This window comes from Callorhinus ursinus, unplaced genomic scaffold (assembly GCF_003265705.2).
Source record: "Callorhinus ursinus isolate GAN/ISIS: 27379988/994484 unplaced genomic scaffold, GSC_fseal_2.0 scaffold5, whole genome shotgun sequence".
NCBI classification, from domain to species: Eukaryota; Metazoa; Chordata; class Mammalia; order Carnivora; family Otariidae; genus Callorhinus; species Callorhinus ursinus.
The window spans coordinates 8,789,579-8,933,757 of record NW_027397067.1 but is presented as its reverse complement, the minus strand read 5'-3'; the positions used below and the strand labels follow the sequence as shown (position 1 = coordinate 8,933,757).

General features: G+C 38.0%; 2 protein-coding genes across 4 annotated transcripts; one reads left to right on the top strand and one right to left on the bottom strand.

The window, feature by feature from the left end:
- Window positions 1-48,207: 48,207 nt before the first annotated feature.
- TGS1 (trimethylguanosine synthase 1) lies at window positions 48,208-88,029 on the bottom strand. Of its 2 annotated transcripts, none has more exons than XM_025870604.2 (13): window positions 87,750-88,029; window positions 82,680-82,744; window positions 80,240-80,400; window positions 79,095-79,920; window positions 76,311-76,428; window positions 74,874-74,960; window positions 71,203-71,374; window positions 69,192-69,495; window positions 66,953-67,105; window positions 65,366-65,509; window positions 61,786-62,002; window positions 60,821-60,899; window positions 48,208-48,691 (listed from the first exon to the last, which is right to left on the bottom strand). In XM_025870604.2, exons 1-13 carry the CDS (start codon window positions 87,851-87,853, stop codon window positions 48,569-48,571), a joined length of 2,553 nt encoding a protein of 850 aa, XP_025726389.1. In that variant the 5' UTR covers window positions 87,854-88,029; the 3' UTR covers window positions 48,208-48,568. The 2 variants fall into 2 exon arrangements, with proteins under 2 accessions (XP_025726389.1, XP_025726390.1); XM_025870605.2 differs by having other exon boundaries at window positions 66,953-67,102.
- A 70-nt stretch (window positions 88,030-88,099) lies between these two features.
- On the top strand, window positions 88,100-136,283 carry TMEM68 (transmembrane protein 68). 2 transcript variants are annotated; one of them, XM_025870602.2, is made up of 8 exons: window positions 88,100-88,249; window positions 94,906-94,950; window positions 95,560-95,953; window positions 114,524-114,688; window positions 116,964-117,157; window positions 122,066-122,126; window positions 123,792-123,931; window positions 134,696-136,282. In XM_025870602.2, exons 3-8 carry the CDS (start codon window positions 95,629-95,631, stop codon window positions 134,798-134,800), a joined length of 990 nt encoding a protein of 329 aa, XP_025726387.1. In that variant the 5' UTR covers window positions 88,100-88,249; window positions 94,906-94,950; window positions 95,560-95,628; the 3' UTR covers window positions 134,801-136,282. The 2 variants fall into 2 exon arrangements, with proteins under 2 accessions (XP_025726387.1, XP_025726388.1); XM_025870603.2 differs by having other exon boundaries at window positions 88,102-88,214; window positions 134,696-136,283.
- The last annotated feature ends 7,896 nt before the right edge of the window (window positions 136,284-144,179 follow it).

Below are 144,179 nucleotides of genomic sequence, written 5' to 3'. Positions count from 1 at the left end.
CATTTCACTATTTAAAATGGCTCCTAAGGGTAGTGCTGAAATGCTATCTGGTGTTCTGAGCACAAGAAATCTGGGATGTGCCTTATGGAGGAGATGCATGTGTTAGATAAGCTTTATTCGAACATGAGTTATGGTGCTGTTGGCCATGAGTTCTATGTTAGTGAGTCAACAGTATACATTAAATAAGGTGTCTTTAAACAGAAGCACACAAAACAAGGTCATTTATCCATCAACTGATGAACATGCGACAGCCAGAGGCTCTCAGCAACTGAACCCTGTCTTCCTCCCAGGAACACTGGTTCCATATTAGCTAATTCATTGTGTGTGGCAACTTTATAGACCATCATTACCACGAGTAATGAGAATCGACTGTGCATAAGACCATCCCGATATCCACCGATAGGAAAATGAAATGCCTGACTTCAAGGAAATTTTTCTCCAACACAATCTTCATCTTCGTATGCTTGATCATGGCACTTATAGGGCTGATGAAGATGACCAATCTCAGCCTACACCTTCATGCCATCCTATCCATCTCGCCATCTGACCTGCTTCTCATTCCATTGCCACAGTGTGGACTGTCCCGAGGCCCCTTTCACTTTTCTGGGAGCTACCCTCCAGGGGTTCAGACTCCTCCCAACAACTCAGGGACTCTTACGGATTGTCTGCACGAGCCCCCTCGTCGGCTTTGGGGGAGGAAGAGTGGAGGCCAAGACTCTCCGTCTGACTCCTGCAAACATGGTCACAGACTGAGGCCCAAGTAGCAAATAATACAGATCAGTGGTCCCCAAGCCTGGCAGCACATGAGAATCACCTACCCAGGCCCTACCCAGATAATTAATTCAAAGTCCAGGGGTGGAGTGAGAGGGACTCAATCATCAGAGCTCCCCAGATGGTGCCGATGAGCAGCAAAGATGGGGAACCACTGGGAAAAATCCTCGGAGAATATGGGGTATTTGTATTCGCCAAACAGATGGTTTATACCTACCACCAATGTTCTTAATAAAATACATCAGAAGGCCTTTCATCTAACGCACAGGGACTAATGAATCAAAAAAGCTGTTTAAAGTGGGGAAATAAAAAAAATGATGTAAATGTGCCTTAGATATTTGACTTGAAATTCAACCTAAAGTTGCATTCACATTCATTCACTCACTGCCGATCTCTCAGGTGATGCCAGGACATTGCCCCTAAGCGTGAACCCCCAGCTGGGCATTCTGTGTCATCTTTCTTACCTGAACCACACCCATGAGCCTGCCTCTCTGATTTCCAGTCACAGCTTTGTGGAAGCAGAGGAAAAACTCACAAAGCCATCTCTCCCATGGTCTCTGACCTTCCAGAGCCACTTAACCCCCACCTAAATAATTCCTAAATCAGCAGAATTATTGCTTTTACCATTTTACCTGTGACTCTTTCCAAATATTCAGCTTAGTTTACATAATTTTTACTCATTTTTTGAAGTTTCTATTTAATTAAACTGCCTATTTATCATATCAGGCACACCTGACCTAAAAACGGTTGGAAAGGTTGCAGGAAGGAGAAGGTTCACTTTGCTGGAGGGATCTAGCAGGTGTTTACAGAGGCGAGCTTGAGTGCTGGCTCATCCAGCATTCTCTGGGAAGAGGGTGATTCCCAGGGGTTTCTGTCACAACTACTGGTGAGGAACTGGGCAGGTTGTTTTATGTGAAAGCCTCCTACCAGTCCTCACAACAACCGGGCTTTCTTTTCTACGTTTGATGGATAAGAAGATAGCCTCAGAAGAGGAAGGTGACCCACCCAACTTCACCTTGAAGTGGTACACACTGGATTCACGCCCCATTCTGTCCTTCTGACATCACAGCTCAAGCTCCGACCCTTGGCTTGCAATGCCTTCTGGAAAGTCCCGACTTCTCAGCCTGGAATACCACAGAAGCAATGCAACGTGCCCGAAAGCACATGGGGCTAAATCTGGGCCCAGTCCTTATCAATCCTTGGACATTGTAGAGGAATAACCAAACTACCTAAACAAGCAATTATTTAAAAACTGAGCTAAATAATGATGGCAAGCATACCGATAACCTAATTGAAATTGAAATCTTATCAAATTTAAAACAAAATTATTTGTCATTCGATGACACACAAGATTATGCTACACAGTAATTAGACCACAACAGTAACCTATGTGTACAAAAAGTCTTATGTGGTCAGATTGGGGGTCTGTGGGTCTACAGCTGAATGTCCAGAAGGTAAGAGGGAGAATTGCTTGTGACTTCATTTCTGTTTTTCTTGGAGGGAGGAGGCCCAGTGCCACATTCCCCTTTTTCCAGACCTTCTGATCTTCAGCAAGGGTGCCTAGCCCCTCAAATCAAGCTGGTCTCCTGACTCTGGGATCTGCCATGTCCCCAGTTCTAATTCTAGAGAGGTCCAACTTCCTTTCTAGGTGCTCTTATGGTATCTAGGAACTCATGTATTTAGTTTTTCATAACTTCAGACTTAAAGAAAATTTCTAAAATGAGCACAAAGAATCACCATGCATCCTTCAGCCAGATTCTCCAACTGTTAACATTTAACCAGATTTGTGCTCCATCAATCAATAAGTTTTTCTGAATTGTTGTTTAAGAGTAGGATACAGACATGATGCCCTTTTACCCCTAAATCCTTCAGTGGGTATTTCCTAAAAACATTCTCTTATCAGGAAACTAACATTGATACAACACTATCAATTAATCTGCAGACCATTCAAATCTCGGCAATTGTCCCGCAAATACACTTCATAGCAAAAGAACATTCCAGATCATGCTTTGTGTTTGGTTTATGTGATATTTCCTTATAATTAGATCCAGGCTATGCATTTCTGGCAGAAACATCCCTCAGGTGAAGTGCTACTGGGTTCTTGTCAGTGCAGCTATCTGGAGGCAGAGAGGGTCCATTTCTGTCCTCACCAGTTTGGTGGAGTTTGATCACTTAGTTAAGGTGGTATCTGTCTAGATTTCCCACTCTAAAGTCACTATTTTCCCCATTATAATTAATCAATATCTTGTAGGGAGATACCTTGATAACTGTATAAGTTTCCTATTCTTCATCAAACTTGTACCCCCTAGCTTAGCATCCATTGATGATTCTTGCCTGAGTCAGTAATTATTGTGATGGTTGCCAAATGATGTATCTTATGGCTTTTGAACAGAAAGAACCTTCTGGAATTGGATTGTGTCAGTCAAAGGAGGTAGAGAGCTTTGGAAAAATAAGTAGCAAGGATCAAACAAAAAAGCATAAAAACCACTTAATTTTCAGAGCAGCCTCATGATGTAGTTTATTTATTTATTTATTTATTTATTTATTTATTTAGTAAGCTCTACACTCAGTGTGAGGCTCGGACTCACAACCCTGAGATCAAGAGTTTCATGCTCTACGGACTGAGCCAGGTGGGCGCCCCATGATGTAGTTGAATCAGAGACCTTTCTTAGGATGTTATTGGCATTAAGACCGGCCGTTTGGATGAAGGTGGTGGTGAGAGGAATGATGGTAAGGGGTCACGTGGTGCCCAGGACATCATGCAGGAAGAGGTGGGCTTTGAGGGAAGTAAGAGTCTAGAAGCAGGGCTGGAGCCTGGGGAAGGTGCTGGGTAGGAAAGGACTACAGAAAGAGACTCCTTCTCCCCCACCCCCTGACCCAGGGCAAACTTGGCCTGTTGCTTTGGAAGTCCAGAGATTCATTGTACTGATACTGATCTTAAAAGCTTAGTTGTATAACTTAATTTCCTCTGGAAGATGCAGCTCCACTAATCACCTTTAATGTTCGCAGTAACAAACAAGCCTATTACCAAAGGGGGCAGTGGATGGGGTGCCGGTCTCAAAGGGTGAGCAGAGGCCAGGAAGCCCACTGTCAGAAACTGGGCAGCATCCAACTCAAGTGGTTTGGGCCGTGGATATAGATGAGGTGCAGCAGTCAATGCTCAGCTGCAGTGCGTCTAGGCTCTCCCATTGTTTCTACACCGTCTTCTTTCAAGTTCTCCTCCTCATCCAGAAAGCAAAGGCTACCTGCGTCGGTTGGGTTACCACCATGATGTAAGCATGGCTGGAAGAGGGCTTGCCCGGTCGGCCGGATTCTGGCCCCAGAGCTATGGGTGGAGGCTTTGGTCCAGGCTCACCTGCTTCTTCGGGCTCAGGACCTGAATTTTTCTCCTTCCTGGAGACAAGGCTCTGCCCATTCCATCCCTTCTCCCTTTGTCTCTTCTCTACATACCAGAAGTTCTCTTCTATTCTTGTAGTGGGGTCATCCATCCCCACCGCCTGGAAACTGGCTGTCCTAATAGTAACACTCTCACCCAGGGCCTCCCCTCACCCCAGGACCTCCATCTGTAAGAGAATCTCTTGTATACATGCATATGGGTGAGTAAAATGGTAAGCTTTAAAAAAAGAATCAAGCCTGTGTTACCAGCAAAAAAAAAAAGTGACTTTAGCACAAATGCTTATTAATGAAGGGAATTAATAAAGAAAAAAGAAAAATCATAAAAACCCTTTCAGGTTACAAAAATTTTTCATAAAATATTATTTATGCATAAATTACCACAGAGCAGAATTTCTCAAACTGTTCATCAAATATTAATAGGTGTTACACGGAAAAAGTTGTCATGGTTAAATTGTTCGGGGGATCTTGGATGAACCCAACTTCAGAGGCTCCAAGTAACACAGTGATGTCATTGTGGGTCTTTAGGAAGGGGCCCGAGTATGCGTGCATCCCAACAGAATTGTCCCTCAGAACCTTTCATGATGAGCCGGTTCCCCGGGGTCTAGCTATTGCCATCACCTCTCATTCACCCCCCGACTCTTTCAGTCCCCCCATGTTTCTATTCACTGAGTACTTGTCATGGACCAGAAAGAAGACGGCATGCTGAATACAACCCCCCCCCCCAAACAGCTGTCATGTGAAGACACAGTCAGATGAGGATGTTTGTGTCAAGTTGATCACAATTTTACATTCTGGTTACATTCTTTATCTGCATTGACTAATGTTATGTCATTTTTATGGAGGTTATGTATGTAGTTTGGCGACCGCCTTGGATATTGTCTCTCTGTCTGTGCTGCCTTTGAATGAATTTAGCTCCAAAGTCTGATTTTTGCCCTGGTAGGAGGCATCAGCTGAGTTCTCTCAGTTCTCTGGAAAGCCAGCCTGATAAGGTGATTTGGTTATTAGCACTGCTATGAGAAGGGAAGTATTTCAAGGAATCCATAGATTCTAACTATGTGGAAAGAGGTGTTGGTGTGCTTTATTTTTTTGCTTGTTTGAGGTTTTTTAATGATTTTATTTATTTATTTGAGAGAGAGCACACAGAGGGAGAGGGAGAAGCAGTCTCCGCACTGAGCAGGGAGCCCAACGTGGGGCTCCATCCCAGGATCCCAGGATCATGACCTGAGCCGAAGGCAGATGCTTAACTGACTGAGCCACCCAGACGCCCCTGTTGGTGTGCTTTAATATGAACCCCATTGACTTGTCTTCACAAAGCAGTGCAGACCAACAAGCCGGTGATAGCTGAAGTCTAAGGGGGGACCTTCATGGCCTCACTGTGGTCATTTTCTGTTACTCACCTCTACCTTCAGAAATATCCAGAAAATGCACAGTATTCCTACAGGTCACTCAGTAAAATCTCAGCCACCCTCTAAAAGTACAGTTCATTCCAGGTTGGGTTTATGAGTTTCTCTGACGTTGGATGTGTCTTTTTGTTGATCTAAATAGTTTATGTGTGTCTGTTCCTCTGAAGTCCTGTTTATTTTGATTTGCTATTGTTAATTCTGAGAATACCACTATCCTAAAAATACACTGTCCTATGAAATATAATATTTGGTTCTTACTTAAGGATTCTTCAGATCTGATTGTAGATAAGAGTCTAAGTTATAAGAGAAAAAAATTCACATTAATTTAGAATTTAAGAGTATATGCATTTGTCTTACCACCAGTGGGAGAGTTTTGATTAAAAGGTATGATTTTGAGCCTGAATTGCTCATTTACATGACCCAAGGATATCAGAAGAGGTCCTTTGTGATTACTGGGTAGACTATACTTAATTTGATTCTGTTTGCTCATCTATAAAGTGAGTCACATCTAGCTCATCCAGGTCTGTGAAGGCTGGTGAGTGACCCAGTTTTCCTAGTCTCTGCATAAAGTGATGGTATGAGGGGAAGAGGTGGGAAGGAGGAACAGAAGCCCAACTAATACTTGAGGTACACAAGATAATGAGAATATTTTTGTGTGGCTTAGTTTCTTTATGTCTTTCTTTTCATGTGTTTCCCTTTCCTTCCATCTTCACCTGGCCGATTTTTACCCATGTTTCAAGGACCAGTTCAAATGCCTCCTCATCAAAAATTCACTAAACCTTCTTTAGATTCATTGCATCTCTTCAGCCCTTAGCATCCTATGAAAAGTCACCTCTAGCTCTGTTGACACTTGTCCCTTTAGACCTTTCTTCTAATATTGTTATTTATCTACGTGGAGCTCCTACACCAGAAGGTGAGCTCCTGATGGAGGATCCAGGCCTGTTTCTTCTGTTTTGATTTTGTGTGCTGTTACTCTTAGCACTAAGCACGGTGCATAGAAGCAGCAGGTCCTGAGAGTGAGTTTGCCAAATGAAGAGTTAATATGGCAGGAGAGGCTACCACTGCTCTGTTGGAACCCAGAGAAGCAGTATTTTGGTTTGGTTCATAGAGAACACCAGCTAGTAGTTGTTCTGGGTTGAATTGTGTCCTCCAAAAGATGTTGAAGTCCTTATCTGCAATGCCCATGGGTGTGACATTACTTGGAAACAGGATCTTTGCAGATAATCAAGTTAAGAGAGGTAATTAGCATGGGCCCCAATTCGATATGACTCTGTCCTTAGCAAAAAAGGGAAATGTGAGCCCAGATAGCCACGCCTGCACACAGAGGGAATGCCGTGTAAAAATGAAGCCAAGAATTTAGGAAGGAAGGAGATGGAAAGAGGCAGTAGGGTGCAGTGGGGAGGCCATAGGCTTGGCTAACTAAACCTAAAGTCAAATTTTGCTTCTATTATCCACAAGGTGCGAGTGAATGATCCACGTGATCTTGGAAAACTGCTTGTAACTCCTCTGACATCGTTCTCATCACATGTAAGACAGAGGAAACAGCATGGGTCTCAACATTGCTGTAAAAATAACATACGTGGTGTCTGTAGGGGACTTGCCCAGCTCCTAAAGCACAGTAGGGACCCAAGCCACCCAGACGTTGCCAGGAAACCAGCAGAAGCTAGGAGAGAGGCATCGCACAGACTCTACCTCACAGCCTCAGAAGGAATCAAGCCTGCCAACACCTTGATCTTGGACTTCTGGCCTCCAGAACTGTGAGACAGCAGATTTCTGTTGTTTAAGCCACTAGTTCGTGGGACTTTGTTACAGCAGTCCTGGCAAGAGTATCTCATTCTTGGGTCCCTACTGTGCTTTAGGAGCTGGGCAAGTCCCCTACAGACACCACGTATGTTATTTTTACAGCAATGTTGAGACCCATGTTGTTTCCTCTGTCTTACATGTGATGAGAACGATGTTGCAGAGGAGTTACAAGCAGTTTTCCAAGATCACGTGGATCATTCACTCGCACCTTGTGGATAATAGAAGCAAAATTTGACTTTAGGTTTAATTAGCCAAGCCTATGGCCTCCCCACTGCACCCTACTGCCTCTTTCCATCTCCTTCCTTCCTAAATTCTTCTATAGCTTTAATGTCAAGATTCGACCATCTGGTAGCAATGAGCACCTAAATAGCACTTGCTGCACTCAGCTAAAGCACACATATTTAGGACCTCTGTATTCACAATGTGGGAACTGCAGACACATCCAGGCTCAGCCCTAATATCTGTGGGACCATTTGTGAGCAGTCTAAATAATATGTGTCTAATATGTCCAGTCTGTATAAATCCAGTGCCAGATAAAATGTGATCTATCCTTTTACCTTGAAAAATAAACCTTTGTGTTAGGATGCTTCAGAGAAACAGAATCAATATCATATAATATGAGAACGAGAGAGAGAAATTTATTTTAGGGAATCGGCTCATGCAGTTATGGAGGATAGCAAGTCCCAAATCTGCAGGGCTGGCCAGCAGGCTGGAGACCAGGGAGGAGTTGATGTTGCAGCTCAAGTTCAAAGGCAGTGTAGGAGCAGAATTCCTCCTTTCTCAGGGGACCACAATCTTTGCTGATAAGGCCTTCAACTGCTTGGACAAGGACCACCCACATCATGGAGGGTAATCTGCTTTACTCAAAGTCCACTGATTGAAATTTTCATTTCATCTTAAAAATGCCTTCACAGCAACATCTACACTGGTGTCTGAACAGATATGTGGGTACATGGCCTAGCCAAGTTGACACATGAGACTAACCATCACAACCTTCAGAAAGACTTAGGAAGTTAGAATTCTCAGATCCCTAGAAGGCGTGCATCAGAGTGTGGCAGTACCAGGGCTGGCTGAAGCCCCTTCCTGTGCGCTGCCCCCACCCCTGCTCTTCTCCCCTCTGCCCCTCACTCTGAGCAGTTTTGCATGCAGGAGTGTGGCACTCCTAACCCACACATCCACATGCCATCTGCAACTCTGCAGATAGCGGTCTCTTGGCCACCTCTCCACGTAGGGTGGTGCATGCTACCATGCTCTGTTCTCTGGGGGAGGAGACCTGACCATCTGGTCTGCCCAGGGACACCTGAACAGGGACTCTGTGGTTTGTGGTACTTGGAACATGGGTTGGGAGAGGGCACAGGCTCCAGGAAAGCATGAACTCACAGACTCCTCTCTGGAGGGGCATGGTATTCCAGGGGCAGGTTCTCTACCATGTGGGGCATCAGGCCAGGCTCTTCTTGCCCAGTTCCAAGGAATAGGCATATTCATGTATTCCAGGTTTCTTCTGCTGGGTGTGAGGCCCTGAGATTCAGAGAGCTTCCATGATATGCCTCAGGGATTCAACTCATCCAATGTGTGGCAGGCACTACTAGCTGCATGTCCTAATTCCCAACCAGTACAACCTCCATTATTCCACTCAGCATTCCACTCTACATACTGGGCTTAGTTTCATCCCAAATGGATTGCTTGGGACATCCCTATAGGCTGCCCTCAGGTATGTGTTATGAAACCATCTTATAGCTAAATGTGTATCAAGGGAGAGTCTGGTGCACCTGGGTAGCTCAGTTGGTTAAGCGTCTGCCTTTAGCTCAGGTCATGATCCCAGGGTCTTGGGATCGAGTCCTGCATCCGGGCTCCCTGCTCAGCGGAGAGCCTGCTTCTCCCTCTCCCTCTGCCTGCTACTCTGCATGCTTATACTCTCTCTCTCTCTGTCAAATAAATAAATAAAATCTTTAAAACAAAAAAAGGGAGAATCTTTCTAATATGCCCAAGATCACTGCTCTTGAATAAAATTTTGGGTTTGACCATATGAAGCTGCCATTTTTACAGATCCAAAAATGATTGAATATTGGCAATTTTATATGGTTCAACATACTACAAAAGTATTAATATCTTTATTAATCCTTAATATCTTAATATCCTTAATATCTTTAAATATAGACTAGTCTTTCAGTAAACTCCACAGAGATAAAACAAAAAACAAAAACAAAATCTTGATACAAAGACTGGAATTACTACCTAACTTCTCTGGGAGCTTAGTGAATGCAAAAATAACTTTGAACAAATAGCAATGGGGTCAGGCACACAAAAACACAACTTCTTCCTTAAATTATCCTCTCCTTATCCTGGTCTTGGTGGTTTTTGGAAGTTGGATGATAGATTTTGCATAAGTGGTTGTAATGCTTGAGCTGGAAAGAAACAAGGAGTAAGCTAATAGTTATGATAATATTAGGGTAAAAGAAACATAATAATATTTTTTACAGATTATTTTAGAATGCATTATATCATTCAACCTAAAACAGAAAGAGAGGTAAATCATAAAAGACTCTTAACTATGAGGAACAAACTGAGGGTTGCTGGAGGCGGAGGTGGGTGGGGGAATGGGGTAAGTGGGTGATGGGCATTAAGGAGGGCACTTAATGTAATGAGCACTGGGTGTTATATGCAACTGATGAATCACTAAATTCTACCTCTGAAACTAATAATACACTATATGTTACCTAACTTGAATTAAAAAAAAAAAAAAGTCTTTGAGCTACAGAGGTTAGATGTGATTTCAACCTCTGCTTTTCAACAACGGGGAAGGTAAGTAACAATTATTGAGTTCAGGGTACATTGCATGTATTATATCATTTAGCCCTCACATTCGCCCTGGCTACTCTGACCTTTATTCTACAAATGAGGAAAGTGTGACACAGAACAATTAAGAGACTTGCTCCAAGTCCCATAACTTGTGAATGGGAAGCTAGGACTCAACTCTGGTCTTCTGAGCCAGAACCAGGGTACATTCCATTGCTCTCCATGATCCACTGGTCTTCAGTGATGACCCACCTTACCTGTCCATTCCCTGCCTCAAATACAAATAGACATGGTAACATCCCAAGTTGTGTTCAACAGGTACATCCAGGAGGACCATGAGCTTCCTTCAGTTGAGGACAGTGTCTTCCACTTTCTATCCCTGTGCCTAGTGCAATGCCAGACATGTGAAGCTGCTCAGTGAATATTTGTTAGATGTGAATTTTCCAGTGTATTAAAAATTTATTTTCTAAACAAAATAATCTTATGCTTTTATGCATCAATAAAGCTTAAGTTCTGTTGGATTTAAGCTGGTGATACAAAATAAGCTTTCTTTGGGCACCTGGGTGGCTCAGTCAATTAACCGTCTGCCTTTCTGCTCAGGTTGTGATCCTGGGGTCCTGGGATCTAGCCCCGTATCAGGCTCCCTGCTCAGCGGGGAGTCTGCTTCTCTCTCTCTCCCTCTGTCCCCACCCACCCCTCCTGCACGCTCTCTCTTTCTCTCTCTCATAAATAAATTTAAAAATCTTAAAAAAATAATCTTTCTTTGATAGAAAGAACATTGCATAGGAATTATAAGATCTCTGTTTCAGCTTTGGCTTCACCATTCATTAGCTATGAAACCTTGGTTTCTTCACTTAAGCTTAGAGGCTGGTCTGTGGGATCTATAGGAACTTTCAGGTTTCAGAGTCTATGCTTCTGACATGGTGGGAGGACTTCTGTTGCCTGCTCAGGGCATTTTACCTGAGAAGATAATTCAAGGGGACCTGGAGCAATTATGTGAGCAGTATAAAGCACCATTTTTGCTTAGGCCAATCAGAAGTAGCTTTTTGTTTCAATAAGGAAAATCATTTGAGGGGCATCTGCATGCAAAAGAGGTGGTAAGAAGATTGCTTGTATTAGGGAGATTAAACCTTCACCAACTATTATGAACTCTTATAAACCAGTCCAACTAGATGCTTCTGTTAAATGGAAACAAAGAAAACCTTACGGGGCGACTGGAAGGCTGCATCTTCTAAAGTTCCTTTACATGTGAATGTTTTTGTGATCTGATCTTGAAAGTTTAGAACACTGCTCAAGTACACGGTTGATTAGGGCACATTCCTGAGAGAACACAAATGGCCCTAAGACATCGTGCTTAAGGTTGACTTATTCCTCTGGCAGTGCCTGGCTTTCAGCCCTAACAGAAGGGGGCTCCAAAGAAATGGGCTCAGGAAATGATTGAGAACCAATCAAGCTAGAGCCATCAAATACGTTAGGCTAACAGACAGATGGGGGGAAAAGTCAAATTTTAGGACAATGTATTAAATGGGGTTGAAGAGACCATAATTGTGTATCTGTGTACACAATTGAAGAGACCATAATTGTGTATCTGTGTACACGTGTGTGTATGGCCTGTATTATGACATACGTGTCATTCCCTACCTCCTCCCAACATCAAGGAGGAGGAGGCTCCTTTGGAAATGGCCAGAAGATTCAGCAGGTCTGAAGTCCAAGACCCTCATTGGCACAACTCTGTCAGGAAGTGGGAAATTCAAAGATGTGATGAGATTGCTGAAAACTGGATTCTGTTTCCAGCTTTTCTTTCTTTCTTTTCTTTTCTTTTTTTTTAAAGATTTTATTTATTTATTTGAGAGAGAGTGAGAACATGGGTGCATGCACAGAGAGAGAGGGAGAAGCAGACTCCCTGCTGAGCAGGAAGCCTGACGCGGAGTTTGATCCCAGGATTCTCAGATCATGACCTGACCCAAAGGCAGATGCTTAACCAACTGAGCCACCCAGGCGCCCCTTTCACCAGCTTTTCAACCAATGTATATACATCTTGCACGCCTCGCATTGCACTAACCAGGGAACAGTGGCCCAGCTCACCTAAGTGAGGTTGACGAGCTATAGGATTAGTGATGGTGTGGGCGTGAAAGCCGGAACTATTGTTGACTCTTGCTACAGGTAGTTGTTCGGCATTTGCCACACACATCCTCTCAGGCATCTCTTTGATGCCACCTATTTTTCATACATGCTTCGTTTGTATGAAACTATGATCTGTCTTAGGGAATATCGCCATTCTTCTTATAGGCTGAAATCACTTATATATGCTGATGACACTACTTATTTTCTCTCCCTGATAAAAATCTATCAAGTTTTTTGCTATTTTCCCCTTGAATATTATAGTAAAGAGTCAGAGAGCCAGGAACGATCAGGAAAGGGAATCCGGTAGCTGCCTACCAATGGCCAGCAGTGTGCAGGGGGCTTCACAGGCTCATTTTTGGTTCATCTGACCATAAGAGAATTGAGAGGCAGAAAAGAGAAAATCCTTGTCCAATATCAAACTAGTAAATTGGTGGTTCTGGGACAGAACACAGGCTTTTTGGCTCCAGAGCTTGCTGGTCATTCTATCTCCCCATGATTGCTTTGTTTTCATTATGTGCTAAGCAGGACACGTGCTGGATGTTGTTTTATTTACTTCTCATAACAATGATTTGCTGTTGGTATTCTTAATCCCTAGGTTGCAGAGGAGGAAAGTAAGACTCAGAGAAGCTAAGTAACTTGCCCACTATCACACAGCCAGGAAATGGCAGAAAGAATAATTATCACAATCATGCAGTACTTCTGTATAAATACGTTAATATCTATAGTTAAATGTTTAATTAAGCTCAACTAATTGCATGTTTATCTTTTGGGTTAGATTTATAATTATAACCTTCTGATATGAAATAAAATGCTTAAGATATTTGAGGACATTTGTAAAAATCAAATACAATTCAACTTGTTAATATTTACTAAGGGTCATTCTCGCTAAAGAAACCCCAAAGTTTATTCTTTAGGTGAAACCTAAATAATAATGTATTAATTTCTTAATTGTTCATCCTGTTTATACATATTAGCTGACTTTTGTTCTATTCTGGTGAATCCTCAATCATTTTCATTGGTGGCCCATGGTCTACTGTCTACTTGATCTGATGATTCTGTCACCATTCCATTGGGAAGAAATGTAAAATCATTTCAAAGTAGATGTGGGAACTCTGTAGAAAATAGCATGTTGCCAAAACAAAATTATATCTCCTTTAGCCTTTCAGAGAAGTCCCTTATTTCCCAGTAAAAGCAAAAAAGAAAAAGAAAAAGAAAAAAAAGTAGCCTATTGGCTACCAAGCACATGGCAAGAGTAGAAGTAAGGGTAGAAAATTTACAATTTAATAAACACCAATATAAAGGGGATTTGTGCTCTAAAAGAGAAATCTATTTTGCAGAGATGTTATCAAACACAATAGTCCTTCCAGAGTATCCTTACCATTCTTTTTTTTTGTACACGATTGCAACTATCATTATAACAGGTTTTAGTATTTGGTTAAATTTGGGTTGCCTTTTGTCTCATGCAGAGGCAGAAAAAAAAAGGAAAGAAAAGAAAAAAAGAAAAACTTAGAAGCATTGGAAAAACTGCATGGTGCCTACAGGATGTCCTGTTACATTTATCTGGTTAGACAAACCCATGACTCACTATAAAACTTGACACATCGGAAATGGTTTTATTGCACAGAGTACTTTTCTCCTCATAAATATTAACACATAGATTTGAAGATAACGAAGTATATTTGTCTTAATATAGAAGTATCTACTCTAATCTTTTACAAATGAAAGAAATTGAACCTCAGACATATAGTTGATGAGGACCCAGAATGTACAAACAGCATGAAGTCAAACCTTCCATCTGAACTCTCCAAAGCTCTCGTAGTCTATCTCTGTGAGTGGTTGGGTAGTAAATGGTCTAAGGAAGATATCTCTTGATGGAATCTCTGTGTTTCTCATTGCTTTGCAAAGCTAGGATAGCACTTGCTCTACTAAAAAACTTCCTGGTCCTGGAACCATACAAAAGTGACATATTGCAAAAACTCACCAGTAATCAAGTAAGAAGAAGGGCAGCCTCACATCATAAGGGATGGCAACACTTTCTCATTGTAATGAAGCAGAAAAAATTCCCTATACTACTCAGCCATCAAAAAGAATGAAATCTTGTCATTGGCAATGACATGGATGGAGCTAGAGAGTATTAATCTAAGTGAAATAAGTCAGTCAGAGAAAGACAAAATACCATGTGATTTCACTCATATGTGGAATTTAAGAAACAAAATGGATGAACATTCAGGAGGGGGGGAAAGAGAGAGGGAAACAAATAATGGGAGACTCTTAACTATAGAGAACAAACTGGGGGTTGCTGGAGGGGAGGTGGATGGGGAGTTGGGCTAGATGGGGGATGGGCATTAAGAAGGGCACCTGTGATGATGAGCACTGGGCTGGGGGTTAGATGTAAATGATGAACCACTGACCTCTATTCCTGAAACCAATACTGAACTGTATGTCAACTAACTAGAATTTAAATTAAAAAAAATAATAAAATAAAATTAAAAATTTTTAAAGATTTTATTTATTAATTTATTTGAGAGAGGGTAAGAGAGTGGGGAGAGGAGCAGAAGAAGAGAGACAAGCAGACTCTGTGCTAAGCCTGGAGCCCGACACAGGGCTTGATCCCACGACCCTGAGATCATGACCTGAGTCGAAATCAAGAGTGAGACGCTTAACCGACTGCGTCACCTAGGCACACCAAAATAAAATTTTAAGTTAAATAATTCAACTCCATAATCTTTTAAAAATGCAAAACAAGATGAAGACACACAAAGGTTTCTTCTTCTTCTTTTTTAAAATGCAGTTTTTTACACCATCTTACTTAGGTGGTCTAAAATGTCTCCTCTGTACAAAAACCTCTTGACTACGTGACCTGAAATGATCTTTCTCCTCTCAGTATATATTAATTGCCAAATAATACGATCAAAAAAATTTAACAAAGGAGAAAATTTCCCTTAGTCCTGTCATTGGAAATGTAAAATGATAACATGTAGCCCTAGTTACTTCCACTTTCATCCGGATTCAGATAGTGGGCAAGTGCATGTGTGTGTGTCAGATGTGCACGTGTGTGCAAGTACGTGTGTCTATAGAGTATGTATTTAGGAGTGTGTTTATGGGAATGCTATTTGTATGTGTTTAAGGGTGTGTGAATGCAGGGAAATATGTGTGTGTAGGGGTATGCATGTACATAGATGAGTGTGCAGGGTGTGAGTATGTGTAATGACATTTGTGTGTGTAGGATATGTGTTTGTGCTCAGGGGTGTGTGAGTAAGGACATGTATGTAGGAGTGCGTTGTAAGGGTGTCTGTGTATGTTTATGCAGGAGTATGGGTATGCAGGGATGTGTTTTTATTGTGTGTTATATTGCATGTGTATATATTTGCGTGCATGCAGACACAGGCTTGGTGTGTGTGTGTGTTTGTAGTGTTGTGTGTGGGGAAGAAATTTTGAAATGTGGTTCCGCCATGGGGAGGTGTTGAGAGAAGTTTGGAAAATAAAGAAGATGGGGTGGTTGAGGTCTGATTGCACTGTCTTGAATACTAAGGCAAGGAGTTGTGACTTCATTTAGTGGACAGTAGAGAGTCACTGACCATTGCTAGGAAGGCAGGGAAGGATGACGTAAAGCTACTTTGGGAATTACTGCAGTCCTGCTGCTTCTTGTGGGTTGAGGGGTTGGAATTTGATGGCGGGGTTGGGAAGCTTGGGTGAAAGAAGGTGGACACTGATCATTAACATCTGAGTGGTCACGTCATGGGGGAGCCAGGGGCTTGGTTATGTCTCAGCCAGAATTCAAGCTTGGAAACCTTGGAACTCACTAAACTTCAGTTTCCGACTTTTAAAATGGGAAGACTATGACATCAATGAGACTCAGCTTGTAAAGGATTTGGTGTAGCTTGGCTCATGGGAAATTCTCAATAGATGGTCTCAACAGAGAAGGAGAAGATGTACGAAAGGAAGAAGAAATTTCAGGGAAATGCAAGGAATGTTTTATTTTGGTATCGAAAGAGGAACAATTCTGTTTTTGACCTTTCAAGCTCTTTCTGTTGTGTCTAATTCAGAGTCCAGGGATGAATGCTTCCAGACCACAGGGAGGAAAACTTACAACATAACTCAGATACGAGTTGCTGGTGAAGGGTAGGAGAACCATGCCAGGGGGGAATTCGGTGCACTTTCATTCATGGGGGAAGGTGCACGATGGCCATCCTGGGGGAGTGTGTCCCCCAATCTACCTCTTACTGTGGTGGCAGGGGAAATGTGACTCACAGCGGATTTAGGAGGAACTGCAAATGCATCTCCAGGACGAAGAGCTGGGTCTGAAGACTGGATGTCCATCCAGGGTGCAAAATAGGATAAAAGAAAAGTGTGATGGTTTGTGTAATCTACCAAATCAATATAAAGATACAGGAGGGTTTATCTAAATAAAATGAGTTGCAGTTCCCCTAATTTTTCACTTATGCTCTTCCACACCAAGTACTTAATCCTCCATCCTATAGATCTACCGATAGAAATAATTAAACTTGCCATTTATTGCTCTTTGTCTACTGCTTTTTTTTCTCGATTCTTCTCTTGGGCTAAGAAGTACTGTTGCAGAGGATTTTGCACACATTATCTCTTTTCAATTCTCACATTTGTTCAACATTGTTATTGTTGAGCATTTTCCATGTGCGAGGAGCCTTACTGATAGTGGCGATGATCCCATTTTATGGCAGAGGAAACTGACTCTCAGCAAGATCGAGGGTCTTGCCCCAAATGGCCCAACTGGAAAGTGGTGGAGCTCAGCTCTGCTGCCTGAGCCCTAACACTGCACACTCATCCTCCCCAAGCTTGTTCAACGGAGCCTGACTCAGAGAAGCTTTGTGAAAATCTCTCGTGACAAACGTACATTACTGTTGGTAGGAGGAAAATCAGATAACACACTTGTGATATACAGCATAAAATGCAGCGGGTGTAGGGACCAGTCCAGACAATCAGCCCCCTCGGCCACCTTTATTTCACGCCCTCTGTGCCAAAATGTTGTCTGGTTAGAAAACTGAAACCCAAGTGGGAGGGAATATTCTCTGGTCTTTTTCAAACATCATGCCACATGAAAGGAAAAAGAGACTGGGAAAGAAAAGGAACAAACGATGTGGTTAACCAGAAAATCAAGTTTTAAATTCATTGTAAGATGAAATTACTTTTTCCTAAAAATCACATTCTGGTTGACTTTGAGGTTGCTGGCACATTTCAGATTAATGAATACTAATTTGTAAAAAAAAGTAAGATGGAAATAAGTAGAGAAGAAATCTGTTTCTGTTCTAATCCAGTTTAGATGTTAAGGAAAAAAGTGGGGTTTTTTTTAAGATTTTATTTATTTATTTGTCAGAGAGAGAGTGAAAGCACAAGTAGGCAGAGTGGCAGGCAGAGGGAGAGGGAGAAGCAGGCTCCCTGCTGAGCAGGCCCAGGACCCTGGGATCATGTCCTGAGCTGAAGGCAGCCGCTTAACAGACTGAGCCACCCAGGCGCCCCCCCAAAAGTGGATCTTTTGGCTAAATGTAGAACCGATGATACTGTAAAACAAAGAATGGAATTTTTGAGAAATAGAAATGTCTTGATGTTGTTTTTGCTTAGCTTGAAGGTCAATCTTAAAAAAATGACTTTTTAACAAATTAGCAAACTCTAAAAGGATATTTTTTTCAGGACATTACAAGTAAAATTAAAATTAAAAATTGAATATAATGGCATTACAGATATTATGGAGAATAGAATCCCCACAGGTCTATGGGAAGGTCCTAGAAGGGAAGGTCATTAACTGAGGGCAGATGTGGCCCATTGCAATTTAAGACAGTCTTTCCACTAAAGAAGGGGAATTATGATTTTTTTTAATGTTCATTACTGTTTGTTTTAAGCTTGACTTCTCTAGATTTAGAACATACAGAGCTTTGCCAAGTTGCATGCTGATTTTTCTGGTAAATTAACTATTATAGGCTAAATTGTATCCCCTCCCTCCCCAATTCATATGTTGAAGCCCAAACCCTTAGTACCTCAGAATGTGACTGTATTTGGAGATAGGGCCTTTAAAGAGGTATTTAAGTTAAAAAATGAAGTCATGCGGGTGGGCCCTCATCTGGTATGACTGGTGTCTTTATAAGAGGAGATTAACACACAGACATGCATGGAGGGAAGACCATGTGAGGACACAGGAGAAGGTGGCCATCTTCCAGCCTCGGAGAGAGGTCTTGGGAGAAACCAACCCTGCCGACACCTTGATCTAGACTTCAGCCTCTACAACTGTGAGAAAATAAATTGCTGTTGTATAAACCACCCAGTCTGTGGTATTTTGTTACGATAGCCCAAGCAGATTAATATACCAACCAACCAATAAACAAACGAAAACCAGGATAGAACCAAATTGGCAGCAACCACCCTATCATATCCTTGTCCAAAGATAGGACTGCATGTTAGAGAGATATGGATAGAGAAATAATTTATAAACATAGTGTCTGTGTGTGTGTCTGCGCATCGATGTACATGTGCATACAGGTACATAGCAATGCTTCCTCGTTCTGCTCACCAAGAAGGCCTGGGAGCAGCACCACCCCCATAACAATGAACACATCCAGTGCCTAGATTTTGACCTCTAATCTGCATATAAAATGAATAATGAGAGTCATAAATTATAATGGACTCTAGGTATAGATTATAACCTATTGAGTAAAATAGAAAGCAAGAGTTTATGCGGATATATAAATGGGAAGTTTGATGAGGAACAGGATATTTACATAGTATCAAAGTTTTTTTCTCCACAAAATACTGATTAATTATAAAGGGAAGAAGGGTAACTGTTTCAGGGAAAAGCCTGGCAGACACCAATTTCATCAAGTGACCAAAGTCACTGGGCGAGCTGATGCTGTTGTGACCTGCTGGGACACGCTGAGGACACAGCATCACTTCTGTGATATTTCACCAAAGAAGCAGAACCTGAGTCTAATCATGGGAACAAACAGCTGTTAGGTCCAATGGAAGGACTTCCTACAAAATAACTGGCCTGTAATCTCCTAAAAGGTCAAAGTCATGAAAGCCAAGGAAAGATGAGGAACTGTTCTGGTCTAAATGATACTAAAGAGGCCCGATCACTAAATGCGATGTCTGATTCTGGTCTGGATCCTTTGGCTGTAAAGGACATGGTTGGGATAACTGGCAAAACTCAAAAGGAGTCTGAAGATTAGATGGTAGTAAGGTTACTAATGTTAAATTCCAAATTTTAAGAATTGTTTTGGGGGGTGCCTGGGTGGCTCAGTCAGTTACGTGTCTGCCTTTGGCTCAGGTCATGATCCCAAGGTCCTGGGATCAAGTTCCACATCGGGCTCCCTGCTCAGCAGGGAGTCTCCTTCTCCCTCTCCCTCTGCCCCTCCCCCCACTCGTGCACACGAGCGTGCGTTCTCTCTCTCTCATTTGCTCTCTCTCTCTCTCTCAAATAAATAAATAAAATCTTTTTAAATAACAGAGTTATTTTGTAGTTATATAGGAATTATACATGAAGTATTCGCAGATGATTGTGGTTTAATAGGTTTTATTATTATTATTTAAGTATGGTAACAGCAACAGATCAGGAAATGACAGCCATTGAAAAGATAGTTTGTTACCGTTTCTAGGAGGGAAGGGAATCACACAGGCCCACAGGGGAAACACCCTAGGCTGTAAGGAGGGAGCAAAGGGGAAATGTCAACAAGAACTTCCATTGTAGTTTCCATGGGAAGAACAGGCAGGGCTGGGCAAGCAGGTGTGGGATTGGCTATTTTGAATTATTTCAGTGGGCTTCAGGGCATAGGAGCTGTCCTTGCTTATCTGCTACCTGCCTGGGGGTGAGCAGGGCAGGTGTTTAGTGGCCCAGAGGGCAGGAGTTGTGGGTGTGGACTCTGGCTTGGTTAGTTTGCATCGAAAAGCATGCTCGATGGCAAGGTGTTTGTTATCTTTAGGAAGGGGGCTACCTTGATAGGGTTAGTCCCTCCAGGGTCAGCAAGACCCCACCTGTCAAAGCATCAGAATAGGACACATGGGTGGCTCAGATGATTAAGCATCTGCCTTCGGCTCAGGTCATGATCCCAGGGCCCTGGGATGGAGTCCTGCATTGGGCTCCCTGCTCAGCGAGGAGCCTGCCTCTCTCTCTCTCTCTTTCTCTTATGAATAAATAAATAAAATCTTTAAAAAATAATTCTTTCTTTAAAAAAAGCATCAGAATATAGAAAATAAGATACATGGTATTACATATGGGATAACAGATCAGCAACTTAGTGTAAACCGATGGAAGAAAAATGTCTTCCTATGGTACCTGCAACATTTCTGAAGTTTCTGATTACTTTGAAATTAAAAAAAAAGAGAGAGAGATATAGAGAATGATATACAGATGTATCCACCTTCTCTACAGTGAACTTCTGGAGGGCAAAAGGGATGCCTTATTCACTTTGCATTCCCAAGGCGCCCACAACACTCTAGCAGTTAGCAGGTAGTCAACAAGAGTAGATGCACTAATGAATGAAACAAAAAGGTCTTGCTGCTTCCCTTTGTGTGTTCCCTCCTCTGATGCTTCCCATTAAAGAATCTGTCCCCTCCATTTAGGTGGAGGGCAGTTTGATGTTATAGATTGTGCTTTCCTCCAAAATCAAAGTCTGCCACTTTCTCAAGCAAGTATGAGAAGTCAAACATAAAGTCATTGTGCCTTAACTTTGTTACTCTCTTCTTCTTTTTCTGCTTGACATCTACTTAGACCATAAAAAGGGCAAAATCAGAATTACTCTTACAGGTGCTACCAACAGGCTTCCATTATTTTCTGTACTAGACAAGTGGTTGTATTTTCTTAAAGGGGAGTTAGGTCTTGGCAAACAGAAAGTTTTAAATTAGAACTTTCTGGAAAATCTGGTCATTGTATTTATATGAGATGGAGACAATTTTCTGGCATGAGTTATAGAATAGTCACTGTGGAGAAAGGGACATGAAGGTCAGGGATGCTGTGAGGCTGAGAGAAGGCAGAAGGGAAGGTGATTGGTGCCAGGCCAGCCATCTTTCCTCTGCACTGGTCCTGAGGATGGCTGTGGGCTCAGAGGGAAGGGGGAGAAGGAGGAAGAGACGCTCCAAGACACGGAGAAACGAAAGGAAAGGAAAGTCCTGTGGTCGTGGAGCCACCGGATCGGGACCCCACTTCCCAGTCTAGTACAGTTTAAAGATGATGATGGCTTGGGAGCTGGAAGTCAGAGGCGACGAGAGCTAATAGGGGACCATAGTGCCACTTCTGGAGATACCAGGGATGACAGAAACCAATGAACACAGTGTCCTTTTATGTGAGGTGAGGGATATGAACAGATGATGTTCTCAGTGTAGGTACATTTGTGGGAGATAAAACCCTAATGAGATATGCAGGAAGTTAGAGTTTTGGGGTGGGTGATTCTTTGAAGGTGACACCAAAGCTGGATTATTCAATAGGCAGACTATGTGGGTGCACAGGGCACCAACAAAGCGGGGGCAGGGTCAAGAAGGAAGGAAGAGAGGGAGGAAGGAAGGAAGGGAGGGAGGGACGGAGGAAGGGGGGAGGGAGGGGAAAATTACTCCAAATTTGACAATAGAGAAATTTAGAAAGATGCAATTTTGTCTTAGCATACAAGTATTTTTGTATTGTATGCCTATTTATCTCTCCTGGTTGTTTTGCATGACACATGACATGTGAGCTGAACTTTTTGGTGCGGAGGGACACAGAGACAAGGGGAGGTGAATGCCAGAGCCCTTCGTGGCATGGCCAGTGTCGGCGGAGGTCGGACCACCCCCACTGGTGTGACCTAGTGAGGCACGGCTTATGTTTACAAAAATAACTGGCCTTTCAAGCATTTAGAATAAAAACTTCCCACTTGGGAGAAAAGTTTGAAAAGATCTGAAAGCTTCGCTTTCCTCAAGCCTTTGGAAAATTCAAGTTACTTGCCATGCAACGTCATTCTTGTCCAGTTCGTCTTGAACCACCACTCCTGGGCCTGTCTGCTCACATACGATTAATACAAGACTATTTCTTGAAACACTTGTTTGGGAAAAGATACAGTCCTCTGGTCCTGAAAATAGACAGAAAGGCAACGTGTCCCAATTTCCCAGACACAGGGACAACGGAGGCCCGGCAGAGGGCCAGCAGACATCTGCCACTAGAGAGGCCCCTGGGGTTCATCCCTCAGAGGTGCCCAGACTCCCTGGAGCTCTGAGCCCTTCCTTGCCATCAGCTTGGGGTGTTCGGGGACCTCTGGTGTGTCCCATGGCAGTGCTGGAATTCTGCCTAATTCGCTGTGCTCTCCCGTGTATGACCAGCTGAAGCTTCTCTCAAAACCTCCACAGAGGGTTTACTCTGTGCTGTGCTCCTGAAATAACAGTCCTGGCCACTGGGAAGAGAGATGGCCAGTTATCAGGAGCTGTCTGTATGTGGGCGTTGCCATCCATTTCCTCAAACGTCGGTAATCAGGAACTGCCCCCGGCCTGCGCTGCATTATCAGTGGTTGGTGTAAATCTAGTATCCTCCGGCCTTCTCTGATAACTCAACCATGTTCATAATCTATAGCATAATCTGTCTTTATAGCAGGCCTGTACTTTTGAGTGAAAAGTTAAGACATGTCATCTGTTCGTCAGATTTTTTTGGCATAATAACACCGACCATTTGGATTGTTCTCAGGATCCAGGTGTTCAGCATCATGTGGATGCATCCTAAGATCTGGTTATTTCCGTCTGTCTTTCATCACTTACCAGGTATTGTAACCCCTGCAAGGTACGGAAAGTCTTATCTTGTGGGCAAGAGGATTACTCTTTATAAGCATCAGAACAACGTGAAGTCAATTTCCTCTTTTATACACACCAGAGGAATGTGAAGCTTTAGAAATCTAGACAAGATTCGAGCCAAGATACCTGGTTATTGGAGTCCGTGTTTCTTTTCCTCAGCTCTCTGGTGCTGGGCCAGCCACAGCCTCCATTGGTCAAAGGAAAGGTTTTTCCATGAGATCTGTGATTTTCCAGGTGGAAACGGTCAGATGCAAAGACCGTCTCAGGAAAGTGGGGCTCTCACCTGTTTAGCAGTAAGTACTCATCCTGGATGTTACATTGTCTTTGGAAAAGCCCTGAGATGGGTGTGGGTTTACGATGGAGGGAGATATTATAATTCTCGTGATAAGCTCGGAGATTATTATTGAACGCTGAAGTTGGCTGTAAGGGGCAAGTGCATTCCTCCTCATTATAGGAGAGGGTCCTACCTGACCACGATGGGCCATTTGGTTGGCTGTGGATGAGATAGGTGACTGTTTCAGACGGAAGAGCAGAATTGAATGGGAGGAATATGGGAGGTGAGAGACAGAGAACTTTTGTCCTCGACTGGTGCAAGGAAGTAAGCAAGTCCCTGGAGAAAGCTCCCGCAAGGCAGGAGATAAGGCTCTTATTTGAGAAGCCGCATCCAAATCTTCGTGAATGTTCTCATAGCCACCTTAAAGAAGGCAAAAAGAAGCAGGTGAAATTCATTTTAACCATATATTTTGCTTATCTCCAAATACCCAAACTATTATCATTAAACATGTAATTAATATAAAAAAAGTAGTCATATATTTTGGATTCTTTTTTGGTAGAGTGTTTTGAAATCGTGTGTGTGTTTTCCACTCAGAGTTCTGACCACCCACATTTTCTTGTTGTCCTCAGCCACGTACGGACTGGACAGGGAAGTGCTGCAGACTTGCACAAAACTGAGTCAGTGGCCCCGGGAAGACTACCTCATCACCACTGTCAGCAACCTGGGCTTTTTTTTTTTTTTTTTTTTTGTAGTTATTCCTTCTTTGGTCACCCTTCCCTTTGTTTTTGAAATGCCAGGCTGCTGTGTTAAAAAGTAGAATTCTGAAAATTCATCTGTTCGAGCCCTTGGTGGGAATGCTTAGGATGATGTAAATAAAGAGAAGGAAAGAGAAGTGGCTTTGAGCTGGGGACCATGGGTGAAGAGGGAGTCACAGAGAGAGATGTCCTGCTCTCCCTGGCCACTCGGGACTCTTCCAGCATTTTCTGCAGCTGTGGCCGGGACAGCAGCAGAACTAATAGATGAAGATGGTGGGAAGAGAGCACGAAATAAATGGTCATAGATGGAAGATACAGATATAGAAACATCAAACTGTGGTTTGTGACTCAAAGGCTACAGAGGCCACATGCCGGGACTGCCCTGCCCGTGGCACGAATAATACAGGGTGTGTTGTAAACCTTTGGGAAGTAAGGAGAAGAACAGACCAATCATTACAGTAGAAGATGCCCTCCTGGGCCAGCGCAGGTAGGAACCGCCCTGGGCGCCTTTGATCTGCCCTTCAGCATGAGTGCATCTGGGGTGGCCTGGAAGTGAAAGCATGAAGGATTATCATAATTACATGACTCAGTTGGTTTGGGGCAAGACTTTTGACATGACTCTGGTATTCAAAAAGAGTATCACAGGCAATTGAATGGATAAAATAAAAACAATGACAAAATATAATCCTGCTGAGAAAGAAGATCCTTTTCATTCAAACTTCACTGCAGCCAGGTACTTAAAACAAACAAACAAACAAACAAACAAAAAAACGTCCTGAACCGCATAAACAGTCATTTAAAGTGCTCCTGGGGAGCAGGCTTTGGGATTAGAACACTTCTCAGCAAACCAGCAATTCGGAGCTGAGGCTCCTTGCTGAGAAGTTCCCCTCCAGCATAGAGCCCTACGGCTGCTGGTGCGCGGACACCTGTTGACAAGTGACAGGTGTGCATCAGGTAGTGCTGGGCATGGCCTTTCTGAGAAGCCAGGGGAGGGTCAATGTTTCCAGCGAGGCCCTGCCCTTGGTGCGGAGAAGCTCCCCCGGCTGTGCAGAGTACTCTCCACTCTTGAGTTCACATTCATGGGGAACAACAGAGCCTCATTGGGCCGGTCACAATGGGGAGCTTGTAGGGATGACAGGGATACGTGACACCCCACTGGGGTTTCCCTTTGAAATCCCTCTAGGGTCTGAGTCTGAAAGTGAAACAGCAAGATCACAGGGTGGGGCGGGGTTAGGTGGGGGCAGGGGAAGACCACAGGGGAGGCATTCCGAAACCCACGCTTATCTTCACTGGCTTCCACCCTCTCACTGGAAGCCTGTCTGAGTGGCAGTTGGAACCAGTGTCTTCCCCATACTATCTCTCCACCCCTGCCCTGGATTCCTCTCCACTCAGCCTGAGGCTGTGAGATTAACACTACAAACTGGGCCATTACCCCTTCCTTAAAGTGCATTTCTGCATATTTCAGATATGTGTGAAGAGAGAGTTTACAGAACTGTACGGAGTATCCTCCCTTTCTTGCTATGTAGAGTACTCCGCATCTACACAGGCAGATCATGGAGACAGACACCGAGTGGGAAGGCATATGGTAGCTCTACTTTTTTTTAACAACCCCCCCCCCCGCCCCGCCGCCGCACCTTTTTCCTTCCCAGCTGTACTTCACACAGAAGTCTTGCTCAGACTTCATTTATTCAGCAGCCTTTCATGAGACCGACTTTATTGGAGGGACTCTGCCTATGCTAGGCTTTGGGGACACAAAGACACCTGCTAGCTCTACCTGGAGGGGAGCCTGTTCTTCATCAAAATAAGATCTCCACGAGTTACAGGGTTCAAGGTGCATGTGAGTTACGGTAGAAATACGGTTCCCGCGCTGCCCCATTACAGATGCACGTAATAGCTGTGCAACACATTTTTGGTGGGTGACTAGGTTAGGAAAATAAAGGTAGAACACTAATTATGGAACAGAATGGAAGCTCTTAGCTGGAAGTTGAACAGTGTTGGACTTTTATTTTTAAGAAACTTGCAAGGCACTTAATAGCCGATTTAGAGATGGAAGCCTGCAATCAGAAAGGTAATTTAATGATAAACTAAATGCCTTCATCTAAATTAGGAACAACCCAAACAAGAGAAGCCTGGGGGAGGGGGCCGTGAATGTGATATTCTTGAAGAGCATCGGAGTCCTCCTTGAGCTCCCTGTGTGTTCAGCATTGCTTGCATTTTGCATCCCCAGGAGCAGGGAGGGCATGTGGCATTAGGTCTTGTCAGTGCCTTGGGTGCCTCTCTCATTCCACAACCTGGGGCGGAGATCTAATTTTCATTCATTTTCCCAAATAGTTCACTAAAATCTCCACCAGCATGTAAATCCTTCCCTGCTCCATATGTTTAGCGGCTTCCAGCCATCTGTTTACGGAGTTTGTGCCCAGGGAAAGCTTGCAGCCTTGCAGGAAGGCTGGACAGACCCACAAGAACCAGGGGCCTCAGCGCCCTCCGGCCGGCCCAGAAATAAAGAGAGCATCATTAAGTTTGATAAGTCCTCCTGCCTAGAAGGCCTTATCAGGTCTACAGAGGAAGGGCCAGCTGTTAGCCAGCTGGTCACCCAGGAGGAAGCCCCGGGAATGGAGAAGTGAGAAGTTTCAGTGCTGTAACTCAGGGCACAACTCCTCTGACCGTGGCCGGAAAACCGCGAATGGAAAAAGAAAAATTGCCCTGAGAAAACTTTGAGAACTTGCATGAAGTGCACACTATCAGTGCCAGGGCTTGATTTCCTTACCCGAATTCAACTAGGCAACCACACACTTTTCTTTTGGACTGCGGAGACCCCTCTGCCCAGCTAGTCCTAGCTTCTGGGTGGTCTGACAACGGGCTTTGATGAGAAAGGCCGGGACTCGTGGGACCTCCTCAGTTTGGTTTCCAAGAAGGCCTCGGGGAGTTCAGTGCCTGCAGCTTAGCCGGGCCCCTGCCTGGGACCCTCCAGCTGTGGTCCGGAGCCCTGCTGCCTTTCCAGGCCCCCAAACCCCAGTTCTGTGTGACCTGCCAAGTTCTGTGCCGGCTCTGAGCTCAGTTTCCTCATCTGCAAAGTGTAGCCGCTGGTGGTGCTTCTGTCCCAGGCTGTTGTGAAGAGTACAGATTAGGTCCAAGAAAATCATTTTGGAAAGCCTGAAAGCACGATTTCAATCTCTGGGTTAACTATTAACTAAACGAATCACTCACATAGAAAAGCCAGTGTCTACCCCAAACTAACTTTCCCCACTCTTTTCTCACTTCTTCTTTTTCATAGAATCGTTATACATTTTGTTATTAGACAAAGTCAGTAAACATCTAGTGAGTTCTACAAGGACACTGGGCTATATAGGTTCAGGTTGAAGTGCCCCCAAGAACCTTACCATCCAGTTGGGAAAAAAACATAAACACACTAGAAGTTTTAAATGGTACTCATGACAAATTATATAAAAACAGGTAAAAAGTAAAAAATATATATAAATTATATTTAAAAACTCCCTAATGCACCATGAATTACTGTATTAGTTTGCTAGGGCTGTCATAACCTAGTCATAACTAGGGCTTTCATAACACACTGGGTGGCTTTGAGACAACAGAAATTAATTTTCTCATGGTGCCAGAGGCTAGAAGTCCAAGATTACAGTGTTGGCAGTTTCTTCTCAGGCCTTTCTCCTTGGCTTGGAGATGGCCTTCTGCCTGTGTCTTCACCTACTCTGTCATCTGTGTGTGTCTATGTCCTAATTTTTTCATGTAAGGACATTAGTCTTTTGGGATTAGGGCCCACTCTAATGACCACACTGTTACTTAATTACCACTTTAAAGACCCTATCTCCAAATACAGTCACAGTCTGAGGTACTGGGGACTAGTACTTCAATATAACAATTGTGGGGACACAGTGTAGCTTACAACAATAACCGACTAAATGGTGTAGACTAGGGATACAGATGCTACCAGGGGAGTCTTGATGAGCCACAAATGGACTTCTGACAGCAAGCGTGGACAGACCCAAACACATAAATCCTCCTTTGGTTCTCTTGGTGATAAACTGCCTGCAAATTGGTGCTATTTAAATAAATGGCTTTCGTCAACAAAACCAAAAGACAACCCACAGAATGGGAGAAGATATTTGCAAATGACATATCAAATAAAGGGCTAGTGTCCAAAATCTATAAAGAACTTATGAAACTCAACACCCAAAGAACAAATAATCCAATCAAGAAATGGGCAGAAGACATGAACAGACATTTCTGCAAAGAAGACATCCAAATGGCCAACAGACACATCAACATCTCTTGGCATCAGGGAAATCCAAATCAAAACCTGAGACACCACCTCACACCACTCAGAATGGCTAAAATTAACAAGTCAGAAAACGACATGTTGGCAGGGATGCGGAGAAAGGGGAACCCTCTTACACTGTTGGTGGGAATGCAAGCTGGTGCAGCCACTCTGGAAAACAGTATGGAGTTTCCTCAAAAAGTTGAAAATAGAGCTACCCTATGACCCAGCAATTGCACTACTGGGTATTTATCCCAAAGATACAAATGTAGTGATCCAAAGGGGCACGTGAACCCTAATGTTTATAGCAGCAATATCCACAATAGCCAAACTATGGAAAGAGCCTAGATGTCCATGGACAGATGAAAGGATAAAGAAGATATGTATATATGGAATATTATACAGCCATCAAAAATGAAATCTTGCCATTTGCAACGACATGGATGGAACTAGAGGGTATTATGCTAAGTGAAATAAGTCAGTCAGAGAAAGATAATTATCATATGTGGAATTTGAGAAACAAGGCAGAGGATCATAGGAGAAGAGAGGAAAAAATGAAACAAGACAAAACCAGAGAGGGAGACAAACCATAAGAGACTCTTAATCTCAGGAAACAAACTGAAGGTTGCTGAAGTGGTGGGGGGTGGGAGGGATGGGGTGGCTGGTGATGGACATTGGGGAGGGTATGTGCTATGGTGAGCACTGTGAATTGTGTAAGACTGATGAATCACAGACCTGTGCCCCCGTGACAAATAATACATTATATGTTAATAAAAATAAATAAATTTTATAAAGAATAAATAAATAAATTGCTATCTTCTAGTTAAATACGTTTGATAAAATTCTTAATGTATTTTTATTTCTACAGGATACTGTATCAAGCATTCAACTCCAAGGAGAAGGTTCAAATAATCATTTGAATAAATGACTTTGCTTATGGAAAATAGTAAATGAGTTTATTGCAATACAGTTATTTTTGTCTCTCCCCTCTCTCCCTTATTCCTTTTTTTAAAGATTTATTTGTTTATTTGAGAGAGAGAAAGAGAGAGAGTGTGAGCACAAAGGGGAGGGGCAGAGGGAGAGGGAGAGAGAGTCTCAAGCAGACTCCCCTGCAAGTGCAGAGCCTGATACGGGGCTCCATCTCATGACCCTGAGATCATGATCTGAGCTGAAATCAAGAGTCAGATGCCTGCTTACCCAACTGGGCCACCCAGGCAACCCTCTCCCTTATTCCTTTGGAATGAGGATGGTCCACAGGCTGTGGAGACATTACTAGATGCAGGCCATAGTTACAAAGGAGGTGGGCAGTAAAGCCAACGTGGGGCAGGAGAGATTTGGGGAAACTCTGTGGTGCGGAGCCTCCATATAGAGGAGATGGCCCTGGTGCTGGGGACTGGAGTGTAGCCACATATCAGTAGATCCAGTTTCCCCAGCTTGTCATATGGTTGCACGGAACTTCTCAACTGAGTTTTACAGAATACTTCTACAGTAGTTCAACGTGGTTCTAAATTGTGTTTTTCTATGTGTATGTACCACAATCTATTTAAAAATTCAGTTTTTTTTTTATGTCTAGACTGTTTTCAACTGTTTACTCAAAAGAGCACTGCAGTGAACATCTATGTGATGAGTTTTATTTGCATTTAAATTCTTACTCTCCTGTAATGAGATTTTTTTTTTTAGTACAAGCAAAGTGTCCTGCTCTCTGGACCTATGATGGCTTGCTTCTTCTACTTAGTCATCAGGGTTATACTCAGTTACTGAGCTGGTGTGGCTATTACACCCTTTCTCTCCTGACACACACACACACACACACACACACACACACACACACACTTCACTGACTGCTTTCTTCTGTAGGGAGACACAGTGCAAAAGGAAGGAACAGCAAAATCAGAGGCTAGAGTCTCCACCCCAGAGACTGGAGCACTGCAGTAAGCCCCAGGAGACTTGTAAAGGAAGGGCTTTGAAATTCTAGGTCAGATTTACTCAACTATAGTCAACAATAAGGCCTGCCTTGCCACCAAAGTAAAATAGAGAATAAGGGAATTGTTTCAGCAGCTGCTAAAATCTTGACTAATTTAGCCAAAGCCCCTAAATTCATTTTTTACAGTATCCATTTCAGCTTAATGTCTATTGTAGAACAATTGTTTTGTTTTGTTTTGTTTTGTTTTGTTTTGCATAAGTATTTTAGAGACAACCATGGGTTAGTGAGTGCATATTTGGCACTTGGTTAGGAGAATAAAGATTGAATATAATACTTTTTGTAATGGTTTTCCCCTTTGTTTGAGCCAATTCCTAAATATTTCTAGATTAAATTTTGAAATTAATTTCTAACTTCTAGCACTACTGGAAAATCAGAATCTGTCATATTAAAAGGCAAGTATTTCTTGTTTTATTTATTAATTTTGTTTTTGTTCAACTAAAAGGTAATGGGAACTTCTCAACTAATAGTGGAGATCTGCCCCTGCAGCGTGAAAAGCTCTCATAAACAGTATGTAAATGAATGGGTTGTGTTCCAATAAAACTTTATTTATAGACACTGCAATTTGAATTTCACTTAATTTTCATTTGTCATGAAATAAAATACTCTTCTCCTTTAAAAACCTATTTATAAATGTAAAAACCATTCTTCTCTGACAAGCCTTACAAAAAAAAAGGTGCTGGGCCAGATTTGGCCGGTGGACCATAGTTTGCTGACCCCTGACTTAAAAGAACTGAGAAATTTCGAATATTCACCACTATCCTTTGGTTAGGTACAGGAAATTGAAGGATGGTTGCTCTAAGATTAGTGAGATAAGGTGTACGAGCCAGGGAGTGAAGTTTTCTTGCTTTAAGTATTTCTAGAGACTGGCTAGAGCCCTAGGAAGTTCATAATCATCGTGTCCCTCCCAGGTTGCACTGATTACTTGTTGCGCGGTGGCCTTTAACAAGGGCCACAACATGTTTTGAATGAAAAAACACCTGCTTACAATGCTAACCAGACTCAAAGGCAGAAAGCATAGCAAATGAAATCTTTCCATCCAAGCAGGCTTTTCCGGTAGTGAAACTAAAAATGCAGCAGCACATACTGGTGAATCTGTTTTCACATTTGTACTTGAGGGCACAACACGTTTACTCCGCCTGGGAACCCTGCTACTCTGAGCGGCTGGGCAGTAGAAGCCGCCAGACTTCCCAAACAGGGAAGCTAGCTCAAGACTGTTTTGTGTAGTGGGCCCGCAACTGCCTTTAACCTTCACTCCTTTTTTTTTTTTTTTTTAATGCGATTTTAAGTTGTGTTACTTGAGGAAGTAACAGAAATAATAACCTGTACTTTCTTAGTGCCTTCACAACACTACAGCATCATTTCATCAACATTCCCATAATAGTTCTGACGTTATGTGCTAAGCCCTATGTCACCTATGAGAAGCTCTCAAACAAAGGGGCTTCAGTAAGACCCTGGGCTGTAACACAGATGCGAATGACTCTACGAACTTTAGCCACTCTATGACACCATCTCTTCATTTCTTCTCCCAATTATTTTGCGAACCTGCAATTGTTATTTCCTTTTTAACATGCAAAGAGTCAGAGATGCTGAAGCGCTTGCCCAAACTGGATCACATTACCGTCTTATGACCTCAAGCCCAATATCGTTGCATCTTTATGATTACAACAATGTGATCAGGAAGGTGAGGGTTTTAGGTTCAAAAACGAGACGACCTAATGACGTTAATGTTCATGCCTCTAACTTGACTCATTTGCAAAAAGAAGAAAATTTAAATTTACAAAATTCTTAAGAAGGTAGATTTTATGTAACAAAAATAAAAGTTTCTCATCAACCTCCTGACAACCATTTTTTTATATTGAGATATAACTGATATATAATATTGTATTAGGTGGACAACTTGATGATCTGATAGATGTATATATTGCAAAATGATTACCAAAATGAGTTCCATTACCACACATGGATACAAGTCTTTTTTCTTGTGATGAAACTTAAGATCTACTCTCTTGGCAACTTTTTTTTTAGTATTTTGTTCTTTTTTAAATTGAGATTTAATTGATTTAATTGATATAACAGGTACACAACATAATGATTTGATATTTGTATACACTGTGCAATGATCACCACAATGAGTCTAGTTAACATGTCACCATAGTTACAAAATTATTTTCTTGTAATGAACACTTTCAAGGTTTACTCTCTTAGCAATTTTCAAATATGCAGTATGGTATTGTTATCTATAGTCAATATGATGTAATTATTATATCTCCGGGACTTTTTTTTTTTAAAGATTTTATTTATTTATTTGACAGAGAGAGAGACAGCGAGAGAGGGAACACAAGCAGGGGGAGTGCGAGAAGGAGAAGCAGGCTTCCCGTGGAGCAGAGACCCGACGCAGGCCTCGATCGCAGGCCTCGATCCCAGGACCCCGGGATCATGACCTGAGCTGAAGGCAGACGCTTAACAACTGAACCACCCAGGCGCCCCTCTCTGGTACTTCTTTATCTTACAATTGAAAGTTTGTACCTTTTGACCACCTTCCCCATTTTGCCCACCCCCTATCTCTGGCATGATCTGCTTTCTGCATCTATGAGTTGGTTTATTTTTAGATTGCACATATAAGCAAGATCATATAGTTTTGTCTTTTTCTAATTTCACTTAGCATAATGCCCTCAAGGTCCATCCATATTGTCACAAATGGCAAGATTTCCTTCTTTTTTATGGCTGGATCATATTACATTATCTATATCTATATCATCTATCTCACATTTTCTTTGTCCATTAATCTGTTGATGTACACTTAGGTTGTTTCCATATCTTGGCTATTGTGAATGACATAGCAATGAACCCGAGGGTGCAGGTATCTTTTTGATATAGTGATCTTGTTTCCTTCAGATAAATACCCAAAAGTGGAATGGCTACATCATATGTTAATTCTACTCTAAAATTTCTGCGGAATCTCCCTATTGTTTTCTAGAGTGGTTGCATCAATTTACATCGCCACCAATGGTGCACAAGTGTTCCCTTTACTCCAAATCCTCATGAACACTTGTTAATTCTTGACTTTTTGATAATAGCCATTCTAACAGGTATGAAGTGATATCTCATCGTGGTTTTGATTTGCATTTCCCTGATGATGAGTGATGTTGAGCACAATTTCATGTACCCGTTGGCCATTTGGATGTCTTCTTTGGAAAATATCTATTCAGATTCTCTGTAGGTTTTTTAATTGGATTTTTTTACTTTGAGTTTTATGAGTTCTTTATATATTTGGATATCAAGCCCTTACCAGAGATATGATTTGCAAATATTTTCTCCCATTCAGTAGGTTACCTTTCCATTTTGTTGGTTTCCTTTGATGTGCAGAAACTTTTTGGTTTGTTGTAGTCCCTTCTGTATACTTTTGCTTTTGATCTCAGGTCCAGAAAAATCATTGCCAAGACCTGTCAATGAGCTTACCCCTATGTTTGTGTCTGCTTTTATGGTTTCAGGTCTTATGTTTAAGTCTTTAATCCATTTTGGGTTGATTTTTGTGTATGATATAAGAAAGTGATCCGGTTTCATATTTTTGCATGTGGCTATCAAATCAAGCTTTCCCATTGATTGCAAAGACTGTCCTTGGGGCACCTGGGTGCCTCAGTTGGTTGGGCGTCTGTCTTCAGCTCAGGTCATTATCCCATGGTCCTGGGATGGAGCCTTGCATCAGGTTCTCTGCTCAGCAAAGAGCCTGCTTCTCTCTCTCTCTCTCTGCTGCTCCCCCTGCTTGTGCGCTTGTGCTCTATTACTCCCTTTCTCTGTCAAATAAATAAATAAATAATCTTAAAAAAAGTTTACAAAAATTAAAAAAAGAAGACTGTCCTTTCCCCAGTGTCCTTTGTTATAAATCAGTTGACCACATACGTGTGGACTTCCTTCCGGGCTGTTATGCTGTTCCATTGATCTATGTATCAGGTTTATGCCAATACCATACTATTTTGACTACTATAACTTTGTAATATAGTTTGAAATCACAGCGTATGATGCCTCCAGCTCTGTTCTTCATTCTCAAGATGGCTTTGGCTATTCAGGGTCTTTTGTAGTTCCATCAAATTTTAAGATTGTTTGTTTTATTTCTGTGAAAAATGCCATTGAAATTTTGATAGGGATTGCATTCAATCCATATATTGCTTTGAATAGTATGGACATTTTAACAGTATTAATTCTTCCAATCCACAAGTATAGAATATCTTTCCATTTATTTATGCCTTCTTCATTTTCTTTCATCAAGCTCTTATAGTTGTCAGTTTATAGGTGTTTTACCTCCTTGCCTAATTTATTCCTAGGTATTTGATTCTTTTGATTCTTTTATTCTTTTTGATGCAATTATAAATAAAATTGTTTTCTTGGTTTCTCTTTCTGATAGTTCCTTACTGGTGTATAGAAATGCAACTGATTTTTGCATATTGATTTTGTATCTTGCAACGTTACTGAATTTATTAGTTCTAACAGTTTTTTGGTAGGATTTTGGGGGTTTTCTATATATGATATCATGATATCTACAAATAGAGACAGTTTCATTTTATCCTTTCTGATTTGGATGCCTTTTATTTCTTCTTCTTGTCTAAATGCTCTGCCTGGATTTCCAGTACTATGTTGAATAAAAGTGGCAAGAGTGAGCATCCTTGTCATGTTCTTGATCTTGGAAAAGCTTCCAGTGTTTCATTGTTGAGTATGATGTTACCTGTGGGCTTGTCATATATGGCCCTTATTTTGTTGAGGTACACTCCTTGTATACCCAGTTTGTTGAGAGTTTTTATTATGACAACCATCTTTGATTCCTTATTTTTCCTTAAGAATAATGACTAATACAAGCTAGTTCTTACCACATGCCAGACATACAGAGCACTTTACAAAGTCATGTCCATTAACTCATGTAATCTTCATGACCACTCCATGAGATAGGTGTCATTATTATCTGTTTTTCAGATGGAGAAATCAAGGCACAGAAAGAGAAAGTCCATTTCTAGACGCATCTCTGTATCCTTATAGGTCTGGGGCATAGAGAGATCCCCAGTTTGTTAAGTTTCATTTGGGCGGAAGAGTGCAATAATTCTGGAGACAGAGTACCTGGGTTCGAATCCCAGCTACCTCATTTACTAGTTCTTTGAACTTGGGACAAGTTACTTAGTTTTCCAGTACTTCAGTTTCTTGATTTACAAAGAACAAAATACTACCTATCTCTTAAATTTCTTATATGTGTTAATGAGTTAATATACACAGAGTTTTTACAAAGCTGTAATCATCAAGACAGTAGGTACTGGCACAAAAACTGAAACATAGGTCAATGGAACAGAATAGAGAACCCAGAAATGGACCCTCAATTCTATAGTCAACTAATTTTTGACAAAGCAGAAAAGAATATCCAGTGGAAAAAAGACAGTCTCTTCAACAAATGGTGCTGGGAAAATTGGACAGCCACATGCAGAAGAATGGGCCATTTTTCTTACACCATACACAAAAATAAATTAAAAATGGATGAAAGACCTAAATATGGGACAGAAATCTGTCAAAATCCTAGAGGAGAACACAGATAGCAACTTCTTGCTAGACACGTCTTCAAAGGCAAGGGAAACAAAAGCAAAAATGAACTATTGGGACTTCACCAAGATAAAAAGCTTTTGCACAGCAAAGGAAACAGTGGACAAAACCAAAAGACAACCTACTGAATGGGAGAAAATATTTGCAAATGTCTTATCAGATAAAGGGTTAGTATCCAAAGTCTATAAAGAACTTACCAGTCTCAACACCAAAAAAACAAATAATCCAGTCAAGAAATGGGCAGAAGACACAAACAGATACTTCTCCAAAGAAGACATACAAATGACCCCCAGACACATGAAAAAATGCTCAACATCATTCGGCATCAGGGAAATCCAAATCAAAACCTCAATGAGATCCCACTTCACACCAGTCAGAATGGCTAAAATTAAGTAGTCAGAAAACGACAGGTGTTGGTGAGGATGCAGAGAAAGGGGAACCCTCTTACATTGCTGGTGGGAATGCAAGGTAGTAAAGCCACTCTGGAAAACAGTATAGAGGTTTCTCAAAAAGTTAAAAATAGAGCTACCCTATGACTCAACAATTGCACTACTAGGTATTTGCCCAAAGGATACAAACATAGTGATCTGAAGGGGCACCTGCACCCCAATGTTTATAGCAGTAATGTCCACAATAGCCAAACTATGGAAAGAGCCTAGATGTCTGTCAACAGATGAATGAAGAAGATATGATATATGTATAATGGAATATTATTCAGCTATCAAAAAAATGAAATTTTATCGTTTGCGATGACATGGATGGAACTAGAGGGTATTATGCTAAGTGAAATAAGTCAATCAGAGAAAGACAGTTATTATATGATTTCACTCATATGTGGAATTTAAGAAACAAAATACAGGATCCAAAAGGAAAGGAGGGAAAATTAAAATAAGACAAAATCAGAGAGGGAGACAAGCCATAAGAGACTCTTTACTATAGGGAACAAATTTAAGGTTGCTGGAGGGGAGGTGGGTGGGGGGATGGGGTAATTGGGAGATGGGCATTAAAGAGGGCACTTGATGTAATGAGCACTGGGTGTTACATGCAACTGATGAACCACTAAACTCTACCTCTGAAACTAATAATACACTCTATGTTAATTGAATTTAAATAATAATAATAATAATATTGGGCGCCTGGGTGGCTCAGTTGGTTAAGCATCTGCATTTGGCTCAGGTCATGATCCCAGGGTCCTTGGGATCAAGCCCCGAGTGGGGCTCCCTGCTCAGCGGGGAACCTGCTTCTTCTTCTCCCTCTGCCTGCCGCTCCCCCTGCTTGTGCTCTCTCTCTTTGTCAAACAAATAAATAAAATCCTAAAAAAAATAAATAAATAAAAATATACACAGAGGTTTTGGAGCAGTCTCTGTCCATTGTGAGTACTGTATTATTTCCTTTACCATAGTAGGGGTTGGCTCTGTGGAGCTGTTTCCCAGCTCTAAAGATGACTTGTGCTGATATCATCCATTTTGAGTCTGCTTTCTGGAATGATCGAGGGCTGGGCTGGCAAACAGCTTAATGAGGAAGTGAGACAGATAAAGCCACATTAAAAAATGATAGTTATATAATTACGTAACAAATACTACATATTGATGTACACATAATTATGTAATAAATACCACATATTGATGTACACACACACACTTTTTCATTTTAAACTTACCATTTAAAATGCAGTTCAGTGGCATTAAGTACATTCACATTCTTGTGTAATCAACACAACTGTCCATCTCCAGATTTTTTTCATCATCTCCATCATAAATACCATACCCATTAAACAGTAACTCTCCATTCCTCCCTTCCCTGAGCCCCCGGTAAACACCATTCTATTTCCTGTCTCTATGAATTTGACTGTTCTAAGTGCTCCACATAAGTGAAATCATCTGGTATTTTATATTTAGATACATAGATTGAGCACCAAGACTGTGTATATGAGTTAGAGGTCATCCATATGCTACACACCCATTTTTTTCCCTTTCTTCTTTTTCTTCCTCTTCATTTAAAAAATAAACCATTTTTCTTTTTTTCATGTGGAAAGAAAGATCCCCCAAATCTGGGGAGGAGGCACATAGACTTTGGGGCAGGGAAACAGTGGCAGAGGAGAAAGATGAGCCTCACAGGAGAGGAGGAACAGGAAATCATTAAGACATCAAAATTATCCCTCTAAAAGAGTAGTAACTCTCTAGAGTCTTTTCCTGCTGATTGAAGTGACTTAAACTGCGTGTCCACTTCTTTTTTTTTTTTTTAAGATTTTATTTATTTATTTGACAGAGAGACACACAGCAAGAGAAGGAACACAAGCAAGGGGAGTGAGAGAGGGAGAAGCAGGCTTCCCGCTGAGCAGGGAGCTTGATGTGGGGCTCGATCCCAGGACCCTGGGATCATGACCCGAGCCTAAGGCAGCCACCCAAATGACTGAGCCACCCAGGCGCCCTGCATGTCCACTTCTAATCCAGTTGTTGTGACAGGACAGATGTAACTATACTGATTTGCTTTGGCTACTCTCGGCCCACCCTTAGAATAGAGGCTGGAGGCCATCTAACCAAATCCCATGACAGGGAAATTCAGGATCCTTTCAGAATGACTGGTAGGTTGGTAATGATTAATAATATCCTCTATGATAGTGCATGGGTTATTAACACCAAACAATGTGTATTATACTTCATAGGGCAACTTAGGGAATATTAAGTCAGAGCTTAAAATACCCCAAGTCCAACTGGTCCTGTTTTGATTCAAGTGCTGACTTGAGAGTTTTGCCCCCTGACTATGATGTGACATTGATAGTTGAGTGTTGGATCTGGTTTTAAAAGATCCAGGTTGTGGCTCTAACTCTTAATAACAAATCTGTTCTTAGAACCATGCCATAGGCCCTGAACCCTAGAGGCACCATATATCATCGAAACCAAAAGGCACACAGTATGTGGACCTCCACCGATGCTCTTGGCTTGGGTCCTTCAAATGGTAGGTGGGGCAGGCCACGGATTCATTGAAACTCTCTCGATCTCTGCTCACGTGTAAGACAGGGGTGATCACGGCTGTCACACATCATCCTGAGGTGTCAGGCAGACCAACTGAGATAGTAGCTATCTGGCATACATGCTGAACTACGAAAGTATTACACACAGATATGAATTGCTACAACATACAGTTGTTGCTATACTTTCTGGAAGGATATAGTTGCTTTACAGGTTTTGTTTTTTCCAAGTGCCAAATATTTAGTTTCGATTACAGATCTTTTTTCAATGACTTATGGCTCACTTTTTCAACTGGAGCAGGTTGCTTTCCTCTAGGGTGGGTGAGAGAGAAGCAATTTTTTAAAACTTGTCACATTGCAGGCTTCCAAATGCAAAAACTAAAAAAAAAATTTAAGAAAGAAATTTAAAAAGTTTAAAGTAAATTTATAACCATTTAAAAAACAGTAAAAAGTAAAACTTGATCTTTGAAACTCTCCTCTTACATACAAACAGTAAAAAGTCTGGCACAGCTAGACTAGAATGTAAACTCAAAATTGTTACTTTAATATCGATCACATGGTGATGTGAAAATCTCACTAATTTTTTTTATTGTTTTCATCAATAGAATTAAAAATGTAAGTTTATCATTCAGATAAATTTGGATGGATATGAATTTTCCAAATATGGTTAAAATGTTTAGGTAAAGACTTCCCTGGACAAATGTATTTGGGTTATATGTAGTGTTTTGTAATGCTGGCTGGGTGTTGCCTTTCTCGTAGGCAGAAAGGAGAAGTCAATGGATTTGTGAGCATGAGTAGAGAGAGGAAGTGTTCATAAGAGCTCAGGGTAGAAGTCAGAGATTCAAGAATTGTATGTGCTGTTCTTGATTTTGAAACCAACTGATCACGTGATTGTGGGTCAGTCTCAATTTCTATAAATGGAAAGATTAGATGATGCTACAAATCCTTACCATATATTGGATGGAGTAATTTGTAAGAAGAATTTTTTGCCATCTTCCCACAAAGGTAAAAGGACAATGACAACCTAACTATTTTAGTTGAGGACAAAAAAGACTGTGATTAATACAGGGTTTTTTTTTTTTACATTTTAGCAGGGGTTTTCTGCTCAATGCTTCAACTCAAAGAAGCGGTCCAAAATCTGTCCGAGGATTTTGTGTGAGGGATCTGCAGGTGAGTAGGGCAGAGAGTCACAGGAACTCAGAGAAGGCACTGATCCATAGAGTTGGCAAGAAGGCACTGGAAGGTAAGGGAGTGATAAGGAAGGCCTCTGAGCTCAGAGAGCTAGGCGCAGATGACTACAGTGTGGGGGAATGTCCTAGCCAAGGGAAGGACCTGTGCAAAAGCTGGAACTGAACAGTAGGATCAGGGCTGGATGGTAGGATGAGGGGAGACTGGGTGGTGTGGCTGGGAGACGAGCAGGAGTGGGCTGGTCATGCCAGCCATGGAAAGGCATTCGAGCTTTATTATGAGGGCAGCATGAGGGAGGGTTCAGGAGTGATACTCAGGGTTTTCTCTTGGATGGAATAGCCATTAAAGAGTTATAAGTTGATCAATGGAGAGGGAGTAGTGAGACCTAAGAAGGGGGCCTCAAAGGGCACTATTTTTTGTTAGAGGATATACCGTGGAGATTCTCTTGAGCTGTAAATGCATTTATGTGCTTTCATAGTCTTAATAGTCTCAGTGTAAATAACCATTCATCTTTAGGGAATATTTGCGTTGTTCTCAAATTTTTCCTTCTATGCAATGAACATCTTCATGTATGTCTTTATTTCCTCCCCCTTTCAAGTATTTATTTCTATAGGGCAGATCCCCAGGAGTCAGGTAAGTGACAGAGGGAGTATATTCAGACTAGACTGAGGGCTGAAGATGAAGAGGCCAGGATGGACCAAGATCATGTCTAGAGGTGAAATGGAAAGGAAGAACCGTGAGGCCAATCAATGCATCAGTGTGTAAGGCCCAGTAGGAGATACAGAATCCAGGGATAAGCCGTTAGACCCGAGGGACACAAGACAAGAAACTGCGTATTTGGAACTAGAGGTACCTGTTGGAACTTAAATTCTCACGTTGTAGCCACCAGCTTGGGTTGACAGTGAGCACTAAAGGACTCTGAGCTATCTCAGATTCCATTCCATTGCTTTTGCAAAAGGCACTAATGATGAACAACTACTGAATGAGTGAATTATTTATCGTAACAAGCTAGCACGGGATGCTACTTTTAAATTGCTAACTGATGAGATAAAATCTGGTATCTATCTAAAGGTTGTTTTAACTGGGATTGTGAGTTCCCAGTGTCTAGCAGTGCCTGGCATACTTATTTGTTTAATAAATGATTATCAGGGAGAAGTACATTTCTTGTTTGCATACAGTTTTTATTTCCTCATGTACATTAATGTTTAGATGCTTTTTTCTATTTATTTACTAGAAAGGTAATTTAAAGAAATGAATTTGAATAAAGGGAGCATAGGTCTTAAAACTTAAGAGTAAAATGCTTCTTCTGTCTCTTGCTGTGGTGCAGGTTGAAAAGGGATTCCTCAGAATGGCCAATTCCCCAGAGTTCTCCTGGAGCCCGAGCTCTTCATCGGCTCCCAGAGAGAGGCTGTCAGGCCTAAAAGAATTAAAGCAAATTCATCCAAGATCCATATTCAGTCTAGGCTCAGAGGCAAGTCACTGTGGCAGTTACAACAAAAACCTTCAGCATGTTATGTTCACTATGTTTAATCTGTTATATTATTGCTAATTACTTAAAGGATTAAAATCATGATTATACTTCATTTGGGACAATTAAACTATCATAACCTTAATGTAGGACTTCCTAAGCTCTTATTTGAAATACTGTAAAAGAATCTCCATATTTCTAGTTGGAAGGAGGAAGACCTGTGCACACTATTTCAACCTATGTTATAAAATGCAAATCTGGTCATTTCCTTTTCCAGCTTAAATTACTATGTCTTTCAGCTGGGGATGAAATCAGAATTCCTAAGCATTTGAGTTTTAATTACTAGATACCAAAGCCTCCAAGTGAAAGTATTCTTTTTTATTCTCCAGAAATCTAGATCCACACGATCTGAACAGAAGCCACCAGCAACTGGCCCCATGTAGGTACTGAATACAAGAAGTGTACCTGGATGGGGTGCCTGGGTGGCTCAGTCAGTTGTGTCTGCCTTCAGCTCAGGTCATGATGCCAGGGTCCTGGGATCGAGTCCCACATTGGGCTCCCTGCAAGGCTGGAAGCCTGCTTCTCCCTCTCCCACTCCCCCTGCTTATGTTCCTGCTCTCACTCTCTCTCGCTTCGTCAAATAAATAAAATCTTTAAAAAAAAAAGTGTGGCTGGTACCAATGAAATGTACCATTAAGTTTAAAATACACACCGGATACCAGAAACTTAGTGAGAAAGTAAAATATCTCATTAATAAGGGTTTATATCATTTACATGTTGAAATGACAATATTTTCAACAGTTAAATATATTATTAATTTCACCTGTTTATTTCTACCTTTAAATGTGGCCACTAGAAAATTTAAAATTACGTTTGTGGCTCATGTGAGCTAGATGATCACCATTAACACTCCACTATTTCCACAGGGCATCTTGCTTTATTACAGAATGCCTTCCCCATTCAAAGCTGGAGAATGAACCCACTCTTCTCTTGCAGAAAGTTTTATCTTACAGAGTCTCCAGGAACTGAGTGTCTCTTAAGGAAAATAACGAATTGCCCACGGGGCTGACACTAACTTGCCTCTCTGGTGCGAGCTCTATCTCTTAAACCTCTCTCAGATCTGCCTCTGCCTTCGGTCCTCCCTGCCGCACACACATCACTGATGTGGGTGAGGGCCTCCTCCCTTACCTCCCTTGCCTCTGACTTCCGGTCAGGCTAATTCCTGAGTCAGAGAGCTCTCTTCATCTGGAGTCTGTGGCCCCCACAGGGATCAGGGGTAGAACTCAGGCAGTCTGTGAACGTGCATGGCAAACATAAAAACAGGCTCCTAGCAGTAACTGTGCTCTGCCACCAATAGACATTTTACATGTTTTCATCTAATATTCTAGTTGTTGCAGCTTTCTTGAAATACCATTTACAGGTCTCACTACTTGGAAACTGCAGTAGCTGGTAGACCCTCCAGCGGATTTTATTTAATGTGTTGATTAAAAAAATGCTACACTGTGTTCAGGATGTAGTGGGTACTCTTTAGCACAGCATAGGGCAGCATGCTTACTCTTCAGCAACTTCACCATGGGTTTAACATTTATTGATGCCCAAATAGACTCTGTATGCTTTTGCCTTTGTGCCTTCTAAATGCTGTTTCCATTCTTGGAGCATCTTGTCCCGATTTGTTAACCTGTGATAACTTATCACGCTGTTCAAAGGGCAGCCGTATCATGGTACAAAGGGCATCGTGTCATACTTCTCAGCTCCTTGAGGGGACAGTGTGGACCTTTTCATTTGCCATCCATCCCACTGTTTCTCAAAGTGTGGTATCTAGCATTGTTTTAGGTAGTAAATGGATGAACATTTTTTATCTTAGTATACAAATATTAAAAGGGAGAGTGATTTTTCATTTATGATAGTATTTGAAATTGTTTTTCATATATATTTTAAGTTTAAAAAAATTACCTGAGTTAAAAAAAAACTAAACCCTACACATGGACACAGACATGGCGATGTTACGATGATAGCAGACAACTACCTGAAGTCTGGGCAGCCCTGGCCTGACTCAAGTCTTGCTTCTGTCTGGTTAGGCTGTGATCCAGGCAGATGAGGGCTTGGGGAGCATTTCATGTTTTCTCTTAGACCCTCTGCTATTGTCTCCAGAATTTGCCCAGGCCTACTTCTGAGTAGTAGCTTGAGATAAGACATTAACATTTGGAAAATGAGTGAGCTGTACACACAAAAAAATTTTTTTAAAGATTTTATTTGACAGAGAGAGAGCACAAGCAGGGGGTGTGGCAGGCAGAGGGAGAGGGAGAAGCAGGCTCCCCGCTGAGCAAGGAGCCCAATGCAGGGCTCAATCCCAGGACCCTGGAATCATGACCTGAGCTGAAGGCAGACACTTAACCCAGGTGCTCCACACACAAAAATTTTTTAGGCTAGTTTTTCAATCTTTTTATGACAGAAATTATAAAAAAGTTAAACAAAGCAAGTAGATACCATAAGATAATGTACTAACTTTATATCAATAAACCAAAATCTAAGTGAAAGGATATTTCCTAGGAAATTATAAGTTATTAAAAAACACTTATGAAAGAATTAAAAAAACTCAAAAGAGAATTTAAAAAAATGCTACAATGAAAATCTTTCTTGAAAAAGTATCAGGCCCAGTTTTCCTGGAGTTCTAACCAAGGGTTCAATGAACCAACAATGCTAATGTTATTTAGGATTCAGAAGAAAATGGAGGCATTTCCAAAGCATTTTGCCAGAATAGTCTAACTCTGATACCAAAACCAGGTAAGGTGCACAAAACCCAAACATAAACAGAGTAAACTTACCAAGTGAAATCCAGTAGTGGACTAAAATAATACATTATAATAAAGTAGGATTTAGTGATAAAGGCCCATATGGTTGAATAATTTGAAATTTTAAGAGCAATTTAGTACGTTATTAGATTAAATAAGGACAAAAAAACCCTGTAGGATAAAGTACTATCTCTAATTTTAAAGGCAAGCTCTAATATTTAACAGAAATGCTTCTAACTTTTCATTGCAAAATAAAAAGCAAGGAGTAAGTAACATTAGCATAACATTCCTGGCAGTTCTAACTAATATACTAAGAGAAGAATAAGAATTAAAAGGCATACATACTGTCAAAGAGAAAAACTTTTACAGGGATGTCATGACTGCCGATTTAGAAAATCAAAGTAAATCAGTTAATAATAGAACTATTAAAAAGAGTTCAGTGAGGTGACTGGATGTAAGAAAGTAAAAGCATTGTTACATGCAAACAATACACCCAGTAGGAAATAGTAACAACAAAAAGATCCCCATTTAAAATCAAACAGTAAGTGTGAAATACCAAGCAATAGGCTTGGCAAAAAAAAATGCAAGATTTATACAACTAAAATAATGAAGGCTTTACAGAAAGACACAGAAGATCAGAAAGGGACATACATTTTAAGTCTTTGGATAGAAAGATTCAATGCTGTGATGACATCATTCTTCCTCAACTGAAAATTTAAAATCCTAAAGATTTTAAAAATAGAACCGACAAATTCAAGCTCACCTGAAAAGGTAAAAAATGCTCAGGAAGAGCCAAGAAAAATCTGAAAGACTAATGATGGGGGTATTTGCAACTATTAACATGTATAATGAAAACTACAGTAATCAAAACATATGGCACAGGAATGGACAAGTGATTGATGAACAAAAAGAATTCCAGACACAGAAGTACACACACACACACACACTAGATTTCAAATTAATGGACACACACACACACACACACTAGATTTCAAATTAATGGAGAAAGTTTAGTTCATTTACTGGAAAATGGTGAAAAAATTAGATGCCTAACAACACATGCATTTGAATAATTATATATATGAAAAACTGCTCATCCCTCACTAGTAATCAGGACATGCCAATTAAGATAACTTTATTGTTTGTTGATTAATTTGGTAACAATAAGAAGTGAAAACATGCCATGTTTTTGAGAGTCTGGGGAAAAGTGGCCCCTTTTATGCATAGTTAGTGAGAATATATAGTTTTCTAGGGCAACTTGACAACTTGACTAAATATAAAGATAAGCGTGACTTTTAACCTAAAAATTTCACTTCTAGGATCCTACCCTACTTAGAAATATACCCTGCAGTATCATCTGCCCTTGCAAAAATTGGTAACAATTTAAATGTTCATAGTGGGGTAATGGTTAAAGAAATTCTCAGATCTATACTATGTGACGGTTAAATATGATAGTGCAAATGTGTATGTATTCATGTGGAAAAATTTGTAAGGCATATTAAATGAAAAACAAAGTCAGGTGTCAAAATCATATAATCCCATGCCATCCCATCCCACTGTGTGTGTGCTTATTAGTTAGGGAAATGTCTTGCACACATATCGAGGTGCTGGCGATGGTGGACTTTGGGAAGTGGAATGGAAATGTGGGAGAGGAGGTGGAGAGGGAGCGCCCCAGACAGAAGGTGAGGTTTGGGGTGTCACTTTTTGAGTTGTTCACTTTGTGTTGAAATTGACAATACATACTCATTTTTTACAAAAATGTCTTTTAAGAAGTTTTGCAATATAACAAAAGAAAAAAGAGCTGGATTAGAACAAGGGCTGCTCACTTCCTCACTTCTGTCTTATCCGAAGCAGCTCCAGCAGCTTTACTTTTTATCCATTTTACGTATTTGGCTGTTTGGTAAGATTTTATTTGAACACAGGAGCTGCACAATAAAGTTCTTTTAAGCACTAATAATCCATGAACAAGTCTACAAATGTTATATCTCTGTGTGATCCGTGGAGAAATATTTTAATCTTGGTTAGGTTTCCTTTTCTACCCATAGAAGGTTATGTACGCTCAGAAAGATAAACTAATTTTAATATTAACAATATATAAATAAGAAAAGGAATTGTGGAAAAAAGGTATGCATGAAAGGTTAAGGGACACAAACTAAAAAACAAGTGGTGATTTTGGAAATCTGTTTTTATTCCTCCACTTCCTACCTCAGTGGCTAAGTCAAGTCATGTTCTAGTTCTAGAGGCCACATGTTTATGACCAATGTTACCATTAATTTAAAAATGATGACCAATTTATGATACATACACTAATGTTCCATGATGATGAAGTATAAAAACAAAGAACCCTGACAGATTTTGATGTTGCAAATCAATAAAAAATTAACCCTTCATGACTGGCTCTCTTGCTTCTATAGTGCAGGACAATCGGGCACACATTGTAAAGTTTGAAGAGACAGAAGTTAGTGCTGCTTCTCCATTCTCCAACAAAGTTGTTTTTATTTAAGTTATTCTTTCCAGTATTTACTGGAAATTCCCCCAATTTATTTCAATTCCTACAGCTCCATCCAAGCCCAAACCATGTTTTGTTTAATGTTTAACATGCTCACATTATGAAAAGATAAAGGTCCCAGATCCCTGATAGCCAGAGTCCTATGTCCCTGTCTTTTTATCTACTTGTAAAATTAACTGAACACACATTTTTAGATGAATAATTAAGCAACACACATTCTTCCTTTCATTGTCATTTTAATAGAAAAAGAATATAAATCTCAATGTAACAAAATATATTTCATATTGTTTTTGTAATTGAAATAAAAAAACCCCACCAACTTTATAAAATAAAAGGATGTTAAAAAGCAAATTCCAAATGGAGCAAAGACACAAAAACAGTAAAATTCTAGAAAAAAGCTTGGACAAATGTGTGTGTATTCTGGGAATGCAAAAGATCTTTCAAAAAACCATACACCCAGAAGCAACAGAGAAAAAGACTGATTGATAAGTCTGACTACATAAAAACTTAAAAACTTATGTATGGCAAATAAAAAAAGTCACAAAACAAGCAAAGGCCAATAACAAACTGGAAAAATGTATTTGGAACATCTACTGAAGCCAAAGGGCTCTTTAATTCATGAAGAATTCATGCATATTAATAAGAAAAAGGTAATAATCCAAAAGAAAAATTGATGAAAGATAGGAACAGTCAGTTTAAAAGGGGAAAACTATTTTAAGACCAATATATATGAAAATATGCTCAAATCTCATTCATAATTAAGGAATACATACAAACAGTAAGACACCATTTTTCTGACATGTGAGATAACAAAATTAAAATGCCTGATGATGCCCACAATAGTTAATAGTTGCGAAAAACTGAAAACAGCTTAAGTGTCCATCAGCAGGGGACTGGTTAAATTAATTATAGTGCATTCCATCTAGAAGATAGCCATGAAAGGTATGAAGTGGATCTCTGTGTGCGTAAGGACAAGGGAAGGTCTTCGAGATATATTTGTAAAATGTACATAGTTTAAAAAAAGATTAAGTAAAAAAAACGGAGTATTGAACAGTGCATGAATGAGAAGGAAAAAAGTATATTAAAGTATACTGCAATTCCTTTTCTGTCTTCTAAAGGAATTATAAAATACTGTTGGCTGTAGTTATCTTTAAATAAATGAATAAAGAGTAGGGCCAGGGGGTAGAAGAGTTTTACTTTTTATTTTGTACCCTTCTGTACTGTTTTATGTTTCTATCCTTAAAGGTTTAACATTATTTCAGCAGGGGTCAAATGGGCAGATAGACTATGGCTCATTCATTGTTTTCTTTTATCTCTCTGTTAGAAAAAACACAGTAATTGTTTTTTACACACACACACACACACACACACACACACACACACAAAGATGTTAAACCAAAACATATGCAATTATAAAAAAAACCAGAAACACACACGTACATATATACACATTGTCTGACAGTAAGCACAGGGAAAAAACTACCTTTTCCATTTCAGTTACTTACTATCCTTATGTATAATGTACAGAGTTAATATTATCCAAAGACGTCAAAGTACTTCATTAATATTCCTTAATCTACTGTAAGTTTCCATTTCATATGGTGATATAAGATCGTGGGTACAAAATATTAGTGAATATAGAAAGAAATCCCAAGGGTCTCATCTGAATAGTGTTCTGACCACACATGAACTTTGTCTTTGCACCACCTCACAGTTACGATTCAGAGGCTGATCTTCGAATCAGGTCCCCAAAATAAGCAGTGATTGTCTTCAATTTATTATTAAGAAAGTTTTGTTCTATTTCCACTTGCCCTCCAGGCCCAGCTAAGGACGCCACCTAAAAAAAGGAAAGGAAGAAAGTCACACATAACATAAACATGATTTCAAAATAAGTATTTTATTTATATGCTTTATCAAATAATAAGCCTCTGGCTTTTCATTTAAGTTTTTCAAAATAATGAGGCACCTCAAATGTTCACTGTTACTTTCTAGGCAGGCAAGCAAATATTTATGCAGTATTTGGTGGCAGAAATACTTGTTCCCAATAATATGGGTAAGACTATCGTGCTACGTTATTTGTGCAGGGCCTAATCGCTCCAATGCCAGAAGCTAAAGAACTCAGAGGAAGAGAACATATTCTTCCCAAATATCAGTTTTATTTATTAAGATAGAAACTTATAAAGAATAACTCTCTTCCCTGAAAACTTCTGTTCTCTTCACCTTACCGCCTCACTCATGCAACATTACTTACGAGCACCTGCTACACGATGCTAGCAATGCATCAAAGAGAAGACGGACTTGACCCCACCCTCCTGTGAGAGTTCTAGTCTCTACTATGTCCTTCTTCCTTCCCTGACTCTTGTACTGTTGTCCTGACCAGAACCACTTCCTCCATCTGCTGCTCCTGTGTGTTTATTTTTAGGTCCCCCTACTTCTTGAAGTCTACTAGACTACAGTGACTTTTTTTAAGAATTATTTTAGAGAGAGAGAGAAAGAGAGAGCGGAGGGGAGGAGCAGAGGGAGAGAGAGTCTTAAGCAGACTGCGTGCTGAGCGCACAGCCCGGTGCGGGGTGTGGGGCTTGAATGCTCAGTCCTGAGATCACGACCTGAGTTGAAACCAAGAGTCGGATGCTTAACTGACTGTGCCACCCGGGTGACCTGACCAACCTTTAACCTTAAACCTTAATTAGGAATCTAAAAGCATCACCCCCTTTTCACCTCCACAGAGTTAATATCAAAAGAATGCTTCAAGGGGCGCCTGGGTGGCTTAGTCAGTTAAGCGTCTGCCTTCAGCTCAGGTCATGAGCTCAGGGTCCTGGGATCGAGCCCCACATCGGGCTCTTTGCTCAACAGGGAGCCTGCTTCTCTCTCTCCCTGCCGCTCCCCCTGCTTGTGCTCTCTCTCTCTGTCAAATAAATAAAACCTTAAAAAAAAAAAAAAAACCAAACAAAAACACACAGATGCTTCAAACTGCAATGCTTTCCCCTAAGTTCTCATACAGATAAAGTTTTGTTTTTGTCTAACAGCTTTTCATGCGACCTCTCAGGTCTATTAACTAGCAAGTGTTACCTTCTAAACCCATGATTATATACTAGAGATAAACTTCATCATGGTAGCAGTGAGAACGATTATGGCGAAGGGCACTGCATCAGGAAAACCCTGGGAGTCTGATAACTGAACACATGCAGCGATGGAAAAAGGGATACCCAAAATGTTAGACAACAAAAAGGAGACATGTAGTTTCTTTTTTCTTTTTGAGAGAGAGAGAGAGAGAGAGAGAGAGAAGGGGTGGGGGAGGGGGGGAGGGGGGAGGGGAAGAGGGGGAGAGAGAATCTTAAACGGGCTCTATAGGGTTCGATCTCATGACCCTGAAGATCATGACTTGAGCTGAAATCAAGAGTAAGATGCTTCACCAAATGAGCCACCCAGGGGCCCCAAGACAAGTAGTTTCTGTAATTCATTCTGTGATCATAACTGGCAAAACTGTTTATTTTGTGAAGAGAGGTGCTGTTGGTTTAATTTGGTTTTGAGGTTGAGAAATCTAATCTCAGTGGTATTACACATGCCACACCAGCATCTGGCTGAAGGGAAGATTTACTGTGCATCACCAATGAGTATGTATTTTAAAGCATTTCAACTTCCTCTTAGAAAAAAGTCACAGATACAGAAATAGGGAAGAAACCACAGGTCATTCTAAAAGAAGCTGTCCCACTAAACCAGCAGCAATGTCAATATCAACCCCCATCTCCAAGAGGGACACAAAGAGATGGCTGTTTTCATCAATAGCAATAGCTGACAACTGGAGTCAAACACAGTATCTGTCATAATGATAAAAAGCACATGTGTATCCACTATTCACTAATAAGGAATATATTAAAGTAAAATTTTAGAAATTAAAAGTATTCAACTAGTCTCAGAGTGGCAATTATAGGAATAATTGTTTTATTTTCTGTTTTGGTATCTTTATGCCAGCTTGATTTTTTTTTTCCTTTTTTAAGTAGCTCTACACCCAACGTGGGGCTTGAACTCACGACCCCGAGACCAAGAGTCATACGCTCCACTGCCTGAGCCAGCCAGGTGCCCCTGCCAGTCTGATTTTTCATTAAGGAAGGGCAAAATGAAAAATTTTGTCTTTACCAATAAAAGGCATTCTGACTGGTACATCTAAAATATAATTATTTCACAGTAATTTTTCTAGGACTTAGATGTAACTCAGGTGAAGTATTTCTCCTGTTCCTTTAAATAGTGGTTTACTTAGAGGAAGCAACATTGGCAGCAAAAGCTGAAGTTTTCTCTGGGGGAATAGTGTTGGTTGGGGAGGAGAGAGGAGGGCAGGTTAAGAGAACCAAAGCAGAGCTGAAACCATAGCAAAAATCTGCTAGGATAGGTCTAGCAGAAAACCAAAAGCAAAGTCAGAGGCAAATTTTAATACCAGTTCGACCATCAATTTAGAAAGATCTGAAAAATAGGAATACTACCTATTTCCCTAAATAGTGTATTTTGTGAGCCATAAATAGAATAATTTTAAAACAAATCTCTGAGAAGGTGGGGTACTTTCTTTTCCCTTTCTCCCACCTTTTGGAGGGTTGCCTGGACTTGGGTGCTTTGGATAAAGGAGTGCAGATGTCCTCCTCAACGTGTGCGGGTTTTTCCAGGTCTGTTGCAAAATAGTTAATGAATTATTATTTTATTCAACAACTGTTTACTGAGCGCTTAGAGGTTTTTGTCCCAGGCAGTGGAGTGCAGCAAAAACAAAATAATCTCTGCCTTCATGAAGTCTGGGAGAGTCAGATGACAGACAAATAAAACATGTGTGCACCATTCCTGATATTGGAGGAAAAGGTGAATCTATGTGAAAATACAGTGAGAAAACTTGTTTCTATTCAGTGTTTAGAGAGAAAATTAAAAAAAACACAACACTTAATACGTTACTTTCACATATTCTAATTAAAAACAATTTCTAACTTTAGCCTTTTTGTACTTTTAAAGGTTAGCATTAGGGAGTTGAAAGACTATAAGGTTATGTAGTTCAAATCAGTAATGCTTTGCTTCAATCAAATGGGGCACCTGGGTGGCTCAGTCGTTAAGCGTCTGCCTTCGGCTCAGGTCATGATCCCAGGGTCCTGGGATCGAGCCCCACATCGGGCTCGCCGCTTGGCGGGAAGCCTGCTTCTCCCTCTCCCACTCCCCCCGCTTGTGTTCCCTCTCTCACTGCGTCTCTCTCTGTCAAATAAATAAATAAAAAATCTTAAAAAAAAAAAAAGGCCAAATTAAGGCCATTAACTTCCAACTGTCTTTATTTTTCACTAGCAGGTTTAACTGGCAAAATGTTATCTGATTCCTTCCCCTTTCTTAAAGTTTAATAAATTGAGAGAGAGGAGGAGGAAAAGAGGGGGTGAGACAGAGGGGAGGGAAAGAAAGGCATAGGCAGATAAATAGATAAAGGTTAACGGCTCTGGATTACACGCTATGTTTTTGGCATATTACCCAAGTATACTAACTAGATTTACCAAAAGAAATCCCAATTATTTTGGATTGGCACTAGAACTAAGGCTGGAACTTTCATCAACTAGATTTTATAATAGTTATTCCTCGGGGACTGGGAAAGGAGAAAAGGGGTAACTATTATTTTTACTAAAAGGGGTAAGTTTAGTAAAAACGAAAGGCACTGAAGATTTAAGAGCCAACTAAACATTCAAAAGTGCATTTCTTTCTTTCTTTTTAAAAGTAAACTCTACACCCAACATGGGACTTGAACTCACGACCGACCCTGAGATCAAGAGTCGCACTCTCTACTGACTGAGCCAGCCAGGCACTTCTGCCTTTTTTTCAAAAGCAAACTGATTTGAAGTAAAAATGTATGGCAGCTGCATGAGAGACAATAACTACCATACTGGATCCTAATGGAAAACATATAATCAATATCAAGGACAGGAACACTCTATTGTAAGAAAGATACAGAAAAATTAGAGCACTGAAAAACAGTCCTATTACTACACTGGAGAAGTGGTTATATCTGCAATATGCAAAAACTTGCTTAGACACAAATTACATCAGGTGAAAATGAAGAGTATTTTTTATGGGGTCTATGGATTTCTGCCAATTAGTGACTGGAGTAGCAAGCACCTGAACGATTACTGGCTGTGATTAGAAACCGAGTGTCCAAGAGGCAAGTACCTTATCTACAGTTCCTTTCGCCTTCATGTTCCTTTTCTGACATCCAACTAATAATTACACACAAGTCAAAGTAAGTTGGGTAAAATATTCTGATGAACAGGTTCTCCGGGAGATAAAAGGATATATTTTTTATCAGTAGAAAACCAGGCAATACTCAAAACTTATTAAGATTAGTTCTATTTATCTGCACGTGGTAAACAGAAATGAGATTTTTATGCTTAAGTGAATGAATCTTGGGCGCCTGGGTGGCTCAGTCGTTAAGTGTCTGCCTTCAGCTCGGGTCATGGTCCCAGGGTCCTGGGATTGAGCCCTGCATCGGGCTCCCTGCTCCCCGGGAAGCCTGCTTCTCCTTCTCCCACTTCCCCTGCTTGTGTTCCCTCTCTCGCTGTGTCTCTCTCTGTCAAATAAATAAAATCTTTAAAAAAATTTTTTCTTAAGTGAATGAAACTTAATTTTTTTTTTGCTAATAATTTTTCAGATAATTTGAATGCTACCTCAGGCTCTCAGATATCATTTCCTGTTTTCCTTTTTTTCAAATATTTATTTGTTGATTAAAAGAAGTATGATTTTTAAAAGCCACCATTATCAACAGGACGGTAGTGGGGATATGTCAAAAAAAATTCTCCTGGGCATTAAAAGTTTACCAGCATTAGTCTCTTAGAAGAAGGCTACCAAAAATCAGTTCACTAAGCTTTACTTCTTACCTGTTCTCCAAGCTGAATCTGGAAACATGAAGACTGTTCTTAAATTTTAACTAGTTACATAAAGCACAACAGACCAGAGAATCAGGAAGTCCCCAGCTGTTAGCACAGGACTTGTTCACAGCACTATGTGTGGTATCCTTCTATTTATCTACATCATTTACTGAAAAAATTTACCCAAAGGGGCGAAGGAAATATAAGCTTATGTTCAGAAGCATTTGTGCCTTTCCAATTCCACTTACGAGGCCAGGTGCATGGCCCCTGTGGAGCATGAGAATATACAGGGTACAAAAACGAACAACACTGTTCTATTGTCCAACAGCAAACTTCACAAGGGAAGGGCCGGCTAATAAACATGAGAAGCTGGTCAACTATGTCCTTAACTGCAACGCATGTACTAAGCAGTAGGTTTCGCTAGGAACAGAGGTGATCTGTGAACCTGGGTACCAGTTACTAGACGAGATAAGAGAATACCTGTGGCAGACAAAGCTCAGCAGCAAGTGCCTTCTAGTTTGTGGTGAATTTTTAGCTTTCTTTTGCTTTTCTCACCAATCAAGAATGGAACAGAACTGATTCAGCAGAAATTCTTCATAATTCCCTTTGCTTCTCTTGTCACCTCAACTTCTATTCACTGCTTCCAACTTCAGGGTGGGCTAACTCAGTGATAAGAGATGGATCTGTTCCTTTTGGTAATGAATCCCTTATCAGTGGGAGACAGTAAGGCACTGCCATTGTGAAAGAGAATGACCAGGCAAATCACTGAACTTCCCTTGTTCACTCTTCTGTAACTTTAGGCTGGTTTATAACCTGACTTGTCTACTCTAGCTGCTGTGATAATCCAATGAAACGTGCAGGGTGGCCCCAAACTCTTAAGTATGCCATCCAGACAAGAAACATTTATTAAACATTTATAATTAAAAATTATTTGTGTTGTGTACAAATGCAGGGTACTACTGGTCCTTTGTAGGATGAATGTACTTCTGAGTGTTCGGAGTCTGGTTATTTCCAGGTTCAACAGTTTTAGAGTTTACTATTCCTACATGTACCAGAAGTCCAACCCAGGTCTTGGTCCTCCTGCTATTCTCTCCTGCTTCTGGTATCTACACCTGGACTAAGGGTCCTCCACTTTTGGGATGACTTTGTCGTACTTACCATGTGGACAGAGTTTTGGCTATCTGATAGTGCTGCCCTTAGACCAGATTTCTACTATGGAAATTTCATTTAGAAGAATTTGACACAAATTTCTTATCACTCTTAATATTTAGAACAGTAAGGCTGGAATAAATTTTGCATTTATTAAATAGATACTACAATAGCTTATAATATTTGCAAAGAAATTAGTGGTAAATTTTTCTTGTACTCAGCTAAAAACAAATGCTAATGAATTGAATTTAATTATATTTAAAATATTTTTCCAAATAACAATATTTCCTAATAGTTTCCATATTTATAAATAGCTTTAATTATTCAACTGCATAGCTGTATTCTTCTATGTGGTTTTGGAAATGTTACCTATACATAAGTCCTCCTTCCCTTCCCTTCTCCTTCCCTGCCTGGCTACCTACCTAATGAAATAAGTTATGAGAAGTGTGATGACTGCTCTAATTAGGGGAATCTGCCCCTTCCCAGACATGACATACTGGTTTCAGTGGGAACTTCAAGAACTCTGCCCACCAGAAAGAGGAGCCCTCTTGATTAAATCTCACAATTTCTATACTTAAGGATACAACTTCAACAATTGCAGGTTAAGTTTTACCTGGTATTAGGTCAATTTGCAAGTATTTTCCTGTTTTATCAGGAAATAAAATAGGTGGGACTTGGCCTACTTGTTACCATGATGTCTGTGTGGGGGAAGTCATGGAAAGTGGAGCATGTCTACTAGCCAAGTGCCAGGAGTTACACAATATAGGGCCACCTCTCAGTTCACTTTTCAACACAATGCTTAGGAATGCTGCTCAGTGTTGCCCTGCTTTCTATACTGGTTTAAACAAATTATAAAGGAAAGAGCTCTAAGTTAATCTGACCTGAAAAGCACAAATGCTTATCACTTTTCTGAGTCCAGATATTTTAAGAGAGAAGGATAAGGAGGTGCTGGGTGACACCAAGCCCCAGCCCCTCCTCCCCGCATTCCAGTATCTGCCTAGGAGACAGGGCTCCTTCTGGTTTGAACTTCCGCCCACAGGGATGCCATACAAACATTCTACTCTGCTCAGAGACCTCTATCCATACTGTGTATGTTTACTTTTTAAAACAGAAGTTTTCCGTATTTGGAATGCCTCATGGATCCAAAGCTAGTATTGGCTGCAATTATATGACTGTCAAAGGAAAGAAATGAAAGAAAATACAGCAAGAAACAGGTATCCAGTAGATAAATCTATATACCCTGGGCCCTCTGAACTGAAGCTAATCAGTTCCAAAGGTTCACTTGTGATTTCCCTCCAAAGAGCCTAGCACAAAAAGACTTTCTAAATTAGTTAGTTGTTGAGTTGGATAGTTGAGAGTTTGGGTAACAAGGGAATATGTGTCCTGGAGTAAGCCCAACACAGAAAAAGGGAATAAAAGACTGAGATAATAAGGGACCTAGAAAAATATCTTACTAGATACAGAAAACAATTGGCCTCATCTCCCACGTGGAGAGACTACGGGACAAGCTGTATCTGTATTGGGCCCATATTCAGTTTAGTCACCCCAAATATAAATATTCTCCAGAGTATAAATCTTTCTGGATGAAAAATTAGCTGTTCTTTATAGACATTTCTATGGGAAAAATGCAGCCCGAGTTTCAAAAAGCCAACTCATAAACTTGGGGAAACCAGCCCATTTGTAAGTTCAGGTCGCTGTGACATTCTAAATGTTCCTTAACAAAAAAGCTGACTTCTCTGTAACACAGCTCTCATTCTTGCAGTACTGCGTTTCCTCTCATTTTAAAAATCCTACATATGGATAGATTTTCTTTATTTTAAAAAGAAAAGTCAGAGACCTCTGGTCTCTGTCAGTCAGAGTCAGAGGTCTCTGACTTTCTTCTGTAATTTGATCCAAATACCAAACAATATAATGTACTTGAAATCTCATTTCCTTTTTGACTTTTATTATTCTTCAGTGTCATTACTCCCTCTACAGGTAGAAGATGTAAAATCACCAACCGTGATTCTAGCAGGTTTTTGAAGTAAACCAAAAACACAAGTTAAAGAAAAAAGTTAACTTCCTCCTTGGGCAAGTGTTAACTAGAAAAAATGTACTCATTGTAACTTCGCAATAAGTAGTAAATTTCCTATTGTCATTCAAGTATCAAAGTGAGCCCATCTAATATTTAATACAAGGAACATAAAACCTCTTATGAGACTAGTTATAGAGCATAATATTTACATGGGCAAATAAGAATTATGGAATCAACAGGCTCAACCCTATCTGGAGTCTAGGATGCAGGTCGGAGTTACATGAGTAGGAGGTATGGCTTAATATCAAATTTGATATAAAAAATAGAAGATAGTAAAAAGGCAACCCATGGAATGGGGAAAAATATGGGCAAAGCATATACTGATAAAGGATTAATATCCAGAATATACGTATGTGAATAGATGGTCAACATCACTAGTCATCAGGGAAATGCAAATCAAAACTACAATGAGATACCATTTCATACCCATTAGGATGGCTATTATTACAAAACAACAACAAACAAAAAAACAAATGTTAGCGAGAATGTGGAGAAACTGAGAATGTGGAGAAACTGCAACTCTTAAAGAACTGCTGGTAGGAATGTAAAATGTGGGTCCTCAAGAAACTTAAGGAGAATTACTCTATGATTCAGCAGTTTCGCTTCTGGCTATATAACCAAAAGAACTGAAAGCAGGAATAGATACTGTGCGCCCATAGCAGCATTATTCACATCAGCCAGATGGTGAAAATAACCCAAAATGTCCATGGATGAATGGATAAACAAAAGGTAGCATATACATACAATGGAATATTACTCAGCTTTAAAAAGGAAGGAAATTCTGACACATGTTCAAACATGAATGAACTTTTGGGATGTTACACTCAGTGAAAACAGCTAGATAAAAAGGACAAATGCTGTAAGATTCTACTTATTTGAGGTTCCTAGAATAGTCAAATTCATTGAGATCATGGAATGGTGGTGGCCAGGTAATGGGGAGTCAGTGTTTAAAAGTACAGAGTTTCAAAGTAGAGAGTTTCAGCATGGGAAGATGAAGAAGTTCTGAGAAGGATGGTGGGGATGCTTGCACAACAATGTGAATATATGTAACGCCACTAAACTGCATGTTTTGTTATGTGTGTCTTACCACAATTTAAAAAAAAGCCCCTCAGACAATTCCAATTAGTAGCCCGAGCTGAGAGCCAGTGTCCCAAAGACCAAGGAAATAAGTCAAGATCGGGAGAGTGTGACAAACTGATACAAGAATATGTCCTTTCAAGCGAGTATATGTTTCTGATAAGAGAAAAAGAAAAATATTATCTGGGATTCTATCATTTTATAAATATAAAACCTTCTATTCTATCCTCTAGAGAAAAGATGTCATCTTTCCATTCTGGCCCTCTTCAAAGTGTTACTAACATTTACATTCTTCTCACAAAAACTTTATAACAGGCTCTTCAAAGTCACATACACAGGACTTTATTGAGAGTTTATGGGCTAGACGTACTGAGTATCCACATACTCATTTATGCCTCAGAACTGTCGCCAGACAGCTAGTAAGTGGCAGGGCTGAGACTCAACTAGGTCTGTTAGACTCTTAATCTCTCTCTCGTTTTGAGCCCATTAACTGAACATTATTCACATATGCTCACTTTCATGTCATTGGTGCTCTTGCCACCTTCTCAACTGCTACAATCAAAGCTTCTTTAAAGTCCAGTTTACATTCTAGATCATTAGAGCCTTTCCTGAGGTCATCACAATGAGAGAGCCAGAACATTTAATCTCTACCTTTTTAATGAGAAGGTTGCATTGTTACTTATGTCCCCATGACCAAAGCCCTAGGAAGATGCTGACACAACAGAGGGAAACCAAACAAAAGAAACCTCTGGAGACCCAGGATGGTCTGAATGTATGTGTGCAGGATGGAGGGGAGTGCCTCTGCCTAGGGCAGGAGGGAAGTGTTTGTGCTTGTGAGAAGCTAAGACAGAAGAAAGAAAACAAGAACTTAGAAATTCTGCTCTCAGGGCATCTGAGTGGCTCACTCCAACTCTTGATTTTGGCTCAGGTCATGATCTCAGGGTCACGAATTGAGTCCCGCATCAGGTTCTGCACTCAGAGAGGAGTCTGCTTGAGATTCTCTCTCTCTCTCTCTCTCTCTCTCTCCCTGTGTTCTCGCTCTAAAATGAATTAAAAGAAAAATAAAAGAAATTCTGCTCTTGGTGCTCCCTCCCAATCACCCTGCATTTGGGGTATGCTGCCTCACTCACAGGAACTGGGAATGCTGGTCTATGTTCAGGAGTAAAGGTAGGGCAGTCTGAAAAGAAATCCTGCTGTGAAGAGCTGAGAGCAACAGGTGGGACTAATCCCCGATATCCACTGTCTCACTCTTCCCTCTCCACACCAGTGAGCTGATGAATGACACTAGAAGATTAAAGCGTACAGTCTTTACATCTGCTTTTGTCCAGCTCCTCCTCAAAGGTGAGGAGTTGTGCCCTGAGATGGTGTGCGGTGACACCTGTAGTCCTGTGGGACCTGGGCTGGCAACCCCACAGCTTACCCACTTTCATCCCTTGAGGTTATCACTGGGCCTAACACAGACTGCAGCAGTGGTTCTCAACCCAGGCTGCACATTAGAATGATCTGGCAGCTTTAAAAAACTGGTTAGATCAATTTCTGAGGTGGGGCTGTTACAGTTTTTACAAGGGTCCCCAGGGACCCTAAAGCACAGCCTGTCTTCTTCTGCATTACTTGAGAATAGCCAATACACAGTAAGACAAGATATTTGAGGATGACAAGTATTTCACGGAAGAAAAGCAAAATGGATTCTAAATTATATGAAATTCAAAAAGGATAGATCAGATTAGGAATTTAAAGTTCTTAAAATAACAGTAAGAGATTTAGAGTGTAAAAGAAGAAAACAAAAAACAGTATAGAAATATTAAGTTTAAAGAATAGTTGAACTAAAAAACACAATAGATGAGATAGATAATAGAACATGTATACCTGAAGAATGAGCTAGATGGAAGACCAGATCTCCCAGAAGAAAAAGAAAGAGAAAAAGCACCAGGAAATAGTTATGAAAGACTAATGTCCACATAAGTGATGCCCCAGAAAAAGGAACAAAAGTGATGAGAAATTTAGTTGAATAGATAATGAGATAATTTCTTCAGAACAAGATGAAAAAGGTCAGAACGACAGGGTCAGCTCTCAGTATCAAATAGGAGAGAAAGAAAAACCTCAGAGCTAGTTAATACTACAGTAAAATTTAAAATATAAAAAAATAAAAGATTTTCAAGAGAATGCTTATCACACATTAGATATGCAGTAAGTGTTTATAGAAAGCAAATCAACAAAAACATGAAGACATCATCGAATCTTTATGAGGCAGTTATACCAAATCCAATTCTACAAGAGAAAAAAATAACATTATTAAATAAGTGTTTATGGAAGAATGGAATAAGGACATTTAACTCATTTAACTATTAGTCAAGTGTCCTACATTCCAAGACTATAGTTAAAATTGCTTCTGGCCAAATTAAAGTTTTATGTGTATATTTCTATTTAGGCTCCTCTTTTGAGGAGTACCTAAAACCTCTACTCTCAAGATAGGTCTCAATAAAGACAGATCTTGGCTAGTTTAGGTATGTGTATTTGAAACACAACACACTATCCTTTCCACGTTACCCTTTCAGAACATATAATTAAAAGCCCAAAGGGTTCTAATTTATGTATATGTCCTCCAGGAGGTGTGGAGATGAAGTGGATGAAACAGGCATAGATTTAACTGCCAAACACCTCCAGTTTTCTAGTAATAGTCAAAAAGCTGAGATTTCTCATAAATACGTTCTCAAAGGAAGGCCTTGTATCTTTTTTCTGCCCATTTTTTTAAGTTATGCCAGAGGCTCATTGAAGTTCTTTAGTAGTGGCTTACCTGGTCAATATCAGCATTTCTTGGAAGAAAATAAACAATATTATTAGTGATCTTCTGGGAAAGCCTGAAGATTTCAAAGGTGGACATAGTTAAGGAACGGTAACAAAAACAGCAGTTAATTTCTGATCAGAGATATGTTCTTATGTCATAACCCAAATGTATTTTGATATATAACTAAGAGACACACATTTAGATCCTCTGATGGAACCTAAGAGAGAACTAAGTAGCAGATTTTGTAATTCAGATGGGTCACAGATTGGAAGTTAAGCCTATTAATTCGATTATCCTTGTGGAAAGCAGCCAAGAGTCAGAAATACACTTTCTCTTTCTGCCATTTCCTAATTATTATGCAAACAGAACAGGAAAGCATAATACTACCTCTTTCCAGTAAAGAATAAAGACAAGTAAATCTGGTCGTTGTGGAATACATTCTAAATTTTAATTAGCAATTTAGAAACATGCTTCCTGTTAGAGTCAAACAGATGAGTCCTCTGGGGAGGAGAGATAAAGAAAGGGACAAATAATAAAAGCTATTCTTTATGAAAGAAGGGTTTGCTTCAGTATCTTGGAAGAGTGACAGGAAACATTTGAAGATGCAAAGAGAATTAGCACAAGCCAGTGTAAGCTTAAGAAAAGTTAAGGGATGGTCACCTAGAGTCTATGGACAGGTCTTGAGGAAACTCCCAATTTCCAAGACAATAATTTCAAGCAATTAATAGTTCCTATTTCTTGTTTTATAATGATAAAATTGGATAGTACCCGAAGGAAATATGACTTCACATCTGCCATTCCTCTTGAAAATCAACCACCACTAATTTTTACATACTGGCTTTTTATGCAAAATAAACTGGAATCCCACTTCACTAATCTATGAAACACACAGACAAACACACACAGTCACTCACATGCACACCTTTCTCTCCACAACCACTGTTTGAGTAAACTCTCAGCCTTCCAAAGGATATCCATCAGGAGACATCATGGTCCTGATGTCAAAAGTCTCCGCAGTAGCGTAGTCTGGTCCTCCCCAAGGGGGGCTAAGAAACACAACATCAGCCTTTAAATGTGAAGCCAGCAGAAGGAAATCTCCACAGATGAATTCTATCTTGTCTGCTATTCCATAAACTTCTGCATTATTGCGAGCAAGATCAATCTTCACAGGATCAATATCAATGGCAATCACTAAAAGTGGGAAAAGAAGAGTCAAATGACACTGACCTATAGAACAGTTCATCTTCTAAGCAATCTCATTTTTTTCTCGGTATAAGAACTTTTTTTTTTAAAAAGATTTTATTTATTATTTGACAGAGAGAGACACACAGCAAGAGAGGGAACACAAACAGGAGGAGTGGGAGAGGGAGAAGCAGGCCTCCTGCCTAGCAGGGAGCCGGATGCGGGGCTTGATCCCAGGACCCTGGATCATGACCTGAGCCAAAGGCAGACACTTAACAACTGAGCCACCCAGGCGCCCTGGTATAAGAACTTAAAGACTAAGGGAGTTTGGCACATATACCAGAGATAAAAGACCTTAATTAAACATTTTAATCTAAATTAGAAAGATTCACTTATGTAGTACCAAGAAAATGTGACTGAAGGACCTGGCTTTCAAAGTTGTGTCACTCAGCTTTTCCAAAGCAAGTAGTGACAGCTGCCACACAGTATCTACTGAGAGTTAAACGCATGCTCAGCACTGTGCTCTGAACAGCCTGAGCAGCAAACACTTGGAAAGGTCACTGACTGCATGTCAAGCCTGTAACACTAGGATTTCAGAAACGACCAATTTCCTAAAATGAGATGCAACCTCCAAAGAAAGACAAATTTGACAACTTCTATAGAAAAGCAAATTAAAACACATTTTGACAAACCCATATAGCCAGCTTATGAAGAAGAAATGTAAAAACATCTGCCGATGTTTAATGAGACATCTTAGGAAGAAGAAACCGACAACGTTATGTTTTCATCGAATGGGTTTTCATTTAATTTATTGCAATTTCATAATTAGCAATGCAAACATAAGTTAATTTTAGCTCACTCCTATCTGGCAGTCAATAACTCAAGTGCACCTGTATGTGCACCAATGTGCTGGTGGCAATATTTTATATTTGGAAGGGCTAAATGGAACCCTGATGGTTCCATGGTTGTCATGGAAACATAGTTGTTTTCTAGAAAATGATGTTTTTTAAAATTTGTTAACACTTTTGAGAAATAATGCACTAAATAAATCACTTGAACAATGAATACAAGTTCCAATTACATGTTGAAATCATGCATTTACAATGCTATTTTTTCTGTTCTAAATAAACTAACATAAGAGAAAAGATGAAAATGTCCTTGTTCAATCTGCTCCATTTGTAGTACAGAGACAGATGGAAAGATATGCTGACAACACTAAAAACTCAACAGGAAAAATGATTTTCAAAATCAAATATATTCAGTCAATCCTCATGTTTTCATCTTTATTTCTCCTACAGGCTGCTTTGTTTTTAGGCCTAACAGAATGTAAACACTCAGTCTATCATGTAAATGAAATGCTGGCAAATATTGGATGACATTATACAGAATTCCACTGTCCAATGGTAGCCACTAACCATACGTGGTTATTACCTTTAAACTGATTAAAATGAAATAAAGAATTTAGATCCTCAGTCACACTGCCATATTTTTTAAAGATTTATTTATTAATTTGAGAGAGAGAGTATGTGTGTGCATGCATGAGCTGGGGGAGGGGCGGAGGGGGAAGAGAATTCTCAAGCAGATTCTCCACTGAGCAGGGAGCATGACACAGGGCTCCATCCCAGGACCCTGAGATCATGGCCTGAGCTGAAATCAAGAGACGGCTGTTTAACCCACTGAGCTACCCAGACGCCCCCACACTGCCAAATTTCAAATGCCCAAAAGCCACATGTGGCTAGTGGCTATCATACTGGACAGTGCAGATACACAACATTTCCATCATCACAGAAAATTCTATTGGATAGCAGTAATACTGAAGTACATAGAAAGGGAAAAAAATCTTTAACATCGAAATGAAAAACTTTGTGGATTCTCTAACCATTCAGTTGAGTATATGCCTAGACAACAACTGGGTCTGGGAGTACATGACAGAAGTAGCCTTCCTTTAGCTTTGGACCCACATTAGACATTTTTCTTTACCAAATGTGTACTAAGCTACAGAAAGCCTTGGCAAGAAACCTATATTCATAGAAATATAAATCTACAATATGGATGGTTTCCATAATATTTTGAAAAAATATCCACATCTATTTGCTGCTTTATCAGAGGGCAGATATTTTAATTGTTATGTTATGATACAATGTCAAAATGAAGACAAATTTGAAAATTTTTGAGGAAAAAATCATTTTCATGCAATAAACACTGATTTGAGCTCACAGGACTGGCTAATCTGGCAAGCGCAGAGAACTTTAAGTGTAAATAATGAATTTAAGGAAAACAGGAAAATAAATCCTATTCCAGTATGTGAAGACAACTTTCATTCAGGCTATTAGGAGACCATATAAGGTGAGAAGTGTCACACCCTGGGGCATGATTTAATAAGGGTTACAGTTCATCAGCATGGGTCTGGGTCTTGAATGTTAAGTTTTCCTTCACCATTTTCTAGCTTCTATATTATGCTTCCAGAATCATACTTTCCTAGTTAATATTAAAAACTTTATATAAATTAATGAGACTTAACTGTAATCCACTGAAATGGAAGCTATATGTATAATACAAAGATGTTAGGGAAAAAACGCATCTTCAGAGTATGACTTAACAATTGATATCTTTGAAATGTCACATATACTACACTTTTAAAAGAATTTAAAAAGAACAGGGATGTCAGAAAAAACTGAGTAAAAATCCTGGCTTCATGACTCAGCTATGCCCATTTGGGCAGACCATCAATTTTATAGTTTTCTTTTCCTTAGGAAATAGCACACATACAACCTGCCTGACATAGTTCCTGGCACATAAATAGTGATAGAGGGTTTCTTTTTCATGATTCCAAAGTCAAACAACCACGAGAATGATCTAATACTTAGAAGATTTTTAGAGTTTTACAATGCACAGCTGAAAGGTATTACAGAGGTTATCAATTTAAAGTCTCCTTTAAATTGAGGTTAAATGATGTCCAAAGTCATAAAGGTGGCAAAGCTGGAACTCCCTGTCCACTCTTCTTCTAAAGAATGGTTTCCCATTTTAATATTTTTAGTTTTATGTAATGTTATAATCTTGGCTTCACCAAGCTGTGTCCGTGTAATCCTGGGCAAGTTATTTCATCTATTTCCCTGTTTATCTGTGAAATGCAGATAGTAGAAGATACACCTCACAAGATCACTGACTAATAAATTAATACATATTAAGCACTTACATCAGTATGTGATACAAAGTGTATGCTTACTATATGCTAGCTATTATTATTTTAAAAATTTGGCATTAAATTACTAATTATATATTAAATCTCAGCAAAGATAGGCTAAAGCAAAATGAAACATTTACTGAATAAATTAAAAAGAAATTACTTTTCTTCCTCTGATGACTAATTACCTCTCTTTCCTGTTAAGGCAAACTGAATAGTATTTCCTCCAACTCCACAAAATGCATCTACTACAATGTCACACTTGAAGGACTGGCTGATCCGGCCAGCAATGTGTTCAGCAATCTTCTCAGGAGTAACTGAAAACCAGCCCTCTGTGAAGGGAAGAGTATTTCTGTTAAGATATTCAGTTTCAAGAAGCCAACCCAAGCATAAACATAGCTAACATTACTATATATTATATATACTTAACCAAAACTTAGTTTCTCTTTTTCAAAAATTATAAATTACTTAGTTTTAAAAAAGTTCCACAAAGCTCATTATACAAAGGAGCAGTACCATTTCCATTCCCAATTTCCACCAAAGCAACCGCCTCAGTTCTTGCCTGATTCTTTTGTAATATACTTCCAATAATTGAATGCAATTTTGGTTTTTCTGTTTGAAGTATTAACTACTATTATGGGAAATGGAAAGTTAGCTATTCAACTGGCCAACACCCCAAACTCCACTGAGTTTCCTGATTATTTCATTTCTAACGGGGAAGCAAATTGACCTCCTTTCCCAATAGAAGAAATTAACATTTTTTTCAGAAAGATATTTCTCTGAACAAAATGATACACCAATTTTCCTGTTCCCTTTTCTTACCAAAACTTTAAATGGCTCCTTATTGCTGGAAGAATAAAAACATAAACTTATTTTATAGAATTAAACAGCTTTTATCCAGTCTTATTTCTCCAAACTCCTATGCACCTTCTTCAATACACATTTTGTAAATAATTATAAGAGGTCACAGAACCCAAAATTCTAACCCCAGATCTAGCCTCCTAATTTTGACAGTTAATAAAGACCAATGTTTAAGTAGCCCCAATATGAAACTAAGCATCAGTCTGTAGAACTGAATTAAGGAAGGTATTCAAGACATAGCAGGAACACTCACAGAAGAACTTGGTTTCCAGTGTTAATTCATTAAATAGTGTCTTTCTGCACTAAGTATTTCATCATTAGATGTTCTGCTTAATAATCTATTGATTCCTTTTGCTATCTATCCTAAAATATAGATTAAGTATAGATTAAACCTGAATGTGAAATTTTAAAAGCACATATATATCCAAATTAAGAGATACTGTTGAAAGTAACTGGCCACTTTTCTTTGGAAAATGTCAAAGTCATGAAAGACAAAAAGGCTGAGGAACTAGTCCAGATGAAAGGAAACTAAAGAGACATGAAAACTAAATGCAATACATGATCCTATACTGGAAGTAAAAAAAAAAAAAAAAGCCATAAAGGACATGATTAGGTTAACAGATTAAACTAGAGTCTGGACTACAGATGATAATACTGTAGCAATGTTAAATTTATAATTTTACCATTGTTACATAAAGTATCCTTGTTCTTAGAAAATACACACATTAAGTATCAAGGGGTAGGAGCAACTCGATCAGAAACACACACAGAATGATAAGGCAAATGTGGCAAAATGTTAAAAATAGCCGAATCTGGGTAAAGGGCATTATGAAAAATTTTTTACTATTCCTGACACTTTTCTGTAAGTCTGAAATTGTTTCAAAACAGTGTTAAACATTATATATAATTTTTACCTCTGTCCAATTTAATCCCATCATCAAAACGGGAGAAGAGCCTGTATCTCTGGGCCCAATATTTTGCCAGCTCAGGAACAGCAGCTATCTCAGGAGGCAGACCAACTACCTTTTTGTTCTTGTTTTTCTTCTTCTTCTTCTTTTTACTTTCTGCTAAAATAAAAGAATATAAATACAGACGCTCACTATGAAAAAAGGCAATCATAGATGAATTCATCTAAAGAGTGCAGCCACATTCAGTATTTACAGTTTGGGAATGTACTGCAGACTATGCAGGCAACAGCACCCCAGGAGAAGCGGAAGGGCATACTGCGAACAGCACTGATTTTAGATTACAGCCTCTATTTTGCTATGTAAAAGCTCCCTGAGCTTGGAACAGTAACCCAGGCTCTCTAAGATCCAATTTTTAATTCCTGAAAAGGAATGAATGAATAGTATTTTACCTACTTACTTCACAGGATTGTTAGGGCATATGTAGAGATACTATATAAGTATAAAAGTTATTACTTCTATTAGAGAAGACACTGTTTTAGTTGGTCAATTATAGAAATCCAAACATTTCTCTTCCCTTCTTTAAAACAAAATCTCCTAAGGACTGATTTAGCCCCTAACTTTCAGCTTGGTCAATCCTCTAAATCCAGACGTGACCTGAAGGTCGTATGGCCTCCGGGAAATTAAAACAGGTCACTGCTTTAATGTTAATAGAAAAGGATCTCACTTATTCAGAGATTGACTTTTTCTTAGATAAACAATTTTTATTAATTTGGTTTTTTGGTTTAAGTTCTGAGCAGATTAGTGCAGAAAGAGTGCTGTCACAGCTAAGTATAATGACAAGAATTGGTGTTGGCAAATAAAACTACTACATTTAAATGATCCTCAAGGATAGGACTATGTCTTAATATGGTCATCTGATCATTGCAGGGAGCACAAGGTGTCATCCCCAGCAAAGTGTACTAAGAGTTTTTTAGGAGAGGGGACACTAACATTTTGAGTGAACAGTTCCTTACTGTCCAAGACCATCATGTACACGACATAATGTTAAGCAACCCAAAGTACTAAATGCCAGCACCCCCAGGTCATTCTAACAGCCAACATCTTCCAAATGCCCTGAAGTGGTAGTTATCACCCCAGCTGAGAACTACCAGCACTATGAGGCAAGGTAGTTAGGGAAGTAGGAGAGGGCGGGAAAATGGGACTGAGGAATCAGACAACCTGGTATTGAGTCCTAGCTATGCCACCTAACTGGCTCTGTGATCTCAGGCAAATTTCTTAGTTTCTCTGAGCTTTACTTTCTGTATTTTTAGAATGAGGATAATCCCTCCTACCTCACTGTGTTATTTTATAGATTAAATGAAAATAAGGCACATGAAGGCATTCTAGAAATCTGCAAGTACCCCATGAACATCAGTTGTATATGACAATAAAAAAATTTAAAACTACCTTAAGTATGCTTTTTAGAAAGGCAAAGAAGTACATGATACAAACAACACAGCTCTACACACACACACATATACACACACACAGAAAAAAGAATTAAGATTCAAATGAGGTATTTTCCTCAATACTAAATTAAGAAAAGAGACCATCACAATATAATTGTTTCGTTAGGGCAAGTCTGAAATCTGAAATCATTCATCAATAAAAACGAATATATGTCAAATGAAAATTTCTACCCCATAAAAGTCTCAATGTTCCACTGAACACAATTAAACAGAACATTTACTGTAGAATACATTCAAAGAGTACAAAAAGGGCATAAAGTGAAAATGTGACTCCATTCTCCATTCATTACAGGCAACTACTATAAATACCTTATGTCAGTGTACCATCCAAACAACAACTACCACTACCAACAACATTCCACAAAAGCCAAAGGGGGAAAAAAAAAAGAATTATCAAAAGGAAAATCAGGGCAATACCAAATTCAAGAGGGATAAAAGGGACCGCCAGTCACTTTTAGCCCAGGGAAGAGGGTAGTGGCAGAGACCAATCTTAATGGCATAGACAGAGGTACTCGGTTTTCCCATGTGTTTGGCCTTTTGTTTTGTCATGCTTGCTCAGCCGAGAATGTAGTGTTCTGGTGCCAAAACATAACCACTAGCACATTTACACTTGCTGTGCCTTCTCTCTACTTAAAAAGAAACAGCAGTGAATCCTTAGGTATAGATGATTCATAAGTGAAAACTAGGGAAGCACATTATCTAAACTCATCTGCAAGTTGAAGCATACTTAGTCTTACCTTCAGTTTCTACCTGAAGAGAATCTGGTGTAATCTGAGTAACACCAACTTCCTTATCTGTAATAGCTACTACTGTGCTGTCTCCTTCATTTTTTTCTGTTTCAAGTTCATCAGCTGAAGACATGGCATGACACTTTTCAGGCTCTGGATTACTTGTCTCCAGTGGGTCATCACTTTTAACAGACATTTCTTGTTCCTCTGAATCACTGCTTGTGCAGGTGTCTTGCACATTGTCATGAGAAACTGACTCCTGTTGTGCTTCCTCCTCCATTGGTTCATTAATCCATTTTAGGAATTTTTCTACCTGAAATTTTAAGTTGTCACAAGCATGAATGAATGCCAAATTACATAGGATATTCCCACCTGTTTTACCATTTGGATTTCACTGAGAAGCTGTTGTAATTATTAGCTCTAATAAGTATACTATATCATACAAGCTAATTATACATAAGTAATTCTAACTACACTTTTGTATCTGGACATATCATGATCTTATTAAAAATTTCTTTAAAAGGAAGAAAGTATTAGATTAAACACATGACAATGAACTTCCTATACTCAATTAACACTAAGAGGATAAAGCTGAACTGTCCCAGTAGCTTTCCATAAGAGGCTTCTAACAGTATAACCATACAATGTGATATTACCATTACAAATGTACCTACTAATTATTGAGTCATTATTATTAGCTTTTCAAATTATACAGACCTTTCTTCAATGGCCCAGGCTATGTTTAACTGTACTCAGCATCAAAGATAAACTCTAAAAAGATCTAGTGCCCATCTATCTGTAAGAAAAAGAGTGCTATCTTAGAATGCAAGCTACCCTTTAATGGGGCAGTAGGCCAGTAAAATGATTCCTAAAAACTGGGTTTCTTAGAAACGTTAACAAGGTGTTAGCAGATATGTACTTCCTTGCAAACTTCTGTAACAAGAATATTCTTCAGAACAGATCTTCGTGACCTTCCTATGAGTTAGGAAATTCAAAGATGAACATAGACAACAACCCAGAATCTTCAAAGGGACTGTACCTATACATCAGTCAGATATCTAATGACACAACAGCCATACTTCTTTTCTCCTTGGCAATACTTAGCAGTTATGTTTCTGCTGTTTGTCTACAGATGGATGTATGGGGACTATCACATCCAACATGTAAAAAGTTCTATAAGACTGATTGGTCTGATATTGGGAAATGTGTTCCAGATATAACCAGGGCCACTAAAATATTAAAGTATCACCAGCAACCAACCAATCCGAAATATAACAAAAATAAAGCCAGCTATAAATCTATAGCATGTTTTGGAAGAATGCTGAAGTTGGGAAGGATAATGTCCCTAAGGGTAAAACAAAGTCATCACGGGTTCTGAGATTTTGTTTTGTTGACTGAAGGAGCTGCTGGAGAGGTAACTGATACAAAGGTTTTGCTCACTAGAAGGTATTTTTGTTTTTTTTCCTCCTATAACGGATAAGCATCACTCATCAAACCAAGCAAAATTAATTCTAATTATCTTTGTTTTTCAGGTGCTTGGACAGCAGGTATAGCAGAGTCCAAGAGAGCGGACATGAATATTCCAGTTAGCAGTGTAAATCACTAAATTAGCATGAGACTATTAGGATGAACTGGTTAGTACAATGTTTGACTGATCACCTCTAGATGACCTCAAAATTGAAGTTTACAATAAATGCTGGACCAGAAATTGGCTTTCAGGATCCTACTTAGCCTGAGGCAGATGAGAAATTCTGTTACCATGTATACGAAGCAATTTTATCCATTTATCTTCCCAGACACTGATACTAGCTTTCAAAACATCCCCTTTTTGTATTACTACCAACTTACTCTATTTCAAATTTGGTTCACATGATATATGCCTTTAGTAAGCAAGGAGAAGAGAATTTTAGGTACCCTTATCTCTGGGAGAAACAGGATTTCCACTTGAAAAAAAAATTTAGGGAGTCAAGCTTACAAAATGAAATTTTATCTATAAATAAAGAACAAAATTTATATATACCTTAGTCAAAGTTTTGCTTTTTTTGAACGTCTTTTCTGACTCTTCAGTAAAGAAAATGTGTTTGTTTTTCATATTTATTTGTCTTCTCATGTCCAGGAACTTTGACTTATACTTCACATTCTTCTGTAGGTATCTGACCCGCCGATGACTGAAATTTGAAATTCCTCCATATCTGTGACCAAACCAAAGGAAGTTGACTCAAACCTTAAGTTCTATGAGTTTGTTTTCTTATATGAAAAGAGAATAAAACTGACAATTTTCACTATTTTTCTACTAGCAGCCACCATTTTAATTTTATTTTTCTAAATTATAACAATTAGGAAATAAAGTTCGAATATAGAGGAGTTTAAGGTCTTGGTTATATGCTAATTTCCAAGTAAATGTGAAACACCATTTGGGGATATCAACATACCTTATATGTAACAGAAGGCAGATGTTAAAATTAATAAAGAAATAGCAGAAAAATATAACCCTACTGCACATTAGGGAAATATAATCTTTTCTCATGGTGAGATGATACCAAAGTGCTTTAATACATATTTGGGTACATTTGTTTATTTATTTTATCTTTTAAATTTTTATTTAAATTCTAGTTAGTTAACATACAGTGCAATATTGGTTTCAGGAGTAGAATTCAGTGATTCATCACTTACATACAACCCCCAGTGCTCATCACAGATGCCCTCCTTAATACCTATCACCTATCTTGTCCATTCCCTACCCACCTCTCTCCATCAACCCTGTTTGTTCTCTATCATTAAGAGCCTCTTATGGTTTGTTTCTTTTTTATTCTTCATCTTCCCATATGTTCATCTGTTTTGTTTCTTAAATTCCACATATGAGTGAAGTCATATGGTATTTGTCTTTCTTTGGCTGACTTATTTTGCTTAGCATAATACACCCTTAGCTCCATTCACGTCATGGCAAATGGCAAGATTTCATTCTTTTGGATGGATGAGTAATATCCCATTGTACATATGTACCACATATTCTTTATCCATTCATCAGTCGATGGACATTTGGGCTCTCTCCATAGTTTGGCTATTGTTGATATGAATTATTTTAAAAGTGGTCACTATTTTTTTAACCTAAATTAATCTGAGCTTACCAAAGAAGCAAACCCCTATTATCAAAATAATTAGAGAATATCTGCTAATCTAACCATCTGAATTTTTCTAGTCCTAAATCATATAGATGTGCTACAAAGACTTCTTTGACCGTATTGAGCCTCATTTAAGTACCTCTTCCACAGTCCCACAGACTATTAGAAACTTAAAGTGTAATATACAATTTAGCACTTATAAACTCCTGAACAGTTGAGTGTTAAATCTCAGGTGTTATCTTCTAGCCATATTATAAACTTCTCTATAAAAAGTCTATTTTATGCTTCTTTTTTTTTAAATTAAAAAAAAATTTTTTTTAAAGGTTTTATTTATCTATTTGAAAGAGAGAGAGCACATGAGAGGGAGGAGGTTCAGAGGGCGAAGCAGACTCCCTGCTGAGCAGGGAGCCCAATGCAGGACCTGATCCAGGACCTGATCCAGGGACTCCAGGATCATGACCTGAGCTGACGGCAGTCGCTTAACCAACTGAGCCACCCAGGCGCCCGCTTCTTTTTTTTAAAGATTTATTTATTTTATAGACAGAGCACGCGCACACAGTGGGAAGGGAGAGAGGGAGAGGGAGAGACTTTAGCAGGCTCCATGCTGAACATGGAGCCCTGCCCCACGACCCTTAGGTCATGATTTGTGCTGAAACCAAGAGCTGGACCTTCAATCAACTTTGCCACCCAAGCACCCTGATTTTATCCTTTTTAAGCAGAACTGGGAATCCTAAGTAGAAAAAAATTAAATCCCAGGTAACAGAATAAATCTCTACAAATGTATACTAGCAAGAGCCACCCAAGTAATTTCTTAATAAAATTATATGCGGGTAGAAATAAATTCTGCCAGAAATTTAAACATGGCAATATTGGGAAAATATTTTATATTACTAATCTTTAGGATCTTTAGTTTTAAATGCTTATGTGAGCTGCAACTGCCTTTAAGTACCATAAGGGAAGTTTAAAGTATATTCATAGTATTATAATTATGAGCATGTATTTCTGAACTAATTTGGATTCAATTTATAAGTTAATTTTGAGATCTATGTCCTTTTCTTGCTGACTTCATAATACATAGGTTATCAGTTAAAATTTCACAACTAACAAAATAAGTCTCACCCCTTAGAAACATCAAAGACCTTAATTTTGGTTTAAATCACTGGTGCAAGCTGACGTAAATGGTAGGTCTTTAGTGTGCCTTAACTACTCAGTTCAGTCTTCATGCTATATGCAATAGACCCTTCAGTTTTCTTATATATAATTTAGTTTTCTTGTATTTTCTTCAGTTTCAGATTTCTTATAAATCTCAGATTTAAATGCTTGGGCATTTAATCCCAGAGAAAACTTATACTTTATGTATATAAATGTTCATAGCAGTTTTATTTGTAATAGCAAAATACCACACACAGTCCAAATGTCCTTGCATAGATGAATGGTTAAAACTGTGATATATCCATACAGTGAACATTATTCAGCAGTAAGTAGGAATGAGCTATTGGTAAATGTAAAACCTTGTGGGGAACCTCAAGGGCATATGCCTAGATCTTAGAACAACCTAGAAGTACATACAGGGTGGTCAATTAAACAACACAAGGACTAGATAAATGTGCATGTACTGATAAGTCAGGATGTTCATGGTACACTGTTGAGGGAAAAAAAAGCAAGCTGAAGATGTATAATATGATTTTATTTTTGTGTTTTATAAAAAGGGAATAACCTGTTTATATGTACATAAGCATAAAAACACACAAGTAAATTAGGAAGGACATATGCCAAACACTGTCTACCTCTGAGGAATGATTTGAAAGACTAGAAGGTGTTTTTGTTTTTTTCTCCTATAATGGATAAGCATCACTCGTCAAACCAAACAAAAATAATTCTAATTACCTTTGTTTTTCAGGTGCTTGGACAGCAGGTATAGCAGAGTCCAAGAGAGGGGACACGAATATTCCAGTTAGCAGTGTAAATCACTAAATTAGCATGAGACTATTAGGATGAACTGGTTAGTGCAAAGTTTGATTGATCTCCTCTAGATGACCTCAAAATTAAAGCTTACAAGAAATGCTGGACCAGAAACTGACTTCCAGGATCCTACTTAGCCTGAGGCTAAGTAACTCTTTATTACTTCTGTTTTGAGTTTTAAAAAGAAAAAAGAAAAAAGGCTCCTGCAGATTTGAACTTTTCATGACATGCTCGCTTTACATATACAAAGGTAGACATGTGCGATGCAAGGTGAAAAAGGGAACAATGCTTAGAAAAGAGATTGGCCTGAATCCTCGATGTGATCCTGACCAAGTCACACCTCTGTGGGCTGCAGCTGCTTTATCCATGAAATTGTAATAATGATATTAGACTGCTACGAAGTACAATTGAGTTAATAACACATGTTAGTGTATCAAATGTGCAGTAATCTTTCTATGAAAGGTTAGTGTTTTAACTGTAATATCTCAAATTCTATTAAATCTATAACCATCATTAGCTATTTCAATATCAGAGAACTTGAAGATATCTGAAGTGTTAACGATTTCAGGAAGACAACAGTATTTCTGTTATATTTATATATAATTACTTTTGTCCTGAGCCATGCTTGAATCCTAGAAGGGAACCATTGTCATCAAAGTCTGAATCTGGGTTTTCATCAATGTCCAGTTCGTGGCTAAACAAATAAACAAAAGGTAAACAGTGATAAGCCATTGCATCCAGAGCCTACCAGTGCAGGCAAATATCGAAAGATACGTATAGTCAACCTACACATACTTTCCTATTGCAACAGTCAACCACAGCTCCCAAATCCAGGAAGACAGGAAAGAGTAGTTTAATCAGATTTTCCAAATATGATAAAGTACCCAGCAGTGTTTGGAACACAGCAATAAGTACTCAAATCCCAATTATCTCTGTTCTTGAACATGGCACTAATACAGACCCCTCCATTTGCCTTTGGAAAAACACCTGTAAAAACTGCAGCCTTTAATTAATCTCCTAAAGTGCTATTTTTAGTTTTCCTTAAAAATGAAGACAGAAACATTTGAGAAGTATCAAAGCAACTAAAAAATTACAAAAAAACCCCCACATATATATCAAGAATACGGTTGTGATACAAGTGATAATAAGTAACACATGATCATCATCGATCTATTAGGGATGCCTTCTAGTGATCCCTCCTACCTGGTGACAGTACCAAGAAAGAGAAAATGGTGAGAAATAATTCTTACAAATTAAGTTAAGGTCACTGAACATTTACGGTGGACCTACTAGGTTCCAGAAATGTAACCTAGTCTCTGTCTCCAGGACCTAAAGTAGGAATTAACCAGCACTGTGTATCAGGTAGAAGGAACACAATGGAGGCATGCTTTTATGAATATACTAAGTTACTGACCCTCCAAAGCTTATATATTTTTTTAGAAGCTGTATGGAACATAAGTCTTATGTGGAACACTTCATATCCTGTCAAAGAAATAAAATGTTACTAGCTAACATCTGAGTTCTGCAATGTCCATCCTTTCCTTGTATTTTAAGGAATTAGCATTTAACCATATCCTACCTATATTACTTGCTACTTGTTTAATTTTACATATCAACAGTATACTAGCACTGCTTCCAGAAGAGTTGGTCTGGGTGTTAGACTTGGAGCTGCCATTGTTTTACTATGTAACTCTGGGCATAGCACTTAATAGAACTTCCTTGAAAGAAACCATATCAACTTATCTGTTAGTTAAAAGCTGTCATTCATTGATAGCTACTGTCAGATATATTATATGCTAGTTTTTGTCTTCCCAATGAGCTCATAAAAAAAGCAGCAGTTCCATTTTAGAAACAAGAAACTGTGGCAGAATTAAGAGTTGGGATTTGCTGGGTGTTCAAAGATGCAGCGTCTTGCTAGAATGTCTTGTCTCTTCTCCTCACAGGATTAACAGTACTGCAATATAACAAGCATTTAGAGCCACTCCCTCAAGACACAAATGTTTATGCTACCACACTGTGGACAAAGAGGTAATATGTAACTTGCCTCCTCTTGAGTTTGCTTGGCTTACGTTCAGGTGGATCTTCTCCACTCTCATCTCCATCAGTACTGTTGGGATGTGGTCTTTCTTTGATTGTGTTTGCTTCTGAAGAGTCCTGTGAATCTAAAGAGGCAGAGATATTGCAGTGGATTTCCCCTTTAGCTTAACAACTCTTCTGCCTTTTGTAAAGGCCATCAAAATATTTTTGTTACTTTCCTGCAATGAACTGTATATGCACGTCAGGCACAGTGACAGACCCCATCTACCTATTTTGTGTATCTACACTCAGAGTCTGAGCATAAAAACCTATAGCTATGTCTATCTATTAAAGTTTAAAAGTTTAAAGTTTAACTACTTAAAAGTTTTAAATTTAACTACTTAAAAAGCAAACTAAAACTCCTTTTTCCTCATAGCTGTCCAAATCTACACAAAGTAATCCGCAGTTACCTTTGTGATAGCTGAACAGTTACCACATTTTGATGGAAATTTAGTTAATTAATTTGAGGGAGAGAAAGAATCTGAAGCAGACTCTGCTGAGCACAGAGTCTGACATGGGGCTCTATCTCATGACCCTGAGATTATGATCTGAGCCGAAATCAAGAGTCAGACGCTTAACTGAGTGAGCCACTCAGGCACTCCACATTTTGATGGAATTTTAACTTAAATCACTCTGAAGACAGAATACATTGATTAAAAATGATTTCTCCTTATTAATAAGCAAATACATTTAGTTATCTCTAGTATAGCTCTTAAATGAAAAGTAATAGCAAGGTAAGTTCCACCATTTAGAAAGAATATTTTTAACTTGTGGTAGCTCCAACTGAGGCACCTGTCTGTCTTTCTTCAGACTGGCACAAGGTGAGTGGGTGGGACTGGAAATGGAGAACTGTCTGCAGTGTAGACAGTGAGACGCTTTGATTGTGTAGGAGCAGACTATTTCAGGAGAACACCCAACCACAAACAGTAGAAAACATACAAAGAAATGCAATATATACCTGTGTGTGTGTGTTTTAAAGATTTTATTTATTTGAGAGATATTATTTATTTATTTATTATTTGAGATATATTTATTTGAGATATATTTATTTGAGATATTATTTGAGATATATTTATTTGAGATATTTCTTTGAGATATATTTCTTTGAGATATATTTCTTTGAGATATATTTCTTTGAGATATTATTTGAGATATATTTATTTGAGATATTATTTATTTATTTGAGATATATTTATTTGAGATATTATTTATTTATCTGAGAGATATTATTTATCTGACAGCAAGAGAGACCGAGAGAGCATGAGTGGGGGGAGGGGCAGAGGGAGAGGGAGAAACAGACTTTCTGCTGAGGAGGGAGCCCAATTCAGGACTTGATCCTAGCACCTTGGGATCATGAACTCAGCCGAAGGCAGACACTTAACCTACTGAGCCACCCAGGCGCCTCTTTACCTTGTGTTTTGATCTCAAAGCAGGATCTGAAACAAATTAAAACTCAGAATTCTCAGATTCATCCCGATGGCACTCACCCTGGGACTAATTAAAGAAATGGACAATCTATACATATAAGTTAGGAAACAGGCAACAGATGGCACAGACTACGAGGTTTTTACTATGTTTGACAAAGGGAAAAATAGGAAGATAAGGGAGGATGCTCAAAGGAATAACATGAAGGAGTAAGACAAGGGAAAATACATTGGCCAGTAAACATATTTCAGGTTTTATGGTCAAAATCAGCATAGAAAGTAATCAGGAAGGTATAGAAGAGTATCAAAAGACCAATGTAAAATAATCACATTATTTACAAAAATATGAAAATAACACCAAAGTAGAAAGGAATGAGAGTACCTAAGCAGGCTCCATCAGAAGAGCACAGAGAAAAAAGAAATTAAAAAAGAGGTAGAGCCCTTTAGTAACTCTCTAAAGGAAACTCTCAGCTAGATACAGCAATCTGAGGAGCAAAGCAAATCCAATTGTTAAATAAAATGCCAAAACCTTTTACTTCACATAGGGTATGAAGAGGCAGAGAAGAAAGTCCTATATTATAGACCAGACTTTTTTAGCACCAAACATCAAGGATGCCAAGAAGACATCTTAGTGGCCTTCTGGAAATTCAGAAGTTATAAAAATTTTCTCCTCTCTCATTTTCCTGGTGCCATCAGTTAGAATTCTCCTTCCCAGGAAGAGCATTCTTACCAACCTCTGACTTTTCTTAAAACACCTCTCACTGGCTTTCTTTAGTTCTTTGGACACTAGTTTGCATGATAGGTTTTGTTTTGTTTTAAATCACTTAGGCTAGAGTTAACCAAGTTCCTTATCCTGAAGTCAACCCTTCCAGTTATAAATATCATGCCCTGTTGAGATTCCCTACAGAGCAAGACTTCATTTGTTCTGAAATAAATTCCAGTATGACTTACAATCAGATTTGTCTGATGTCCACTGTGTACTTTGAACCATTCTCTAATATGCCTCCTATAAATTCATTTGCTCTACAGAAACTTGGAAATTCCACACTCACTCTATTAAATTTCTCAAGGGAGTTCCAAGTTTTAACTCACTGGCCACCTAGGTACAAGTGGAAGGAACGATACTTTTGAGAACTCTAAACAAATATTCTTTTTATTTACATGAAAAGGTAATAAACAACTTGTGATATACGGATTAAATCATATGATACTATAAATTGTAGTTAGCATTGTGTAACCCTACCATAAAGGATAGGTGTTAATTATTTTGATCAGTAGGTTAATTTTCCCAACTGTTATTTAGTAGAATAAATCTTGGCCAATCTTACCCTGAGCTGGTTGGTTCGTGCTTCTGTTCCCAGACAAGCTGCTGTCCTTGGTTCCTCCATTACATGGTTCACTCTGGCCAGAAGTAGGGCATTCTCTGCTGCTGCTGACTTCACTTAGCCACGGACGTCCATCACAACTTACTGAAGAATCTAACTGGCTCTGTTCCACTTCCTCTGAATTCAAACTTATATTTCTAATTCCACCAAGGATTTCATTATGCTCTTTATCACTTGAACTAGAGCTTTCACTATCAATTGTAACAGATGGAGATGGAGAAGATATTAAGTCTGCTTTCATGCAATTCTCATCTTTCTCATTGTCAACTTCTATTTTAGACCCACAAGTATCTGGTTCACAGGTTTGTGAGGGATCAAAAGTCCAACCCTGAGCTTCCCAATACTGAAATTGTTCCAAATAATACCAATAAAGTTGACTATAATGTTGTTCCCATTCCTCCTTTGTATCAGGAATGTTCCAAGGTTCAGAACATAGTATCTGATCTGAATGTTTTTCTTGCCAGCTTTGCCATAATAGTCCTCCACCATATTCACTCCAATACTTTTCCCAATTTTCTGTGATTTCTGGCTTTGGAGATAATATATTTTCAACAGGAAGATTTTCAGTTTCAATGTCTTTTTTGGTTTGAAGTTTGCATGTTTTGGTGCTCTCATACTGTTCAACTGAAGATGGATCGTCTGAAGCCAAAATGTCATCTTCTTCATATTCTTGTCTCCAAGATTCTCTCATAATTTCATCTAGGTATTTCTTTTGATGTTTTTTCTTTTTCTTTTTTATTTTAACCTTATTTCTAGTATTCATAGACACCTACATAAGATAAATAACTTGAATATAAAATGCACCTCATAAACTATAAGAGAAAGAGAATCCAAGTCTATTTTAAACATTAAATAATATACCATCAAACCCCCATCCTGGGTTTTAGTTATACAAACAAGTTAATCTTACTATTTATGTTTCCAGGAGGAGGAAAAATCATACATGAATGTATCATACTTGCAGTTTTAACTAATTTATAAATATGTACATTTAAAAAGAGATGGAATGCTCTAGTTTATGAATATAAAAAAAATTCTTTGTGGTATCTTATAAAGAAAACTAAGAAAAAGAAATATAAGTAACTTACCTCAAAATTCTTATGTGCAGCTATCCCACCAAACTGAAGTGGTAGTCCCATACTTCTCATGAGTTCAGCTTCAGAATCAAGTTCACTTTCATCTAGGCCTAAGCCTTTACTGTTATGTGACTCTGCAGTGCCGCCTTTCTCCCCTTCTGTAGCTTGGTCTCCTACAGACAGCATTCGTTAGCTTCATTTTAGAGAAAATGTAGATGCAGGTTTTTTTCAAAGGTTTATTTACTTGATAGAGCGTACACGTATACACACAAGCCCACATGAAGGGCAGAGGAAGAGGGAGAAAGGCTGACTCCCCTCTGAGCAGAAAGCCCAAAATAGGACTCAATCCCAGGACCCTGAGATCATGACCCAAGCCAAAATCAAGAGCTGGACGCTCAACCAACTAAGCCACCCAGGGGCCCCTCATCCTCATTTTAAAGAGGAACCTGAGACCCAGAGTTATGCAAATGTTACGATTTTTAAGGGGTAATATAGACTAGTAAAAAATAGCCAATTAAGAATCAGGAGACAACTTCTGGTCTGGCTCTGCCTGCCACCAGCTGCCCATTCAACTTACACTTACTGAGCATCTCCTCTGTGCGGTGCACTGTGCAAAGTATTGAGAATATAAGAGGGAACATGGCAGAATAACCACAGGGAAAATACTTACATTGACACTCCTTATATGCAATATTACTAAACTAGATTAGTGAATTTAAAATGATTTGTGGAGTTTATTTTAGGAGCTAGTAAAAAGAGAGGTGAAAGGTATGTCTTTAGGCCCTTCATGGATATTTCAATCACAATTGGGATTTATAGTCTGCGACTCTGAGCGAGAAATGATTTAATGAAAGCTATTAAAAGTCTGAAATCCTCTGAACTGGAAGATCCTTTCAAGCTCCCTGATTCTCCCAGAAAACCTGTTTTATTATAACAAGTTTAGCTTTATATTAATATGCTTATATAAAAGTATATCACACCATTAATTGGACAAATGGCATTCAAATGCTCTATTAACCATTTAAAATGTGAGATAAATATCACTTTATACATTAGCATACTCAATTAGGGCTGAGCTACATTCCAGCTAAATGATCGTAGACAACAGAAGAGTTAATCTTACAAAGCAAAAATGGAGACTGTAAAGAAGAGGAATCTTCTGTGTATAAATTCTACTGAAACACATTCGGAAAAAAGATATCTACCTAAATAATAAAGTGGACTCCACTTACCATTCCATTCAATGAACTCATGAAAGTTCAGGAGGGAGCAAATAGGAAAAAGAAATGAGCTAACTTTTATGTTCCTTTCATGGTATGCATATTTTATGTTCAGTAGGAGCCTGGTGTCTAAAGAAACCTCATTTGTACATTACATTGAAATACACACCAAACACTTCATTGAGTGATCAACTGAAGAAACAGTGATTTGTTCCATCCTTGTGAGAGTTAAGGGATTTTTAAGGGTAACATGATGCGCTTTACTTGTGCTGACTTTAGCCTAGAACTCACGCTAGCTTTCCCTGTATCTAGAGAAACAAAAAAGATCTGTGTAGGAAAAACAAATGGGGTCACTGAGGGAAGTCTAAGAGAGAGCAAGACGGTTTTTAGGTAACTAGGTGAGACTCAAAATACAGAACAAATTCTATTTGTTATTTGGGAAAGTTAACCCAGATTGTGGCCTCTTTACTTCAAGCAGAAGACTATGGATGTTCATCTGGCATCTATCCTGAATAATTTATCTATACAACCGTTAAAGTATCTAAACAAGGAGGTCATTAGACTGAGGTGGCTTGAAGGCCTTCATTGTCTATGTAAGCAAACCAAACACCTAAGCCAGAATCAAAGCACTCAAATCTAAGAAAATAACAGTTAAGAACAACTAATCACAAACAGTTAACTAGGCTTCCCCAAATGAGGTCATTGCTTAAGGCAGAGCCAATCAATAATTTCCTTGCTTTGCTTCTACATCTTCTCTATAAAAACCCCTCCCCTAACTCCTGTCCTGGAGTGGTGCTCCTATCTAGGGAGCTGGTACTGCCCAAGTTGCACAGATATAAGCTCAAATAAACTCTTGAAAATTTTAATGTGCCTCTGTTTCTCTTCCAACACAATAAAATTTTGCTGAAAAAAACCTTATGTTCTCTACTTTTCAAAGCTTCAAATTTCAGCTTGCTCTTATCTAATGGCAACAACTCAGGAAGGAATGCTACACAGAACAAAAGAGGCTACCTCAAGTCCATACAGGAGCTAGCTACAGAAAAAGAAAAGATCTGCTTTGACAGGGGTTCTAGAACCACGTTATAATAAAAAATAAGGACTATCTATCATTACTGGTTGTCATTTATATTTTATGCCAACAAATTAATATAGTATTATAACAAATTATATTTAAAATCAATACACTATTACTTTGAGCAAAAAAAGGGCCATATTGTTTTCTACTGTATTACCTGCATTGTCGTCATTGCCTTTGACATAGTAGCCTTTTAATCCCAAATTGCACAATTTTCGATCTCTACAAAGCAAATTAAACAGTCAATACTGAAATAAATTAAATTATAAACTTGAGAAAAAAACAAGTTTGAGGCAGCACAGATTAATTAAAAAGGTTAAGGAACAGAAAAGCAATTTGCTAATATATTTTCCTCATCTGTAATATACAGGTAATAATACATATCTCGTGAAATTGTTATAAAAATAGTATATGTAAAGTAATATATATCACATGGGAAGCATTTATAACTGTAACTACTAATTATTAAAATTAAATGGTAGTTTTGGTTTGGAGGAAGAAGCAATCTTATAATACATGAACAATGAAGTGTTCTCTAAATTTGCTGTACAAAGTAAGCATAAAAGTGGAAAGATTTATCTTACATATATATAAATCCACATGCAGACCCTACTCCATTTGCAAATAGGTCAAGTTATCATTGCCTAGTAGACAAGCTATTCATGGTCCAAGCAAAGGTTGTTTTGTGGACTAACTCCAAAGTTCTTAAATATTTTATCAAACTGAAACATAAATCAAAACAATTCAGCCTCAACAATTTTAAATTTTATCTACCTACCAACCTACCCACCTAGGTAAGCTCTAAGCCCAACATGGGCCTTGAACTTAAGACCCCGACATGGAGAGTCGTATGCTCCACCAACGGAGCCAGACAGCCATCCCAGTCTCAACAATTTTTAAAAAACAGTGAATGATTAAACTTTTCTTTACATAGCTACTTCTAAATTTTTTCTCTATCTGCTAAGATTGGAAATTACCTAACCCAAATAAACTTAACAGAACACTTAAAAAAATAAAATTTTGCTACTATCTTTCTACCATTAAATTCAGCTGTAAATAAACTCCATGAGAAGGGCCATAATAAGGCTATCTTTAAGTATTAGCTAACACTATTTTTCTAATGGGGCCACAATAAATTCAACAAAATAAAATTCTTGTATACTTGATATATTTCACTATCCTCCTGTTTATTTTTGGTACTTTATAAAACATAAAGTAGGTGATGACTCATAGCAGGACAGCAAACAAGCCAGCAGATGAAGTGCAAATGTGCTTTGGCCACATGCCCACAGGCCCCCAAGAACATTGGACAATGGAGAAGTGGTTAGGTGGTGGGGGAGATCAGCAGCTGTACAGAGGACATCAATGGTATGCCCACCAGTACCCACGGATATGGGGCCCTAGATGTCAGGTGGAGGAAAAGACTAATATGGTTGTAAGATTTGTTACATTGAGCAAATAAGTAAATACACTGAAGATAATGATAGCTAAGATTTTCCACCCACATACATGTATTCATGTATGTATCTAAAATTCGGATACATCCTGACTGTGTCTGCTGAGAGAGTGTAGAGGCAATGGAAACCCAGGAGCAATGAACACAATGAGCATCCAAGTCTTGGTTTCTGAACACTATACTCCGCTAAAAGGAGCCAAGGTACCTTGGAGAAATCGCAGCTCCAGGTTAAAGCATGAACTGTAAAAGGTAAGACTGGGTCACCTTCTGTGCCAGGTTATGAGGAGGTCAAAGAATGCCAGGGACACATTAAAATGATAATCAAGCCACCTCAAGGGGCCCACACCACCTAAACTGAGATAATAGGAACATCAAAATAAATGAGAATAATAGAACTTATTAATAAATGAATAATCCAGAGTCCATGTTAGTGTAAATAAAGAAGTAAACAAATACATGGGGAGAGAAGGGAAAGTGCTCCATACAGAATGTCAACTAATAAAAGTAGAATGACAGAGACAGAGAATTGCTCTTTGGCAACCTTCAGAGGCAGCTGATTCAGGCAGGAACAGGGTACTAGTAACACTGGAGTACCTTCCCCCCAAATACTAATACATACAAAGGGAACCGCTGTGACTTTACAGTAGAGATAGCTATGAGACTGCAACATGATTAGGTAACGGAGGTCAATGTCACCAGGGGTGAAATGGGTCCACAGCAAGTGACTGAAATGATGCAGAGCCAAGCACAGGATAATTTCTGTGGCATTTCTGCCAAGAAGGCATGGCCCAGCTCTGTTCGTGTTGAAATGTCAGACAGACCCAGGTTAAGGAAGATCAGCACAGAAGGTAAGGTCGGCATTTTTTTAAATGCTGAGGCCATGATAGGGAGGGAAAGGGTGAGGAATTTTTCCAAAGGAGGAGGCTGACAAGTCATAAGTAAACATAAGAGGAACTATGTGGAACTCTGGATCAGAAAGAAAAGAGACACTACTGGGAAAGCTGGGGAAATGTGCACCCACCACAGTGGTTATGGAAGAGAAAACACTTGTTTTAGGAAAATACACGATGGAGTATCTAGGAGTGATGGGGAATCATATGTGCAGCTGGGTCCAGAAAAAGACTAAAGATTGAGTCTGGGGGAGGAGGGGGGCACACGCGTGTGTCTGTGTGTATGCATGCGGAGGGAGAGACGGAACAAATGCAGTTAACTGTTAACACTAGGTGAATCTGGGAGAGGGGAATATGAGAGTTCTTTGACCTATTTTTGGTTTTTTGTTTGTTTTTAAGTTTGAACCCATTCTTTACTCCTCTACTGACTTATTTTTGCAAGTTTGAAATTATTTTAAAATGATTTACTAAAAAAAATTAAGTAAAGTCTGTTACTTATAGCACAGACTTTATAACAAAAATCTACTACTCCATCATTTCAGCATTTTCCTATGTTCTATTCTAGGCTTTGTACATAACAACACAAAATTTTACATAACTGTAGTCATAGTGTAGGTATTTTATATTCAGATACGTTAAGTAACACAAGATATTTTTTCATGTTACCTACTGAGCCATTATAAAGATTATTTTTAAGAGCTCCATTATATCATAATTATGTTTTCTTCATATATATAATATACGGAAACCTGAATGTGCAGATGAAATAGAATTATTATTCTAGAGCTCTTAAGACTACAGTATGTTAATATAATGTCCTCAGATAATAAAACTTAGTTATGATATTAGGTTCTATTTCCTGCCTTTGAGGAGAGGTGTACAATAACCTTACTCACTATGAGAATCAACTCAATACTGAGAAGGTATTAGGCATCTATGCTAATGCTCATTTTCTGTTTTCTGCTACATGGACTACTTTCTCAGTTTAATAATTTATTCTAGAATTTTGCTATCAATCAATCTGTTGTTTTAAGACTGAAACAAACAAACAAGACCGTGAAACGGACCTTTTCCCTACCTGGAAAGTAGGGTTATACTAATAAGCTTCTTAACTTCCAGCATGTCTCCAAGTCTTAAAGACTTTTCAAACAGCTACTGGAAATAATTCCAAGATCACGTTCTTTTTGTTCTAAAGTGTTATAATTTGAGCATTAAATGATCTAAAGGAAAAAGCCATTCTTTTCTCTTTACCTATTTTGAACTCAGAAGGTAGTTTAGAAAAGTAAATAGAGCTTCTAAGTTTTAAAAATATGCATGAAATTATCTGAAATTTAAAAGATGAATGTTTTGGTTCAAAAAAGACTAAATTCAAAGTAATTGGTGATTTATATGGCAATTAAAGTGTGTTTTAAATAAAGTTGCTTTAATTGGAACCCAGTAGCATATTGTTTTGTAGGGGTCTGGCATGACAATTTTTCTCAACCTTTTACATTTTATAACTTACATTCTCTTTCTCTTCTTTTTGGAAAGGAGGCTTCATGAAGACAGCCCCATGACTCAACCCAGCTTGGGGCGAAGAACTAAGTATGTAGTCTTGGCTTTCTTTTGCTTTTTACACAGAGTTCTGATTATCACTCCCTACCACTCAAATACACCCCTGTTTATCACCACTCTTTAGACCTCTTTTCAAATGTTACTTCCTCCAAGAAATCTCTTTGATCTCTTTGGAGAAAGGTTAGGTTTCTGTATCATATACAGCTGTACTGCTTCTCTCTTATAGTACTTACAACTGTAATTAGCTAAGTAACTACGTAATTAGCTAAGTGATCTCCTTTGCTAGAAAGTACACTCAAAGGGTGTAGGGACGGGCTGTGTCTTTTTTTTTCTACCATTTTTATTGTTATGTTAATCACCATACATCATTAGTTTTTGATGTCCTGTTCCATGATTCATTGTTTGTGTGTAACACCCAGGGCTCCGACCGGCTGTGTCTTGTACCCCAGTGCCTACCAGTGTAGCTAATACAAGGAAGCACAAAAAGCATCTGCTGAATGAATATGTGCATGGATGTATACAAAGACGACAATACTTTTTAAAAAGTGTTTCATTTCCTTTCGGATTAATTTTCCGATTACCCCACAGAAACACAATGACAAACAGTAAGAATTGCTTCAAACTTAAACTCTACCACAATAAACTATATTAAAAGTCTAGCGCATGAAATTTGCCTCCACAAGTTGAATCTAACAACCAGCCTGTGAGATAACTGGGGTAGATATACCTGTTTTAGGAATGAAAAAAAGATTCAAGGGGCTAAACTCACACACCTAATATAAAGAAAGCCATACCTGGAGTCCAATTCTTTAGTCAGTTTTTTCCTGCCCACTGGCTATTTTCCGTGCAGGGCAATGTTTACCGCAAACACATATTTTCCAAAAATATAGCTCAAAAACTGATGTAATTAGAGTTAAGTCTTTTAACTCAGGTAATTAGTTCTATTTAAGCGCATTTGCGTTAGGTTTTAAAAAATGTTAACCCACGAAAGTTACTTATCTGATAGCCTTCAACTTGTGATGTCACAGCCACTAAGGAGATTTCATTTTACATTTCGCTTCCCCGATTTTTAAACGTCCCCTCATTAAAACGAAATGAATCAGCTACCACATTTTTTCACGGCAGCCTACAAAGTAGATTTTACTTTTTCACTTAATGGCAATCGGCGACCTCTCCGTGAAGCTCGAGGACTTTTTTCTCTGAAACATCACCCTGCCCAACGGTCTTATACACTCCGGCCGTGGATCCCAATTCCACGTAGTTTGCAAAGCCTACATTTCTGGGAAATAACCGTGGTAGAGATGAAGAGGAACACGTTTTTACTTACTCCACAAATGCCCTGGAGCAGAGGCAAAGGATCTTATAATCCTCCTCTAGGTCTTCAATGAAGAGAAACATTTCAGCCATGCGGCTCCACTTCTCGCAGCACATTTTACCACCTCAGTGCAGGACACTCTGCGGGAGACGGCACGGGACAGGCCTTCCCGGCCTCTGCTCGGTTCCTGGAGACCGAAAAGAGGTCTCGCCGGCGCGACCAAGGGGACGCCAGGGGTCAGGAACGGGCCCGGGGCCGCACGAGACTGGTGCAGGCTAAGGAGCCGCCACCGGAAGTGGCTCCGGGAGCCCACGGGAAGGGGCGGGGCGATGGGAGGTGTCACATTCAAAGCCGTCCGGACTACAGCCGCCGTTTGTCTTTTTCTTCCCAGGTTGCTCGGGGGGGGAAACGGCCGCTGAAATTTCTCTTCTTCCCTCGGTCGTTGAGCCACCGAAGAGCTCCCGCCGCTGCTCGAGGGTGAGGGCGAGCCGCTTCTGCCCCTCCCGCCTGAGGTGCGTCGGTCCTCATCTTGGCCACCTCGCGCTCCTCCCCGCCGGGCGCACGGCTCCGCATCAGTCTCGCGGGGCTCAGAGCGGTCAAGGCCGCACGTCTAGTCTCCGTGGGGCAGCCCCGGAGTCCCCGGCGGGGGCGGGCGGACTGGGCTTCCCGCCGCACTCGGTGTAAGCTCGGGCACCGGAGTGGCGGGGAGGGGTGATAGTGCCTGGGTCACAACGAGCCCGTTCACTCCGCCGCGCATCCTCCTTCGCGCTCAAAAACCTCGTTTCGTCTCAACTTGGGCGGCGGGGCGAGGTGTCAGAACCTCGGCAGAGGCCTCTGGGCTTACCCGGTGACCTTTCTTTCCAGGATCCGAATCGAACCTCCTGTACTCGGGAGGCCGCAGGAATAAGTGGTTAAGAAGGCTTCCCGACAAGTCGGGCTTGGAATCCGGGTTTGATGCTCCTTTGCTACCTGTGTGATCCGGGCAAGCGACTTAACCCTTCTGAGCCTCCTTGTGGTCATCTGTAAAATAGGAATGATGAATAGTCCCTGCTTCCTAGGGCTACTGGAACGACTAAATGAAACTGTGTATATCAGACCTCTCAAATGCTATTAATAGTTTTAGTGGGTACCTGCTTTGTGCGCGGCAGAGGCTGCCTTGGTCTCTGGGGTTTGCAGCCTGTAGAACAGGTCTCTGTCCTCAAGCTGCTGATGCGTAAGAAAAATGCATGTGCACTTAACCAGGATGCCGAAAACTGGAACACCACTGCTAGAATTGAAAAAGGCAGTTCGTATTTGGTGTGTGGTAGTCGTTGAGACTGTCCAGGCAGCTTCCTCAAAGAAGCAAGTTCCAACTTGAAGGTGGTTGGAGCATTTCAGGACTTGGTTGTGCTATTAATGCCAAAATGGCATTGTTATTGCTTTAGAATGTATAACAACTGAGGGTAAAATCCGGATATTTAAGACAGTCCCTAATAGTTTGGTCGCATTTACTATTGGATGGAAATAGAAGATTAATTTTCAAATGAAATGTTTATTTCCACAACCTTACTTCTGTCTTACTTTGATGTCGGAGATTCGCTCATTTTAGTGACTCAAGGAGGTAAGAGTGCTGCACGGTTACAGATAGACCGGTATAGATGTGCCACATTTGGGGGATGAGGATAGGTTAAGAAAAAAAGGTAGAATAGTAGTTATCAGAGTGGAAGATTTTAGCTAGAAGTCGAAGGACATTCTGGGGTTTAAAAAAAAACAAAACACAAAACCTTGAAAGGTAGTTCATAATAGAGCCTAGAGTTTGAAGCTTGAATCTAAAAGGTATTGTTTAAAAGAGAAAATGATTAGGTTTGCCAAATAGATTAATTTATATTAGATAAACTACTTTTAGTTTGAAGTGGAATGCTCATTCACTAGAACGGTGTCCTAAACCCCTGTTAAACAATTATCAAAAATGCAGAAAGGAAAAGGGAAAATTTTATTTCAGTGAGTACTTAATTTAATTGGCATTTTCAATGTATCTTCAATGTGCCTTATATACTAAAAGTAAAAAATGGATCTGCTGCCATCTATGGTGCTAAAAGTCCTGATAATAGGTGTTTAAAAATAGATTTATTTCCTTAAGGGTTTCTAGAAAACAAAAGATCCTCTGTTCTGGTTTATTAGTTTTTGAAATACTTTTATTTTAAAAATGTATAAAGTCAATTACAGTGAATGTTCCTCACCATCAATATCAGCATGGTGGTATTTTCTTTATATGTGATGCACAAGACTATGTTTAATTGTAGATTTGTTGTTGTCGTTGTTAGGAAATGACCTGGAATTTTGGTAATTAAAATATTGTATCTCCCCCAAAACATCTTTTAACGATTATAGTTTTTAATTGTATTAAAAGAAATTGGTATGGAGTCAAATATAATCAATGTTAAATTGGAGGGGGAGAAGGGCTAGGCAGAAGTAGAGGGAAGACAGAGATTGGAATCTTAACATTTTCATCCTTCCTGTAAGAGAGAGAGGGAGGGAGATGTTAAAGAAAGTGTAATGAAAACCAGGGTAGGAAGTAGGAGAATCGAGTTTTAATTTTGGCCCTTGGTTCTTCACTGATTTAGTAACTTTGGGCAAGTCAACTTGGCTGTCTCTTTTTAACTGGTTTCTGCAAAATTAAGAGGTTGCATTCATTGAATTCTAAAGCCATGCTCTCATATTATTGAAAGTATTTTATTAACTCAAAAGCTTGTTATTCAGACTCTTCCGATAGTTCTTGAGTGGCAAGTTTTAGGGCACTGTCTTGGTCCACATCTTTTGTCAAAGATTTGAATGAACACAGTTAAGGTCTGTCTTTAGGTGGTATTTGTTAGGTGCTTACTATGTGCCAGTCATATTATTGTAAGTGCTTTACATATGTTTTCTCATATGATTTTGTTTACCAATATGTCCCCCAATGTTTAGAATAGTGTCAAGCACAAATTATTTGCTTAGTAAACATGTTGAGTAAATGAATTAATAACCCAATGATTTAAGTCTTGTCTGAGCCATGCCCAGTACACTGTATTCTATCCCCTGTGGCCTAGTTAAGGACTGGTCCCAACAATTACTCCTCTCCTGCATCATCTATTTCTTACTCTCCCACTGATGCATTACCATTGGTATTAAAGACTGCTATGTTTTCTTTCATCTTAAAACAATAACAAACTTGGCCCACAGTCCTCCCTAGATAATCACCTATTTCTCTGTTCCTTTTTGCATCAGCATTCCTCTGAAGAGCTGTCCATATTTGCTGTTTCCAATTCATTTTCTCTTACTTTTTCATGAATTTACTCTACCTGACTTTTATCCCCACTGTATCAAAATAGTTCTTAATTACCAGGGTTTGTCAATGTCTGTGTTGTAAAACCCAGTGATCCATGATCATTTCTTAGACCTCTCCACATCATTTGAAACTGCTGAATACTCCTTTCTTCTTGAACACTTTGTTACTTTTGACATTCAGGGTGCCACTCCTGGAAGGGGAATGCTGGTTCCTCATTGTTCTCCCAACTTCTAAAATGTTGAGTGCCCCAAGGCTCAGTCCTGGGGACTCTTTTTATTCTATAGTTCCTCCTTAGAAGGATCTTTTTTACTTTCATGGTTTTCATTCAATCTATATGTTGCCAATTCCCAGATATATTTCTCTAAACCTGATCTTCCTGCTAACCTCTATGACCAGCTGCCTATTTAAGGTCTTCACTTGGATGTCTATTAGAATGTTAATACATTCAAAACTGAATTCCTGATCTCTATCCCACTCTCAAACCTGTTCTTCCTGTAACTCCATCTTTTCACAAGCAAGCTAATAATGATGACGATGCCAGCAATACTCACCTAGTGCTTATATAGTGGAAGGTACTCCTCTAAGCTTTTTTTTTTTTTAAACATATATTCTTCACAACAGTCTTATTAGACAGGTACTGTTAATATCCCCACTTTACAGATGGAGAGACTGAGGCCAACTTGATAAGTAACTTGCCTAGGTCACACAGTAAGTGGCAAGAGTCTCCTAGAATACAAACCCACCTTGCCAAAAAACCGGGTAGTCATCCCAGACTTCTCTCTCTCACTTACGTTCTATATCCATTCATCAGCAATTCCTGTTGGCCTTATCTTCACAGTATATCTAGAAATTGATCATCTCTTACAGACCTTCACTCTGTCACCGTTGTCCAAGCCACTTTCATCACTTATTTCAATTATTGCCTGAACTTCCTATTTGTTTCCTGTGCATTTCTCAACATAGCCATCATTTAAAACCCAAGTTAGGCAGTCTCAGTCTTCTGGTGCCTTCTTCATCTTACTTAAGATAAAAGCAAGCCTACAAAGTTCTACCGTGCTACCCCTCTGCCCATTTCTGACTGCTCTCTCTATCATTCTTCCTCAGCCTGCTTCCTTGCTGCTCCTCAGACCACACCAAGTACACATCGTTTGTATTTACTTTTATTTTAGCCGGAGATCTCTTCCAAATACCCACATAGTTTGCTTCCTCACTTCCTCAGTTCTCTGCTCAAATGTACCTTTCAGAGAGTCCTTCCCAGGCTACTATATATAACATAGCAACCCCCCTCCTACCCTCTAGTCAGCTAGAGACCTCCATTTTCCTCTTACCCTGCTGTGTATTTTTCTCCATAGCACCTATCATCTAATGTAGTATATGTACTATTATATCCCAATTTTACAGATCTTAGCAAGTTGAGGTACAGGTGGGTTACTGTACATGCTCCTTTCAATATCAGACCACTAGAGTCAGTCATGGGGAGTGACCTGAGTCCTGGAAGGTTATGAAACTAGGGTCTGAGGAGTGGTTGAAAGAAGTAAGGATTCTGACCAGAAAATGGGATTTCGCAGCTCATCATAGCTTTGTTAAAACTTAAGAGTTTGTTTAATGGAAAAGGTTCTATAGTATAGAACTAGGTGCAGTAGGGAAAAGTTACAGTGAGATAAGTATGTGGAAGATATTTTTAGTAGTTCGGTGGATGGTTTTGAAGATGGAATTGGACACCTTTTCAGTTTTCTGTTGTGGAAGGGTTTAAATCGAAATCGAGGATGACCATTCTGGAGGAGGCCTTGCATGCAGCACTGGGCCATTGTTCAGGGACTACTTTTGAAGATGCCCCTCATTGCTGATTGGTATTTGTACTGTGTTTGTTTGATAAGTCAGAGTGTAATTGAGGATAAGAAGTATGGTTCTATTACCAATTTGAGTGGGGGGGGGAAGTACTAAAGAAGGTTTTAAAATCATAACATATTATGGTCCTGTTAAAATCAGAAATGAGACTAGATTATTAGGGCAATTGTATTAAGCAGTAGAGGTCAGATCATCAAAATGATTGGTTTTTAGGCCTAGGAACAGCTCCTTTTAACATATTTGAGAGACTGTCATAAATTTTAATTTATTAGCAATATTTAAAATCTCTTTTTCTGTTGAGGTGTAATTCACCATAACATTGACCATTTTAAAATGTACAACTTCATGGTTTTTAGGGTATTCCCAAGGTTGCACAACCATCATTACTATCTAATTCTGGAACCTTTTCATTATTCCCAAAAGACACCTCTGTTTCCATTAGCGGTTACTTCTCTTTGCCCCCCTCCCCCCAGCCCCTGGCAGCCACTTACCTTTCTGTCTTTATTGATTATCCTATTCTGGGTATTTCATATAAATGGAATCATACAGAACATGGCCTTTAGTGTTTGGCTTTTTTAATCTAGTATGTTTTCAAGGTTCATGCCTATTGTAGCATGAACCATTACCTCTTTCCTTTTTATGGCTGAATAATATTCTGTTGTAGGCGTGGAGCACATTTTATTGATCCATTCATCAGTTGATGGACATTTGTGTTGTTTTCACTTTTTGGCCCTTAGGAGTAGTTTTGCTATCAACATTCATATATGAATTTCTGTGTGAATGCATGTTTTCAGTTTTCTGGGATACATATCTAGGAGTAGAATTGCTGGGTCATAAGGTAATTCTATGTTTAGCTATTTGAGGAACCACCAAACGGATTTCCACAGTGTTGCACATTTTACATTCCCACAAGCAATGTATGAAGGTTCTAATTTCTCCACATCACTTACTTTACATTTTTGTGATTCCAGCCCTCCCAGTGGGGGCAGCTCTCATTTTAAAAGTAGTAAGTTTCACTATGTTTATGTTGCCTTCTAAATTTTCAAACCATGATACATTATAAGGGTTCAAGTCTTTAGATGGATTGATGAGAATATGATGTAATTAAAGCCCACATCATTGTATGGTGACAGATGGTAGCTACAATTGTGGTGAGCACAGCATTACATATAGAGTTGTCAAATCACTGTTATATACCTGAAACAAAAATTGTGTGTCAACTATACTTCAGAAAAAAAAACAAAGCCCAGATTGTGGGCTTAACGTGTGTTGTGTTTACCTTCTGTTACCATAGCAGGCCTACATTTCTCACAAGTAAATGCTGTTGGTTACAAGGAAATTAAATTAGACTAAATATTCCATCCCTGGAGGACTAAGTCAAAGTGTATGCCCTGTTAATAAGTCAGTCAGCAAGACAACCTTGGCATAAAGACAACATATAACTGCTCTTGTATATCTGTTTCTCCCTCCCCCTCCATCCCTTTCTTTATTTACTCATTTCCTATCTCAGCTATAAAGGGTTTGAGATGATTTTCATAAAGATTATGTAGCCTGGAGTAATGACAAAATAGCTCTAAGAATAGAATCAGAACCAGGGAAGATAGGAATGAAAGAAGGAAATCTTGTACAGGATAACATGATCGTTAAGACCTAATGTCATTATATCATTGAATATCCATATTTGACATCAGCTTATTATCTGGCAAAGTTACTAAGAAGAGACATGGTCAGTTACACATTTTACCTTCATACTTTTTCTCCAAATAAGCAAAGGTTTTTATAGCTCTGATTTTTAAAAAAGTCTCAGGTGGGTTTTTATGTAATGGAAATAAACAGTGTATAGAGCTATCCTCCTTAAAGCATTGGTAACATGAGTATAATTTTTAATTGTGATACACTGGTGTGGGGCTATAATATTTGTCACACATTTGTGAATGTCTCTTGCTATTTATTTTATGGAAACTTTAACTCTAGGTATTAATATTTTTCTTCCCATTTGTATCCTCTGTTTTCCAGAACACATACACTGAAGCTTGGGACAAGATATTTACCTAATTTCTGGTAAGATAAGTGACTGGTTTACAGATAAGTGACGTGAAATAATTATATGGCTATAGTTTTAGTCATTGAACATTTAAGAGAAATTTTAGTGACTATAAGATAAAAATGGCAGGGATAAATTTTTCTTACTGCATAATGTTAAAAGAACAGAGAATTTTTTGTGAACTTGCTTGTAAAAGACAGTAGCCAAAAATGTAGGTCATCATTTCCTAAAGAATTGGATTACTTTTATTGAATCATATATTGATGCTTTCCTTTGTGAAGAAAGTTATCTCAACATAACCTAGTTTAAGATAGAAACATTTAGTATGATCCACTTAAGATGTAAGTCACATTATTAAGATCAATCTGAAATTTCATTCTTCATCAGGTTTATTTTTCTCTCTCAATTATAGCTTGTGAGTTATTTCAAAAGCTAACCCTGACATGCTTCATGAGCATGCAAATGAAACCTTATAATTTTCACACTGAAGTCTGCAACAAAGTTAACCATTAACAATCTACTCATTTTTGGTATTAAGAAATGATTCTATGTAGTATTTATGTAGACTAAAACATTTAACTTTTCAGCTGTGAAGAGAATAACACTGGATTATTTTTCCCTTCTAGTGGCCAAATTAAAGACCTACCATGACAATGAAGAAAGAGACTGAATTTGTCATTTTCACCTAAAGAAAAATGATAGACAAAAATCAAACCTGTGGTACAGGACAGGATTCTATGCCCTATATGACTTGTCTGATTCACATACTTGAAGAATGGTTTGGTGTGGAGCAGTTGGAGGACTATTTGAATTTTGCAAACTATCTCTTGTGGGTTTTTACACCACTAATACTTTTAATACTTCCTTACTTCACTATCTTTCTTCTCTATCTTACTATTATTTTCTTACACATTTATAAGAGGAAGAATGTATTAAAAGAAGCCTACTCTCATAATTTATGGGATGGCGCAAGGAAGACGGTGGCAACTCTCTGGGATGGACATGCAGCAGTTTGGCATGGTAAGCAAGATGATTTTGTTGTCTGTGTGTGGCTGATATCATCATCCCATTTTATTGAATATCCATATTTGACATCAGCTTATTATCTGGCAAATAATAAGCTATATCATCATCCCATTTTATTGATCAATACTGAAAAATATGAGGGATATTTACTATTTCCTTTTATCTCTTTGCATGCATATGTTTTTCTTAAAATGAGTTTTTCCAAACACATTAATTTCCATTAAACAAAGAACCATACAACAGTGTAAGGTCTTACTATAACCTAAAATGTTAAAGTTCATATGTAAGACATCTGAAAGACTAAGAAACTAATTAAAACTATAGAAACCTGTAGAAATCTGCTTTAATTATTTAGTATTTAATTCCATTTTGTTCAAAATAAGTTTGACTTATTTTTGTGTAGTGTATTTTTTAAAAAATGAATATTAACTGATAATACTAAATATAATTTGTATACCATAATCTACCCATTTCCTGTTTGATTCATTTCAGAGGTCATATGTCTCTTGAATAAATGAGATAGCAACAAGTTTATCTCTAGGGTATTCATCCTTTTCTTTATCATTTGAGAGATTGTGTTGTTCTACATTTAATGATTGGTGTGGTTCTTTGGATAACATGAAAATTACCCTCTTGTGGCCTATTATCAAGGACTTGGTGTCTTTCTCTGCCAATATTTATCTTATCTGTTGGTCATTTTTGCATTAGAACTATAAAAAAATACAGAGAATTCAGTAGGTGTGTAACAAAGTTGTACTTTCTGTTTCATTTTGGGCATCAAAGTCATTTCACGGAAAGACACAGAAGTACAGATTTTGAAATAGATACCAGAGGATATATACCCTGGGAGTACAAGGCTGCTGTTAGCAAAGATCACCACTGACATGCTTATTAGGCCAGTGTGTCATCATTTTAATACTACATGCAGTCTTATCAAGTCTTTTTTGAGCACTTCTTATGCCATACACTGTCGAATGTTTATTTTTTTTATTTTTTTTTATTTTTAAATTTTATTTATTTATTTGAGAGAGAGAGAGAGAATGAGAGATAGAGAGCACGAGAGGGAAGAGGGTCAGAGGGAGAAGCAGACACCCCACTGAGCGGGGAGCCCGATGCGGGACTCGATCCCGGGACTCCAGGATCATGACCTGAGCCGAAGGCAGTCGCTTAACCAACTGAGCCACCCAGGCGCCCCGACGCTGTCGAATGTTTAACATACATTCTTCTAAAACTTAGAATAGATCTTATCTACATCTTATCTCATTTTACAGATTTTGTGAGGAAGTTGAGGAACAGAGAGATTGTTATTTGCCCAAGACACACTAGGAAGCTAGGAAGTAGACAGGATACAACCTCAGCTCCAGAGCCTGTCCTCTTGTGATCTGTGCTGTGTGGTCAGTTTGTCCTAGGTTGGGAATTCAGGGTCAAAAGTAGTGGTATTCAGCAGGTTTGCAAACAGGAGCCATATGCCTTTGATGTATTGAATTTTGAATATTACTCATTAACACTAATGCTCTTGCCAGTCATTACAACTCTCATACCCTTTTATGGTTGTTTTACATGAGACAAGATGATACTTCAGCATATCAGACGTGTACATGTGCAGAGACTGCATCTTTGTAGGCTGCTTTTGGTTTATTGTCTTTAATACGGTCACACACAACTTAAGTGGCATTGTTTCCAATACTTGTTGGGAATATATATCCCCCTCCCAAATACACATCCCCTATATTTCAGGATAATGTATATCAAAAGAAATTTGAGTTTATTTCGATTTCAGGAAACATGATTTAACTTAGATAACTTCAAGCACTAAGCTTATTTTGTAGTAGAATATAATTTGAGGTGTTTTTATCTTTCTGAGGTATTTTTTTTTTTACTTTTTTATTTTTTAAATTTTATTTTATTATGTTAGTCACCATACAATACATCATTAGTTTTTGATGTAGTGTTCCATGATTCATTGTTTTCATATAACACCCAGTGCTCCATGCAATACATGCCCTCTTTAATACCCATCAGCAGGCTAACCCATCCCCCCACCACCCTCCCCTCTAGAACCCTCAGTTTTTTTCTCAGAGTCCATTGTCTCTCATGGTTCATCTCTCCTTCTGATTTCCCTCCCTTCATTTTTCCCTTCCTTCTCCTAATGTCCTCCATGTTATTCCTTATGTTCCACAAATAAGTGAAACCATATGATAATGGACTTTCTCTGCTTGACTTATTTCACTTAGCATAATCTCCTCCAGTTCCATCCATGTTGATGTAAAAGTTGGGTATTCATCCTTTCTGATGGCTGAGTAATATTCCATTGTATATGTGGACCACATCTTCTTTATCCATTCATCTGTTGAAGGGCCTCTCGGCTCTTTCCACAGTTTGGCTATTGTGGACATTGCTGCTATGAACATTGGGGTGCATATGGCCCTTCTTTTCACTACATCTGTGTCTTTGGGGTAAATACCCAGTAGTGCAATTGCTGGGTCATAGGGTAGCTCTATTTTTAATTTTTTGAGGCACCTCCACACTGTTTTCCAGAGTGGCTGTACCAACTTGCATTCCCACCAACAGTGTAAGAGGGTTCCCCTTTCTCCACAACCTCTCCAACATTTGTTGTTTCTTCCCCTGTCCATTTTTACCATTCTAACTGGTGTAAGGTGGTATCTCAGTGTGGTTTTGATTTGAATTTCCCTGATGGCTAATGATGATGCACATTTTTTCATGTGTCTGTTAGCTATTTGTATGTCTCCTTCGGAGAAGTGTCTGTTCATATCTTCTGCCCATTTTTTGACTTGATTATTTGTTTTTTGGTTGTTGAGTTTGAGAAGTTCTTTATAGATCTTGGATACCAGCCCTTTATCTGTAGTGTCATTTGCAAATATCTTCTCCCATTCTGTGGGTTGCCTCTTTGTTTTGTTGACTGTTTCCTTTGCTGTGCAGAAGCTTTTTATCTTGATGAAGTCCCAAAAGTTCATTTTTGCTTTTGTTTCACTAGCCTTTGGAGATGTATCTTGAAAGAAGTTGCTGTGGCTGATGTCAAAGAGGTTACTGCCCATGTTCTCTTCTAGGATTTTGATGGATTCCTGTCTCACATTGAGGTCTTTCATCATTTTGAGTTTATTTTTGTGTATGGTGTTAGAGAATGGTCGAGTTTCATTCTTCTGCATGTGGCTGTCCAATTTTCCCAGCACCATTTATTGAAGAGACTCTTTTTTCCTGCTTTGTCGAAGATTATTTGACCATAGAGTTAAGGGTCCATATCTGGGCTCTCTATTCTGTTCCACTGGTCTATATGTCTGTTTTTGTGCCAGTACCATGCTGTCTTGGTGATCACCGCTTTGTAATATAGCTTGAAATCGGGCAACATGATGCCCCCAGCTTTGTTTTTCTTTTTCAACATTTCCTTGGCGATTAGGGGTCTTTTCTGATTCCATATAAATTTTAGGATTGTTTGTTCCAGCACTTTGAAAAATGTCATTGGAATTTTGATCGGGATGACATTGAAGGTGTAGATTGCTCTGGGTAGCACAGACATTTTAACAGTGTTTATTCTTCCAATCCATGAGCATGGAATGTTTTTCCATCTTTTTGTGTCTTCTTCAATTTCTTTCATGAGTGTTCTGTAGTTCCTAGAGTATAGATCCTTTACCTCTTTGGTTAGGTTTATTCCGAGGTATCTTATGGTTTTTGGTGCTATAGTAAATGTAATCGTTTCTCTAATTTCTCTTTCTACAGTTGCATTGTTAGTGTATAAGAAAGCAACTGATTTCTGTGCATTGATTTTGTATCCTGCCACATTACAGAATTGCTGTATGAGTTCTAGTAATTTGGGAGTGGAGTCTTTTGGGTTTTCCACATAAAGTATCATGTCATCTGCGAAAAGGGTTTGACTTCTTCTTTGCCAATCTGAATACCTTTTATTTCTTTTTGTTGTCTGATTGCTGTTGCTAGGACTTCTAGTACTATGTTGGACAATAGTGGCGAGAGTGGGCATCGTTGACGTGTTCCTGATCTTAAGGGAAAGGCTCTCAGCTTTTCCCCATTGAGGATGATATTCGCTGTGGGTTTTTCATAGATGGATTTTATGAACTTGAGGAATGTTCCCTCTATCCCTATACTCTGAAGAGTTTTAATCAGGAAAGGATGCTGTATTTTGTCAAATGCTTTTTCTGCATCAATTGAGAGGACCATATGGTTCTTCTCTCTCCTCTTATTAATGTGTTCTATCACATTGATTGATTTGTGAATGTTGAACCACCCTTGCATCCTGGGGATAAATCCCACTTGGTCATGGTGGATGATCCTTTTAATGTATTGTTGGATCCTATTAGCTAGGATTTTGTTGAGGATTTTGGAATCCATATTCATCAGGGATATCGGTCTGAAATTCTCCTTTTTGATGAGGTCTTTGCCTGGTTTGGGGATTAAGGTAATGCTGGCCTAATGGAATGAGTCTGGAAGCTTTCCTTCTCTTTCTATTTTTTGAAACAGCTTCAGGAGAATAGGTAGTATTTCTTCTTTGAAAGTTTGGTAGAATTCCCCAGGGAATCCATCAGGCCCTGGAGTCTTGTTTTTTGGAGGTTTTTGATCACTGCTTCAATCTCCTTACTGGTTATTGGCCTAGTCAGGTTGTCAGTTTCTTCCTGTTTCAGTCTTGGCAGTTTATAATTTTCCAGGAAGGCATCCATTTCATCCAAATTGCTCAGTTTATTGGCATATAGTTGTTGAGAATAATTTCTAATAACTGTTTCTATTTCCTTGGTCTTAGTCGTGATATCTTCCCTTTCATTCATAATTTTATTAATTTGGGTCCTTTCTCTTTTCTTTTGGATAAGTCTGGCCAGTGGTTTATCGATCTTATTAATTCTTTCAAAGAACCAGCTTCTAGTTTCGTTGATCTGATGTACTGTGTTTCTAGTTTCTAATTCATTGATCTCTGCTCTAATCTTAATCATTTCTCTTCTAATGCGTGGCTTAGGCATTGTTTGTTGCTTTTTCTCTAGTTCTTTAAGGTGTAGAGTTAGTTGGTGAATTTGGGATTTTTCAATTTTTTTGAATGAGGCTTGGATGGCTATGTATTTCCCCCTTAGGATTGCCTTTGCAGTATCTCATAGGTTTTGGACCGATGTGTTTTCGTTCTCATTGGTTGCCATGAATTGTTTAAGTTCTTTGATTTCCTGGTTGACCCAAACATTCTTGAGCAGAGTGGTCTTTAGCTTCCAAGTGTTTGAATTTCTGCCAAATTTTTTCTTGTGCTTGAGTTCCAGTTTTAAAGCATTATGGTCTGAGAATATGCAGGGAATAATCTCAGTCTTTTGGTATCGGTTGAGACCTGATTTGTGACCCAGTATGTGGTCTATTCTGGAGAAAGTTCCATGTGCATTCGAGAAGAATGAGTATTCTGTTGTTTTAGGGTGGAATGTTCTGTATATATCTATGAGGTCCATCTAGTCCAGTGTGTCATTCAAAGCTCTTGTTTCTTTGTTGATTTTCTGCGGAGAGTGGAGTATTGAGCTTTCCGAGGTATTTTTAAATATGCATTTATGGCTCAGAGGAAGTAAAATATATAGTTCTTAGTCTGTTTTAATTTTTTTATGGTAACTTGACATTATATTTTATTAGGATAAGTGATACTCTTTTTAAAAGTGATTTTTCCTTATTCAGCCATTAAAAAAACAAGGAAGTCCTGCCATTTATAACAACATGGATGGACCTTGAAGGCATTATGCTAAGTGAGATAAGTCAGAGAAACACAAATACTGTATCATTTCACTTATATGTGGCATCTAAAAAAGAAAAAAACCCAAACTCATTGAAAAAGAGGTCAGACTTATGGTTATCAGAGGCAGAGGTTGGAGAAGGGGGATTGGAGGAGGGTGGTCAAAGGTACAAACTTCCAGTTATTAGATAAATAAGTTGTAGGGATATAATGTACGTGACTATAGCTAACAGTGCTGTACGGTATATAGTAAAGTTTTTAAGAGTAAATCCTAAGAGTTCTTATCACAAGGAGAAAAACTTTTTTTCTTTACTCTTGTTTTATCTATATGAGATGATATATGTTAGCTGAACCTACTGTGGTAATAATCATTTCACAAAATATGTAATTCAAACCATGATACTGTATGCCTTCAACTTACACAGTGATACATACCAATTATTTCTCAATAAAACTGGAAAAAATGATTTTCTTTGCCATGTTGTTTAGTGACATATATAAAAGGCATTTGTGTGCATATTTGGATTTTGTATTGGTATCAAATCAGTTTTAATTCATGCTTTTTAAAAGAATCTTCAAAGGAATTTTTTAACTAATAAAAATGTTTATTGTAAAAAAAAAGTGGCAAAAAAAATAAGGAAAATGATGGTCACTTAAAATTTACTATTGCAATTGCATTTTGTTAATATTGTGGTGTGTTTATGATTTTTTATATGTGCCGCCAACTAGTATTTTTCATGTCACTAAGCCTTAGTGACTTCTAATGACTACATGGAACTCTGTAAATCTTAATGAATTTAGTCAGTTACCTGTTGAACCATCACTTACAATTTGTTCACTATAAGTATCTTTATATAAGAATCTATCCAGTGTTTTCTGTTTTGAAGTTGTATTTTATGTCATACTGTACATAATTTAAGTGTTCTGTCATTTTTCAAAAAATTCCTGATTCTTATTTGCTGCATAACATAATGCCTATAGTAAATCAAAAAATATTAATTTGATGTTTCTTAAATACCTACATTTCTAGGCAGTTTGCTTGGTGGTAGGTCGATGGAATCCCTACCCTCAAGTTAGCTTTTAAACTATTAAAAAATTTGACTTATTTTTCAAAAAAAATTATTCCTAGAAAATATGAATATTTTTAAAAGCTGGACTTTTAATATTTAATATTTCCCCTGAAAATTAATAGGATCAGGAAGAGTCCTCAGTAAGATATCTAGATGTTTTTGAGAAAAATAAAAGGTATATATTTTAGCACAACTGTAAAGATGAGGACTGTAACTTTCACCTTAGGGAAGTAAGGAATATTTCATTTTGGGGCTTTTTGTTTTGTTTTTTTAAAGATTTATTTGAGTGAGAGAGAGAGAGAGAGCATGAACAGGGGGAGGGGCAGAGGGAGAAGGAGAAGCAGACTCCCCACTGAGCAGCGAGCCCGATATAGGGCTTGATCCCAGGACACTCAGATCATGACCTGAACCTAACTGACTGAGCCACCCAGGTGCCCCTTAGTTGTTTGTTTTATCTTGTTTTATTTTGTTTGTTTTACAAGGGAAATTTACTTCATTGTCTGAAAATATGTATGCTTACCTAATGCCGTCATAACTGGTTAAATTCATTGGCAATACAAAATTTTTGAAAAATACGATGGTTTGATTAAGTAGGCTGGTTTATGGTTTATTATTTATGTTATATGAGTTAGAGTTTTATTTATTTACTTATTTATTTTTAAAGATTTTATTTATTTGACAGAGAGAGAGAGACAGAGAGAGAGGGAACACAAGCAGGGGGAGTGGGAGAGGGTGAAGCAGGCTTCCCCCTGAGCAGGGAGCCTGATGCAGGACTTGATCCCAGGACCCCGGATCATGACTTGAGCTGAAGGCAGACGCTTAATGACTGAGCCACCCAGGTGCCCCGAGTTAGAGTTTTTTTTTAAATGGGCCATAATAGCACAAACTTAACTTTCTTTTACTTTATATTTTATTATTATTTCATAAAGAAGTAGATACATTTTATTCACTAAAAGGTCCTATAAATTAAACTGTATGTAGTGAAGTCTATTAATTAAATTGAGGTCTTAAGAGACATCCCCTCTCTACTTCAGCTGGAAAAGCATTTCCTTTAACCTCTTCTCTTGTCTTTTATTGAGTGAGGGACTGCCTGAGCTTAAAACCGGGTTCTCCCCATCTACTTACTGCTGGCCTTGACAAGTTACCTAACTCCTTTTCCCGCTTCCCCCTCTCCTTTCTCCTCCCTGCCTTTTGCAACCATTATGATTTTTTCTAAAAAATTTAGAATTACAGAGAAGTTGCAAAAATATATTTTTTCATGCATATTTTTCACCCAGCTTCCCCTAATGTTAACATCTTACATAACCATTTCTACAGTTATTGACTTAATAATGGTACAATACCATTAACTAAGCTACAGGTCTTACTCAAGTATTACTGGTTTTCTCACCAGTGTCCTTGTACCAGAGTCCCATGCTACATTTAGTTGTCATGTCTCCTCCAATCTATGATGGTTATTTAGTTAGGTGTTTTGTTTTTTTGTGTGTGTCTTTCATATCCTTCACAGTTTTGAAGAGGATTGCTCAATTATTTTGTAGACTCCCAATTTAGATCTGATGTTTTTCATAATGAGACTGAAGTTATGCATATTTATGCATATTTGACAAGAATACCACAAAAATGATGTGTCCTTCTCAGTGCATTATATCAGAGGTTCATGATGTTGATATGTCTTATTACTAGTGATACTAACTTTGATTATGTGGCTAAGGAGGTGTCTCTGGGTTTCTCCACCATAAAGTTGCTATCTTTTATTTTGTAATTGATAAGTATCTTGGGGGGACCACTTAAAACTATGTAAGTAACCTTTCTCCTCAAACAAGATACTTAATGTTTTTGAACCTCATTTTCCTAAGGATTCAGTGAAATTTCATGTAAAGTAGTATTTAGCATAATTTCTATTACATACTAAATGTTTAATAAATGTTAGCTATCATAATTGTAGAGCATCTTTTTTTAAGATTTATTTATTTATTTTAGAGAGAGCAAGAGCACATGCAAGCGGGGGGGCAGTGGGAGAGAGAAAGGGAGAGAATCTCAAGCAGACTCCCTGCTGAGCATGGAGCCCGACCGAGGGATCCATCTCATGACGCTGAGATCATGAGCTGAGCCGAAATCAAGAGTTGAACGCTTAATGAACTGAGCCACCCGGGCACCCGAAAGAGCATCTCTCTCCAATAATTTGGAAGGCACCAAAATACATTGTCTGTATTTGATCATTATTAAGTTCAACTTAACATACCTATGTTCAGAGTCCCTAGCATTTTGAAGTTATTTTTAGGCCATTACAGTTTTTACTATTATTTTTAGTAAGAAATGCATTTTGCTACCAAGTATACACACACATATATATATATATATATATATATATATATATATACACATACTATTTCATGAAAAGTATATGTACTTTCTACAGTGATCTGTTTTATTTTCTATTCTACTTTCTTATTTAAAAAGAAAAATGCTCATAACTCACTAAAGTGATTTCATAACTCACTAATAGATTGCAACCAGCATTTACAAATCACATATGTAGCTTAGTATGGACAAATCTGTAGTACAAGTTACAGTATAGGGCGAGAGCACAGACTTTGGAGTTAGAGAAATGTGGGTTTACACCTTGGCCCCACCACTGTGTGACCTGGGCCCAGGGCCCATACTACTCAAAATCTGCTCCCCCCCCCAGACAGTGGTTGGATGGACAGTGACAATTAATTGCCATTGTGATTACTTTATCTGAGCTTGTATTGTTCATGAAATCCCCTAAGTATTGGTATACTATAGGCAGGAGATGATAGGACTGCACTTTGAAGCTAACATTGGGAAGAGGGAGTGATAGATTTAAGAGGTTTTGGAGGTAAAACATAGACTTGGTGACCAGGTAAATACGGAGTCTTGAGGAAGGAAGAACTAAAATGTCCTTAAGTTTCTACTTTTTTTTTTTTTTTTTTTAAGATTTACTTATTTGAGAGAGAGAGAGCAGGGGGGAGGAGTAGAGGGAGAGAAACCCAAGCAGACTCCATGCTGAGTGTGGAGCCCAGCACCGGGCTCTATCCTATGACCCTAAAATCATGACCCAAGCCGAAACCAAGATCCTACGCTTAATCAACTGGGCCACCCAGATGCCCCTAATGTTTCTACTTCTGCTAGACAGGGAAACATTGGACAGGAAGCATTCCGTTTAGAGGCAGTCACGTGAATGGAAGCACAAAGATGGGAAAGTATTTTTAGGGAGCCACCTTTTGTCCATATAATTCATGAAAGAATTTTACTAATAACACTTGATACGCAGTTGGGCTCTAAAAGACCTTGAAAATGTTGGACTGGAGTGTAATCTGATGCTTTCTGAGCAGTGAGTGGTATATCACATCTTTGCTTTAAGAGTGACACCGCTTAATATTTGGACTTCATGTTTATTGCCACTGTGGTAAACCATAGTTTTTGTCAATAATTGAATTAACTGTACATTTCTGCTTTCAGCTGATGATTTGGTATTATATAAGTACAATTATATAAATTTTTTTTAATATGCTGGAAGGCAAGAAGGAACCTCAGAAATATTCTGTGTAGTATCCCTCAAAGAAGTATTTCTTATTTCTAAAAAAATTTATCTGATGAAACAGTTGATTCTTTTGGACTTGAGACCACCTCAGTGATTGTTCTGTAGAGCCAAAAGTAAATCCAATTACTTGAATTAGAACTAGGTAATTAGAAAGAAAAGTTAAAAGTATACATAATCTCAAAATACCATTAAATTCAATTTTTAAAAACATTCTTTTAAGTCCATTTGAGATATTACTAAGTACTTTATTCTTTTAATATTAGAATCACAGTTACCACATTTAACTTTCATCTGTTGGGTGAAGACATTATAGACTACTTCAAAAATGAATTTCCTGCTCTAAAATTTACACTGAAGTCTTTATTATTCAGGTTTGTTTCTTAGCAAATCAAATGGGGTTAAACTTAAGGAAAGAAACAGATAGTTTCAGATTTTCATATTCTGGACTTTTGTTACACATGAACGGCAGGCCTCTTGGGACAGCTGCTCTGTGCGGGGCAGTATGGCTTTAGGAGCTTCCTTTCCTTTTCTGCTCTAGTCACTTGAGATTTCCTTCCTTCTTGGCTTCCTTTAACTTTGAGCCTAATTCTGCCATTGGCCTCTAAATGCGTGTTTTTTTTCCCTTGTCTTGGGGTTTTTTTTAGAGAAAAATGTCTACATTTTTATTTAATTGAATGAATTGGAGTATAAACCAAAGTTGGTGTTTCTTTTATGACATGAAAAAATAGTAATAGCCAGAACAATTTCTGTATCACTTTATAATTTTATTCCTTTTTAAAAATTGAGATAAAATTAACATATTTCAGGTGTACACATAGTGATTTCATATTTGTATATATGTGAAATGATCACCACAATGAGTAGTTAAAATACATCATCATACATAGTGACAAAAATTTTGTTTTCTTGTGATGAGGACTTTTAAGATTTATTCTCTGAACAACTTTCAAATGTATAATACAGTAGTACTATAGTCACCATGCTATACATTGTATCACCATGACTTATTTATTTTATAACTAAAGTTTATATTTTTTGACCCCATTTTGCCCACCCCCTATCTCCTGCCTCTGGTGACCTCCAGTCTGTTCTCTGTATCTGTGAGCTCATTTTTTGTTTGTTTGTTTGTTTTAAAGTCCACATATAAGTGAGATCATACGGTATTTATCTTTCTCTTTCTGACTTATTTTACTTAGCATAATGCCCTCAAGGTCCATCTATGTCACAGATGATGTAAGATAGTGTTCTTTTTTTTTTTTTTTAGGTGGATAGTATTCCATTGTATGTATATATGCTGTATCTTCTTTATCCATTCATCCATTCATGGACACTTAGGTTGTTTTTATATCTTGGCTGTTGGAAATAATGCTTTAAAGTGAATATGGGGATGCAGATCTCTTTTTGAATTAGTGTTTTTGTTTGCTTTGGATAAATACCGAGAAGTGGAATTGCTGGATGGTGTGATAGTTCTAGTTTTAACTTTCTGAGGATCCTCCATACTGTTTTCCATAGTGATTGCACTAATTTACATTCACACCAGCAGTGCATGGGGGTTCCCTTTTCGCCATATCCTTGCCAACAGTTATTTCTTGACTTTTTGATAATAACTATTATAGCAGATATGAGGTGATAGCTCATTGTGGTTTTGATTTGCATTTCCCTGATGATTAGTGATGTTGAACATCTTTTATGTACTGGTTGGCCATCTGTATATCTTTGGAAAAATGTCTATTTAGATTCTCTGTCCATTTTTTAAATGGATTTTTTTTTGCTATTTTTGAGTTGGGGGGAAGTTATAGGAGTTCTGTGTGTTTTGCACATTAACTTTATCAGATATATCATTTGCAAATAACTTCTCCCTTTCAGTAGGTTCCCTCTTCATTTTATTGATGGTTTCCTTTGCTGTACAGAAGCTTTTAGTTTGATACAGTCCCATTTGTATATTTTTGTTTTTGTTGCCTTTGATTTTGGAATCAGGTTTAAAAAATCATTGCCAAATCTGATGTCAGGGAGCTTACTGCCTATGTCTTCTAGGAGTTCTGTGGTTTCAGGTCTTAATGTTCAAATCTTTAATCCATTTTGAGTTAATTTTTGTGAATGAGGAAGATAGTAGTCTAGTTTTATTCTTTTAAATGTGACCATCCAGTTTTCCCAACACTGTTTATTGGAGAGACTATTCTTTCCCCATTGCCTATTCTTGGCTCTTTTGACAAAATTAATTGACCATATATGTATGGGTTTATTTCTGGGCCCTCTGTTCTGTTCTGTTGATCTGTGTGTCTGGTTTTATTTCGATACCATACTGTTTTGATTACTGTAGCTTTATAATATAGTTTGAGATGGTGCCTGCAGCTTTGTTCTTTCTCATGATTGCTTTGGCTCTTTGGGATCCTTTATGGTTTCATATAAATGTTTGGAATTGCTTGTTCCATTTCTGTGAAAAATGCCATTGAGATTTCGATAGGGATTGCATTGAATCTGTAGATTGCTTTGGCTGGTATGGACATTTTAACAATATTAATTCTTCCAATCCATGAGCATGGAATATCATTCCATTTATTTGTATCTTCTTCAGTTATTAGTATCTTATAGTTTTCAGTGTATAGGTCTTTTACCTTTTTGGTTAAATTTATTCTAGATATTTTATTCTTTTTCATGCAATCTTAAATGAGATTGTTTTCTTAATCTCTCTTTTTGATAGTTTGTTATTAGTGTACAGAAACACGACAGATTTCTTTATATTGATTTTGTGTCCTGCAACTTTACTGAATTTGTTTATTCTAACAGTTTTTTGATGGAGTGTCTAGGGTTTTCTGTATAGAATATCATGTCATCTGTAAATACAGTTTTACTCCTTCCTTTCCAATTTGGATGCCTTTTATTTCTTTTTCTTACCTAACTGCTCTGGCTAGAACTTCCAGTACTATGTTGAATAAAAGTGGTAAGAGTGGGCATCCTTGTCTTATTTCTGATCTTAGAGGAAAAGCTTTGTTTTTCACCATTCAGTATGATGTTACTGTGGGCTTGTTATATATGGCCTTTATTATGTTGAGGTATGTTGCCTCTGTACTTACTTTGTTGAGAGTTTTTATCATAAATGGATATTGAACTCTGTCAGATGCTTTTTCTGCATCTATTGAGATGATCATATAATTTTTATTCTTCATTTTGTTAATGTGGTCTATCACATTGATTTGCAGATGTTGAACCATTTTTACATCCTTATAATAAATTCCACTTGATCATGGTATATGATTTTTTTAATGCATTGCTGAATTTGGTTTGCTAATATTTTGTTAAGGATTTTTACATCTATGTTCATCAAGGATATTAGCCTGTAATTTTCTTTTCTTGTGATGTCCTTGGCTGGTTTTTGTGTCAGGGTAATGCTGGCCTTGTAAGATGAGTTTGGAAGAGTTCTCTCCTCTTCTATTTTTTGGAAGAGTTTGAGAAGATTTGGTATTAATTCCTCTTTGAACGTTTGGTAGAATTCACTGGTGAAGCCTATCTAGTCTTGGACTTTTGTTGGGAGGTTTTTGATTACTAATTCAATCTCCTTACTAGTAATTGGTGTGTTCAGATTATCTGTTTCTTCATGATTCAGTCTTGGAAGGTTGAATTTATCCATTTCTTGTAGGTTGTCCAGTTTCTTGGCGTATATTATTCATACTAGTCTCTTATCCTTTGTATTTCTGTGGTATCGTTGTAAGGTTCCCTCTTTGAGTTCTGATTTAATTTTTTGAGTACTCTTTTTCTTATGAGTCTAGCTAAAGGTTTGTCAGTTTCATTTATCTTTTCGAAGAGCCATCTCTTGATTTTTTTTTAGATTTTTATTTATTTATTTGAAAGGGAGCTAGAGAGCAAGAGAGAGAGAGAGAGAGAGCATGAGCAGGGGGAGGGGCGGAGGGAGAAGCAGACTCCCTGCTGAGCAGGGAGCCAGATGTGGGGCTCAATCCCAGAACTCTGGGATATGATCTGAGCGGAAGGCAAAGGTTTATTAACCAACTGAGCCACCGAGGCGCCCCATGTCTTGGTTTCATTGATTTTTTGTATTGTCTTTTTAGTGTTTATTTCACTTATTTCCTTCTCACTCTATTTCCTTCCTTCTATAACTTTGTTCTTTTTATAGTTTCTTGAGGTGTAGTTAGGTTGTTTTTTTGAGATTTTTTTATTTTCTTGAGATAGGCGTTTATCACTGTGAACTTCTCTTAGAACCACTTTTGCTATATCCCACAAGTTTTGTTATGGTATATTTCCATTTTCATTTGTCTCAAGGTATTGTTCATTCTCTTTTGATTTCTTCATTGACTCATGGGCTGTTCAGTAGGCTTTTTTCTTTTTGCTGGGACCAGCTGAGCCTGAGGTCCACGTGACACCTGACATCAGTGAGATGGGAAGGAAAAACAGATCTTATGACTAGAGCCATGCTCACATTTCATCTGCTACCCAGAGTATAAGTTACAACTCTTGTGAGAAAATATGCAGGACATTTTCCTCTGAAGCATTGGTGGAGTTTACTTAAATCTTATATGTTCTCCACAAACACCAATAGCACAGGATTGCCTTAAAAAATGTGTTGATAGGGCGCCTGGGTGGCTCAGTTGGTTAAGTGACTGCCTTCGGCTCAGGTCATGATCCCAGGGTCCTGGGATCGAGTCCCATATCGGGCTCCCTGCTCAGCGGGGAGTCTGCTTCTACCTCTGACCCTCTTCCCTCTCATGCTCTCTATCTCTCATTCTCTCTCTCTCTCAAATAAATAAATAAAATCTTTAAAAAAAAATGTGTTGATATAGCAGTGTAAAGGGCAGTAGGCAGGTTAATCTCTTTAGCTGGCGGAGGAGAAAAAAAGTATGGACAGGAAGCCAATGCAAACCTGGGTCATGTTAGAAGGAAGCCTCCAGAGGTCATCCCCCTCCCCATCTCCACCAACCTTTCATCTTGTCATTTGCTTGTCTTACTGAAACTCTTGTTCCCCTTATAGTGACTTGGAATAGGGTTAACAATGTGGCAGGAAGGAGAGATAAGGGGTGGCACGAGTCTTTAATTTCACTTGTAGTACAGGAGAGATGTTTTCTTGACATCTAGTTCAAATTTCTCATCACAGTTTTTTCCCCTGCATGTAGTAGTTAGATTTTATAAATCATTTTTGTTTTTGATGAATAAAATGGGAATTTCTAAAGTATAATTTATGTGTTTGTGAATGAAACAAAAGTTTGCAGCATTAGTAAGTTACCCATTTGGATATAACAGTTTAAATGATGTTTTATTTTGCATTGGGTCAAGAGTTTCTTAAGAGTTTTATTTTTATCAATGAATTATTTAATATGCCAAAGCAGGCCGTCAATGAATTATTTTATGACCAACTGTTAAATTTTACTCTAGATTGTGTTATCTCAGGGAAGCCATAACTTAATTGATGTCTCCTGCCCTGGCCCTCTTCTCTAGTCCCCTTTATCTGTTGATTTCCCCCTTTTACAACCTGCTGGTAACAAGTAGAATCTCATACTCCTATTAAACTACTCTGTATCAAGCTTACACAGAAGGGTCCAGATTATGTTATAGAAACTAGAGGATTCAATAAAATATGCTTGATGTTTCACAGATGTGTAACTCCTTGAATAGCCTTGATTAACAACCAGAGATAGTCTTAAGTTTTAATATTGTCTATTAGGTTGGAACCCAAAGGTTCTTTATATTTTATAGATTCTATGATTCTAAGATCTTATATGTTTTTTCATAGAAGGAATAATGACTATTGCTTTTATTCATAGTCTTTTTAAAAATTAATATTCCAAGTATTATACAAAGAACTTATTTTCCTAAATCATTTAACTATAAGAACCTACATTATCCTCTCTTTAAATATACACTTTTAGTGTATATTTCTGACAAATAAGGATGTTCTCATATTTAACATCAACAAAACCATTAAAATCAGGAAATTAACATGGATATGTTACTAATCTTTAGATCTCATTCAAGTATTTGGCTTTCCATTAGACTCATTGTTTTTATAATTTCCTTCTATCTGCTGAAATTTCTTTCTTTTCTTTTTTTAAAGATTTATTTATTTTAGAGAGAGTGTGTGTGTAGTGGGGAGGGGCAGAGGGAGAGCGAGAGAGTCTTAAGGAGACTCCACTCTGAGTGCAGAGCCCGACATGGGGCTTGATTTCACGACCCTGAGATCACGACCTGAGCCAAAACCAAGAGTAGGATGCTCAACCTACCTCACGACCCAGGCGCCCCATCTGCTGAAATTTCTAATCTGATTATGTATGTGTTCACTTTTCTGCTAAGTCCTTTAACATATTAACCATGGTTATTTTAAAGTTATTATCTAATAATTTAAACATTTGGGTCTGGTTCTTTTGATTAAACAATCTCTTGACAATGGATTTATTTCTTGATGTTTTGTATGTCTCATAATTTCTTTTTATTGAATTCTGGGCATTACTTGTAGAAGAACAGTAGAGAATGAGGTAAATACTTAAAACTGAAAATTGACCTTTTGATGTCAGGCCATTAGAGTCGGGTGGACTTTAATTCAGCCTACACTGTAATTAAACTGGGTTTCGGTTTTATTGTAGCTCTAGGTACTTTCAGTTCAGCACAGACTACAAAATCCTGCTGCTACCTTGTGCATTAGTATAGGGCCTGGAGTGCCAGAGGGTTTTTCTCCATCTTCCTTCTCCATCCTCAATCCAGTATACTTGTGCCACAGAGGGGGTCTCTCTTTGCCTTTGCTTAAAACTCCATGTGAAGCTTGTGGTGGGTTGGGGATGATGGGCAACTCTTCAATTTTCTTGGTTTAGCCAGAATTGTACACAGGTCCTGTCTGCCTGAGGCTCAGGTGTGAGGCTTTCTCAATGTCCCTTTGCCTCTTCCCCGTGGAAGGCAAACTCTGCCTTGTGTACATGGGAGTTTGGGGTTGGCAGCAAGTCTCTTGCTCTTCCTCCGAGTGGTAGCAGATCTCTGCTTGATGTTATTTTAGAACCTGGGCCTATTCTCTACCTCATCCTTTGGCTTCTACCCTTTCCTAGCAGTGGTGGACTTCTGCCTGAGAGTGGAGTGGTAGGGTGAGGCAAGCGTGAGGGGAGAGGGGAGTGAGTTCTGGCCTTTCCAGCATCAGATGCTTTTTGTATATGCCCTTTTCTTAGAAGGGATGGAAGAGTTTCCTGCACCTCTCCCAGTGTCAGGTTTTGCTTTTCCAAGGGAAGCTTCTGAGAAGCCAGTGGGGTTTTTTTCTCTATACTATTTGCAGGGGCTCTCTTGGGTCTCTTCCCTGCCATGGCCCTGCTTTTTCTTGTAAGCAACTACTGAGTCCTGTGGAGGAATGTTAGTGAGTGTGAAGTCTTGTTTGTATCTGGGATTCCCGGTGATTCTACACTCAGTGGTCACCTGCACTTGGCCTTTAAATTTGTTAACATTTCAGTTATTTTCTATTTGTCTACTTTTAGGGCACCTACGTCTTCCTCCCATCCTTGGTTTGTCTCTCATTAGGGGAGCTTGTCACCCATTAGAGCTGTCGATTCATCTCTTTGAGAGAGCAACCTCAGCTTTCTGACATACTGCTTTTTCTTAGTTTTAGGGTAGGAGCGAGCTTCTCTTATGGCTCGAGTTTATTCTAGTTTTCTCCTTTTCTGTTTTTGTAGCTACCTTCTCCAACAGTGAAAAACCAGGCTCACGTTATCCTTAATGTGTAGACTCATTTGACCAACCCCACATATGTAACCAACCTCTTATCATTGCCGCCATTCTTTGCCGCTCACAGACACCATCTTACCCCACTTGGGCTGGTACCCCATACTAGGCCGCTGAAGTGTCTGCATACTATCCTCTAACACTCATGCTTAATCCCACCCACGGGTCCCCTCCCTTTCCCACTCAAGCCCCAGCACCATGTTCTAGGCTCTCCTCCTGTGGGGGTGCACTCACAACTCTGCTTGGACTTTGACTCTGGGCCACCTCATGTGGATGCCCTCCTCACCCTGCCTTGGCTCCAGCATCCACTCCAGGCCACCCCTCCACCCCAGACTTGACTCTGGCCCACCTAATGGCTGTAGGACTGATTTGTGCAAGAAGGGAAGGAGAAAGAGGAAGGCTCATGCACTTGTATAAGAAAAGACTGACTTTCTGAGTTAGTAAACGTCCTTTAGTGTAAATAAACTAATAAATATATTTTAAGCATCTGTATTTTGTCTTTCTAACAGGTTATGAAGTTCATGGGATGGAAAAAATACCAGAAGGACCAGCACTTATAATTTTTTATCATGGAGCTATTCCTATAGATTTTTACTACTTCATGGCTAAAATTTTTATCCATAAAGGCAGAACTTGCCGTGTAGTAGCTGATCACTTTGTCTTTAAAATCCCAGGTAAACTTTGACTGTAGATAGTGATATAAAAATGTTTAATTAACATGATCAAATTATGTTAAAGTCTGTATCCTTGAGGTCTCTAGTATCATTTGGAAAATCTTTTTGCCTTTTTAGGGTAATGCACTTAGCTCTAATTTGGGAGTATCTGATTATGCTATTTAGGTAGTATATCTAAATATAAAAACATTATGGTCAAAAATGTTATCTAATTTTTGCTTTATAAACAGGTATTTAGTCATTATTTTTCTAAGTTAAATGCTGAACTTCCACTTTAAAAAAATAAATTGTAACTTTTGCCATGTAATTTATATTTTGGTATAGAAGGTAGTTGATTTTTCATATGATGAATTTTTCAATGAGATATTGATTTTTGGAGTTTAACTTCATAGTAATTTGATTACTGTCAGTATTATAGCATATCAAAATTATTTAAAAAAATCAACCAGGATATATTTTGTCTTCATATAATAATATTGCTTCAGAAATCCTATCCTAAAGAGTCTGTATGTCTTCATCATACTTCACTTGCCGTCTAGACTTATAACTCTTAAAATTAAGGACTATATTCTTAATCTGTTCGTAAAGGCTTTATACCTTTTTTAAAAAGATTAATTAACCAAATAGTTTTAAACAGTTTTTAAAAAAGCCATTCTAAAATAAACTCATTGGTAATAAATCTTATTTTCTTTTGTCATTGAATGACCAGAAATAAGCCAACAAAGCTTATAGTATGTCCCCTAGAATAATAAAACCCAAAGCCACCCATCAACCAGAGAGACAAACACCAAGCAATGAATTAAATAAGAGTCTACTCAGTGGCTTTCATAGACATGGTTAATGTTTTGGGTATCCTTATGTCTGTATAAGCTAAATTGGCTAGAAAAGGTTTTTCTTTAGAAAGCAATATGATCACTTTATTATAAATTTGAAAACTAGAGAAAAGGAAAACATCATTTTAATCTTACCACCCTAACATAAACAGTTATCGTTTTTATTTATTATACTTCATTTTTAATTTGCATATTTTTATGTTAGGCAAACTCTTTTATGTTCTTTTTAAAAAAAATATAATGTTAGCATTAATATTTTACCATGCTTTATAAAGAATAATTTTAATGTATGACTAAAATATTTACTTAACTAGTTTTCTCTTATAGAATATTAGGTTGCTTCCATTTTTTTTCTTTTTATACGTAATATAATGTGAATATTTTTATTTAGCACTTGGCTTTTAAAAAGATTTCCCCTTTCTGATCTTGTAATTTATGAAACCTATTATGAAAATGCATCCCGTTAAGTCAATGAGCTTTTAATATAATATGGGGTGAATATTATTTCAATCTTAATAATATTTATAATCTTGCTTCAGATCCTTAAACCTGTGAGAAGTTTTCACTACTCATATTTCCCATTCTCAAAAATAATGTATTACAATAACATCAGTCCTCCAAAGTTCTGGTTTAGGATTTGGTTAAAATAGTTAATTACCGATAGGATTATTTCTTTGATCCATAAATAGTTGTGCTTTGAAAAACTGTATAATATTAAGACTTGGAATTGGCTGTTACTGAATTAAACCATCACTTTATTAAAAACTCTTAGTGATTTTGCTATTATTATTGACTTAAAAAATTTAATTGTGGGATTAATATCATCTAACTTTTAATTTCAGCAGATTTGGTTATGGCTTGCCAATTTTGGTAGGGCTAAGTTTAGTCAGATTTACATTCTCTTGAGTGATTCTTTTTCTTATAGGGTTGAAGGAAGATTAGATTTGTGATTGCTGATGGGATATCATTTCTGATTGCTCTAATAAATACTGTAGACAGTGTTTGGCCCTGAGATGCAGTGGAAGGAGCTTTGGACTAAACATACCTGGACTGGAATCTCTGCCCTGCCATCGGCTAGGTGTGTGACTTTGAGCAAGATACTTACCCTCTGAGCCAACTTTCTTTGTCTGAAAAATGGGGATCAGAATCCCTGTTTTCCAAGGATTTTGTGAGTTTTAATTCAGAGTTTGAATATGTACTGTAACCCGAGTAGTAGGTGATTGCTGAGGAGATGATCAATAGGAGGTGATCAATAAGACATAGCTATTACTTAACCAGCAATGTTAATCTTATGTAAACCATAAGAGTTCTTGTTGATTTCAAAAAAAAAAAGGAATTTACTGATTTAAGTATAGATATTTATGTAGCTTGTAAAGATTTTTGTCTTGAAGAATTGGACAAGAAGTACTTAAGATATATCTTCATGCTAATGTTTCTTACAGGGTTTAGTTTATTACTTGATGTATTTTGTGCTCTACATGGACCAAGAGAAAAATGTGTTGAAATTCTGAGGAGTGGTCACTTGTTAGCTATTTCACCAGGTGGAGTTCGAGAAGCCCTAATTAGTGATGAAACCTACAACATCATTTGGGGTAATCGTAAAGGCTTCGCTCAGGTTGCAATTGATGCAAAAGTGGTGAGTTGTGTAAAACTAATTATTAAAGTAAAGCTAGGTTGAATTTAAAATAAATGCTTATGTAGTGGGCCAGAATATATAAGAATTTAGATACTTTCATTGCTCTACTTAAAAATCAGTGTACTCTTTGTAAGATTAACGATAGAGAAATATTCCTTGAGCTTGGGATGCCATCTTAAAAAACTCAATCTGGAAATTTGGCAAATATCCATCCAAGTTTTATTTTACATTTCAAAATCCAGCTTCTTTTAACTAGATTTGTAAAATTTTTTGTATTCCTTCAGTTACACCTTTTTCAAAAGTATAATCATTTCAGTTCTATGTATTTTAAGCCTTTGGTATGATTGAGTTGGCATATTTCAGTGATGGTTGTTGGTTGGTTTCATTGCAATTCTTTTATCTGTGACCAATTTGTATAATAACAGGACTTGAATAATACATAACTCCTATTATTTTTTATCAACAAATTTGATCAGCTATCTGATAGTATGAATAAAGATGAGAAATAGATATTAGTGTAATTTAGATTTTTTTAAAAAGATTTTCTAAAAGAATTAGTCAATAAAATTAATGTTCCTCAGGGATCCACGGTAATTATTCTCCTTAGTAGACTGGAGAATGTGAAAGCCATTTTGTCCTTTTCTTTTGCTTTGGAAAGTAATTCTCAACTTTTTGGTCTCCATATTGTACTTTATCCTATGAAACACTTATTTATTACTTATGGAATGTTTCTTCTTTGTTTTTTGTTTTCATTTTAGATTGTATGTCAGAAAAAGAAATGGTAGGACCTTTGACAGCACGGTGTTCTTTTTCCAGGCCAATTAGTTAGAGACTGTTGCCAATACTTTGATGTCTCAGTTTTTTTGTGTACCCATTGCTGCTACATAGAGACCAGTATGCACCCTTAGCTTGCCTGTTCATCTTGCAAATACAGGATTAAAAAGAAAGAGTTTATGGATGACTCATTCTAACCCAAGACCACTATTTGGAGAAAAATGGAAATTTTCTTTTTTTTAACTACAGAGTTAAAATAAAATGCATTGAGCTTTATTCTCTCCTGTACACATGTACACATAACTACTAGAAGTTATTGCTGTAGTGCTTTAGTAATGTGATCCCAGAATAAGAGTTAATGTACTTGCCCAAGTGTTTAATAATAGACAACATAAAAATTTAAACATTCTTATCCTACAGTAGATTATAAGCTCCCTAAGGACAAGATCATCTTTTTATATTCTGAGTCCTTAGTACAATGACTAGCGCTTAGTACAGTGACTAGCACTTAGTAGGCTATTTGAATTGAATTGAATTGGTTTTTTTAACACAATATTAAGCACTACTACAAAGGGACATTTGGAATTTAACATTTTGTTAATAGTATTAGTGATACGGAAAATTAATTCACAGCACATTTTATTTCCCAAAAAGTCTTAAGTGCTGTTGTATAAAACAAAATTCTAGAATATATGAATATAAAGTACAAAAGGATATATGCACCATTGTACAAAAATTAAGGGTAATGAAAGTAATGTCTATTAAAGCAATGATAAAAACTAAAACCCTAATCAAGATAGTTTAATTTTCAGGTTTATATTTTGAAAGGATTATTTCTTATGAAGTTTAAAGGTAAAAATGACAAAAATAGATTTGGAATTATATAAATTGATCATGAGATTCTAATTTCTCATCCTTAACTTCACAGATTTAAGGAACATTGCCTGGAAGAAGGCCGGAAAGAAAGAAATTATAGAGAGAAAGGAACTATTTTTTTCAATCTTTGCTAGAGTTTCTAGATAATTAAGATAATCTAGATGATTTAAGGTTTTTGTATGAAACTTGAGAACATTTTATAAACACCCTTTTGTAAGTTTAAAGCCAGAAATCCTTAACATTGTTGATTTACAGGATAGCATTGTACATTTGATAACTGTTGTACCACCCCAACCTTTTGTAGTGCTTTTAAAGTCTTTATGTCAGTACTTTTACCATAAGTAGGTGACATATATAATTATTCCAATGTTACAGATGAGGAAACTCAGGCACAGAGAGATGAAGGGATGGAGGGATCGGGTCATACAGCAAGGGAGAAGCAGAGCAGAGCATACAGTTCAGGACCACAGGCAGCCGGGGCTGTTGCCATCCCTGACTGCATTTCACAGTGAGTCTGCTGACCTTGAGATTAGAGGGACCTTCCAGATACGTGAGGGAGCTCTTTCAACCATATATAGAGATAGTCGTAAATGGTACAAGTATCCCATCGGGAAAACCCCTTCATAGTCCTCACGAAATCATCATAAGCTTTGGGTAAAAATTTAAAACTGTTGGAGGAATAACTATATTTAAATTGTGGCATAGTAACAAATTAAAGTGGAAAAACCTAGATTGTCAATGCAAATTCACACAATATTGATAAAAAATGTTTAAGGTTTATCTGAAAGTTACAGGCTTTTTAATATAATTTAAGTCACTCTTATTTGTGAAATTGCTGAGAATTTTTAGGGAACTTCATGTTGGAAAAATATTAGCCCATTTACTCAAGTTGGAAAATAACTGATGTAAAAGAAGATAACATTTGTGTGTGTGTTTTTTTTAAATATTTTATTTGACAGAGAGAGACACAGCGAGAGAGGGAACACAAGCGGGGGAGTGGGGGAGGGAGAAGCAGGCTTCCTGCCGAGCAGGGAGCCCGATGTGGGGCTTGATCCCAGAACCCTGGGATCATGACCTCAGCCAAAGGCAGACGCTTAACAACTGAGCCACCCAGGTGCCCCAACATTTGTTTTAATAAAATTGTTTATATGTATTATATCAATCCATAAAATAACCTTTGAGATAGTATAATTATTATTGTTACCACTTTATACGTGAAGAACCTGAAGCATAGACATGGTAAGTAACTTGTCCATTGGTGCTCACTTATTTTTAGGAGCAAAGTTTAGACTCTAAGACCATATTAAACTAATTCCCCAAGAATAGTTTTAACAAAATACACGTTCTCTTTCTCTTGCACACATGTGCACACACATACATAAGGAGACACATGTATACATGCAAATAATTTACTTCTAGGTTACTTATGCTAATACCTTATATGCAAAAGGTGTACAAGGAAAGGAATGGATAATGTACTTCAGTATCAAGTTGTAATAAAGTAATGCTTATAGCTTTAAGGCTGTTAGCTTGAATGCAAATTTAGAAACCATATGCCCAGACTCTAGCCTGGAATACTGAGCCTGCTAGGGTAAGCATTTTCCTATTTAGTAGGTTCTAGATATATCGAGCTTCTGGAGAGTAAGCTATTTAAAGGGTGGTATGTACCCTGAAGAGTCTTTATAAAGTGCATGCTTCAGTATGAACCTAGGGGTTCATGCCAGTCAGACATAAATCCAGCAGTACTGGTCAGAGAAGACAAAGGGTATATATACGAGCTGAAAGGTTTCTGGTCCTTTTTGGGCATTTTATGTTCTCAACTCTAAAGACATTTTATAACTCTTTAAAACATTAGGATGTCAGCAGTCACTATTTCGCAAAACTAGTGGTGGTTTCCTAGATCATAATCTGAATTTTGTATGAAAGAGTCAGTGTTTTATGTTTTAGCTTTGTGAATTAACACCATGAAACTTTAAATTCTTCCATCAGAGTGCCTTTCTTTACCTGACTTCTTTTTTCCAAACTGGTTTTAAGATTGCTGCTGCCTGTTTCCGACACTTTATATTCAGAGAATACAAACTACATTATGTGCATTGTCTCTCTGTCGTGTGTCTTCGTTCCTCTTTAATTCATCCATCACACTTTGTTTCAGCACCTAGTCTGTTCCAGGCACTATTCCAGGTGCTGGGGATACAGCAGTAAACAAAACAATGTCTCTGCTGTTGGAGGTCTTCTTTCTGGAGAGGGGAGAAATACACTAAATAAATGATCAGTAGTTCTGTGTGAGGTAATACGTTTTATGAAGAAAGCTCTACCTGTAGTTCCTTTCCTTCAGTCCACCATATTTTACTGTTTTCCACAGCTGAGTAAGAGTGGCTCTTTAAGTGTCAACTTATTTAAATATCTCAAACCCTGTTCACTAAGGCAGATAACTCTGTATTAGGCAAATACTGATGGTAGAATGTAAGTAAAGTGATACTCAGTTTTCTAAATTCTAAAACATCATTTAATTCAATGTATTTTATGTGCATTTTAAAATGTTTTTATTCAATTTTTTATCTACTTCAGTTTCACCAGGGTGGAACCTCCTTATATGATCGTTTGCTGCTTCATCATTGTTTTAGGACGTTTAATTAAGGTCTCCATTTAAAAAATCATACTTAATCACAGATATTCATGGAACAATAAAAACCATGAACTTGTGAGCAGAAATCCTCTAAAATTAATGCTAAAAGGAATTGTTTTATATATTTTCCTTTTTTTTTGCAGTCATACTTTTCATTGATGTTCAAAATTTTTAGATTTAATAATCTCACACACGAAAAAATAGTGTTTCCGTAGTTCCGTGACAGCATCTTGCCAAAACCTGTCATTTAAATTTATATAAATTTCCCCATAGAGGGAATATCTACCTTGTAACTTTTTCTCCAGTGAGCACACTATACGTTAATTATATTTAATGAAATTAATGATTACTGCAATCTTATTTTGAGGGTCAAGAGTTTATGTGGAAGGTAGGAAAGTTGGTAAATGAAATATTATGTGTTACCACTAGAGGGTAGTGTTTCCAATTTTTGTTTTTACAGATCAAGTTAAATTTAGTCTGATAAATCACACTGGTAATAAAAGTATACCTTTATTTTAAAAATACCTCATTTTCATAATCTTGAACAGGCCCTCAAAATTTTGCATTATTGACTCAGTGGAGATATTGAATGTATCAATATATTTATTTTTTAATTCAAATTCTCTCTTTAGCCCATTATTCCTATGTTTACACAAAATATTCGAGAAGGATTTAGATCACTTGGAGGAACAAGTAAGTTCTGATTCATACGATTTTTCTAATTATAATGTAATGTTTAGAATATAATCTTTGAAATACTTGGGCTTTTGAACACTATTAAGAAATTCTTTTGTATTACTACTTTAGATAATGGATATATTATTTAGATGTTTTTCTGTTTAAAGTCTAAATGATAACTGATTCTAAGTAATGGCAGTTCTTAGATGTTAGATTTTTATTAAGAGTCTCACATACATACTGAAGCTTATTTGTTTCATAGGCTTCTTAAAATTACAGAGTGAGTTATCTAATTTCCTTGGTTGAACCACGCTGTTGAGGTTTAGAACAAATGTACCCATTGCCCAGATTATCTTCCTAACTCACTGCTGAAGAAGTTATAGCTTTAAAAATGGATGACAATATGATACTGAATTAAGATTAACAACCTAAGGATATATCGTCTGCTTTGGTTCATTTCTGTTACTTCTTGTTTTTTGCTTTTTAAATATTTTGAACCATGATACATTTATATTGTAAAGTTCTTTTTGCCTAACTTTAATTTATGGGTAACAAAATAAGCTTTGAGTGTAGTTATAGGAGTGATAACGATTAGAAGTGCTTTTTCTTTGCAATTTCTCTGTTGTTTTCTTTTTATTTTGAGATTTTCAGTTTGTTTTTATACCCTATGGTTTATATATTTGATTGACTATATTTTATATCCCTAGCACTATATTGTTCCTATCCACATACAGATCCCCTCCTAAAAAACTTTAAACTTCTGTTGTTTCTTTTATGTGTAATGTTGGTATGTTGTTGATATTCTATTACTTTTTTTAGGTGTTAACATTTTTTCCCTTTTTTTTTTCAAATTTAAGGTGGAAAGGCAGATTGATGTGAGGTTTAGCTGTTGCTGTAGAATTATTTCTTCTAATTTTCTCTCAGGTTGTTTCTTCAGAATTTTAGTTGCATAACAGAAATTATTCCTAATTTTGTTTCTTTAATTATAAAGTGGTTTAAAAATTACTGTTGACTGCTTTTTGACTTTCTTTTTTTACTTAATCCTCCAGTTTATTTTACATTATTACTGCTTTTAATCTTGCTAAATTTCATACTTGGTCGTTAGCATTAGTAATTCTTTGCTACTCTTTGCATTTTTCTTAATTTACCGTAATGTTTTTTCTTTACCTGTTGGTGCATTTTAGTTTCATGTTTATGTGAATTTATCTTATGCTTTTATTTTTTTTCTTTTATTCATATAAGTCTTTATTTGTGAGTCTCTAAACTTTTTAGCCTCTAGCTTTTGGTTGCAGTCTTTACCCATGGTTTTGTAATAATAGTAATTGGTTTGCCTTTTAAAATTCTCATATTTTTGAAAGCTCATTTTTAAAAAAATTAATAAACCTTATTTTGGGGGTCATTTTTAGCTTTACAGAAAAATTGAGCGGAAGTACAAAGAGTACTCATAAAGCTTCTCACCACCCTCCAGCTTCTCATATTATTAACATCTTACATTAATGTGCTACATTCGTTAGAATTGATGAAAAGCTCATCTTTAAGAAAAAACGTTGTGTTAATTGCCAGGAGGTGATACTGTTTGCTACCTTCTTCTAAGTCTTACATTATTAATTATTAATTTGAAAGTTCACAGTTGCTCAGAATATTTAACCAATTAAAATAATTGTGTTTACTTTAAAACAGGGTTATTTAGGTGGCTTTATGAAAAATTCCGCTATCCGTTTGCTCCAATGTATGGTGGTTTTCCAGTGAAATTACGCACCTATTTAGGTGATCCTATCCCCTATGATCCAAAGATAACAGCAGAAGAATTAGCTGAAAAGGTAAATTATTCTTTCTTTCTTAATCTTTGAACAGATTTTTACTTTCAGTTATTATATTAAGATTGAATTCATTAATTCCACAGACATGTTCTTGAGATCAGTGGTGCTTTTTCCCTAGGGGACATTTGGCAGTGTCTCGAGATATTTAGTTATTGTCATGACAGGCAGGTCCTGGGAGGTGGTGGGGCTACGGACATGTAGTGAGTAGAGGCCAGGGATGCCGGTGAACTTCCTACCATGCCCAGGATGGCCCCCCGCAACAAAGAACCACTCATTTTAAAATGTCACAAGTGCTGAGAGGTTGGGGCTCTTGGCACTGGTAATTAAAAAGTGTCATAAGTGATGTCCAGAAGAAAGAGGTGACTTCCATAAAAAGAAAGTATTGTTCTTGTTTGATAGAAATATCCTGGCAGAAAAATGGAATAGTTTTTAAGAGTGTGGGTTATGAAATCAGGTCGTTCCTAGCTCCACTATTTGTGTGCTGTGTGACCTCAGGGAGTCTGCAGAACAGGGAAGAGAATAGGACCCACTCACAGTTGTCCCTGAGGATTACGTGAGATTGTACATGATCATTGTTTAGAACAGTCAGTGACATACAGTAAGTGCTCCGTGAATGCTGGGTATTAACATTATTAACAATAGTGAATACTGTCGTCCTAGAAACTTGCAGTCCAGTGTGGGAGCTGAAGAACCAAATCAGCATTTATATGGTGATGCATTAACCACAATGGTGTGCTTACAGCAAGGTTTCTTAACCTGGGTGCTACTGACATTTTGTTGTGGAGGCCTGTGCTGTGCACCGGAGGATGCTTACCACCATCTCTCACCTCTACTCACTAGATGCCAGTAGCACTCCCCATCCTCACGTGACCCTCACTCATTGTGAATAAAAAATGCCTCCAGACCTCTTCATGTAACCCCCAGCGGGGAAAAATCTCACCTGATTGAGAACTGCTGTCTTAGGGTATTATGGAAGCACAAAGGAAAGATATCTAAATTAGATCGGGGATGCCTCCTTGAGAGAGATGATGGTTGAATTCAGTTTGGAAAGACAAGGAATTAGCTGGACAGAGAGTAATGAGGTAGAGGAAACTGAATGTATAAATGGATGGCAATATGATACAGCATAAAATCTTTGGGGAGTTGAGAGTAGTCTTTTATAGCTAAAAGGAATATATGTTATGGAAGATGAGGCTAGAAACACAGGACGGGTCTGGACTATGATGGCCTATAATTGATTTTGTTTCCTGAAAGCCGGGGCAGGGGCGGCATGTGGTGCTCTTGAAAATAGGTGAATGGTGTGATAGGTTTGCGTTTGCAAAGATCACTGGAAGCAATATGGAGGCTGAATTTGAGTGAGACAGTAGAAGCTCAAAGGGGAAAAATACTGCTTTGTGAAGGAAAAAATAGGAAAATCTTTCTGGAATGAGGGCATTTGTGGTGGGTCTTGAAAGGATGTGACTTGGACATGTGGACTTGGGGTTGGAGGAAGAGTATGAACAAAGAAATGGCGGTAGGGAAGTTTGACCATGTACCAACAATGGTGAGCAGTCTGAGGGGGTTAGAACAGCAGGGTTGGGAAAAACTGCCTGATAAATTCTCCTCCAGGGATTTTGCAAAACACATTAACATATTAAAGGTTCTAAGAAGCCCTGCAACAAAGAGGTCTTTTTAACTTTGTTTCAAAACACATTTTCCATTCTCACCTGACCAAAACCCTCTCCTTATTTTTCCTTCAGTAGCACTTAATAACAATTGGGGAATCACTAGCTTGATGGGTAGGGTTTGGTTGAGATGAAACTGGAAAAGTAAGTAGGAGCTATATTTTTAGGCCCTTAACTATCAGACTAAGGAATTTGTCTACCAAATACATTTCAATTAGGATACGCCTCTGATTGGGAATGGCTCATATCAGTTTCGTTCAAATTTGTTTGGCGGAAGCAAGCAGATGTATAATCTGTTTCTCTGCAATGGTTTGTGAAGATGACTCTAGAAATTGTGATTACTTAGATACATATAAGTGTACTCTTTAAGAGCAGAGGTTATGCTATGAATTCTTGTGTCTCCAGTTCCCAGCACAGTGTTCGGTATTTAATTAGATCTCAATAAATGTTTGATGAATGAATGAATTACATAATGATATTTTTATCTACTTGAAAGGGAGAGCAGGCTGCAGATTTGAGAGATTTTACAGAGATAGAAAATACCAGACTTGAAACCTAATTCTATAGCTCCCTGCAGGATATGTATGTATATGTTTATATGCATACTTTTTAAAAAATTTTTATTTATTTATTTGAGGGAGAGGGAGAAGCAGACTCCCCACTGAGCAGGGAGCCCAGCACAGGGCTCAGGGCTCGATCCCAGGACCCTGAGATCATGACCTGAGCCTAAGGCAGATGCTTAACCAACTGAGCCATGCAGGCGCCCCTGCATAGGTTTTAAAAAATATTGCACTGGAGTTTGGGAGAAAGGTCAGAATTGATGATGAAGATTTAGAAATTATCTGCATGAGACAGTTACTGAAGTCATGAGCTTTACAAAGCAGCTTAGAGAAGAAAGAGGACTTAGGACAGACCGTAGGATAAGTAACATGTAAGGGGTGTACCAAGGAAAACACCCAAAGCTGACAGAAAGGGAGATGGCAGAGAGGTGGGGAATAAGTGAAAATTTGTGTGAGAGAAGTCAACAGGTGAGGATGTTTAAAAAACAGGAGTGATCAGTAATATTCATCCCTGCAAAGACATGAAGGAAGAAAATACCACTCAGCTTGCAGTTACACCTTCGGAGAGTATAGAACTAGATAAAAGCCATGAATGTCATATTATTGAATCACCTGGAGAATGGGATGAATGTGTTTTGATTATAACTTTATACCAGCCTTTTGTATGTATACTGTGATTTTTTTTAAGTTTTAAAATTGTAAAAGATATAAAATTTATTACTTAACCATTTTTAAGTGTATGTTTTATTAGTGCTAAATATATATTTATACATTGTTGTGAAACCAATCTCTAGAACCTTCTCATCTTGCTAAATTGAATCTCTATACCCACTGAACACCAACTACCCATTCTTTCTCTCTCTCTCTTTTTTTTTCATATATATCCATCAACATTTTATTCTGGTTCCTTTATGGTCAATGCAAGATTCTTTTTCTCCCCCAGCTTCATAATCGAGATATAATTGACATATAACACTGTAAAAGTTTAATGTGCAAAGTGAAGATTTGATACATGTGTATATTGTGAAATGATTATCGCAATAAGGTTAGATGACACTTCCAGCACCTCATAATTACCATTTTGTGTGTGTGGTGGGAATATTTATGACCTTTTCTCTTAGCAACTTTCTAACATATAATACAGTATTATTAACTGTAAGTAACCATGCTGCACATTAGATCCTCAGAACTTACTCATCTTAGAACTGTAAGTTTGTACCCTTGGCCAACATCTCCCTATTCCCCCGCACCCTGGCAACCCCCATTCTGCTCTGTGTTTCCACGAATTCATCTTTTTTAGATCCTGCATGTGAGGAGAATCATACACCAGCTCACCACTTCTTCCTTGCAGCCCCTGGCAACCTCCATTCTACTTTCTAGTACTATGAGTTGGACTACCATAGAAAAGTGGAATCATAGTGACTGGCTTATTTCATTTAGCATGTCTTTCAGGTCCATCCATATTGTAGCTGTGACAGGATTTCCTTCTTTTTTTAAAGCTGAATAATATTCCATTATATGTATATGGCACATTTTGTTTATCCATTCATTCATTGTTGGACATTTGGGTTGCTTCCATTTTCTTGGCTGTTGTGAATAATGCTACAGGTAAAATCGATGTGCAAATATGTCTTCAAGATCCTGTTTTGAATTCTTTTGGATATATACCAGAAGTGAGATTGCTGTATCATATGTGGAAAGAAAAAACTCCAGCTTTTCCCTCCTATAGGGAAAAGCCCAGTTCTTTTGTACTGTGCCTTTCTTTCACTTGTGAGTCTCCTTTACTTTTACACACAACATGACTTCTGACACTTCTGGTCACCAAATGTGTGGAGGTTTTTCCCCTACCAAGCAATTCTCTGACACCAGCTGGAGGTCCTGTAATTTAACTCAGTTCGGACACTGTCTACCTGGAGATAGCATAGATGCCGCAGGGTAAGGGCTCAGTCCCACAAGGCTATTCCCACCCCACTCTAGATGCTAATCTCAAGTACTGGGTCCTCAGGTAACCCACAACTTCTGTCTGAGTTGGCTACAATTTGGAGGTTCCCATGACCCCTCCCCAGGTTCAGTTAATTTGCTGGAATGTCTCACAGAACTCAGGAATGCACTTACTTTTATCAGTTTATTAAATGATATGATAGAGGATACAGATGAAAAGCCAGATAAAGAGGTAATGTAGGGCAAAGAATGGGAGGGCTCCAAGTGCAGGGCCTCTGTGGAGTTAGGGTGCATCACCTTCCTGGTGTGGATGTGTTCACCCACCTGGAAACTCCCTGAACTCTGTACTATTGGGATTTGATGGGGGATGATGGAGTCGAGCTGAAAATTCTAAGCTTCTAATCATGGTTTGGTCTTTCTGGTGACCAGCCCTTATCCAGAAGCCATCCACAAGTCCAATAGAACAAAAGACACTCTTATCACCCAGGAAATTATAAGGATTTCAGGAGCACTGCATCAGGAACTGGAGTCAGAAACCAAATATTAGAACAAAAGGTGCTTCTAGTGCCCTTATCACTTAGAAAATTATAAGAGTTTCAGGAACTCTGTGCCAGGAGCCAGGAGCAGAGACCAATATGTATTTTCAGTTATTTCACACTACGATAATTCTATTTTTAACTTTTCAAGGAGCCTCATCCATACAGTTTTCTATAGTTGGCCATGCCATTTTACATCCCTACCAGCAGTACACGAGGGTTCCAATTTCTCTGCATCCTTGCCAACACTTGTTATTTTCTGTTTTGTTTTGTTTTGTTGATGGTAGCCATCCTAATGGGTGTGAGATGGTATCTCATTGTAACAATGGTTTGATTTGCATTTCTCTAATGATTATCTCAACTGATGTTGAGCATCATTTCGTAGGCTTGTTGGCCATTTGTATATCTTCCTTGGAGAAATGTGTGTTCAAGGTGTTGGCTCATGTTTTTAATCATATTATTTGGGTTTTTTGTTGAATTATAGAAGCTCTTTATATATAACTCCTCATTAGATGATTTGCAAATATTTTCTCTCATTCCACAGGTTCCTTTTCACCCTGTTGATTTTTTCTTTTGATGTATAGAAGTTTTTGGTTTGATGTAGTCCTAGTTGTCTATTTTTGCTTTGTTTCCTGTGTTTTTGTTGTCATATTCAAGAAATTATTGCCAAATCCACTGTCATGAAGCTTTTCTCCTACATTTTTTTCTAGGAGTTTTATAGTTTTAGGTCTTATGTTTAGTTCTTTAATCCAATTTGAGATAATTTTTTGCATATGATGGAAGATAAAGTTCAACTTCATTCTTTTTTAATGTGGATATCTAGTTTTCTACCATCATTTGTTGAAGAGACTGCCTTTTCCCCATTGTATGGTCTTGGCACCCTTGTCAAAGATCATTTGCCATATATGCAAGTATTTATTTCTGGGTTGTCCATTCTATTCCATTGGTCTATATATTTGTCTCTCTGCCAGTATCACACTGTTTTGATTTTTGTAGCTTTGTCATATGTTTTGAAATTGGCAAGTATGAGGCCTGCAACTTTCTTCTTTTGTTTATTTAGAGTCCTTTGAAATTGCAAATGAATTTTAAGATTTTTTTTTTCTACTTCTGCAAAAAATGCTGTTGGGATTTTGATAGGGATTGCCTTGAATCTGTAGATCACCTTGGATAGAATGGACAGCTTAACAATATTAAATCTTTTAATCCATGAACACAGATGTCTTTCTGTTTATTTGTGTCTTTAATTTCTTTCAGCAGTGTTTTATAATTTTCAATGTGTGAGACTTTCTCCTCCTTGGTTACCTTTTTTCCTGAGTATTTTATTCTTTTTGATGCTATTGTAAATGGGATTGTTTTTTGTTTTTTGTTTTGTTTTCAGAGTGTTCATTGTTAGTGTATACAAACACGACTGAGTTTTGTGTGTGGATTTTATATCCTGCAACTTTGCTGAATTTATTAGTTCTAACTGTTCTTTTATGGAGTATTTAGGGTTTTCTATGTATAAGATCATGTCATCTGTGATGACATTTCCTATGCATAAGTCTGATTTAATCCTGTAGGGTAGACCTTATTATTGCTGTTCTACACGTAAGAAAACTGGATGATTTAGTTAGTTTTGCTGGGGTGTGCTGCAGTAACAAACAAACAATCTCAGAGGCTTAGGACAGTAAAGCTTACTTCTTGTTCATGTTGTATTTCCCCTGAGGTCCATGTCTTCTTTCTCCTGGGTTCAGGCTGATAACATGTGGGATGTTGCCATGGTAAAAAGAAAATGTCAGGAATGGGAACTTTTAAAGCTTCTGTTTGGAAGTGGCTCACTTACTCCCACTGACATTTTACTGGCCAAAGCAGTCACACGGCCACACTAGACTTTACTGGGACAGTATCTGTATTCTTCCCAAAGGATGGCCCAAAAGACAGGGGCTGGTAGGCAGAGGGAATGAATCACGGTAACCTACTATACCATACTGGGACCCAGCAAGACCAGACACTTAGAAAAGAATATACAGCTGAAACAGCTATAATGTTATATTAGATGAGACTATTAAAATCAGGTAGGAAATTCAAATAGATAGGAAGTTTCACGAAGGGAACAGTAAAGAAACATTATGTGCCCTGTCTATGAACTTCATTCTTAGAAAACTTACTGCCAGTTATGCTGCTGGTCCATTAAATATACTCACAGTTTATTGTTCTCCTGTACCCTGAAAACAAAACTCTTTGACACTGGTTTTCAGGGTCAGGACATGCTCTCTGTGTGCATGATGCTTCGCTGAAGTGATGCCTTACTGATAGGCCTCCACGAGCTTTTACACCAGGGTGAGACCTTACCCAGTGACGTTGCTTCTACCTGCACGCACTTTACTATTAACGTAACACATTTTTTTGCTACCCCCAAACAGTGCATTCTCCTGTAGAATATAACCAAATTCTGTTTTGTTCTTTTAAAATTTTTTTCCTGTCTATTAGGATTTAAGTGGGTCAGAGCTACTTAGGAACACTTTTTACAAATACCATATATTTTTATGGGCAAAATAGAAGATAATAGAGAAGGAGGGGGAAAAGCCTGGTGTGGAGGTTTAGGGATCTGGGTTATAATCCTCGCACTACCACTAGGCAGCAGTGTCACTTCGGATAAATATGTTCTTCTCTCGGTCCCGGTTTCCTTATTTGTAGAGCAGATAAATTGAACTAGATGATCTCAGACTTTTTTTCAGGTCTCTTAAATGAATCCTGTTCCCTTATTTTCCTCAGTTAAGGAAAATTCCAGTTAAATTCCAGTGCCTCGATTTTTCATATGAGGTTTTTTCATATGAGAGCAAAATTTACTCACGTTCATGTCACTGGTAGAATTAGATATTTTATATATTAAAATATATAAACATAGTACAACCTTACCTATTTAAACTAAGTATGAAAGAAGGCCTTTCTGAATCCTTGAAATACCTCAATTACTCTCTCCAGTTACTTTATGTACTTTATTATCAGTACCAAAAGTAACAAGTAGTCTACCAAAGCATAGTAGAATTTCTTGGGGGAATTTATTTAAATACATAGTTGCCGTATTCGTAATTTTGATTGTACGTTGTCATTCTTGAACTGAAGTATACTTGAAATAAGGAATACTTGAAATTTTCCTTTTGTGAATATATTGTCATGATTTTCCAATCTTCATTGTTAATAATATAAACTGTAAGATAATCCCTGGATTATCACAAATTCAAAATTATTAGCATCCAAATTATTGTAGAAATGAAATTTCATTTAAAAATGGGTGATAGATTGTTCAGTTATTTGATTGTGGAAAACCATTTTGTAAGCACTATCTAAATCTAAATTAAAATATAGTGTGCTAATGCTGAACAGGGCACTTGGGACATTTCCTGAAAGTTCTCTCAGGCTTAAGCTGTTGTTCCATCTCTGTATTTACAGTGTCTGTTTCTGTCTGTCTCTTTAACTCTCTCTCTACAGTCTCATTCACACATCCACACATATATGTAAATACAGGTTTATTCATATATACATGCATATATAGTATACATGTATTGTTAGGGTGGAAAGAAGATGGAGAGAAGTGGCTAGATGTGAGTGGTATTTGGGAGGTGAAACAAATGGATGTTGCCGATGGATTAGCTATTGTGAGTGGGAAGCAGGAGTCGTTAAGGGTGACTCCTAGGTTTTGGCTTACTTGGCTAGGTTCATGGTAGTGTCATTTGCTGAAATAGGGAAGGAACTAAGAAAAGGACAAAGTATGAGGGAAAGAACGTTAGGTTAGTCTTAAGGATATTGAATTTGAGGTGCCTTTAAAACATTCATGGGAAGTCATATTGAATATTCCTATATGAAGCTGAGCAGGCTGGAGATACAAATTTAGGAGTCATTAGCAAATGAAAGTTAATTAAAGTTGTCTGAACCTTTGAAGAATAAGTCAGTGCCTGATTTTGGGATTATAAATCTGCAGAGAAGATTGGAAAGGAGCAGCCTGAAAGCTAGAAGAAAATCTAGCTTTTCCTCCAGTATGAGAATTTCAGAAGCAAGATCAATGGTGATTGAGAGGTCAAGTAAGATTAAAAGAATGTTACTGGGTTTGGTGACAGAAAGGTGTCATTGGTGATTTTGCAAGAGTTGTATTTTCTTAATCATTACCCTGATATTTCTGCACCCACAACACTTCCTTGACACCTCAATTTATATTAAATTAAGTCTATGCTTTTTCACTTGGTGTTTAATGCCTTTCATGATTTAATTGAAGTCTAATTTTAGAGCCTTGTACACCCAGCTTCTGAACACATACCTGAAACTCCAGCCAAACTCACTAACTCACCATTCCTAGGCAGTTGTTTTCTTGTGGACTTTTTCCTCCTGCTTTTGCCTTCACTGTCAGTGAAATCTTACTGGTCCTTGGAGACCCAGACCAAAGAGCGGCTCATTCATGTGTCCTTCCCTGTCATTTCCCACCAAATGAGCTCTCAGGTCTGAACTTCCAAATGCTTTCTTTTCACATCTCAGATGACAGGTACATCTTACAAATGATCTTACATTTTTATTACTTTGTACTTGATCCATTTATTAAGTTATGAGCTTGAGATTAGAGACTTGTTTCACTAATGTTATAGCTTCCAAAGCATCTGTTTTCTAAATACATGAATACAATTTAAAGAATATACTTCACAGAAAACAACCTGTATTAGCCACTTTTAGTCATTGTGCCAAGTACCTGAAGACATGGTTGCAATTTCATTTATTATTTACAATAAGTGTATGAAATAGTTCTCCTTTCACAGATGTGAAAACTTGTGCTTTAGAGAGGCATACTTTTTTAAATAAAGATTTTATTTATTTATCTGACAGAGAGACACACAGCGAGAGAGGGAACACAAGCAGGGGGAGTGGGAGAGGGAGAAGCAGGCTTCCCGCCGAGCAGGGAGCCTGATGCAGGGCTCGATCCCAGGACCCTGGGATCATGACCTGAGATGAAGGCAGACGCTTAACGACTGAGCCACCCAGGCGCCCCTAGAGAGGCATATTTTTAAAATAAATCTTTGGGCTAGGGTTTATTAATTATATTTTAAAAGAGATGCAGCTTAGACTCTCCACTGTAGAGAACTAATGGATTATTACCGGAAGGGAGGTGGGTGGAGGGATGGGTGAGATATTTGATGGAGATTAAGGAGTGCACTTCTGATGAGCACCAGGTAATGAATGGAAGTGGTGAATCACTAAATTGTACACCTGAAATTAGCATTACACTGTATGTTAACTAACTGGAATTTAACTAAAAACTTAAAAAAAAGATGAAGGTCCAAGATTTACAAAAAGAAGGCTATTGAAAGGCTAGCATCTAAAAGGAAGTGTGTATGTGGGTACACACATGCATTATGTGCATGCACAGAAATTTTTTCAGATAGCCACAGACTGATCTAAAAGTAAAAATTATTGAAATTTGTCGTGAATTTAATGGAAAACAAATAGTTTTAGGAAATTTCTTATATCTTAATTGACTTTTCCATTGCTGTGACCTAATTTAAATTCCTATTAAACTCTCTAGAAATTGACCTAATGAACTAAAAAGTATATCAACTCATTCATAGTTTTCCTCTCTTTCTCCTCTTGCACTGCCTGCTGTAGTTGTTTGGGTGTGTAGTGATGAAAGAAAAATACACAAAAGTTTATTCATGAATAGAAAGGAGTAAAACTTCCACTAGAAAATTTCCTGCTACTTTTTTTCTTCTGATTTTTCTCCTTCAATTCCTTGTAGTGTTTATTGTATGCAAAGCATTGCTGTGCTCGGTGCTGGAGGAATACAAAGCTACGTCTTAAGGAACTTACAGTCTGGTGTAGAAAATAGCCATGTAACATTAACTACTTCCAGCATAATAAAATCAGTATGAGGACTACACTACACTGTTGGGTGTGCTGAGAAGGAAGTCACTAATTTTGAGGAGAGATGGGTGCTAAATTAAGAAGGACTTTTTTGAAAGTAGTGTATTAAAATCTTTACAACATAAATGATCTATTTTGAGAACTAAAGGAATAATGGCTTTTCTTTTGTTTTCTTAATAGACAAAGAATGCTGTTCAAGCTTTGATTGATAAGCACCAAAGAATACCGGGAAACATTATGAGCGCTTTGTTAGAACGTTTTCATAAAAAACAAAAGACCAACTAGAAGACGATTTAATCCATTTATATTAGTATGTTTGTGTCTGTGGTACTGTCCTCTAAATTTTGTAGGTTCTATAATTACTATTTAAAAAAAAATGTTAATAAGCATCCTAGACTGAACTTGTTTGTTTAAAATTGTATTGTTGATTTTGTTTTTGCAATCAATTGTGTCAAATTTAAACAGTAACTCATTACATGCCTAATAATTCAGAAAATGATGTTTCTTTTTATAAATTCCTGATAATGTATAATAAACATATAGATTTTAAAAATTAAGTTCATTAATAATCGCAGTTTAGGTTAAACAAACATTCCTAAAATACTGCATCTAATTTCTGTATCTGTTGCACTGAGCTAATTTTGCAGGATGGCATAATTCAGTACAGACACTGACGTTAGAGAAGAAATACTCTTTCATCCGCCTCTCATTCCTTTCCTGACCTTGGGCGAATCATGTAATGTTTTTATGCCTCAACAATTCACTCTATAAAAACATGCTAACACTTTGTTGAGGCATATTATTTTAAATTTTTTAAATTTTAAATTCTTTATATTTGCCCTGATTGATAACTAAGGAACTGAAATTATAACTGAATTAAACAATACCAAGAATTTTTAAAAGTTTATGTATATATTTGGTCCACACGATGTTTAAATTATTTCTTTAGGTATGATGTCCAGTTGCCAAGCACAATGGAAAAGATACACTGTTTTTCAAATTGAATAAAAAAAATTAGGAACAGTAAAATTTCTAATAATCATTATTATTTTTAGTATTATATTTTTTAACAAGAATCTGTAGACACACCATATAGGGTGTGCTATGCATTGTCAGCTATGTAATACGGCATTTAATAGTATAAGGTTAAAAATCACTGTTGTGCTCTACATTTCATATGTTAGAAGTTGATTCTAGGCTGATAAAAGCAGAGCTAAAGAAAGTTCTGCTTTTGCTCAGTACCATGGCTTATTCAGTTTGACTTTGCAAACAGTCAAATGGTTTATTGTTTCAATAAAAATATACTTGAATGATAAATTTATGTGAACACAAAGCTTTCTGAAAAATTAATGGCTTTCGATTTGTTGTCTCCTTGAAATCTGAATTTTAAAAGTATTTAAGTGGAAGAGTACCAGAAATCAAATGCAGTATCTCCCTCTTCCTTTTTTAGATATTAAATTACTTGGATTTTTGTATAAATTTTTGTATAATGAGTATATATGTATATGTGTAATGTATATAGAATTAAGCAACATAAAATAAAAGTAAAGGTGAATTGCAATTCATTTTCTTGTGAAATTGCATATGTGACATTTTATTTTAAACTATTTTTTTTGTTTACTGTTTATTCATTTTTCACCCACAATCGTATTCATCCGTCTCAACCACAAAGAGTAAACCTCACTTTCTAATGTAATAAATATATTTTAATTTCAATTTCAATGAAAAGAGTCAATTAATGATTATTTGCAGCTTTTTCCCCCCTCTGGCAGTGAACAGTGTTTGTTTGAAATCAATAAATATTTCCAGAATGAATGAATAAATGATTATAAAACAAGTGAGAATAATGTTTTGGGGCAACGATTGGTTTTAAAAATGGAAGAAAGAACAATATTCATTGCTAATGTAGCAAAAGCTATTATTTTTTTACAGTATTTAAGTTTTACTGCTTTCCTTAAAATCTTGTTCTCTGATACTCAGACTAACTGGAAGCCATCCTGTCTTGCTCAATGCAAGATCTTTGTCTTTGCTATTTGAATTTAAGTGCCATTTAGAAAAATGAGGGAATATGGTCAAATATAGAAATGCAAGTAATAAAAGGGGATGTTCTAAGTTTTTGAAGGGAGTGTTCACAAGTCTGATGAAAGCTAGGGACTCTCCAGAAGCATGAACATGTGGGAAATCTTTCATATCCTTTAAAAAAAAAAAAAAACTTTAACTTTGAAACAATATCAAATTTACAGAAAAATTGCAATAGTAGTACACAGTACTCCCATATACTCTTCACCCAGATTGGCTAATTGTTATGTCACATTTGTTCTCTTCACTCACCCCTCCCCCCATATATAAATTTATAAATAATTTAAATGTTTTCTTCTGAATGAACTGATACTAAATTGCAGATACCATGCCCCTTACCTTTACCCTTGATTATAAGGCCATCCATTCATAGCACCACAGAGCAATGATCCAAATCAGGACATCTATCATTGATATCTAGTATTATCCAATCTTAAGGCCAGATTTAAATTTCACCAGTTGTCTCAATATCCTTTATATCAGTTTCTCTTCTTGATGCATGGTTCACAGCAGGATCACAATTTGCATTTAGTTTTCCTATCTCGTTAGTCACTAATCTGGAATGATTCCCTAGCCCTTTGTCTTTAATGATACTGACATTTTTGGAAAAGACAGACTGTTTTGTAGATACCCTTCACTCTGTTTTTGCATGATTTGATTCAGGTTATGCATTATTCCAGAAATACTACATAAATGATGCTGTGCTCTTTCAAGTGTTTCATGTCAGGAAGCACATAATGTTGGTTTTTGTCATTAGCAACGGTAATAACTTTGATCACGTGGTTAAAATGGTGCCCACCAGGTTTCTTCCTTGTAAATTTTTCCTTTGTATTAAGTTTATGGAGAGATACTTTGAGACTATGTAAATATCTGTTTCTCATCAAACTTTCACCCTCCAGTTTTCGCATCTTTGAGTTGACTATTTCCTGAAATAATTACTACTATGAGGTTTTCAAAAGTGTGATTTTCTAACTCTATTCTACATTTATTAGTCGGCATTCTATAAGAAAGAATTTTCCAATTTCTGCTCTCCCCACCTACTTGATGTTATCATTGTGGGCTCTGAGATTCATATTTTATTCAAAGGAGTATACTTACACTTTTAAGTAATTTAAATATGAGACCCTCTGAAGTTTATAGCATTTATGAACCTTTGAAATAGTATTTACAAGGGTAGGTGGGATATGTTTTTGTATTTGTATCTGATTGCTATTTTTAAAATATATTTTTGTTACCTTTGTATTGTAAAATGTACATAACAGAATTTATCATTTTAGCCCTTTTTAAGTATACGATTCATTGGCATTAAATACATTTACAGTATTGTAGAACCATCACTACTACTCATTTCCAGAACTATTTCATCATCCCAAACAGCAATTCTGTAGCCTTTAAATAATAACTCTCCATTCCCTGCTTTCCCCAGCCCTTGGTAGCATCTTTTCTACCTTCTGTCTCTATGAATTTGCCCAATCTCTGTATTTTATATAAGTGGAATCAAAATATTTATTCTTTCATGTCTGGCTTATTTCACTTAGCAGAATTATTCAGTGTCTTCTTTGACACCAGATAACCTAGTTCCATTGCCAGTTCTCCAATCTCTGACATCAACTGGGTTTCCTACAATTCCATTAAATTCTGACACTAACTATTGGAGGGAGTTAACACAGACCCTACAAAGTATGGCCTCAGTCCCATAAGGTTGTCCCCACTTAGGTGCCAGTTGCAAATAGGGCCTCCAGGCTTCCCCCACTTCTGCCTCTGCCTGGCCTACTACAGATTTGGAGGTTTCCATGATTTCCTCCCAACCTTCTCAGGATGGATAATTAGTAGCACAACTCACAGAACTCAGGAAAAAGCCATTCTTACAATTTTATTTTAAAGGATACAACTCAGGAACAACCAAATGGAAAAGGGCAAGGTATGGGAGTAGGGGGTGTGTCAAAGCTTCCATGTTCTCTCTGGGTGTGCCACCTTCCCAGCATATGATGTGTTCACCAATCCAGAAGGCTCCCCCAAAGCTTATCTTGGCATCATTGGTTGACCTCTCCCCTCCCTGGAGATTGGGGATGGGGCTGAAAGTTCTAACCTTCTAATCACATAGTTTTCCTGATAACTAGCCCCATCCTGAAGCTAGCCTTTCCCCACCATACCCAAGTAGGAGTCATTAGCATAAAATAGGTATCCCTATCACTCAGGAATTTACCAGGATTTTAGGAGCTCAGCACCAGGGGCTAGGAACAAAGACCTAATACATATATATTTTATTACACCACAATAATGTTTTCAAGTTTCATTCATATAGCATGCATCAGAATTTCGTTCCTTTTTATGGCTGCAAAATATTCCATTGTATGTATATAGCATATATTGTTTATCCAAAGTGTTGTTTCTACCCTTTGGCTGTTGTGAATAATGTTGCTATGAACATTGTTGTACAAGTATCTGTTTGAGTTCCTGCTTTCAATTCTTTTTGATATATATCTAGGAGTGGAATTGCTGGATCATGGTAATTCCATGTTGAACTTTTTGAGGAACCACCAAACTAATTTCCACAGACTACCATTTTACATTCCTGACAGCAATGTACCCGGATTCCATTTTGTCCGTATCCTCATCAACACTTGTTATTTTCAATTTTTTTATCCTAATGGGTATGAAGTGGTATCTTATTGTGGTTTTGATTTGCATTTCCCTAATTGACATGATTTAATATCTTTTCCTGTGCTTATTTGCCATTTGCGTATTGTCTTTGGAGAAATGTCTGTTCAAGTCCTGTGTTTGTTTTTAGAGTTCTTTATATATTCTGGATATTAATCCCTTATCAGTTATATGATTTGCATTGATCCCATTCTGTGGGTTGTGTTTTTACTCTCTTGATAGTGTCCTCTGTTGAACAAAAGTTTTTAATTTTGTTGAGATCTAGGGCCTCCTGGGTTCAGTCATTTGAGCCTCTGGCTCTTGATTTTGGCTCAGGTCATGATCTTGGGGTCATGAGATCAGGTTCCACATTGGGCTCCCCACTCAGCAGGGTGTCTGCTTGGGCTTCTCTTTCACCCTGTCCCTCTGCCCCTCCCCCACTCTCTAGAATGGCTAATAAATCTTTAAAAAATTTTGTTGAGATCTAATTTATCTACTTTTTCTTTTGTTGTATTTGCTTTTGGTGTCATATCCAAGAAATCATTGCCAAATCCAATATGAAGCTTTCCCCCTATTTTTCCTTCTAACAGTTTTATGATTTTAGTTCTTAAGTTTAGATCTTTGATCCATCTTAAGTTAATTTTTGTGTCTGGTATAAAATTTATACATTTGCATGTGGATGTCCAGTTTTCCAGAACCATTTGTTGAAAAGACTGTCCTTTCCATGTGTGGTCTTGTCACCCTTCTCAAAAATCAAATGATCGTAAATGCAAGTCTTTATTTCTGGACTATTTATTATGTTCCATTGGCCTATATGTCTGTCCATATGCCAGTACCACTGTTTTGATTAACTTTGTAGTAAGTTTTGAAATCTAGAAGTATGAGTCCTCTTTGTTCTTTTGAAAGATTGTTTTGGTTATTTGGAGTCCCTTGAGATTCCATATGAATTTTAGGAGGGGTTTTCCTATTTGTGAAAAAAAAAAAAAAAAACTATTGGGATTGTATTTAATCCATACATTGTTTTGGGTAGTATTGTCATCTTCACAACATTAAGTATCCGATGAACAGGATACTTTGCATTTATTTATATCATCTTAGATTTCTTTGAGCAATATTTTATAGTTTTGAGTGTTCAAGTCTTTGCATTTTATTCTCTTTCATTCTATTAAACAATTGCTTTCTTAATTTACTTTTCAGTTGTTCACTGTTAATGTATAGAAATACAAGTACCTTCTGTGTGTTAATTTTGTTTCATCAACTTTGCTGAATTCATCTATTTAACAGGTTTTTTGGTGGAATCTTTTTTTTTTTTTTAAGATTTTATTTATTTGTCAGAGAGAGAGCATGCATAAGCAGGGGGGAGTCACAGGCAGAGGGAGAGGCAGACTCCCCACAGAGCAAGGAGCCAGACATGGGACTCAATCCCAGGACCTGGGATCCTGACCTGAGCTGAAGGCAGATGCTTAACTGACTGAGCCATCCAGGCACCCCTTTTTGGTGGAATCTTAACAGTTATCTGTATATAAATTCATGTCATCTGCAAACAGAGATAATTTTATGTCCTCCTTTCCAATCTGGGTATCTTTTATTTCTTGCCTAATTACTCTGATTAGAACTTCTGACAGTATGCTGAATACATGTGGTGAAAGTGGGCATTTTTGTCTTTCTATGATTATTTTTCATGTTCAAAGACGAAAGAATAGATGTGACTCATATCTCTTCCATGTTGTTTGTTGATTTTTTGATTTTTAAAGATTTTATTCATTTGACAGAGAGAGACACGGTGAGAGAGAGAACACAAGCAGGGGGAGTGGGAGAGGGAGAAGCAGGCCTCCTGCTGAGCAGGGAGCCCGACGCGGGGCTTGATCCCAGGACCCTGGGATCGTGACCTGAGCCGAAGGCAGACGCTTAATGACTGAGCCACCCAGCGCCCTGTCTGTTGATTTCTAAACATCAGTCTGGTTTGTGGTATTAGGATTATTTTGAATTCTGGGTGGCTTCATGATCATAATTCAATATCTGTGAAACATTTGTTCTGTCTTGTTCATCCCATTTAATTTACCCTACAGAAGCTGTTTATTTGTCCCATTCTTAACTCTTCTCTAATATGTGCCATCATCCAGCAGTACTGAAAACCAAGTACTCATTATTTATTCAAAACCTTTATTTAAATTCCACATTTAACATTATTTCCCCATTCAAGACTATTGTTTTATAGGTAAAAGAACACATTCCTCAACTGGTGGACAAAATCAAATTCCAAGCAGAAACTCTCACTTTTAAAATTTGGCTGTCTAAATATTATCTTATACAAATCAAAAATGACCCTAAACTCTATAAATCTAAATCAGAAGACACTATTTTTCTCAAAAAGCTATGTATTATTGTTTGCCTCTCCTCAAAAATTCTGTAACTCAAAACTGTCTTTGGCTTATTCTGATCAATAAAGGAAGAAAAAGGATTCTCAACAAAATATGTATAATAAAAGCTCTGTAATTTTCTGCCATTGAAATTGGGCTTGGTCTAGGTATCTATGAAATTGCGGAAGTCAAAATACACTCATACTTTTTAACATCTAATTTTCATCAAAGTAGTACATGTGCTGAATCACACTTACAAGGAAAAGTAGCAGCCCTCCATCCTCTCTTTTCCCCCACCCTATCTCCTACTCTAGACACGAACACGTTCAGTTCTTCTAGCTGCTTTTGGTAATTACTTCCAAAATAACATGCTCATACACCACGACTTCTAGATTTATCTGCTGATTTTCCTATGGATTTCCTACTAAGAAACTAGTGATTTAATTCATTTAGATCCACTGCTTCCCATACCTCTCCTATGCCCAACAACTGGATGAAATTAGTATCCAGTGTGATTTGCAACTATGCAAATATGTTTACAGCTTAGCCATAGAGTGTATTATGATTAAATTTCCTTTTTTGAACAGACTTCTCACTTCCCCTGCTGAATTAGTAATTATCTCACTTTCTGTTTGGTTAATTTTCCATGGGCCCTAATAGTTCCTCCCCGAAATGTTCTACAAAGCTGTTAAAAACAGTCAAAACAGTTTTGTGGTGAAGCACACCAGCCAGGCTATTTGTTGCACTCTCCGTCTGCTGTGGCCCCGCATAGCTTCTCTCTGACGCGGCTGGAGCATCCTAGCAAGTCTTCTGACTTCTCTCTTTTGGATTCCTGCTTTCTGGATCCCATTCTTCCTTTTCCTTGGCTTAAGCCCACTTTCGGCGGGACACATCCTCTAGTAGTTTCCTGAGAAAGGTTGCGTGAGACACACGTGTTTAAGCTTCTGAGCAGCTTCACACTTCACATACATTACCTGGGGGTAGAATTCTATGATGGAAATCATTCTCAGATTTTTTTTTTTTTTTTTTTTTTTTTTTTTTTTTTTTTTTAATGTGAGGCTTGAGTTCACAGCCCTGAGACCAAGACCTGAGCTGAGATCAAGAGTCAGACACTTAACAGACTGGGCCACTCAGGCGCCTCCATTCTCAGAATTTTTGAATCATTTCCTATTATCTTCTAGTATCTCCTATAAGATACTCCATGGCATTTTGGTTGTAAATGTTTTCTGTGGGACCCGTTTTCCTCTCTGGTAGTTTCATTTTATCCCAAGTCTCCTGCAATTTGTTGATACTTGTTTAACTCTTTATCCTTTGAGCTGGATATTTGATGAATTCCTTTTTCTTTTTTCAAATCTCTTTCTCCCTTTCTCCCTCCCTTTCTTTCTCTCTTTCTTCCTTCCCTCCCTCCCTCCCTCCTTCCTTCCTTCCTTCCTTCCTTCCTTCCTTCCTTCCTTCCTTCCTTCCTTCCTTCCTTCCTTCCTTCCTTCCTTCCTCCTTTCTTTTATGAGAACTTGAAAGATTTGCCCTCTTAGAAACTTCCAAATATGCAGTACAGTATTGTTAATTCTAGTCAACATGCTGTATATTACATTCCCAGGGTTTATTTATTTTACAATCAGAAGTTTGTACCCTCTGACTCCCTTTACCCATTTTGCCTACCCCTTACCCCTGCCTCTGGAAACCACCAATCTGTTCTCTGTAACTATGTACTTGGTTTTGTTTGTTTTTTGTTTTTTAAATTACACATAAAAATGAGATCTTAGGGTATTTCTCTTTCTCTAATTTCACTTAGCATAATGCCCTCAGGGTCCATCCATGTTGTCCCAAATGGCAAGATTTTATTCTTTTTTATGACTAATATTACACACACACACACACACACACGCACACACATGCACACACACCCCATATCTTTATCCATTCATCCATCAAAGGGCAGTTATGTTGTTTACATATTTTGGCTACTATAAATAATGCTGCAATGTACACCAGGGTGCAGATATCTTTTTGAGTTAGTATTTTTGTTTTACTCAGATAGATATCCAGAAGTGGAATTGCTGGATCATATGGTAGTTTAATTTTTAATTTTTGAAGGCACGCCCATAGTGTTTTCCACAGGGCTGCATCAATTTACATCCCTACCAACGGTGCACATCAGTTCCTTTTTCTCCACATCCTCTCCAGGATTTGTTACCCCTTGTCTTTTTGATCATAGCCATTCTAACAGGTGTGAGATTATATCTCATTGTGGTTTTTGTTGAGCATCTTTTTATGTACCTGTTGGCCATCTGTGGTCATCTTTGAAAAAATGGCTATTAAAATCCTCTGCCCCGTTTTCAATCGGACTATTTTTTATTTTTTTTGCTATTGAATTGTGTGAGTTCTTTATATGATTTGGATATTAACCCCTTATCAGATATGTGACTTGCAAATATTTTCTCCCATTCAGTAGGTTGTCTTTTCATTTTGTTGTTGGTTTCCTTTGCTGTGCAGAAGCTGTCTAATTTGATGAGCTCTACTTGTTTATTTTTGCTTGTGTTGTCATTGCTTTTGAAGTCAAATCTGATCATCGCTAAGACTGCTGT

Excerpts from the sequence above, each read along its gene's own strand:
- TGS1 (XM_025870604.2), bottom strand. The coding sequence starts at position 87,853 with ATGTGCTGCGAGAAGTGGAGCCGCATGGCTGAAATGTTTCTCTTCATT. Across the intron at positions 82,745-87,749 it reads TGCTCCAGGGCATTTGTGGA|AGATCGAAAATTGTGCAATT; the intron begins GTAAGTAAAAAC and ends TTTGCTTTGTAG. Across the intron at positions 74,961-76,310 it reads CCAAGCAAACTCAAGAGGAG|CCACGAACTGGACATTGATG; the intron begins GCAAGTTACATA and ends TTATTTGTTTAG.
- TMEM68 (XM_025870603.2), top strand. The coding sequence starts at position 95,629 with ATGATAGACAAAAATCAAACCTGTGGTACAGGACAGGATTCTATGCCC. Across the intron at positions 95,954-114,523 it reads ACATGCAGCAGTTTGGCATG|GTTATGAAGTTCATGGGATG; the intron begins GTAAGCAAGATG and ends TCTTTCTAACAG. Across the intron at positions 122,127-123,791 it reads TAGATCACTTGGAGGAACAA|GGTTATTTAGGTGGCTTTAT; the intron begins GTAAGTTCTGAT and ends ACTTTAAAACAG.